The 144179-nt window shown below is 44.8% G+C and overlaps 6 protein-coding genes across 28 annotated transcripts in view; 2 read left to right on the top strand and 4 right to left on the bottom strand.

Moving 5' to 3' along the window:
• Positions 1-5672, top strand: part of LOC139366935 (polyhomeotic-like protein 3) — a 14369-nt gene extending 8697 nt beyond the window's left edge. For both annotated transcript variants that reach the window (XM_071104694.1, XM_071104696.1), the window contains exons 10-11: positions 1-152; positions 4892-5672. The exon at positions 1-152 is cut by the window's left edge and continues 65 nt beyond it. In XM_071104694.1, coding sequence (XP_070960795.1) covers positions 1-152; positions 4892-5046 — 307 coding nt within the window. In that variant the 3' untranslated portion in view covers positions 5047-5672. The remainder of the gene's footprint in view (positions 153-4891) is intronic.
• A 4655-nt stretch (positions 5673-10327) lies between these two features.
• On the bottom strand, positions 10328-15984 carry LOC139366690 (probable cationic amino acid transporter). Its single transcript, XM_071104373.1, has 7 exons — positions 15672-15984; positions 13258-13494; positions 12967-13184; positions 12697-12843; positions 12401-12609; positions 11474-12288; positions 10328-10841 (listed from the first exon to the last, which is right to left on the bottom strand). Exons 1-7 carry the CDS (start codon positions 15964-15966, stop codon positions 10417-10419), a joined length of 2346 nt encoding a protein of 781 aa, XP_070960474.1. The 5' UTR covers positions 15967-15984; the 3' UTR covers positions 10328-10416.
• Positions 15985-21350: 5366 nt separating this feature from the next.
• Positions 21351-24446, bottom strand: LOC139366936 (ribosomal protein L22-like 1). The gene is made up of 4 exons (XM_071104697.1): positions 24335-24446; positions 22146-22259; positions 21846-21967; positions 21351-21688 (listed from the first exon to the last, which is right to left on the bottom strand). Exons 1-4 carry the CDS (start codon positions 24341-24343, stop codon positions 21544-21546), a joined length of 390 nt encoding a protein of 129 aa, XP_070960798.1. The 5' UTR covers positions 24344-24446; the 3' UTR covers positions 21351-21543.
• A 7118-nt stretch (positions 24447-31564) lies between these two features.
• LOC139366937 (eukaryotic translation initiation factor 5A-1-like) lies at positions 31565-40210 on the bottom strand. 3 transcript variants are annotated; one of them, XM_071104699.1, is made up of 5 exons: positions 40192-40210; positions 36142-36329; positions 35215-35319; positions 32056-32187; positions 31565-31948 (listed from the first exon to the last, which is right to left on the bottom strand). In XM_071104699.1, coding segments are annotated over exons 1-5 (495 nt in total). In that variant the 5' UTR covers positions 40193-40210; the 3' UTR covers positions 31565-31879. The 3 variants fall into 3 exon arrangements, with proteins under 3 accessions (XP_070960800.1, XP_070960799.1, XP_070960802.1); XM_071104698.1 differs by lacking the exon at positions 40192-40210 and adding an exon at positions 39828-39858; XM_071104701.1 differs by lacking the exon at positions 40192-40210 and adding an exon at positions 39685-39730.
• Positions 40211-41497: 1287 nt separating this feature from the next.
• Positions 41498-115672, bottom strand: LOC139366938 (TRAF2 and NCK-interacting protein kinase-like). 20 transcript variants are annotated; one of them, XM_071104705.1, is made up of 33 exons: positions 115617-115672; positions 92708-92773; positions 86075-86131; positions 85837-85962; positions 85641-85751; positions 80335-80425; positions 80099-80229; positions 79940-79994; positions 79735-79813; positions 79491-79666; positions 78637-78703; positions 78308-78506; positions 78025-78153; positions 76976-77062; positions 74134-74325; positions 72105-72269; positions 71519-71764; positions 71180-71289; positions 70999-71102; positions 68563-68645; positions 68367-68390; positions 67523-67707; positions 67335-67437; positions 66816-66956; positions 62300-62411; positions 59978-60148; positions 59756-59899; positions 58949-59083; positions 58675-58775; positions 58369-58518; positions 57746-57905; positions 44579-44718; positions 42314-44451 (listed from the first exon to the last, which is right to left on the bottom strand). In XM_071104705.1, the coding sequence occupies exons 1-33, from the start codon at positions 115647-115649 to the stop codon at positions 44368-44370; spliced, it is 3957 nt and encodes a 1318-aa protein (XP_070960806.1). In that variant the 5' UTR covers positions 115650-115672; the 3' UTR covers positions 42314-44367. The 20 variants fall into 20 exon arrangements, with proteins under 20 accessions (XP_070960817.1, XP_070960813.1, XP_070960806.1 ...); XM_071104703.1 differs by lacking the exon at positions 115617-115672 and adding an exon at positions 100393-100759 and having other exon boundaries at positions 78037-78153; XM_071104702.1 differs by lacking the exon at positions 115617-115672 and adding an exon at positions 100393-100759.
• A 20085-nt stretch (positions 115673-135757) lies between these two features.
• LOC139366691 (tumor necrosis factor ligand superfamily member 10-like) lies at positions 135758-143499 on the top strand. Its single transcript, XM_071104374.1, has 6 exons — positions 135758-135951; positions 137396-137536; positions 139229-139274; positions 139616-139732; positions 140873-141117; positions 142823-143499. The coding sequence occupies exons 1-6, from the start codon at positions 135835-135837 to the stop codon at positions 143030-143032; spliced, it is 876 nt and encodes a 291-aa protein (XP_070960475.1). The 5' UTR covers positions 135758-135834; the 3' UTR covers positions 143033-143499.
• The last annotated feature ends 680 nt before the right edge of the window (positions 143500-144179 follow it).

Consider the following 144179-nt stretch of genomic DNA (forward strand, 5'->3'; position numbering starts at 1 on the left):
GACAGCCAGGCTGGAGCGCCGAGCGGCACGGAGGGCGAGGAGGGCCTCAGAGCCAGCGATGACCCCTGGTAACTCCACTGTGACCTCTAGTGACTCCCTACCTGCACAGTGGAGCGTCGAGCAAGTCTGGGACTTTATACACACACTGCCAGGTAACATACACACACACACTCCCAGGTAACACATACACACACTGCCAGGTAACATACACACACTGCCAGGTAACACACACACACACTGCCAGGTAACACACACACACACACTACCAGGTAACACATACACACACTGCCAGGTAACACACACACACACTGCCAGGTAACACACACACACACTGCCAGGTAACACACACACACTGCCAGGTAACACACACACATACTGCCAGGTAACACACACACACTGCCAGGTACACACATGTAACACACACTGCCAGGTAACACACACACACTGCCAGGTACACACACACACTGCCACTGCCAGGTAACACACACACACTGCCAGGTAACACACACACATACTGCCAGGTAACACACACACACTGCCAGGTAACACACACATACACACACTGCCAGGTAACACACACTGCCAGGTAACACACACACACACACTGCCAGGTACACACACACACACACACACACACACACTGCCAGGTAACACACACACACACACTGCCAGGTAACACACACACACACACTGTAACACATACACACACTGCCACGTAACACACACTGCCAGGTAACACACACACACACACTGCTAGGTAACTCACACTGCCAGGTAACACACACACACACACTGCCCAGGTAACACACACACACACTGCCAGGTAACACACACACACACTGCCAGGTAACACACACACACACTGCCAGGTAACACAACACACACACTGCCAGGTAACACACACACACACTGCCAGGTAACACATGCACTGCCAGGTAACACACACACTGCCAGGTAACACACACACAACACACACACATACTGCCAGGTAACACATACACACACTGCCAGGTAACACACACATACACACACTGCCAGGTAACACACACTGCCAGGTAACACACACACACTGCCAGGTAACACACACACACACACTGTCAGGTAACACACACACACTGCCAGGTAACACATACACACACTGCCAGGTAACACATACACATACTGCCAGGTAACACATACACACACTGCCAGGTAACACACACACACACTGCCAGGTAACACACACACACTGCCAGGTAACACACACACTGCCAGATAACACATACACACACTGCCATGTAACACACACACACACCGCCAGGTAACACATACACACACACACTGCCACATAACACATACACACACTGCCAGGTAACACACACACACACACACACTGCTAGGTAACACATACACACACACTGCTAGGTAACACACACACACACTGCTAGGTAACACATACACACACTGCCAGGTAACACACACACACACACTGCTAGGTAACACATACACACACGGCTAGGTAACACATCCACACACACACTGCCACATAACACACACACACACTGCTAGGTAACACATACACACACTGCCAGGTAACACATACACATTGCCACGTAACACACACTGCCAGGTAACACACACACACACACTGCTAGGTAACACACACACACACTGCCACATAACACATACACACACTGCCAGCTAACACACACACACACACTGCTAGGTAACACATACACACACTGCCAGGTAACACACACACATTGCCAGGTAACACATACACACACTGCCAGGTAACACATACACACACTGCCAGGTAACACACACACACACACACACACACACACTGCCAGGTAACACACACACACACTGCCACATAACACACACACACACTGCCAGGTAACAAACACACACACTGCTAGGTAACACACACACACACACTGCTAGGTAACACATACACACACTGCTAAGTAACACACACACACACACTGCTAGGTAACACATACACACACTGCTAGGTAACACATACACACACACACTGCCACAACACATACACGCACTGCCAGGTAACACACACACACACACTGCTAGGTAACACATACACACTGCTAGGCAACACACACACACACACACACACTGCTAGGTAACACATACACACACACACACTGCCACATAACACACACACACACTGCTAGGTAACACATACACACACTGCCACGTAACACACACTGCCAGGTAACACACACACACACACTGCTAGGTAACACACACTGCCAGGTAACACACACACACACACACTGCCAGGTAACACACACACACACACACACACACACTGCCAGGTAACACACACACACACACTGCCAGGTAACACACACACACACACTGCCAGGTAACACATACACACACTGCCAGGTAACACACACACACACTGCCAGGTAACACACACACACACACTGCCAGGTAACACACACACACACTGCCAGGTAACACATGCACTGCCAGGTAACACACACACTGCCAGGTAACACACACACACTGCCAGGTAACACACACACATACTGCCAGGTAACACATACACACACTGCCAGGTAACACACACATACACACACTGCCAGGTAACACACACTGCCAGGTAACACACACACACACACTGCCAGGTAACACACACACACACACACTGTCAGGTAACACACACACACTGCCAGGTAACACATACACACACTGCCAGGTAACACATACACATACTGCCAGGTAACACATACACACACTGCCAGGTAACACACACGTACACACACTGCCAGGTAACACACACTGCCAGGTGACACACACACACACACTGCCAGGTAACACACACACACTGCCAGGTAACACACACACTGCCAGATAACACATACACACACTGCCATGTAACACACACACACACCGCCAGGTAACACATACACACACACACTGCCACATAACACATACACACACTGCCAGGTAACACACACACACACTGCTAGGTAACACATACACACACTGCCAGTTAACACACACACACACACTGCTAGGTAACACATACACACACGGCTAGGTAACACATACACACACACACTGCCACATAACACACACACACACTGCTAGGTAACACATACACACACTGCCAGGTAACACATACACATTGCCACGTAACACACACTGCCAGGTAACACACACACACACACTGCTAGGTAACACACACACACACTGCCACATAACACATACACACACTGCCAGGTAACACACACACACACACTGCTAGGTAACACATACACACACTGCCAGGTAACACACACACATTGCCAGGTAACACATACACACACTGCCAGGTAACACATACACACACTGCCAGGTAACACACACACACACACTGCCAGGTAACACACACACACACTGCCAGGTAACACACACACACACACTGCCACATAACACATACACACACTGCCAGGTAACAAACACACACACTGCTAGGTAACACACACACACACACTGCTAGGTAACACATACACACACTGCTAAGTAACACACACACACACACTGCTAGGTAACACATACACACACTGCTAGGTAACACATACACACACACACTGCCACAACACATACACGCACTGCCAGGTAACACACACACACACACTGCTAGGTAACACATACACACTGCTAGGCAACACACACACACACACACTGCTAGGTAACACATACACACACACACACTGCCACATAACACACACACACACTGCTAGGTAACACATACACACACTGCCAGGTAACACATACACACTGCCAGGTAACACACACTGCTAGGTAACACATACACACACTGCTAGGTAACACATACACAGACACACTGCCACATAACACACACACACACACTGCCAGGTAACACATACACACTGCCACATAACACACACTGCCAGGTAACACACACACACACACTGCTAGGTAACACATACACACACTGCCACGTAACACACTGCCAGGTAACACACACACACACTGCTAGGTAACACACACACAAACACTGCCACATAACACATACACACACTGCCAGATAACACATACACACACTGCCAGGTAACACACACACACTGCCAGGTAACACATACACACACTGCCAGGTAACACATACACACACTGCCAGGTAACACACACACACTGCCAGGTAACACATACACACACTGCCAGGTAACACACACACACAGCCAGGTAACACATACACACACTGCCAGGTAACATGTTTTAAGGTTGTGGGGATGTTATAACCTGTGTGTGTTGTCTTTAGGTTTTTTGGAGGTTATAACCTGTGTGTGTTGTCTTTAGGTTTTGGGGAGGTTCTAACCTGTGTGTGTTGTATTTAGGTTTTGGGGAGGTTATAACCTGTGTGTGTTGTCTTTAGGTTTTGGGGAGGTTATAACCTGTGTGTGTTGTCTTTAGGTTTTGGGGAGGTTATAACCTATGGTGTTTTAAGGTTGTGGGGATGTTATAACTTGGATGTATGTTGTTATAAGGTTGTGGGGAAGTTATAACCTGTGTGTGTTGTCTTTAGGTTTTGGGGAGGTTATAACCTGGGTGTATGGTGCTTTAAGGTTGTGGGGTGGTTATAACCTGGATGCATGTTGTTATAAGGTTACGGAGAGGTTATAACCTAGGTGTATGTTATCTTTAGGTTGTCTGGAGGTTAAAACCAGTGTGTATGTTGTGGGGAGGTTATAACCGGGGCCAATATTGTTTTACGGTTATGGAGAGGTTATAACCTGGATGTATGTTATCTTTAGGTTGTGTGGAGGTTATAACCTGTGTGAATGTTGTTTTAAGGTTGTTGGGAGGTTATAACCTGTGTGGATGTTGTTTTAATGTTTTGGGAAGGTTATAACCTGTGTGTGTATGTTTTCTTTAGGTTGTGTCGAGGTTGCGGAGGCGTTCCGTATTCAGGAGATAGACGGCCAGGCCCTGCTGCTGCTCACTGAGGACCACCTGATGACCAGCATGAACATCAAATTGGGACCAGCTCTCAAGATCTGTGCCCACATCAACACACTCAGACACAGATAGAGAGGGAGGAGGAGAGATGAGAGAAGGAGGTGAGGTGGGAGGAAGAGAAGATGGAGACAGAAAAAAGGTTAAGAGGGCTGGGTGTGGAAAAAGATAGGGAAAAGAGTGATTGATAGATGGGATGAGAGAGAGAGGATGAGAGAGAGAGGATGAGAGAGAGGGGATGAGAGAGAGAGGTAAGGAACAAAGGACAGCGAAGATGAGAGATAAAGAGATTCATTCAAGAGATGAAGAGCTAAGAGCAAATCAGTGAGAGAGGAGAGGGACCTTTTCTATTCTGGTGTGTCTGTGTACATATTTTACAATGCCGTCTATTGGGTGTAACAAACAATTTCATTAAGGATTTGTAATATACATTATCATGTATTTGTGTATTTGGTTATTATTTTAAAATGTGGCATCACATGTAAATTGTAAAATACTTTTTGATTTCACACAGTTGATACACAGACATTTTTAAATAACTTTGTGGAATTGAATGTCTTAATGATTATGTTTTTATATATGATCTCTTCTGAGAACAAGTTAGATCTTATTTGACTCCTAACCATGTCAACTTTGTCAGATGTCATAATGTTTTATTTTATTCTGCCTCTTAAAACTCAGTAATAAATCAAATTAATTTATGAACATTGTTTTACTGCCTAGGTATTGGTATTATGATATTTGGTAGTTAGCAAAACGACCCATCTCACTACTAACTCCTGCCACCAGATGGAGGTGAGGGGTCACGTTTACTAGTAGAGAGACGGCAGCTGCAACATTCTCTCAACTCATGGAAACAATGATCAAGGAAAATTCAATATGAATTACATAAAAACCAATGTATCATATTTATATTGCTATCACTGATGTTTCTCTGGACCACAATGTCTAAGTTCATACATGAAAAACCTTCTAAAGCAGCACAGACCTATTATTGCTGAATCAATCCGTGTTTATGCCAAACCAATCAGGAACCAGTGGCAATTTCAACACTGCTGAAATGGGTTTTAACAGTTTAGCTGTCTCTTCTTGAAAAATATGTGGAAAAAATGATTTAACCTTTCATTCCTATTACTAACAACTCAAATAAGAACTAATAGATGTTTTTTTTTTCAACTTTATGTTTTTTTTTTAAATAACACAGTACTTACTACCAGGCGGTTGAGAAGTCAAAAGGTCATCCATATTAGAATGGCAATATGCATAGCATTTTTTACTCATTAGAACAATATTGCAAAAATGACTTTAGGTCTGCTTCAATGGCTTTTTATAGGTAGGTAAGTATTGTTAAATAAGGACTGATGTTTAGCAAATTAGGGTAATTTTGTATGTCCGAACATATTCAATTATCCGCTATTCTAACAGTTTGTTTTTGCTCCTTTTGCTTTGTTTTGTACCCCAACTTTAAACAGCTGAAAATACAATATTTGTATGGAAAATATATTTCACAGTGGTCTATATGGTACAATGATTCTCTACATTATAATTGGTTGTTTTGTCACATAAACTGTGTCACATAAACTGAAATTAGGCGATTTATTAGAATTTTAGCAACCAGGAAATGGTGGAGCGATTTCTGCATATTGCACCTTAAAGTATGAATATTGATTAATTGATCCCATGGTCATGAAATGTGGTTTAACCAATTTATGTTGCCTAATATAGTGTTGTCAACAATTATAATTTCACCATAATAGGCATATTTAATCAAAACAAGGCAACAGTAAACATGTCGTCCACCTCGAATGCTGCAGCTCCCTCCTTGGGCCAATCAGTGTAATTTTGTAAATGGCGAATCTCTATTGCAAGACGTATCATTCACCCATCAACATCAGGCCAGTAGTGTCTGAGATATCACATGGGTTAGCCAGACTCATGTCCCTGAGCATTTGTGCCAAATTTCATAATTCTGAGTCAAACAGAACAAGAGATATAAACCTGTGCCTGTTATAGTGCCACCGTGTGGTCAATATGAATTGTTTTTGCAGGTTGAGTCTTGACAGTGTTTGCAACATGTTTACCAACTACAATGCGAACGTCCTTGACTGATTTATATGCATGTATGTGCCAGGCCACAACCAAATAAATGTTTATTGGCATAATGACATGCGCTGAGAGTCGGGAAGCAAGTGGTCTAAATAAATGGACCATAATACGAACCACGGCAGAAACAGAAACAATGACACCTGGGGAAGGAACCACAGGGAGTGACATATATAGGGCAGGTAATCAAGGAAGTGATGGAGTCCAGGTGAGTGTCATCATGCTCAAATGCGCTTAACGCTGGTGACAGGTGTGTGCCATAAACAAGCAGCCTGGTGACATAAAGGCCGGAGAGGGAGCACACGTGACAATCGGTCAATAGCGGCCATTTTATTTGAGGTACTAGTCTGTAAAATATTGCTTTGAAAGATCTTTGTCCATAGATGTCACATGTCACGTTTCGTGCAGGTCAGTCATTCGGTACCAGAAGAGTAGCGTTTTAAGAGTTTTTCGCAAAATTCTAAATGGCGGTAAATCCATCATGGCGTATCGATGTAGCGAATTTCACGACCTTAGTATTAACTGGGTGAGGGGCGTGACCTTTTAAAATGTGCATTTTCAATCTCTTATTGTAGTGCCACCATCTGGCCAATAAAATGTAATTTGGTAAACACTAGACAGATCCACAGTCCCCTTCCCGATGTCATTGTGGGGGACAATAAAATGTAATTTGGTAAACACTAGACACAGATCCACAGTCCCCTTCCCGATGTCATTGTGGGGGACAATAAATGTACCCTATGTTTAGTCCACCTTACTTTCTACTGACATATCAACTGACATTTTAACTAAATTCTTGCTTTTTAGCCTTTTTAGATTTTAACTATTTATTTTCAGAGTTCGACACTTCAAGGTTTCTACTGACAGGAATGGTGCAGTATGAATCACTCACCAACTGAATCCCTACCCTTTATCCCATATCTTTGGTGACTGATTTTGAGTTTTCTTAGTGGACAAAGTTAAGAGTGCCACTACACTGAACTGCAGCAACCCAAAAGGATAGAAATGCTGTAAATGGTTGCAGTTCTGAAGTTCAGCCCTAACACACCCCTTTCACTGTGGAACTATACAGCCTGAGATGTATCATTTCTCCAGATTTTTATTAAGAATTTAATTAATGATACATTTGACATTTTAATTGGTTAATTTATTAGTGAATATTTTTCTATATATATTTTTTTCCCATATTTTGTGACGGTTCAGTTTTTCCCCCTGAAAAAAAAAGTAATGTATTTTTGATTGCGCGTCCCTGTGACAGTACATTCTATAGAGCATGTGTGCAGGCAGCTGAGCGGGGGCGTGGCCAGCTTGGTAGGCTTCATCATCACACCTGCGACTACACGTGTGCACATGGATAAGCCGGGAGCGCAAGGCCACAGGCTCCGGGTTCTGCCAGTGTGTCGAGCTTGACCAGATCCTCACATTACTCTGTGTGTGTGTGTGTGTGTGTGTGTGTGTGTGTGTGTGTGTGTGTGTGTGTGTGTGTGTGTGTGTGTGTGTGTGTGTGTGTGTGTGTGTGTGTGTGTGTGTGTGTGTGTGTGTGTGTGTGTGTGTGTGTGTGTGTGGTTGAAGGAAGTTGCCTCTAACCACATCTGTAGTCCACCTGCAGATTCCATAGACTTCTAGAAAACCGTACCATATCTCGTGTTATTTAAAAAACATCTGAATATAAAAGTCTCTATCGCTACCTTTCCCCCTCCAGCAGACATCCAGACATGTCGTGCAGTGAGGGTGTGTGTGTCATGCCCTGCATCAGGCTAGGTCTAGGACATGAGATCCCCGCTATCAAACTACACTGTGCCATGTTGGGGGGCTCGCTCATCTTCGTCATGGATAAGTGAGACGCACGTTCACACACAGACACAAACATTCCACACAACTTAATGTTATCCTATATTGACTAATGATGATGTGTCAGGCTATGGGATGCTGCGGGACCATCTCATATCACCCTCTCTCTAACCTGGAAAGTGCTTCCTGTGTGGGACAGGAAGTCCATGTCAGAAGCCTTGTGACAGGGACTGAGCAGCTGGTGGACAATAACCAACTCTCTTTCTCTCCTATCTCTTTCCAGCGCTCTGTGGATTGGTGTCAACTATCTGGTTTGCTATTGGTGCTCATGCAGAGGAGGGTCTGTTGTAATTCAGCATCTCACTGTACGCTGGATGGGTCGGCTCCGCCCTCTGTCTCCTGGGGAGCACTATGATTCTGTGTTGCCACGGTGACAACCACTTGGGGAACCCCCAGTGGCAAGAGAGCAGCTACTACTACTCCAGACAGGCAGGGGGCACCACCACACCCATCAACCCCTCCGCTACTGCTACCACTGTAATCACAGGCAACCACGCTAAGAGCGCCAACGTGTGAGAAAGAATGTAAAAAAGGATTATGAGCTGCAGAGAACTTGTGATTGACACATCCACATGGCTGGCTAGTCTTCATGACCATGACCTCATCCTGAGGACCATGACCTCACATCCTGCCAGACAGGAAGCTGGCCAGGTGAACACCACCCTCCTCAACTTTTTCCCTGTTCACTGGAATTCCATAACCTCCTTCTACACCACTAGTGTTCTGGTGTTCTAGTGTTTTAGTGTTCTAGTGTTTTAGTGTAGTAAGGGAACAGAGACAGGTGTTCTAGTGTTCTAGTGTTCTAGTGTTCTAGTGTTCTAGTGTTCTGGTGTTCTAGTGTTCTAGTGTTCTAGTGTTCTGGTGTTCTAGTGTTCTAGTGTTCTGGTGTTCTGGTGTTCTAGTGTTCTGGTGTTCTGGTGTTTTGTTGTTTTGGTGTTTTGTTGTTTTGGTGTTTTGGTGTTTTGGTGTTCTGGTGTTCTAGTGTTCTAGTGTTTTAGTGTAGTAAGGGAACAGAGACAGGTGTTCTCTCAGATGTATTTGTTTTATTGACAGTTTATCAGACAACAGCAAAACACAGATCACTCTTTCTGCACACATTTACACACTCTGATTCAACAATAAATACTGTCTTTTTTGAACAATCACACTCTTAAAACAAAACAATCTTAAATGTTTTCCAACCAACTCACCCATGTACAATGTCACACCAGTGGAGTCAGACTAATAGGTAGTATAAGAGCATGTTTGCTCCTGTATAATTGATTCACTCTCGGATAGATTGATTGATTTTAAACACAGCATGTTGTATGTATGTTTATAATGCAGTGTTAGACCAGGTGGAATGGTTACCATATAGCTCACTTCTCCTGTCCTCTCAGGTCTACTCAAGTGCCTATGGTGTGGGGCTTGATGAGGGATTCAGGAGCCCTCTGCCCTTCCTCTCCTCTAGTGCCCAGTGAAACAGGAAGTAGGTGTGTTCCACTGCAGCTGTCAATCACAAGAGGAGCCCCCGGGTTCCTGTGGATCTGTGTAGCCCTGATTGGTTCTTCCCCTGGATCCCATAGAGGAGCCCCGAGGGCCGGACTGATAACCTGACTGGTTCTGGTACTGGGAGCCATCCTGGTCCTGGTTGCCATCTTGATTGCCATCTTGATAGTGGTTTTGGTACTGGTCACCCTCCGGATCCTGGTTCTGATCCTGGTTTTGCTGTTGGTAGTGGTAGCCCTTCTCCGCTGACCAGCCCTGGTAGCGCCCCTCTTCCTGGTTGTCCTGGGGGTCAAGGTCATTGTCAGGGGAGAAGGTGTCGTCAAGGTGGTCATCATAGCGCTGGTAGGTGCTGGCGTGAGCCTGTTCCTCTCTGGTGCTGATCTCCAAAGAGCTGTTCCATATCCCATAGCAACCGTAGATCAGTACACCTAGAGAGACAGACCATAATAATATCACATCCCATAGCAACCATAGATCAGTACACCTAGAAAGAGGATACAGGAAGGAAAGAATGGAGCAGATGGATGGAAAGATAGGGGGAGAGAGGGGGAGAGAGGAGGGGTAGAGGGGAGGGGAGAGAGGAGGGGGAGAGGGGAGGGGGGAGAGGGGAGGGGGGAGGAGGGGCAGAGTGGGGTAAGAGAAGGGGGAGAGAGGAGGGGGGAGAGGGGAGTGAGGAGGGTAGAGGGAGAGAGGGGGGTAGAGGGAGAAAGGAGGGGGAGATATGAGAGGGGGGAGAGAGGGGAGTAAGAGGAGGGTAGAGGGAGAGGGGGGGAAGGAGGAGGGTAGAGGGAGAGGGGGGGAGGGAGGAGGGTAGAGGGAGAGAGGAGGGGGAGATATGAGAGGGGGGAGAGAGGAGAGAGGAGGGTAGAGGGAGAGAGGGGGGAGAGGGTAGAGGGAGAGAGGAGAGGGGGGAGAGAGGAGAGCGGGGAGAGAGGAGGGTAGAGAGAGAGAGGTGAGAGAGGGGGGAGAGAGGAGGGTAGAGGGAGAGAGGTGAGAGAGGGGGGAGAGAGGAGGCTCTCTTCTCCACATGAAGGAAGTGACTAGAGACAGTGTAACTAACCCAGAGTGCACCAGACAGCGAAGCGTGCCCAGGTGAGCGGCGACAGTTTCAGCATCAGGTAGGAGTTTACCAAGATGGCCACTGCGGGGACAAACGGCACGCATGGCGCCATGTAGGGCAGGATCCGCCCACTCTCAGGCTGGCGCACGATCACCACCAGTATGGTTGCTATTTTGCCCGCCAATAGTGTCGCTACGATACCTGAAACGGCCGAGCCCGCTCCGGTCCCTCGCTCCACGCCGAAGATGACAGTGGCCCAGAGGAGGAAGGAGAGGAGGAAGAGGAGGAGGGTGCAGCGTGTCACCATGCGACCGGAGGACGGGGTGGGACGGGCCGAGGCGTCAGGGATCCCCAGGCGAACACGGAGGGTGGAGTAACGACTACCTAGAACCCTCTTCAACAGCGAGGAGGGGCCGGTGTGGAAGCTGCCAGAGTTGCCAGGTTCACCTGCAACACCGCTCGATTGGTAGCCAGAGCTGTCAGGGTCAAAGGTCGATGAGTCTGCTCCTCCAATCAACATCTGGTCATCGTTGGTGGGCAGAGTTCCGTCATCGCATTCCGCCATCACGCCCTCTTTCTGCCTAGGCCCCTCCTCTTCCTCCCCAGGCAGGAAGTTGTGTGTGTCTGTGTCGGGCTGGTAGCGCAGCAGCAGGACACACACACTGACCAAGGTGTAAGCTAGTAGCGTTCCTATAGACATCATCTCTATGAGATCTTGCAGGGAGACAAGGAGAGACATGAGAGCAGCCAGACAACCAGACACCAGACACGCTACTGCTGGAGTGTGAGTGTACGGAGAGACGTTGGCCAGGAACCTGCACACACACACAGGAATAAACACACATTACTACCATTTAGTGAACATTCATCTTCATAACATTAGTCTGTGTGTGTGTGTGTCCATGCCTGTGTGCATGTGCTGTTCACCTGAAGAGCAGTCCGTCTCTAGCCATAGCGTATATGACCCTGGGCATGGGGAACAGGGAGCCCATTAGACTGACAGTGAGGCCAGCTATAGACCCTACAGCCACTATGTATTTCCCTGGCAGGAACCCATGCACTGCAAACATCTCCATCAGTGGAGCTGAACCATCGATCAGGTCATAAGGAACCATCAGAGTCAGGACCACAGACACCTAGGGAGGGACACACACATTAATACCACACACACGTAATAATGAAGGCAGTAACAGCAGAGAGGAGGGAGATGTGCGTGTACTCACAGAGACGTATGCAGTCAGGCAGGTTATCAGACTAGCAGTAATAGCATAGGGTATAGAGGTGTTGGGACTCTTGGCTTCTTCTCCTGTCGTAGCGATGATGTCAAACCCTATGAAGGCATAGAAACAAGTGGCCGCTCCCTTCATCACCTGGTACACACACATCAGAGAGAGGTTAATGTGTTTGTGTGTGTGTGTGTCTCGGTGAATGCTGTTGTGTGTGTGTGCCTGCGTATTCGTGTTTGTCTTGGTTTAGCTGAGCGTATCTCTTACCCCAGACCATCCGTAGGGCAGGAAGTTTCCCGCCTCCCAGTTGTCAGCGGAGAGAAAGAAGAGTCCAGAGATGATCAGGAAGCACCACACCACCAGGTTGACCATGTTCAGAACGTTATTCAACCCTACCGAGTTACGAACCCCTAATGACACAATTACCGTGACAACCAGCGATATGGCCATGGCCAGGACGTCAGGGTACGACTCCTCCCCTTTACCTGCAGGGGGGAGGGGAGATTATAGGCACACAAACACACACACACACACACACACACACAGTCACTCACTCACCCAGGCCTCTGAGTGTCCCCAGGTGTGTTATCATGTAGCTCGAGATGCTGTGATTGGCCAGCGAGTCAAACATGCTGCTGAGAGCCGACGCCCCGGCTGCAGTACCAATTAGGTACTCCAGGATCAGATTCCAGCCAATGAAAAAGGCCGTACACTCCCCCACTGTGACATAGCTGTAGGTGTAGGCTGACCCAGTTGTCTTAGGGACACGCACGCCAAACTCTGCATAACATACACCTGGAAGAGAGACACACAATTGACCCAGGTTAAACACACATACATGTCAAACTACTACAAACACATATACAGTGGGGCAAAAAAGTATTTAGTCAGCCACCAATTGTGCAAGTTCTCCCACTTAAAAATATGAGAGGCCTGTAATTTTGATCATTTTCATCACTTCAACTATGACAGACAAAATGAGGGAGAAAAAATCCAGAAAATCACATTGTAGGATTTTTTAAATATATATATATATACATTTTTATTTTACCCCTTTTTCTCCCCAATTTCATGGTATCCAATTGTTTTTAGTAGCTACTATCTTGTCTCATCGCTACAACTCCCGTAATGGCTCGGGAGAGACGAAGGTTGAAAATCATGCTTCCTCCGATACACAACTGCTTCTTAACACAGCGCGCATCCAACCCGGAAGCCAGCCGCACCAATGTGTCGGAGGAAACACCGTGCACCTGGCAACCTTGGTTAGCGTGCACTGCGCCTGGCCCGCCACAGGAGTAGCTGGTGCACGATGAGTCAAGGACATCCCTACTGACCAAGCCCTCCCTAACCTGGACGACGCTGGGCCAATTGTGCGTCGCCCCACGGACCTCCCGGTCACGGCCAGTTGCGACAGAGCCTGGGCGCGAACCCAGAGTCTCTGGTGGCACAGCTGGTGCTGCAGTACAGTGCCCTTCACCACTGCGCCACCCGGGAGGCCCACATTGTAGGATCTTTAATGAATTTATTTGCAAATTATGGTGGAAAATAAGTATTTTGTCACCTACAAACAAGCAAGATTTCTGGCTCTCACAGACCTGTAACTTCTTATTTAAGAGGCTCCTCTGTCCTCCACTCGTTACCTGTATTAATGGCACCTGTTTGAACTTGTTATCATTTCAAAAGACACCTGTCCACAACCTCAAACAGTCACACTCCAAACTCCACTATGGCCAAGACCAAAGAGCTGTCAAAGGACACCAGAAACAAAATTGTAGACCTGCACCAGGCTGGGAAGACTGAATCTGCAATAGGTAAGCAGCTTGGTTTGAAGAAATCAACTGTGGGAGAAATTATTAGGAAATGGAAGACATACAAGACCACTGATAATCTCCCTCGATCTGGGGCTCCACGCAAGATCTCACCCCGTGGGGTCAAAATGATCACAAGAACGGTGAGCAAAAATCCCAGAACCACACGGGGGGACCTAGTGAATGACCTGCAGAGAGCTGGGACCAAAGTAACAAAGCCTACCATCAGTAAGTAACACACTACGCCGCCAGGGACTCAAATCCTGCAGTGCCAGACGTGTCCCCCTGCTTAAGCCAGTACATGTCCAGGCCTGTCTGAAGTTTGCTAGAGAGCATTTGAATGACCAGAAGAAGACTGGGAGAATGTCATATGGTCAGATGAAACCAAAATATAACTTTTTGGTAAAAACTGAACTCGTCGTGTTTGGAGGACAAAGAATGCTGAGTTGCATCCAAACCTACTGTGAACACCATACCTACTGTGAAGCATGGGGGTGGAAACATCATGCTTGGGGCTGTTTTTCTGCAAAGGGACCAGGAAGACTGATCCGTGTAAAGGAAAGAATGATTGGGGCCATGAATCGTGAGATTTTGAGTGAAAACCTCCTTCCATCAGCAAGGGCATTGAAGATGAAACGTGGCTGGGTCTTTCAGCATGACAACGATCCCAAACACACGGAGTGGCTTTGTAAGAAGTATTTCAAGGTCCTGGAGTGGCCTAGCCAGTCTCTAGATCTCAACCCCATAGAAAATCTTTGGAGGGAGTTGACAGTCTGTGTTGCCCAGCAACAGCCCCAAAACATCACTGCTCTAGAGGAGATCTGCATGGAGGAATGGGCCAAAATACCAGCAACAGTGTGTGAAAACCTTGTAAAGACTTACAGAAAACGTTTGACCTCTGTCATTTCCAACAAAGGGTATATAACAAAGTATTGACCAAATACTTATTTTCCACCATAATTTGCAAATAAATTCATTAAAAATCCTACAATAAGATTTTCTGGATTTTTTTTCTCATTTTGTCTGTCATAGTTGAAGTGTACCTATGATGAAAATTACAGGCGTCTCTCATCTTTTTAAGTGGGAGAACTTGCACAATTGGTGGCTGACTGAATACTTTTTTGCCCCACTGTATGTGTGTGTGTGTATGTGCGTGTCTCTGACCTGACAGTATAGAAGCCACAGCAGCGATGATGAAGGACAGGATCACTCCTGGCCCTGCCATCTCCTTAGCAACCAGCCCGGCAACCACGTACATCCCTGTGCCAACGCAGCTCCCCACCCCTAGCGACACCAGGTCAGCTGTCGTCAGGACCCTAGCCAGCCCCCCTACCTCTGTGATATCGTCGCTGACCTCTGACCCCTGACCCATCCTACCCACAGGTTTGGTCCTGAGCAGGCGGGAGTACAGGCTGTACCATGCATCTCCCCAGGACACACGCCTCAGCCATTCTGCCATAGCGGTGGGAACGGGATGGGTGTGTGTGTGTGTTTCCTCCAATCTATTCCTTTATCACTATTTCCCTCTCATTTGTCTCTCTCTCCGTCTCTCTCTCTGTCTGTCTCTCTGTCTCTCTCTCTGTCTCTCTCTCTCTCTCTCTGTCTCTCTCTGTGTCTCTCTCTCTGTCTCTCTCTCTGTCTGTCTCTCTGTCTCTCTCTCTGTCTCTCTCTCTGTCTGTCTCTGTGTCAGAGAGTATCCATGCCAGCTTCAGTCCACACTGTTCTGGAGTTGGAGTTTGCTCTGAGGTCTCTGTAAAGACAGAAAAATAACGTGTTGTTGTAAATGTTAGACAGATTGACGGGCAGACAGTGAGTGCTGAACACAGGTGATAGCATTAAGCCTGTAGGTAAACCTGTAGGTACGTATGCCTGTAGATACGTATGCCTGTAGTTAATACTGTAGGTACGCCTGTAGGTAAGAATGTAGGTACGTATGCCTGTAGTTAATACTGTAGGTACGCCTGTAGGTAAGAATGTAGGTACGTATGCCTGTAGTTAATACTGTAGGTACGCCTGTAGGTAAGAATGTAGGTACGTATGCCTGTAGGTAATACTGTAGGTACGTATGCCTGTAGGTAAGCCTGTAGGTACGTATGCCTGTAGGTAAGAATGTAGGTACGTATGCCTGTAGGTAAGCCTGTAGGTATGTACACCTGTAGGTAAGAATGTAGGTATGTACGCCTGTAGGTACGTATGCCTGTAGGTAATACTGTAGGTAAGCCTGTAGGTATGTACGCCTGTAGGTATGTACGCATGTACTGTAGGTACGCCTGTACTGTAGGTACGCCTGTAGGTAAGTAAGCCTGTAGGTAAGCCTGTAGCTACATACGCCTGTAGGTAAGTAAGCCTGTAGGTAAGCCTGTAGGTAAGCCTGTAGGTATGTATGCCTGTAAGTAAGCCTGTAGGTACGTATTCCTGTAGGTATGTATGCCTGTAGGTTTGTATGCCTGTAGGTACATATGCCTCAAATCAAATCAAATTTTATTTGTCACATACACATGGTTAGCAGATGTTAATGCGAGTGTAGCGAAATGCTTGTGCTTCTAGTTCCGACAATGCAGTAATAACCAACAAGTAATCTAACTAACAATTCCAAAACTACTGTCTTGTAGGTACATATATGCCCTCGCTCTAGTGAGAGAGGAGAAAAGGTGATGCCTTTATGTTCTAGTGTTACTTACAGGCGTACCTACAGGCATACATACCTACAGGCATATGTACCTACAGGCATATATGTACCTACAGGTATATATGTACCTACAGGTATATATGTACCTACAGGCATATGTACTTACAGGCATATGTACCTACAGGCATATATGTACCTACAGGCAAACGTACCTACAGGCATAGTAGGTACATATGCCTGTAGGTACGTATGCCTGTAGGTACGTATATGCGTGTAGGTACATATGCCTGTAAGTACATATGCCTGTAGGTACGTATGCCTGTAGGTACATATGCCTGTAGGTACATATGCCTGTAGGTATGTATGCCTGTAGGTACGCCTGTAAGTAACACTAGAACATAAAGGCATCACCTTTTCTCCTCTCTCACTAGAGCGAGACTCCCTCTAAAATATTTATCAGACAGCACCTGATCCCACATCACAGTGGAGAACTACACCAACTTCAGCCGACAGACAACAAACTACCCTCTGTGTACATCTATAACCTACACTACTGACAGTAACATTAAGTTACTGATTTAAACAAGATCAATTTCCCTGAGGAACAAAATGAAATTAGATATATGAATAAAAAAACTGATTTCCATATGTAGGCTGCAGCTTCACGATAAAAAACCCACAGGTGACTGACGGACAGGTGACTGACGGACAGGTGACTGACAGACAGGTGACTGATGGACAGGTGACTGATGGACAGGTGACTGACAGACAGGTGACTGACAGACAAGTGACTGACGGACAGGTGACTGATGGACAGGTGACATACTGACATGTGACTGACGGACAGGTGACTGATGGACAGGTGACATACTGACATGTGACTGACGGACAGGTGACTGATGGACAGGTGACATACTGACATGTGACTGGCGGACAGGTGACTGATGGACAGGTGACATACTGACACGTGACTGACGGACAGGTGACTGACAGACAGGTGACTGACAAACAAGTGACTGACAGACAGGTGACTGACAAACAAGTGACTGACGGACAGGTGACTGACAGACAGGTGACTGACAGACAGGTGACTGACGGACAGGTGACTGACAGACAGGTGACTGACTGACAGGTGACTGACGGACAGGTGACTGACGGACAGGTGACTGACAGACAGGTGACTGACAGACAGGTGACTGACGGACAGGTGACTGACAGACAGGTGACTGACAGACAGGTGACTGACAGACAGGTGACTGACGGACAGGTGACTGACGGACAGGTGACTGACGGACAGGTAACTGACGAACAGGTAACTGACGAACAGGTAACTGACGGACAAGTAACTGACGAACAGGTGACTGACGGACAGGTGACTGACAGACAGGTAACTGACGAGCAGGTAACTGACGGACAAGTAACTGACGAACAGGTGACTGACGAATAGGTGACTGACAGACAGGTAACTGACGAACAGGTAACTGACGGACAAGTAACTGACGAACAGGTGACTGACAGACAGGTGACTGACAAACAGGTGACTGACAAACAGGTGACTGACGAACAGGTGAGAGGCGAGACCACAATAGACAGGTGAATAACACAGAACATCTCTAGTCTTTCAACACATATGTACACGAATGCACATACAGGACACAGAATAAACACTCACCCGTTTGGTGCTTTCCCCAGGAGAATGGGCAGATACAGAGGCTTTACCTCGGTTCCATGTTTACTGCAGAGAAAGAGAGAGCAGCCAAGGCCGGACTGGGAGGAGGTGAAAGAGGAGGTCGAAGGGAGAGAAGGGGGTAAATTATTCAATAGCCAGTCCATGTGATCAGAGTCAAGTCTATTATTCATCACCAAGGAGCCAGCCTGGGTGGTGTGTGTCCAGTTGTACCGTATGAAACCTGGGAATGAGGCAGGTGTGTGTTATCTATAGGGAGGAGAGACTCAGTCAGTCAATGGTTAACTACACCACTATACCCCGAGAAATGTGATTTCTACTGGCCTCATTTAATCAACAGCCCTCTCATATTAGATTCCACAGGCCTGGAACCAGGGGATCCCAGCAGTGGATGTGGTGTTAGCAGAGATGAGAGATCTAAGGAACAGAGATGATGGAGGAGAGGAGTTTAAGCTGGAGATGGGCAAATACTTAATCATCCTCCTCTCCAGGTTATTTTTGTGGTGTTGACCATTGAGGGCTGGGGTATAATGGGTTTAGGATCATGTGGGCTGGGGTATAATGGGTTTAGGATCATGTGGGCTGGGGTATAATGGGTTTAGGATCATGTGGGCTGGGGTATAATGGGTTTAGGATCATGTGGGCGGGCTGGGGTATAATGGGTTTAGGATCATGTGGGCTGGGGTATAATGGGTTTAGGATCATGTGGGCTGGGGTATAATGGGTTTAGGATCATGTGGGCTGGGGTATAATTTGTTTAGGATCATGTGGGCTGGGGTATAATGGGTTTAGGATCATGTGGGCTGGGGTATAATGGGTTTAGGATCATGTGGGCTGGGGTATAATGGGTTTAGGATCATGTGGGCGGGCTGGGGTATAATGGGTTTAGGATCATGTGGGCTGGGGTATAATGGGTTTAGGATCATGTGGGCTGGGGTATAATGGGTTTAGGATCATGTGGGCAGGCTGGGGTATAATGGGTTTAGGATCATGTGGGCTGGGGTATAATGGGTTTAGGATCATGTGGGCGGGCTGGGGTATAATGGGTTTAGGATCATGTGGGGGCTGGGGTATAATGGGTTTAGGATCATGTGGGCTGGGGTATAATGGGTTTAGGATCATGTGGGCAGGCTGGGGTATAATGGGTTTAGGATCATGTGGGCTGGGGTATAATGGGTTTAGGATCATGTGGGCGGGCTGGGGTATAATGGGTTTAGGATCATGTGGGCTGGGGTATAATGGGTTTAGGATCATGTGGGCTGGGGTATAATGGGTTTAGGATCATGTGGGCTGGGGTATAATGGGTTTAGGATCATGTGGGCTGGGGTATAATGGGTTTAGGATCATGTGGGCTGGGGTATAATGGGTTTAGGATCATGTGGGCTGGGGTATAATGGGTTTAGGATCATGTGGGCGGGCTGGGGTATAATGGGTTTAGGATCATGTGGGCTGGGGTATAGGGCTAGGTATGGTCTGAGGACAGTTTTATAGCTACTCCAGTATTGTATCGTTGCTGTAATCTGCTTTTCATCTGACAGAACAGGTCAGGTTACCTACCTGCAGCCTGACTAATCAGTCTCAGGGCTAATAACATACACAGTTCCCTGCAATATAAAGCAGACACACAGAGTCAGTAGAAGCACACACACAGACATGGACAAAGACAGGAAAACATACACTACTGTGCAGTTGCAGGGTCATTCATGGTGAAATGGGCGGTGTTTTATCCACTGCAGATGAGAGTTGATTAGAGAGTGAGAACAAACCCAGAGACACCCATGCATCCACACACACTCAAGACACACCTAATAAACCAGGGGTGCTTTCAGTTCGTTTGAACGTTTGCTACGTTGAGGAACGGTTTGTACTGAAGGACACCCACACAGATGAAAGGGAAAACAAAACCTGGGAATATAAAACATTCACTAGCATTCTGACATCAGCCAAGATTATATAAGATTAAGGAAACTCAAACTAGGCAGACAATAACAGAGTAAAAACACTGACTCAGCCCAGACCACTAAACAGTTAGTTGGTCAGAAAGACTTGTTTGGATTATAGTGAACTGAAGGCTGCAGACTATTCTTTTTAACTAGGCAAGTCAGTTATGGACAAATTGGTTTAACAAGGCCAGAACGAGATTTTTACCTCGTCAGCTCGGGGATTCGATCCAGCAACCTTTTGGTTACTGGCCCAGCGCTCTAACCACTAGGCTACCTGCCACCTGGGGTATCTACACTGGAGGTGGGGTATAGTAAAGATCATATAGGAGTAGGGTTCATGCTCTGGTTACAGGATGATAATCCCGTACTGGTTTAGCCAGCATTGCTGTTAGCCGTGCTGATTTGCACACGGTATAACAATACAACAGGACACAGTACACTCAGCCCCTGGTGACATCATGTGGACATACTGGGAATTACACCTGTGATGGTCATCTGAAAAATTCTGTGAAAATTATTGCACACCCAAACTCATACTTCATTGAAAGTCATGCACCCACAAAATAAACGGGCAGAACACACCATGACTGTTTTGTTGATCTCATTTATTATCCTATCAAGACTCCAGCTCATGATGAAACACACTGAAGTTTGCAGTCCATCCACTGAAAAAAAGAAAGGTCTCTCAAACGACTTTCCCTGACACGCAGGTGACACGTGTGTGGGACCGGCCAGTCTCCAGTTCTACATGCTGGGGCAGGTGTGCGGAGCTTGGTTCTACTCGTCATTGTCTGACTCCTCCTCTTCCTGGCTGATCTGGAAGTATCTCAGCTCGTAGGTCTCCTTGTCTGACGCCACGACTCTCAACCAATCACGGAGGTTGTTCTTCTTCAGGTACTTCTTGGTCAGGTATTTCAGGTACCTGTGGACAAATGGGAGAGGATAATGAGTTTGACGTCAAAGAAGGGGAGAAGAACACTTCAGATCTGTCCTAAAGGGTAGAGGCCAGGGTGTTTCTCAAACCTACTCCTGGTTAACAAGGCATGCTGAGTAGTAAACTACGGACACCAACAGCCCACCTCTTAGAGAACTGCTTCTGTGACGTGACGTTGATCTTGTTCTTTAGGCGGGCGATCTCGATTACATTCGCCAGATTTCCTGTCTTGCCGTTGACCTTTACCCTCTCTTTGAGGAATGTTTCCTGTTGGACAGAGCACAGTGACACTAGGGAAGAGAACCCTAGGGTTTGAGCTAGGGAATGGAGCCCTAGTCCACACACAGAGTTAGGCAAACACAACACAATAATAAAGTATAATATCCCTAGCCTGCTTAATGATGAGGAGGAGGTGGTGTCAGGCAAAGCAGGGCCGGTAACTTACGAAGTTGGCCGAGTCCAAAATGCCGTCCTCCACAGGGTGGGTCAGGTCCAGGGTGAACTTCCAGGACACCCCCCTCTTGGTCCTCTTGACCACAGTCTGTTTCTTCTGCTTTAGCTAGGGAAAACAACCACGGCATTCAGATCATAGAAATATAAACGACAGGAATGATTCTGATCGCCATGACAGGCATTCCTCAATCTAATGTTCCTCCTGATTCTAAACCATGGCTCTCAGATAGAATAGGGATTAAGCCAACATGATTCAGTTTTCCTTAGACTAGAGTAGTGTAATACAGGGGGGTCAAACTCATTCCAGGGGGCCTAGTGTCTACTGGTTTTGGGGTTTTCATTTCAATTAAGACCAAGACAACCAGGTGAGGGGAGCACTTTACTAAATGGTGACCTTAATCCACCTTAAGTACAAGGGAGGAGCAAAATCCTGCAGACACTCGCCCCTCCGTGGAATGAGAATAGCAAATTCCCTTTATTATACGGCAGTGGATCTAATTCACACTGACCATCAATCCTAAGGTAGATCAAATGTATTTATGCCATTGCAAGTGAAAAGAGGATGCCAAAAGTATACTTATAAAGTAAACAAATTTTAAATTGGGAAAACCTCTTGAATCTATGCTCGGAAATTACTTTAGAGCGTTTCTCAAACTCAGTGCTGGGGTGGACCGAGGGCTGCACATTGTGGTTTTAGCCCTAGCACTACACAGCTGATTCAAATAATCAAAACGTGACAAAAACTTGACATTAATAAAACCTCCCAGGAAATCCGTCTCAGGACCTCCCTGCAACCTAAAAATGTACATTCCCTAAACTGGCTACATTTTCACTTCCGTTATCCGAACATTAAAAAAATATATATTTTAAACGGTCAGGAAACGTATGGCTTTGTTCCCAGAACCAATGGGAAACCAAAAACGTATGTCCCCACAACTTTCAAGGAAACAGATGTGCTAGCTGGGAAGGGTTTGGAACCTCACCCTGGTAAAGTCATGGGTATGCTCAAAATGGCTGTCAGTCCTGACTTGAATGGCATTTTTGTTCGGCGGTTTGTACTTCTCATCACGCTGTCAGTGAATAGATAAAGCCTTTTCAAAATACAATCGCAGGAAATATGTTTGGAAAGCAAATTACAACTGGTGAAAAGACATTTGCCAGTTGAAGTTAGATTTTTTTTCTCAACTGACAAACCGCACTGCTTTTTCAAAGTAGTTCAGGCCTACCTTGAGACCATCACTGGTATGGTGAGAAGGCTACGCATATTTATGCTATCTTCATTGGGCGAGTCAGTATCACTGGAAAGTTGATTTAGTAGCCTATACTATTTATTTCCTCCCAATGTTGTTATTTTTAATGACTGAGCCAATTGTGTGCCACCCTATGGGACTCCCAATCCTGGCCGGATGTTATGCAGCCTGGATTCGAACCAGGTACTGCAGTGCCTTAGACAGCTGTGACACTCATTTGTGTCTCCCTTTTTATTGGCCCTGGGCCAGGTCTTGACCATGGCCCAGATTCCCAAAAGCATTCTAAGGCTAAATTTTAATCTTAAAATTATAAGATCCTATGGTTCTAACAATTAATTTAGCCTAAAATGCTTTTGGTAATCTGGGCCTAGGTAGTTTGAGTGTCAGATTAGCCACTCTTGTGTAGTATTAAAAAAATTGTCTCCTGTCATGTAGGCCTAAATGAATTAGAATTGCTTGAAATGGGTTTTTAAAAAGCCCAAATTCGTCTGGACCTTGTTCAGATTAACCCCCGATTGTTTAAATTCTAAAAAAAATAAACACTTAACTGTATACTACTCGGCAAATCCGGTGATAGAATGCATTATTATCACTTATCAGCACCACCAACTCAAAACATCTTCACGTGCCTGTGTAGTGTTAAACCATAACGTGCACCCCTTTGGGGTCCCCAAGACAGTTTGGCAAACGCTGATTAACAGTAATGATAACTTTGAAACTGAACACGTGTACTGCTAGCTAGCTAACCTTATGCAAGCCTAGCTAGCTTAGCCTTGCTGCCTAATGAATGGCGAGTAGTCGCTTGCTTTACTTAATCACATAACCCCAGAAATATATATTGATTTATAATGTAAAGTTGTGCACATTTTGTTAAATAAAGTGAAATTAACAATGATAAGAAGGGTTTTTCTGTCGAGCTCTTTTCACGTACCGGTGCCATCTTGAGTGTGCGGAGTAGAAAGGAAGTTGCGTTAGTCGGGCACGGTGTTCGTCAACGTCGTTACGTAAGCCCTTTGCCTAATATGGTCATTGTTCAGGAATGGCATTTCAAATTGGAATTTGGGATATTCTACTGTAGACTGCAGTACACTGATGAATTAAATGAAGGAAATACTATTACCATACTTTCAATAAATAAATCACTGGTGGTATATAGTTGTGAAATTAACCATTTTTCTGTAATTTGCCTTTGAATGCTGTATTTAAAAAAAAATACTTTGCTTTGTATATCTTATGATAAATCTACTGTACTGCTATATTAGTTTGAAAAAAGAGGGGTTCATTGGTTATTCTTATGTTTTGTTGATCCACGCCAAAGGCCAAGTCGGGTCCAAAGAGCAGCCAGACAGCACCCACCCAGACAGCACCCACCCAGACCCAGCATGAGAGTGGTCAATCATTGACAGGTAGAAAAGCAGGGTCGTTGATTTACTGATGTAATAGGTCTGTATTGTTGCTAATATGCTTACTGAGTAGCCTGACCACAAGCATGCATGAGTGACCAACAAGCTCACACACCTTATTTGATCTTTCTTTTATCCAAATCTTCTATATAGTGCCAATAGAAAGTCTACCACCCGTTTAACTTTTTCACGTTGTTGCCTTACAAAGTGGGATAGAAATGTAAAGGGGTACTCGGCAGTAGAAACAATAACAGAGGCCTCCCCACCCCTGGTTCGGTAAAAAGATGAGGGATGAAGAAATGTAGAAATGTAGTCACTCTCAAATTCCTATACAGAGCTATGGATGCAAGGATTGACCGGCCATGATATCAACATGATAGTTTTAACCATGTTGAGGCTATATAGTTTGTTTACATTTTCTTTGTTTACAAACATTGGAGTAAAACAAGCTTATATTTTGGGTTCTGATGGGGTATGACAGTTGAACTATGCACAAGGCATATATTCTTAAAGAATCAATGGGAACATATAATTAATTTACAAGTCAAATTGATGTAGCAACCGCTGATTGCCCCTTTAATTGCATTTTGATGTCATTGATCTACACAAAATACTCCATAATGTCAAAGTGAAAAGATATATTTTTTTACAAATGTTTACATATTAACACATTGTATAACTAAAATAGCCATTGCTTAAGTATTCACCCCCTTTTAGGCAAGACTAAATTTAGTTCAGAAGTAAAATTTGGCTTAACAAATCACATGATCTCTAAAATAATAGGGATTGACATCATTTCTGAATGACTTCACCTTCCTCTGTCCCCCATACGTACATCAGTAAGGTCCCTCAGTCAAGTACCGAATTAGAACAATAACAAACCAGACATTGAATATCTCTTTAAGCATGGTCAAGTTAATAATTTATTTATTAAACTACCCAGACACATCAAAGATGCAGTCATCCTTCTGAACTGAGCTGCAGGACAGGAAGGAAACTGGTTAGGGACGTCACCATGACAAAAAGTATTTCTTCCCAGTGCTGACTTAATGTAACTCATGTAATGTAAGCTCAAGCATTACATGTCTCATCCCCTCTCGACTGAAGTTCTGCCTGAAGTGAATGAACTAGCTAGCTAGTAGCTACCACATCCAGTTCATCTCTAGCAATCTGTCCGTAGCAGTATTTAACAGCTGTAGTGTCTGGAAATGGTTTGTAGTCTGTTTTGTCTTGTTTCAACAGAAGTAAATTAACACGGCTAGTTTTTGCCAGTTGATGTACCATTTGGAGTTAGAGAAAAGTTGGATAATGTTAGCTAGCTCACTGACTTTAGTTATTATTTTTGCCTCAATCACACTAGACCTGAATCAAATGAAACCAGCAGCCAATTGAATACTGATATTGTGACATTTTTTGAAACGCCAGTTTTTATTAGTCAGTATAGCAATCTAACGTTATTGAGCGGTCAGATTCCCAAACTAATTCCCTACTTTTTTCCATACTGACACGGTATAACAGCTGTACAGGCTGTCATGGTGCAGTCAGTACACAACACTATGCTCATCATGTCTTAGCAGGATCAGATGGTCACAGTGTCCCAGCAGGGTAAGACAGCCAGGGAAGACCAGTTTAGAGTTCAGGTGAATTGTTATATTATATCAACCAGTGAATGGATACAAAGTTCCATCTTAAATTACTAGTAATTTCCATGATAAAACTATTGCTTCTATTATTGGATAATATAATGTAGAAATGTACATCGAGGTAACTCTTTGTCTCATCTGAGCAGGATCAGATGGTGACAGGGGTCTCAGCCGGGGAAGACCAGTCTGTGATGGTGCTGAGGTGATCTTTTGCAGATGCAACACTATTCTCTATGTAGCAAACACTGGAAAAGCCAGAAGCTTCAAAGATTAACTATTTTAAGGCAGTCTGACAAACCTCTACAGTTGATTTCCAAACTGTATCAAGGGTTGATAGAGGCTTTTCCCGATAAAACAAACTGTGAGACGCTACTGATGCTGAATGGGCATTCTAACAGATCTGTATCCAGTCGTGTTCATATAATCAGACATAAATGTGTGGTTTAAGACCATCCATAGAACACACTATAAGCCAGTGAAACTGAATATCACGCAACTCAGAAATGTAATTCCTCAGCTAGAAGTGTAAAACACAAAAGGGGACATATTTGCATATGTTATGCCCTTGTGAAGGCATGTTGATGAAAATGTTGATACTGGAGACTTATCAGAAGAAACTGTGTGACCTACCATTTATAGCAGCTAAGAAATCGGGTGCCATTAATTGAAAGGTTGGCCATCCTCCCACAATGTCAAGTTATGGATCACTAGATTTGATTTATTACCAGATTTTAAGAGTAACTTTCATAAAGTCTGGATGCCTTATATGGAATACTGTATGACAAAAGGAGTCTACATTGAAAACATGCCCACGTCAGCAGATGCTTATACTGCACAAAAATATAAATGCAATATGTAAAGTGCTGGTCCCATGTTTCATGAGCTGAAATAAAATATCCCATAAATGTTCCATATGCACAAAAAGCTTATTTCTCTCAAATTATATGCACAAATTTGTTTACATCCATGTTAGTTAGCATTTCTCATTTGCCAAAATAATTCATCCACCTGACAGGTGTGGCATATCAAGAAGCTGATTAAAAAGCATGATCATTACACAGGTGCACCTTGTGCTGAGAACAATAAAAGTCCTCTCTAAAATGTGCAGTTTTGTCACAAGACAATGCCACAGATATCTTAAGTTTTGAGGGATAGTACAATTGGCAAAACTAATTCTGATTGGCTGGGCCTGGCTCACAAGTGGGTGGGCCTATCCCATGGCACTTATCGTAAGAGTAGGGGTGTTAACCCCAGTGTCCTGGCTAAAATCCCAATCTGGCCCTCATACCATCATGGCTACTTAATCATCCCCCTATCTCTCTCCTGTAACTATTCCCCAGGTTGTTGCTGTAAATGTGTTCTCAATTTACCTGGTAAAATAAGGGTTAATAATAAATAGTTAGTTACATTTGCTGCTAGCCTGAATTTAATTTTTTTATTTCTTTTAAATTTTACCTTTATTTAACCAGGCAAGTCAGTTAAGAACAAATTCTTATTTTCAATGACGGCCTGGGAACAGCGTGACAGTAGGCTGTTAGAGATTGCACAGATTTAAAATGTGCCAACCTGAATGGCATGATGTGCTGTGCCAAATAGTTAAATTAGGGTTTGTTAGGTCACGACAGAGAAACGTTTCATAATTGTTCATGTAATTCATAAAAACACACTTAAACATGATCAATAAAAAAGACAGATCAGCCATTATCAGAATGACCCTTCAGTGCATGTCTGTGTGTGCCAGTGGGCGGTTGCCCAAGATGAGAGAGGACATATCAGCAGCAGGTTTAAAATAATCCCAAACTAGATCACCAATTAAAAACATTACTTGTAGCAGTTATAGTTAACTAGGGAGATAACTACGGATTCATTTCGCTGTCGCCTTTCCACTGGTACTGTAGAGCCTAAATAAATCTGCACCGTTGGAAAATGGGGATTCCCCTCTATTTAACAGTAGCCATTTAATTGCGACAACATATTCTAATAGCCTAACTGACTAAACTTGCTGTGCATAGATCACCCCTGAAACAATAATTTACGCTTATATGATAACACGTCTAGTTGTACCTTGCTTTGAAGTGACCTACCTTATCCATTTGATCCCTGATTTATTGAATGAGGGAATCATTTTGTAAAGACAAAAGGTATTTGGTTGGAATATTTTACACCAAGGGTGGCAACCCTCCTCCAGGTTAGCTACTGGGTGTGCAGGCGCTTGTTCAAGCCCTGGTCTAACCACATTGTAGCCTAAACATCAGTTGCTCAACAGGACCTTGATAAGCAGACTTGGGTGTTTCAGGGCTGGATCAAAAGCCAAACCTGCACACACAGAAGTTATCCAGATGGGGGGGTTTACCACATGTGACTAACAGTGCAGTTCTATGTGGAGGGCTAAGTGCCTTGATCAAGGCACAATGGCAGGTGGTGGTAGGTCTACATGGGATCAGACTTTTTTCATGTAGGCTATAAGTCATAAACATTTGGTTAAAACCCATGGAAAATGTGTATAAACCATTAAGTCTCTATATAATATAATTTGTGAATTTCGGTGAACATAGTCTAATGGACTGACCTGGAAGACAGCTCCTGCATTTATCCGTCAATCACTGGGTAAACCGTTTGGACGCTACCGACGTTTGTGAGAAGACTGATTTTTGGGATGTCTCATGGTCTGACAAACACCGCCGATACGGACGGTCACCATTGGTGAGACGCAGTCCACGCAACAACAAAAAACGAATTTATTTTAGACAGATTGTGATCTAGGGGGTTAAGTTTAAAATTTTCTTCCACTTTAAACATGATTTTTTTGTAGATTACTGACAATTAAAATACATTTTAATCCCACTTAAAAGTACAAACAATTTACATACACAAACGACTACATCTCCTCTGCCCAGACCAACGCGCTCACACCCCATCCCTAATGTCTGTAACATGACCTGAAACTGCACCATTTTGTTTCTCTCTGTAACACATTTACTTTCAATATTTAAATAAATGTTTTTTTCCCTTTCATTGTGTTGATGACATAGCCCGGGCATCCACAAAATTAATGCACTGGGTCTTTTCTACTCTGTATTAGAGGACTGATACAGCCCGTTCCATTTCATCCCAAAGGAGTTCCATTAGGTTGAGGTCTGGGGACTGTGCAGCCAACTCAAGATAACTGAACTCGCTGTCATGTTCCAGGCAAGGTTTTTCCACTCAGTTGTCCGGTATTGGTGATGGCATACCCACTGGAGCCACTTCTCGTTTTTAGCTGATAGCAGTGGAACCCAGTGTGGTCGTCTGTTGTAATATCCCACCCATGAAAAGGATCAACAAGTTGTTCGTTTTGAGATGCCGTTCTGCACAACACTGTTGTAGTGCGCAGTTGTTTGTCAGCCGCTCGTTTGCCCATTCTAATATTATATAGAACAGTAACTGAATGCCTTGATGCCTGCCTGCTTTATATAGCAAGCCATGGCCACATGACTCACTGTAGGAGTGATCCATTTTCATGAACAGGGTGGTGTACTTAAACTGGCCTGAGTGTTTGTACTAGTTTAGTGTTAAGGTTTATCTGACTCATTGTCCTGGTTTGAGAGCCTTGATGACCCCCACTCAAGCATGCAGATGAGTTGTGTATGAGATATGAATTGTTGTGTGGAGAGAATGGAGTCTTCACACTGCAGTGTCAGGCATTCCGGCAGGGTGTGGCTAGCTGCCATATATGCCCCTGCAGGGATAGGGCTTCATCTTGGCTCAAACCCAGCCAGTTTCACTTAGTCATTGAACCTCAACTGAGCCCTGAACACTGGTGATATCTGCAGTGCTTTGCTACTGCAGCTTGCCGTGTACTCTGTCTGGGCATGAGACTGGAAGGACAGGAAGCAGTGGAGTGAGTGTACTTCTCAGGGTATCAGGGCCCAGATGATCAAATTATTGGGATAGGATGCATAGAACTAGAATGACTAGAACAGGCATCCCCATTCAAGTCAATGAGTCATTCGTTCTATTCATTCCATCCTATAAAAACAGGTATCAAACCCAGGCTGTACAAGTGCTTTGAGACTGCTGTAGCAAACTGCCCTTAAGGCTGGTAGTGATGAACTGATGATGTACAACTCAATATTGCAGAAGGCTTCATCTCCTTTTCCAACTTCCACCATTCTGATTCATCAGACTTATGCTCAGACCAGTGCAGAGGGAGCTGAAGTCATGTTAACGATGTGTCAGTTGCCAGGGATCAAACTGATATACTATGGTCCCGGGCAACTTGGACAGCGCAGAGTCCACAACCAAAGCTGAAACCTATCCATTCCTGTGTCATTATTTAACAGAATCAGGCATTGGTTGGAGAGTGAAACATTTTAGTGTGAAGACAAACACAGAACCACCACCAAGAAGGCTGTTTTTCTATTTGTTTTAACTTTATTATTTTTTGCCATCTCCAGTCAGGTGACAAAGGCCTCGAGTGAACAAAATAAGTTTGCAACTCCACCCCCCCCCCCCCCCCGATCGAGCCCCTCACACCTCACTGCAAAATGCCTTCCAGAACATTCTACGCCGCCACACCAACGCCTCACTCTTTCCGACTATTATGGGATGCCCAGGGCGGGGCTAGGTTGCCATGGTGATAGGCAAACGCACTGGGCCCTCCGGCTTTCTAAACAGACAGAGCGGCATTGACAAGAGAAATCACTGAAGTTTGGTTCCATATTTAGCATCTTTTCTCTAATGTTCTTTCTTCATATCGAAGTGTTTTGAAATGCTGGAGTGGTACTGTTAAGACTGCTTGTTAAGTGCTAGCCACCAGCGTTCTCACGGTTTGGGAGAAAAGCATCGGAGTTGTCTGATCAGCCAGAGCAGAGAGGCCATGCTGGGAAGCAGCAGTATGGCAGCCAGAGGGACAACCCTAACGTAGTTCAATGTCAGTAAAAGGGGCCCCAAGCCCCCCCTCCCACCATTCAAACAGCTCCCCCCTCCCTCTAAAAAGGCATCAGACGAGCTCAATTATAAGGAATATAAAATTATCATAAAAAAGCTGGATCCCATCATTATTTTAAACATTCAGGAATGTATGTGGCAAGACAAACATCTCGAAGGCAAAAATAAACAGGAATGAGGAAGAAGTCAAAAAAAGAATCTATATTTCACCAATAAGTACTTTTCTTTATATAGTAGATTATGTAGAACTAAACAAAACCTCAGTGATCCGGCAGAATGCCAGCCAACACAGCGAGCGTGCCGCAGTAACGCTGGGACAGTCCGACAGCGTCGGAGAGAGAGAAACCAAAAAACGAGAGGGGAAAAAACAAAGGAGTAATCACAACAGAATGATTGAGGTTGTCTGTGAAGGCCGTCGCTTTGGTGACAGAAGAACCAATAAGAATACTAGAGACTGGTTGTGGGTGGAGTTTGTTGCCTGGGCAGGTCAGTCCTGTCTTTCTATTTGCCACCGGTCATCTGCTTAATGGCCACAGCACACTCCTCCCCCATAGCAGACAGCACAGAGACCTGCAGACAGATATGATTGGTTAAGGCTAAGACCACCACTAACCAAAACAAACTGGTCACGCTTCACACACACCACCCAAAACATGCACACACACCCCCAGACTCACCAGGATATCCTCTGAAGCGGCAAACTTCTGCTCGATCTCCTTGCCCAGGTCTGAATCAGGCACGCGCAGGTCCTCCCTCACGTCTCCATTGTCACCCATGAGGGACATGAACCCATCAGTGATGTTCAACAGCTGGAAACACAAGCACCATGTTACATCTACAGTCGGACACATGAAGGCACATTCCAGGTAGTCTTCATTTTAGTCACCGTGCAGATCAGAACGCAATAAGCAAAATAAAGACAAGCGATGGTGTGAGAGGTGAACATGTTGGGAAGTGTGTGTGTTAATTTGTTTTGTTAGCCATCACATCGGGTGTGTGACCTGGTCACTGTGGTGTAACGGCCATCTCCAAGGAGATCTCTGTAGCAAGAACCATTCACACTCACACCACGGGTATTGGGTGCAGTGCTGGGTGATCGTCGTGCATTAACACAGGGGAACGCTCCAATGCCAACCAGTGTGAGCAAATATACAATTTACAGTTACATTAAGTGGAACTGACAGCGTTAACTACTTTGCACATATGAAAAAAACAAATCAATCTAAAATATTTAATTCCCAGTTTATGCTACAAAACCAACTTTATAAGAGGTTTAAAAGTAGGTTATATTTGACTCAACATTCCACGATGTACACTAAGGCATTGTTGGCAGAAAATATGGAGGTAGTTTAATGCATGATAAATATAATTCACCAAAACATTTCTTGGTAGTGCCAAAAAATATTGCTATAAGGTTGTAAATCACAGCTGGCCTGGTACATCGTTTTCTGCCTCTATTCAGGATGCACTGTCAGTTTCCACGACTCAATATTTTGGACAGAAACAGATGAATGTAACTAAGGCTGGGAATGTCAATACAATGAAACTAGCAAGGGCAATGATCACAAGTCAGTCATAACGTGGCGTATCTATTTATGTAGCAAGCTAAAAACACGGAGCCTAACGTTAGCTAGCTGCTAGGAGGATGTCATTGGAGTGGGTGAGTTACCAACCCCCCCCCCCCCCCCCCCAATATCATTTCTTGGTGGATATACACAGCTAGATATGCAGGTGTCATTTGGTTAGTGAGCAACAACTTAAAACAACTTATCCAGAGTGGATTTGCCAACGACAAAGATATGCTATCAGCTCCGATACCAGCACAGTCTTTGTTTCAGAGCGCAGAATAACTGTTTAATTTACCAACGCAAAACACGGGCTGAATATGACTGGTGTTAGTAAAGGTAGACAAAAAGCCAGTCAAGAACACTCTAGATAACATGCAAACAGCCTAGCTAACTAGCTCTGCTACGGCAAGTAAACTGGTCAGAGAGGTGGTCTCATTTGTGTCTGGAAGTAGCTAGCAAGCAAGCTAGCCAAATTCAGCCAGTTAGCTTGATTGCAGGCAAGCTGCAGAAGGACGAGTAAGCTACAATTCCCCATAGTTTATCAGTGCAAATTTTGACAGCCAACTAGCAGAAACAGTTTGACAGGATTTATCTAATGTTTCTTCGCTAGATTTTTAGCTCATCCTGCTCTGGCTAGCATTAGTTGTTGATGTGCATAAGAGGGAGAGAGAGCTTACCTCTTTATGGTTGTTTGATCAATAGGACTGTCAAGTTCCCAAATGTAAGAGGACTAAGGTGGTATTTACATAGTTGCAGAAATCCATTCAGGTGTATTTTGTGGCTTTTGGTGAATGTGTTCTAATGATCTAAAGTTGTGCTGTTGCAACTGCCTGTAAACACAGTCCAGTTCAAAGTGAATGATGACAGGCCCTACTGCCTGTAAACACAGTCCAGTTCAAAGTGAATGATGACAGGCCCTACTGCCTGTAAACACAGTCCAGTTCAAAGTGAATGATGACAGGCCCAACTGCCTGTAAACACACAGTCCAGTTCAAGACGATGATGACAGGCTTCTATGGCAAATGGCTTGTTTGCATAAAGGTCTACTGTAGCCCTGGTTGAATATGGTGCACCGGTCTGCATAGACTTTTTAGGTTTTATTTGCTGCCGTGTTAATTGTTCGAATGCAAAGCTACTTTCCCATTCTATATTGCTATAGAATTTTCACAAATGCCTTAGTATACATCATTCCCAAACATTCTAATTTATCAAGATGACCATATCTAAGTGCTAGCTTGTCATTCTTCCTGGGGGTTTATGTGAACAGATTTAAAAAAATTAAAAAAAATGATTTAGCCAAAATGCAGTCAGTTCCACTTTAATATGTGATCAAATGTGTTTAAACTAAGTACCCAGAATGAGTGAGAAGCACTGAGGCACCCAATTGACCATACCTTAAAGGATCTGCATGGTCAATCAGGCATCTGCATTGGCCGCGTAGCATTTACTGTGATACAGCCTCTGCAATGGCCGCGTAGCATTTACTGTGATACAGCCTCTGCAATGGCCGCGTAGCATTTACTGTGATACGGCCTCTGCATTGGCCGCGTAGCATTCACTGTGATACGGCCTCTGCATTGGCCGCGTAGCATTTACTGTGATACGGCCTCTGCATTGGCCGCGCAGCATTTACTGTGATACGGCCTCTGCATTGGCCGCGCAGCATTTACTGTGATACGGCCTCTGCATTGGCCGCGCAGCATTTACTGTGATACGGCCTCTGCATTGGCCGCGCAGCATTCACTGTGATACGGCCTCTGCATTGGCCGCGTAGCATTTACTGTGATACGGCCTCTGCAGAAATCAGGGCATTCATATACCAACGTATTTGATCCTGCTTTGTGACATAGGTCTTCCCCCAGATAATGTAACCAACCGGTAAACAACTTCCCAATGCCTTAGCAACTACTTCAGAGCAGTACATCTCTGGACAAGGATGACAGCAGTTCTCACAAGTCCCCATACACACTGACCGGCTGAAAAACCATTGTGACCTGCCCAAATACAAAACTACACAGGCAGTCTTCTGGGAGTTTCTAGCCTTATTATCCCAGACTGTGGTTGGATTGACAGCAGACAGTGACTGCAGTGTTAAGTGGCTTTGCTAGTCTCTAGGAGAGTAGTGGCCTGATAGAATTAGTCAAGTCCTTATTGAATTAGTAGGCAAGAGGTTAACTGGTATTCTAATTATGTGAAAACATGTTGGATAAGAGAACCCTTTGTGGCATAGGAAAATCTTCACTGGGCAGGAAGGGAGCTCACACTGACCTGGAACTCATTCCTCTTGATGTGGGGCACGTCCATGTTGTGGGTGGAGGGGCACATGTCCTCATACTTCTTGTTGGTGAAGATGTCAATGCCCACCATGTTAACCTAAAGAGGACGGAGAGTTTTACTACACCACTAACAGCAGTGTCATAACATGCTAATTAAAACCTCATTTGACGAGTCAAAAGTTATGATTGGAGAATTCAGACAAAGCCCTTATATGGGTAAATTACTACAGATGTGGACAACGCATGTACTATTATGGGTGCTGGTTACAGAACTCAACTGTTTTATATCAAAATCTGGGTCGGACTTTGCTGTCCATGAGACGAGAACATGCTCTCGTGTTTGTCTATAAAACACTTCTGAATAAACTACCTCATTTATCATCACTCATCAATATTATAATTCCTAAAACCAGGTTTCAAGCATGGATTACACTTGAGGCCCATGTGATTTCCACAGAGTTGGGTATGGCTGCCTTCTCCTGTTTATGGAATAGCCTGCAGACTAAACTTAAAACTTGACTGTCCCCCTGTTGCCCATTTTAAACATTTATTGGAGGATATTTATTTTTATTTTGCTTGTAACGGTTTCGGGTAATGCAGGTTATTGTGCGGTTAGGGGAATAACCTGTGTGTACATGTAATAATCTGCTGCTGTATTTGTGTGTTTTATCTGTGATCGTTTTGTTTGTCTTGTGTAGTTTCTTAATCATTGTACCTAAACTGTATGTGTAAACATGTATACGCAGGGCCCAGCTGTAAGAGAGACCTTGGTCTCAGTTTGTGTTCCTTGTTGAAATAAAGGTATAATAATAATGTACACCCAATATCAGATCACCCAAATTCCCCAATACTGCTGGACATTTCCACCATGGGCATCCCTAGAGTTTGGTATTTGTACGCATGTCCAGTCAATCCCTACCTTGGCGTGTCCGTGCTTTCCTGTCTTGGAGGTGGACATTTCCACGATCTTGCAAGGGCGTCCCTTCAACACCACATAGCCGTTCTTTCGCAGGGCAGAGCACTGCATAGGAATGGTGGCGGAGGCGCCAGACTCTCCGGTGGTGAAGTCAAGATCAGTGTCTGCCATGGTGCGATGGATTAGGGGCACTGCAGGGGAAGATGAATAGGTCAGAACAGGCAATTACAGCTACAGCAGTGCCATTTAAATTCAATGATGTATGAATACTGATCAGAAAAGTCCAGAAACCTTGATTAAATAAGGAAAAACATCCCTGATTGAGCTACCGCACTGGTAATACATCCACTGGTCTATACTGGACAAATTTAACTTTTGACTGTACAGTGCCAAAACTCAGTCCACTCTTGACATTCTGAAAGACATCACAACACTTACAATACCAGAGAAATGACTCGCGCATAGCTCAGCTCAAGAACAGCAAGTTCTAAAGGGTCAATGAGTGTTAACACGTACATTAATAATTCCATATTAAACTGATTATGGCAGTAGGCCGTGTATGGCTATTATTATGTAAACGCCTTACTCTGCTCATCTAAATTGGAGTAAGGTCAGAATCGAGGTAAGCATACGCCGATTAAAAACACCTGGTTTTGTGAGCAATATTAAGACATGTTAACAGTTTAAAATCAGAGTTCCAGCAGTGTAGTTGAACTGCGTATGTGCCAGCACCAATCAGACAGCATCATTACATTTTGGTACACCAGACGTATATTGAACAAAAATAAAACGCAACAAATCAAAGATTTTACTGAGTTACAGTTCATGAGGAATTCAGTGAATTGAAATAAACACATTAGGCCTTACTCTATGGATTTCACATGACTGGGAATACAGACCTGCATCTGTTGGTCAGATGTATTTTTTTTAATGGGCCTAAGGATCTCATCACGGTATTTCTGCACATTCAAATTGCCATCAATAAAATGCAATCATGTTTGTTGTCCGCAGCTTAAGTCTGCCCAAACCATAACTCCACGACATCATAAAACGTGGCCTGCAGTTGTGAGGCCGGATGGATATACTGCCAAATTCTCTAAAACAATGTTGGAGGCAGCTTATGGTAGAGAAATTAACATTCAATTATCTGGCAACAGCTCTGGTGGACATTCCTGCAGTCAGCATGCCAATTGCACGCTCCCTCAACTTGAGACATCTGTGGCATTGTTGTGACAGCCTGCACATTTTAGTGTGACCTTTTGTCTCCAGCACAAGGTCCACCTTTACATGTCAGGTGGATGGATTATCTTGACAAAAGGAAAAAGCTCACTAATGGGGATGTAAACAAATGTGCCAAACATTTGAGAGCTTTTTGTATGTTTGGGAAATTCCTGGGATATTTCACTTCAGCTCATGAAACCAATTTACATGTTACATTCAGTGTACATTTATTTCCAATGGAGTGCTGCGTTTTCCTTAGGAACATTGTGTTGCAGAGGCAGTGTGTTCTGGGTGGTGCGCACATTGGATTCATCCAAAATGTATGCAAACAAATAATATGCGTAGGCTAAACCGAAACAGTAGCAAAAGGTGAATGCTTAACTTTTGTTGCACACATTCACTATAAAATGTTGGGTTTACATAATGAAAAGTTCTGACAATTTATTACACAGCATTGATGCAATGACACTGTCGGTCTGCTTAAGGTGTTGTGCACAAGTGAGTTGTGAAAAATTAGAAGCATACGTCTTAGTTTACATACTAACTGTATATGTCCGAACTCAGAATCAAATTGGTTTCCCATAAGCATGGCTGCTGTGGTGGAACGTTTATTTTGATTGACGATTTTCTGCATTTATCAAAGTTGATTGATTTCAGGCATGTCCATGTAAACAGCCAGGATTAGTTGTTTTTGCAAAGCATGTTAATCAACATTATATGAGAGTGAATGTAACCATAGTCAATGTGGAAATTATTGAGCATTTGGCTCCTATCCTGACCATGTCAAATCGCATCCTCGACTTCATGATTATTAAACCCATCCATGACTAATGGGGACTACGTCATAGCCAACATCGTGTGGAGCTGGGGTGTCAAACTCATCCCGTGGAGGGCCTAGTGTCTTCAGGCTTTTCCCTTTCAATTAAGACCTAGACAACCAGTTGAGATGAGTTCCTTAATAATCAGTGACCTTATTTCATCAATCAAGTACGAGGAGCGAAAACCTGCAACCAATCGATTCTCCGTGGATCGAGTTTGATACACGTGATGTGGAGGATGAAAACGTGGGAATGGACGTCCCAGCACCAGTGGAAAGCTTGCAGACAATATTAAAGGTGACTCTTAACATAATTTCACAAATCAGACGAAAAGAGTCGAACAGGGCCCGACCTCTTCTGGTTAAACATCCCCACGCCCTGTCCACGTGTCCCAGTTTGGCCTGCGCCTTGACTCGGGAGGCAGAACCGGAGTTCGCCGCGCAATAAACCTGACGCATCATAGTGCCCTGGTAAATAACGGAGGCCTGGCCCGGAACGCTCGTAACCGACCGGACAACATTTATTGCCTCGACAACTTCCTCTGCGTTAACGTCAGCTAGCTAATGATAAACAAGTACCAGCGATACCGTTCAGCCAACTTCTGACAAGTTTGCCTAGGTTAGTAAAGAGGCTAATAATATATCCGGCCAGGCCCGGCAACACGCTAGGTAACGTTGATGAACAAGTTGGGCGAATACATTAACACCGATTAATGATTTTAAAGACATACATACCAAATTTGAGTATTCAACTAATAAGCGACTCGTTGGTTTATAAATAGAAGCGATAACGTGTTATCCAACTGGCCAGATGGCTAGCTAGAATGAAAGTGTTCAGCGTGCTGCTGTTAGCTAGAATGACTATTTCATGCTGTTGTCGGAAAGCTAATTTTGTCAACGTGTGGGTAACTATAAGTAGTTGGCATTTAATCCATGCCAATATAGATAAACGTTCCCATATTTGTACAACGAACTATCATTAAAATGTAGCCAGCCAGCTACGACATGGTTAGCAAGCGTTAGTGATTACGAACACATTGTTACCTAGCCAGTTAGCTAATGTTAGCTAGCGATTACCAAAACAACGTTTTGTCTAAACAAATGGTCATTTTTAGAAAGTTACAATTTCAGTCATTACACAACTATATGCATGTTCAGTCTCATGTCAAAGTACATTACAGCATGGTTAGCTTTCCTAGCGGAGTTGTCAACATTTGGCTAGCTGGCTAGGCTAGTATGTCCAGTAAGACATGATGACTAACAACTTCCAACAAGCGCGCGGAAGGCCTCATGCCTCTTCATTAGAGCCGTGGATACAGAAACATGGGACCCACACCCTATCGCTGAGAGCACCTACACTCAGCAAACAAACTTAATTTCGACCTTTTCACTTCTCTTTCGACTACCAAAACCTAAAACGAATATGACCAGTCAAAAATGAACTGACAAACTACTAAAAGTTGTATGTTTTGCCCCGTGAACAGAAGCACGCGCCATGCAACGCTTACCTTCCAGGAAAAAGAGGAACGGGACTGCGCAAGCGCGACCAATTTTACTGCGGCATCCGTAGGGTCGTCACAAGTTGCCACAAATCATAAACCCCGCCTATTTATACAATTTCTCGTAATGTTTTTTTAAACCTAACACTAACCTTCCAATTGGCTCATTCATCCCCCTTAGGTCGTTGCTGTAATTGCGAATGTTCAGTTAATTTCTGGTAAAAAAAAGGGTTAAATAAGTCATAAGGGGGCATTTATGGCTTCCATTAAAGTGGTAGTCCAAAAATGTGTCTCTAGTAGTCTCTAGCCCAAAAATGGACTAAAGAAGCTTAACATTGCTCCTCGTAGTCCAAGGACCTTACATGTTCTGTTTAGAGACGAATTGGCTCTTACGACCAAGTACTCCATCTTAACGCGAATCGATTTTCCATTGCGGTACACTAAAAAAAAATACACAAAGCCCTCTACTTTCACATCACATCAAAATAATTCCACAAATTAAAAATATACACTTACTGTACACTGTTTTAACGCAGTTGCAGCCAACACTATTTGTTTTCAGTGACGACCCGCTTGCGGCGTTCTTCCATTCACACACAGGTGTTTGGAGACCAAGATAGCTAATTAGCACGTCTTTAGTCCCTGAGCCAGGGTGGGTCGGTCGTGCTCACTTGAGCCGACGATGTCTCATAATGATTTTTTTGAACATATCTGTCCCTGGAGTTGGATAATATCTGATAGCAGTGCAGCAATTGTAACTTTCTGTATGTTATCACTATTCATTTAATTTCTCCCATAGGTATTTAGCCTATGACAAACAATGTCAGTACATAACACGTTATTGCTCACTTAAATCCGTTAGTCATATATAATTGGAAAGCTTAGATTCACAGCTATCCATCAGACACGTTTTTGGAATTTTCAGGTGAAAATGACTTTGACCTCTAGGATACATATCAAAATTACCTGTATAAATGGCTACATTTTAAACTTGGTTTGATAAGTGGTTCTGAAAGTCATGAAATTACCTTTCAAATGATATATAATATAACCAACTTTGATGGCGTAGGCTACAACTATTATATACAAAATCACCTTTATCTTGCCATTGACATTAGAATGTTGGAAGCTTAGCCATAGAATTCCATGTAGTGGGGCAGCTATGTTTTAGGATTGTAAATGTAGTGATAGAGGCAGCAACTTGCACACACACAGCTGGAACTGGGGGTTTAAAAAGATGAGTAGATACTGGGCCATCACAGAATTCACACATTAACCCCACTGAAACCTTTTACCAATTTGGCTATAATTCTGTATTTCTTTGTGATTGGTTGAGTTCGTCTTGCATAGCCCGGTGCCCCAGGTGGGCTGAGTTTGTTCATTTAAGGCCATTCCTTAAATGAACAAGTGAGCTCTGCAATGGAGTCAAACGTGGTTTCTATGTTTGATACCGTTCCATTTATTCCATTCCAGCCATTACAATGAGCCCGTCCTCCTATAGCTCCTCCCACCAGCCTCCACTGGTGTACAGTAAATGTATATTTTAGAATTTGTGAAATTTTCATGTGATATGAAAGTAGAGTGTTTTATGTTTCTAGGACTGTACCGCAATTGAGAATCCATTCATATTTAGATGGAGTATTTGAGCTGTTTTGGCTGCCAGAGCCAATTCACCTCTAAACAGAACATGTAAGGTCTACTACAAGTAACGTTAGGTCGTTAGCCCAATATTGAACTAAAGGAGCCTATGTTTGCCGAAGATAGCACACTAGATGAGAGGGAATATAGGCTCACAACCCAATAATTTAATTAGGAGAAATGAGTCATTCACACAGCACATCTTTAATAATGCATGTTGTCATTTGGAAACATGAAGTGTGTGTGTCAGTAGGTTACATTGAAAAGTCCAAACAAAAAGCATCCAGAATCACATTAATCACCATCAGTAATGACATGTATCCAAGCTCATCAGCCATACACACTACCTCCCTCTGTGTCTCGGTGTCAGAACATTAAGTCAGTAGTTAGTTCTCTTTATTACTAAACTGTAAGGACACTAGGATCCAGTGTCCACATACCAGCCTAACATTGTGTTCCCTTATCAATGTTTTCACTAATTGAAAAACAAATATTTGTGATGTGAGCTTTGAGACCCAAAAAAGTCTAAAGAAGCTATGAGAAGACCTACTGCAGTCAGTCCTGATCTGCTCTCCCCACACTTTTACATGCAGACAACCAGAACAGAACACTGGAGAACTGCTCTCAGACCAGTGGTTGAAGTGGGCTGGTGCTGACCGGTACTGGTACAGAGATCAGGCTCTTCTCATTTGCTACAGCTTGAGTACCGGCACCTCTGATAGAATAATGTGTGTGTTAGGGAGCTCAAGATGGGAGACAAAGTTGGCAGGGAGGGAATTACTTGGCCAAAAGTGTGTGATGGTGCTGCTGTGCATTTTAGATTTCAGAAGACATCCAGACAGTAAAGTAAAGCAGTAGAGGACGTCTCTGTAATCATGTCTGTACAAGGAAGGACAGTTACGTTTCAACATCACATAGTGGAGTGGAGTACCAGTCTGGGGGCGGGGTTATTGTCCCAGTGATTCAGATGAGATGAAAGCACTCAGTCACTCAACGCACAGACGGTCTTAACAGTGGCAGAGTTTAATCCTGTACTGTTAGCAGGGAAGACAAGTCTCATATGCACACACATACTCTGATACATACAAAATATTTAAATACAAATTATACCACGATAAAAACATTTTTAGAAATCCCTTAAACCATTTTCTCTATTCTGTAGAAAGCCTTATAGTATGAACATGATGGCTGTCTTTTTCTAAATGATCAGTCAGATATAATGAAATGCTTAATCATATTTCTCCTACGGTTTCTTGGAATCAACCCCTTCTCTCTAACCTATACTCCTGCAGTATTCACAGATCTGACAGGACTAGATAGGAAAAAGCAAGAGGTCTGCCGACCCAGGTTCATACACCGGTCGGTCACACATATTTATCCAGTCCTTTCAGATCTATGACGACTGAAGATGTAAGCGATTAGTGGATGGAGTAGGCTCATGCCTATTACCCTGTGTTACATACAACGCCACATCAGTAGTCAATCATCATCATTGGTTCAGTACACACAGACACCCTCGTCCACTTTCACCAACTACCTTGGCAGATCTTATGTTACAGAGTCAGACACTGTATCCTAGAAGACTACACGTGATTCAACTTAATGGTGGAGATTCATAGTGTGGTCATTCTACCTGGACGTCTAAAGCTAGTTTGAGTACATTTAAACGACCCCAGTGTAAGGTCCTGACTGACGCTAACATGGTGGGTCTCATTTTGGAAAGTTAATCGTCCCAACCTTGCATCTCTCCAGTTAGACCTGTGTATTGCCTTAGTTTAGAAGTCAGGATTGATGATGACGAGCAGTATAGGTGCCACTATGCACATGCACAGAAGCAGGTGAACCAACAGAGACAGATGTGTCACTACGCACCATGTACAGAAGCAGGTGAACCAAAGGAGACAGGGGAAAAGCTGGAGAAAAGAGGTGGTGTGTAGGAAGAAGTCTGACCATTAACCAAGCCATACATCTGTTCCATGCAGCCATTTTTATCTCCATATCAAATCATTTCTGGGTAACAATTAAGTACCTGTGATTGTTTTCTATTAAAATGGTAAAAATAAACATTTCTTAAGCAATAATTTTGCTAGTACTGTCTGGGAGTGGTAAGGGGGAAACAAAATTAGCTGCTATTGGCAGAAAGGATTGCAACTCTTTCTTATTGGTCTAACTAATTTACAAAAATAGTGATGTCACCATGGAAGGCCAAAACTCCCACCAAACAGGCTGAAATTCAGGAGGAAGATAAACTAAACAAACTCAGACTGCTCTCGGTCTCTCATCATCTTCTGTCTTCCTTTTGTCTGTCCTCTGTTGTTCTGTCTCAGTGGAAGAGTGTCCGATAGGAAAGCAGGTCTGTTTCATATCATAGAATGTGGCATTTACAAATGTGTAACGATAGAAATACGGCAAATAGATTGACTGTCAAATAGAACATTCGCAGAGAAAGTGGGGAGCACAGGTGAACTAGAACAAGAATGGCATCTTTGCCAAGAGTATCATTTTTTTGGTGACCATTGGTGACAATATTGATATTTTTTAAACTGCTCCAGCAGTCAGGAATCTACACTCACCCCCACCATATATACACAAAGGTCAGGGGTCATGACAATACCCTTAGTCGCTGACCCCTGACCCCATTAGGGAGACTACACTAGCACATCCTGTCACTACCTCCCAAAAACAAAAACACCTGGGATAAACACTGAGGCTACGTCCAAAATGCCTACTCTGACCAAAAGTATTGCACTATGTAGGAAATAGGGGGCCATCTCACACAGAGCCTGAGAGAAACTAAGACAACAGAGAGAAAGAGTGTTGTCTGAGCGTGATCTGGAGTTGCTGTTCCTCTCTGGTTCCTCTTGTGGTTGTAGGTTGCTACTGCAGATGTCTGCCTGGATGGGAGACTGTTTCTCTCCTCCCGTCGCTGCTGAGCCGCCAGCTGCTCTGTGTTCACTCGTCTGTCTTAGTTCTCCCTCTTCATCCCTCCACCCTGACCTCTGGTTAGGTATGTACAGTATGGAGGGAAGAAGTAAGGAGGAGGGTTTGCCAGGGTTACCAGTTCATCATAGAGCTCCGGTTCAGGGTCATGAAGAAGACTTGGCTGCTGCCGCCGGAACGCACAGAGGCAAAAAACACCTGCAGACAAGCACACAGCATCATGAGGAGGGTTAGCATGTGTGCTGGCTTATATTTTTAGGATTTCTTGCAGCTTGTGTGTGTGTGCTCTTAGCTTGTATACATGTGTTTGTGCTTACACACACACCTTGTCGTTCCTCTCCGACAGGAACTTCAGTCGCTGAGCTCGCTTGTGCATGAAAACTCCGTCGAGGTGTCCCGTCTCCACGGAGCGGATCTCAATGGCCTTCTCTCCCCAGCCCATGATCTGGTTGGAGTGGATGTAGGCTGGGGGAGGGACAGGGACATACAGACAGGGGATTGGACAGGAGAGCACTCACTCAAACCAGTCACCCAATCACAGATCACACCCCTAGGCCACGCCTCTGGGAGGATATCATTGCAGCAGTTTCTGTTTCTAAATCTGAATGGCGGATAAAAACTCAAACACCTGAGCTATCCAGCCTGAGGGGGGATGGGGAGGGGCAGTTTCATATGGACCCAGGGGGCAACGCTAGTAGGAGAGATCCCCAGAGTTATGGGGGGGAGAGTCAAAGTGAACCGCAGAGAGCTACTAGGAGAAACGGCCATCTGAGCGTCTACTGACTGTGATGACTCTTGTATGGTGGTTCTACAGGATGGTAACCCTGCCCCTGGGTGGTAATACTGTAGCAGGGATTGTGCAGGTGATTGATGACTATGAGGATGGTTACAGCAGTAGCAGCATAAGGATAGTTGGGTGATTTTACCTCCCAGTTCTGTCATCCAGCTCCTGTGTACTCAGGAAGTGGGCTGGCCAACGGACTGGAATGAGTGTGTGTGTGTCGGTGTGGGCCTGTCTCTGTATGTGTTTGTATGTACTGGTTTGTATTGGTCATGGTGGCTTGGGGCTGTATATGTTGATATAGTATGTGTGTGTTGGGGCCGGGGTTGAGAGGCCTTTTAAAGGAAGGCGATATCAACTCAGGGGTAGAAGCTCCTAGGACTGAGTACAGTCTCAAAACACAACACAAACCCACAGTGTTTCAGACAGAGACAGAATGAGCCAACTGAAAACAGTCAATCAGACTGACAAGACAAACTGATGCTTGGTGTTAGAGTGGAGAGACAAAAGAGAAGCAGAAAAGGGCAGAGCTGATCTAAAGACACAGGGAGATCCATTTGAGATCTACTGGGATTAAAGCAATAGGGTACTGGTTTCCCCATCACTAACTAAACCTAGCCCTGAGCTTTGTAATTACATGTGATGGGTGTTGTTAATAGACCTGGGCCAAATATTTGAGGGCGCTTGGACTGCACACTTTTGGTACTATTCCATGGCACAGAGGTCACTTAATCAAGCACAGCTCAAGTGCTTGAAAGTATTTGATGTATGTACATAAAGACAAACAGAAAGTGTCACCATCCTAAAGAGAGACAGGTGTCACAGTGTCAAGAAAAATTATGTGAACCCTTTGAAAATATCTGGATTTGTGCATAAATTGGTAATAACATTTGATCTGATCTTCATCTAGGTCACAACAATAGACAAACACAGTGTGCTTAAACTAATAACACACAGACAATTCTACGTTTTCATGCCTTTATTGAACACACCATGTAAATATTCACAGTGCAGGGTGGAAAAAGTATGTGAACCCTTGGATTTAATAACTGGTTGACCCTCCTTTGGCAGCAATAACCTCAACCAAACATTATCTGTAGTTGTGGATCAGACCTCCACAACGGTCAGGAGGAATTTTGGACCATTCATCTTTACAAAACTGTTTCAGTTCAGCAATATTCTTGGGATGTCTGGTGTGAACTGCTCTTTTGAGGTCATGCCACAGCATCTCAATCGGGTTGAGGTCAGGACTCTGACTGGGCCACTCCAGAAGGCATATTTTCTTCTGTTGAAGCCATTCTGTTGTTGATTTACTTCTATGTTTTGGGTCGTTGTCCTGTTGCATTACCCAACTTCTGTTGAGCTTCAATTGGCGGACAGACAGCCTAACATTCTCCTGCAAAATGTATTGATAAACTTGGGAATTCATTTTTCCGTCGATGAACGCAAGCTGTCCAGGCCCTGTGGCAGCAAAGCAGCTCCAAACCATGATGCTCCCTCCACCATACTTTACAGATGGCATGAGGTTTTGATGTTGGTGTGCTGTGGATTTTTTTCTCCACACATAGTGTTGTGTGTTCCTTACAAACAACTCAACTGTAGTGTCATCTGTCCGCAGAATATTCTGCCAACATCAAGGTGCACTTTTGCAAACTTCAGATGTGCAGAAATGTTTTTTTTTGGACAGCAGTTGCTTCTTCCGTGGTGTCTTCACATGAACACCATTCTTGTTTAGTGTTTTACGAATCATAGACTCGTCAACAGATATGTTAGCATGTTCCAGAGATTTCTGTAAGTCTTTAGCTGACACTCTAGGATTCTTCTTTACCTCATTGAGTATTCTGCGCTGTGCTCTTGCAGTCATCGTTACAGGACGGCCACTCCTAGGAAGAGGAGCAACAGTGGTGAACGTTCTCCATTTATAGACACTTGGTCTTACCGTGGACTGATGAACATCAAGGCTTTTAGAGATACTTTTGTAACCCTTTCCAGCTTTATGCAAGTCAACAATTCTTAGTCTTTGGTCTTCTGAGATCTCTTTTGTTCGAGGCATGGTTCACATCAGGCAATGCTTCTTGTGAATAGCAAACTCAAATTGTGTGTTTTTTATAGAGCAAGGCAGCTCTAACCAACATCTCCAACCTCATCTCATTGATTGAACTCCAGGTTAACTGACTCCTGACTTCAATTAGTTTTTGGAGAAGTCATACTTTTTCCAACCTACACTGTGAATGTTTAAATGTTGTAATCAATATAGACACGAAAAATACAATAATTTGTGTGTTATTAGTTTAAGCACACTGTTTGTCTATTGTTGTGACTTAGATCAGATCAAATTGTATGACCAATTTATGCAGAAATCCAGGTAATTCCAAGGGTTCACATACTTTTTCTTGCCACTGTATATCATAGACCTATAGAGACATCTAGACATACTTTTGGTCATTTACGGTTTGTGGACACCTTCTCATTGAATATCTCATTCCAAAATCATGGGCATTAATATGGAGTTGGTCCCCACTTTGCTGCTATAACAGCCTCCACTCTCCTGGGAAGGCTTTCCACTAGATGTTGGAACATTGCTTCCATTCAGCCACAAGAGCATCAGTGAGGTCGGACACTGATGTTGGGTGATTAGGCCTGGCTAGCAGTCGGCATTCCAATTCATCCCAAAGGTGTTCAATGGGGTTGAGGTTAGGGCTCTGTGCAGGCCAGTCAAGTTCTTCTACACCAATCTTAACAAAGCATTTCTATATGGACCTGGCTTTGTGCACGGGGGCATTGTCATGCAGAAAAAGGAAAGGGCCTTCCCCAAACTGTTGCCACAAAGTTGGAAGCACAGAATTGTCTAGAATGTCATTGTATGCTGTAGTGTTAACATTTCCCTTCACTGCCTAGCCAGAACAATGAAAAACAGCCCCAGACCATTATTCCTCCTCCACCAAACTTTACAGTTGGCACTATGCATTGGGGCAGGTAGCGTCTCCTGGCATCCGCCAAACCCAGATTCGTCTGTCGGACTGCAAGGTAGTGAAGTGTGATTTTTCACTCCTGAAAACACGTTTCCACTGCTCCAGAGTCAAATGGTGGTGAGCTTTACACAACTCCAGCCGACGCTTGGCATTGCGCATGGTGATCTTAGGCTTGTGTGTGGATGCTCGGCCATGGAAACCCATTTCATGAAGCTCTCGAAGAACAGTTCTTGTGCTGACGTTGCTTCCAGGGGCAGTTTGGAACTTGGTAGTGAGTGTTCAGAGGACAGACAATTTTTTTATTTCAGCACTCGCCAGTCACGTTCGGGGCAGAGCCATTGTTGAGCATAGATGTTTCCACTTCACAATAACAGCAGTTACAGATGACCGGGGCAGCTCTAGCAGGGCAGACATTTGACAAACTGACTTTTTGGAAAGGTGGCATCCAATGTGGGTGCTACGTTGAAAGTCACTGAGCTCTTCAGTAAGGCCATTCTACTGCCAAGGTTTGTCTATGTAGATTGCATGGCTGTGTGCTCGATTTTATACACCTGTCAGCAACGGGTGTGGCTGAAATAGCAGAATCCATTAATTTGAAGGTGTGTCCACACACTTTTGTATATTGAGTGTCTCTCTCTTAGACCTACAGAGACGGGTAGCTATTTCCTAGACCTACAGAGACGGGTAGCTATTTCCTAGACCTACAGAGACGGGTAGCTATATCCTAGACATACAGAGACGGGTAGCTATATCCTAGACCTACAGAGACGGGTAGCTATATCCTAGACCTACAGAGAGGTAGATAGATACAGTACCAGCCAAAAGGTTGGACACACCTACTCATTCAAGGGTTTTTCTTTATTTTTACTATTTTATACATTGTAGAATAATAGTGAAGGCATCAACACTATAAAATAAGCCATATGGAATCATGTAGTAACCAAAAAACACAGAACCACATGGGTGGTCATTTTGACCCCACGGGGTGAGATCTTGCGTGGAGCCCCAGATCGAGGGAGATTGTCAGTGGTCTTGTATGTCTTCCATTTCCTAATAATTGCTCCCACAGTTGATTTCTTCAAACCAAGCTGCTTACCTATTGCAGATTCAGTCTTCCCAGTTTGGTGCAGGTCTACAATTTTGTTTCTGGTGTCCTTTGACAGCTCTTTGGTCTTGGCCATAGTGGAGTTTGAAGTGTGACTGTTTGAGGTTGCGGACAGGTGTCTTTTATACTGATAACAAGTTCAAACAGGTGCCATGAATACAGGTAACGAGTGGAGGACAGAGGAGCCTCTTAAAGAAGAAGTTACAGGTCTGTGAGAGCCAGAAATCTTGCTTGTTTGTAGGTGACCAAATACTTATTTTCCACCATAATTTGCAAATAAATTCATAAAAAATCCTACAATGTGATTTTCTGGATTTTTTTCCCTCATTTTGTCTGTCATAGTTAAAGTGCACCTATGATGAAAATTACAGGCCTCATATTTTTAAGTGGGAGAACTTGCACAATTGGTGGCTGACTAAATACTTTTTTGCCACATGGTATTTATTTTAAATAAAATTGCAACAATTTTTTTTCCAATTTTCGCTTCGTGATTATGAGGTAGTGTGTATAGATTGATGGCAAATAAAATGTATTTAATCCATTTTAGAATAAGGCTGTAAATGAACAAAATGTGGGGGGAAAAGGAAGGGGTATGACTACTTTCCGAATGCACTGTATATCCACGACCTAGAGAGACCGGTAGATAGAGAGATCCTAGACCTAGAGAGACCGGTAGATAGAGAGATCCTAGACCTAGAGAGATCGGTAGATAGAGAGATCCTAGACCTAGAGAGATCGGTAGATAGAGAGATCCTAGACCTAGAGAGACCGGTAGATAGAGAGATCCTAGACCTAGAGAGACCGGTAGATAGAGAGATCCTAGACCTAGAGAGATCGGTAGATAGAGAGATCCTAGACCTAGAGAGACCGGTAGATAGAGAGATCCTAGACCTAGAGAGACCGGTAGATAGAGAGATCCTAGACCTAGAGAGACCGGTAGATAGAGAGATCCTAGACCTAGAGAGACCGGTAGATAGAGAGATCCTAGACCTAGAGAGACCGGTAGATAGAGAGATCCTAGACCTAGAGAGACCGGTAGATAGAGAGATCCTAGACCTAGAGAGACCGGTAGATAGAGAGATCCTAGACCTAGAGAGACTGGTAGATAGAGAGATCCTATCCTAGACCTAGAGAGACCTAGAGAGACTGGTAGATAGAGATATCCTAGACGGGTAGATAGAGATATCCTAGACCTAGAGAGACGGGTAGATGGAGAGATCCTAGACCTAGAGATAGAGAGATCCTAGACCTAGAGAGACAGGTAGATAGAGAGATCCTAGACCTAGAGAGACCGGTAGATAGAGAGATCCTAGACCTAGAGAGACAGGTAGATAGAGATATCCTAGACCTAGAGAGACAGGTAGAGATAGACCTAGAGATATCCTAGACCTAGAGAGACAGGTAGATAGAGATATCCTAGACCTAGAGAGACAGGTAGATAGAGAGATCCTAGACCTAGAGATATCCTAGACCTAGAGAGACAGGTAGATAGAGATATCCTAGACCTAGAGAGACGGGTAGATAGAGAGATCCTAGACCTAGAGAGACGGGTAGATAGAGAGATCCTAGACCTAGAGAGAGAGATATCCTAGACCTAGAGAGACTAGAGAGACCGGTAGTTAGAGAGATCCTAGACCTAGAGAGACAGGTAGATAGAGATATCCTAGACCTAGAGAGACAGGTAGATAGAGAGATCCTAGACCTAGAGATATCCTAGACCTAGAGAGACAGGTAGATAGGTAGATAGAGATATCCTAGACCTAGAGAGACAGGTAGATAGAGATATCCTAGACCTAGAGATAGACCTAGAGATATCCTAGACAGGTAGATAGAGAGATCCTAGACTTAGAGAGACAGGTAGATAGAGATATCCTAGACCTACAGGACAGGTAGATAGAGATATCCTAGACCTAGAGAGACAGGTAGATAGAGAGATATCCTAGACCTAGAGAGACAGGTAGATAGAGATATCCTAGACCTAGAGATATCCTAGACCTAGAGAGACAGGTAGATAGATTTATCCTAGACCTAGAGAGACAGGTAGATAGAGATATCCTAGACCTAGAGAGACGGGTAGATAGAGAGATCCTAGACCTAGAGAGACGGGTAGATAGAGATATCCTAGACCTAGAGATATCCTAGACCTAGAGAGACAGGTAGATAGAGATATCCTAGACCTAGAGAGACAGGTAGATAGAGAGATCCTAGACCTAGAGATATCCTAGACCTAGAGAGACAGGTAGATAGAGAGATCCTAGACCTAGAGAGACGGGTAGATAGAGAGATCCTAGACCTAGAGAGACGGGTAGATAGAGAGATCCTAGACCTAGAGAGACGGGTAGATAGAGAGATCCTAGACCTAGAGAGACGGGTAGATAGAGAGATCCTAGACCTAGAGAGGGGTAGATAGAGAGATCCTAGACCTAGAGAGACGGGTAGATAGAGAGATCCTAGACCTAGAGAGACGGGTAGATAGAGATATCCTAGACCTAGAGATATCCTAGACCTAGAGAGACAGGTAGATAGAGATATCCTAGACCTAGAGAGACAGGTAGATAGAGATATCCTAGACCTAGAGATATCCTAGACCTAGAGAGACAGGTAGATAGATTTATCCTAGACCTAGAGAGACAGGTAGATAGAGATATCCTAGACCTAGAGAGACGGGTAGATAGAGAGATCCTAGACCTAGAGAGACGGGTAGATAGAGATATCCTAGACCTAGAGATATCCTAGACCTAGAGAGACAGGTAGATAGATTTATCCTAGACCTAGAGAGACAGGTAGATAGAGATATCCTAGACCTAGAGAGACAGGTAGATAGAGAGATCCTAGACTTAGAGAGACAGGTAGATAGAGATATTCTAGACCTAGAGATATCCTAGACCTAGAGAGACAGGTAGATAGAGAGATCCTAGACTTAGAGAGACAGGTAGATAGAGATATTCTAGACCTAGAGATATCCTAGACCTAGAGAGACAGGTTGATAGAGAGATCCTAGACCTAGAGAGATGGGTAGATAGAGATATCCTAGACCTAGAGAGACGGGTAGATAGAGAGATCCTAGACCTAGAGAGATGGGTAGATAGAGAGATCCTAGACCTAGAGAGACAGGTAGATAGAGAGATCCTAGACCTAGAGAGACCGGTAGTTAGAGAGATCCTAGACCTAGAGAGACAGGTAGATAGAGATATCCTAGACCTAGAGAGACAGGTAGATAGAGAGATCCTAGACCTAGAGATATCCTAGACCTAGAGAGACAGGTAGATAGAGAGATCCTAGACCTAGAGAGACGGGTAGATAGAGAGATCCTAGACCTAGAGAGACGGGTAGATAGAGAGATCCTAGACCTAGAGAGACGGGTAGATAGAGAGATCCTAGACCTAGAGAGACGGGTAGATAGAGAGATCCTAGACCTAGAGAGACAGGTAGATAGAGATATCCTAGACCTAGAGAGACAGGTAGATAGAGATATCCTAGACCTAGAGATATCCTAGACCTAGAGAGACAGGTAGATAGATTTATCCTAGACCTAGAGAGACGGGTAGATAGAGAGATCCTAGACCTAGAGAGACGGGTAGATAGAGAGATCCTAGACCTAGAGAGACGGGTAGATAGAGAGATCCTAGACCTAGAGAGACAGGTAGATAGAGATATCCTAGACCTAGAGAGACAGGTAGATAGAGATATCCTAGACCTAGAGATATCCTAGACCTAGAGAGACAGGTAGATAGATTTATCCTAGACCTAGAGAGACAGGTAGATAGAGATATCCTAGACCTAGAGAGACGGGTAGATAGAGAGATCCTAGACCTAGAGAGACGGGTAGATAGAGAGATCCTAGACCTAGAGATATCCTAGACCTAGAGAGACAGGTAGATAGAGATATCCTAGACCTAGAGAGACAGGTAGATAGAGATATCCTAGACCTAGAGATATCCTAGACCTAGAGAGACAGGAAGATAGATTTATCCTAGACCTAGAGAGACAGGTAGATAGAGATATAGAGAGATCCTAGACTTAGAGAGACAGGTAGATAGAGATATCCTAGACCTAGAGATATCCTAGACCTAGAGAGACAGGTAGATAGAGAGATCCTAGACTTAGAGAGACAGGTTGATAGAGAGATCCTAGAGCTAGAGAGATGGGTAGATAGATCATGTACAGGTAGATATCCACAATATTTCAGTATCAGCTGTTTGCCAACCAAACAGCAACACAAAATAACATTGTAACAAAGTAGCAGACAAATAGACACACAAACATTTATCCTTGTGCTGGGGACAGGGGCACGACTCTAGGGGTAGGAAGTGTGTAGGAGCATGCAGAGTGGTGTAAGTGTCTGAGTTCTACGGGTGTGTTATTATATACAGTTGAAGTCGAAAGTTTACATACACCTTAGCCAAATACATTTAAACTCAGTTTTTCACAATTCCTGATATTTAATCCTTGTAAAAATGCCCTGTTTTAGGTCAGTTAGGATCACCACTTTATTTTAATAATGTGAAATGTCAGAATAATAGTAGAGAGAATGATTTATTTCAGCTTTTATTTATTTAATCACATTCCTCATGGGTCAGAAGTTTACATACACTCAATTAGTATTTGGTAGCATTGCCTTTAAATTGTTTAACTTGGGTCAAACATTTTGGGTAGCCTTCCACAAGCTTCCCACAACAAGTTGGATGAATTTTGGCCCATTCCTCCTGACAGAGCTGGTGTAACTGAGTCAGGTTTGTAGGCCTCCTTGCTCGCTCACGCGTTTTCAGTTCTGCCCACAAATGTTCTATAGGATTGAGGTCAGGGCTTTGTGATGGCCACTCCAATACCTTGACTTTGTTGTCCTTAAGCCATTTTGTCACAACTTTGGAAGTATGCTTGGGGCCATTGTCCATTTGGAAGACCCATTTGCAACCAAGCTTTAACTTCCTGACCGATGTCTTGAGATGTTGCTTCAATATATCCACATAATTTTCCTACCTCATGATTCCATCTATTTTGTGAAGTGCACCAGTCCCTCCTGCAGCAAAGCACCCCCACAACATGATGCTGCCACCCCCATGCTTCACGGTTGGGATGGTATTCTTCGGCTTGCAAGCCTCCCCCTTTTTTCTCCAAACATAACGATAATGGTCATTATTGGCCAAACAGTTCTATTTTTGTTTCATCAGACCAGAGGACATTTCTCCAAAAAGTACGATCTTTGTCCCCATGTTCAGTTGCAAACCGTAGTCTGGCTTTTTAATGGTGGTTTTGGAGCAGTGGCTTCTTCCTTGCTGAGCGGCCTTTCAGGTTATGTCGATATAGGACTTATTTTACTGTGGATATAGATACTTTTGTACCTCTTTCCTCCAGCATCTTCACAAGGTCCTTTGCTGTTGTTCTGGGATTGATTTGCCCTTTTCGCACCAAAGTACGTTCATCTCTAGGAGACAGAACGCGTCTCCTTCCTGAGCGGTATGATGGCTGCGTGGTCCCATGGTGTTTATACTTGCGTACTATTGTTTGTACAGATGATAGTGGTACCTTCAGGCGTTTTGAAATTGCTCCCAAGGATGAACCAGACTTGTGGAGGTCTACAGTTCTTTTTCTGAGTTCTTGGCTGATTTCTTTTGATTTTCCCATGATGTCAAGCAAAGAGGCACTGAGTTTGAAGGTAGGCCTTGAAATACACCCTGGTACACCTCCAATTGACTCAAATGATGTCAACTAGCCTATCAGAAACTTCTAAAGCTATGACATCATTTCTGGAATTTTCCAAGCTGTTTAAAAGGCACAGTCAACTTAGTGTATGTAAACTTCTGACCCACTGGAATTGTGAAACAGTAAAATATGTGAAATAATCTGTCTATAAACAATTGCTGGAAAAATGTACTTGTGTCGTGCACAAAGTAGATGTCCTAACCGACTTGCCAAAACTATAGTTTGTAAACAAGACATTTCTGGAGTGGTTGAAAAATGAGTTTTAATGACTCCAACCTAAGTGTATGTTAACTTCCGACTTCAACTGTATAACATGTGGAAGGGGGGGGGTCGGAGTCGGGTGGGAGGAGCAGGGGTCGGGTGGGAGGAGCAGGGGTCGGGTGGGAGGAGCAGGGGTCGGGTGGGAGGAGCAGGGGTCGGGTGGGAGGAGCAGGGTTCGGAGTCGGGTGGGAGGAGCAGGGGTCGGGTGGGAGGAGCAGGGGTCGGGTGGGAGGAGCAGGATGGGAGGAGCAGGGGTCGGGTGGGAGGAGCAGGGGTCGGGTGGGCGGAGCAGGGGTCGGAGTCGGGGGGGAGGAGCAGGGGTCGGTGTCGGGTGGGAGGAGCAGGTGTCGGGTGGGAGGAGCAGGGTTCGGAGTCGGGTGGGAGGAGCAGGTGTCGGGTGGGAGGAGCAGGGGTCGGAGTCGGGTGGGAGGAGCAGGGGTCGGAGTCGGGTGGGAGGAGCAGGGGTCGGAGTCGGGTGGGAGGAGCAGGGTTCGGAGTCGGGTGGGAGGAGCAGGGGTCGGAGTCGGGTGGGAGGAGCAGGGGTCGGAGTCGGGTGGGAGGAGCAGGGGTCGGAGTCGGGTGGGAGGAGCAGGGGTCGGAGTCGGGTGGGAGGAGCAGGGGTCGGGTGGGAGGAGCAGTGGTCGGAGTCGGGTGGGAGGAGCAGGGGTCGAGGACGCAAGAATCAAGTTTTTATTGTTCTTAGTTTTTATGACCGTTCTATGTATTTTTGGTATCGTCTCCTTCGCTCCTTCTGTGCACTGTGCTCCTTCCCACTCACACACCAAGGCCCTCCCCCTGCCACTCACACACCAAGGCCCTCCCCCTGCCACTCACACACCAAGCCCCTCCCCCTGCCACTCACACACCAAGCCCCTCCCCCTGCCACTCACAAAAATAACAATGAAAGATAACTTCTTCCTCTCTGAGAACAAGCCGTTTAAACTCACTACTTGCATTTGAGGTTTGGTCCAACGGAAATTGTTCATTTGGACACAAACGCTTAGAGACATTATTTTACTGTAATAGACGAGAACTTAAACTCTCTTACTCTCTTACCCCCATACCCTTTTAAAGTCTCAACTCCCAAAATGTGGAACAGAGCAGACCCTGCTAAATTGAGTGTCAATAAACATGATTGTGGAAAGTTAATGCTCTGTTTGTCACGGGCGGCATTGCGGTACAGCTAGCTGCATTATAGCCACAGACTGTCATGGGCTAGCTGTGTAGTCTGTGTTTTATAAATGTGAAATGAACACAAAAAGTCACATTTATAACAGGAATTGGCAACTTGTTCTGAGAAATAATTGATTTCAGTATGTTAAAGTGAACATGCGGCTGTTCAGACAGGAGATGGACAGGGGGGTGTATATATAATAGTTTAACTGTTCTACCTTGTTAGCATATAAACGATTAGCTGGCCACTCACTACCACGTGGGTTTGCGCTTGAGAGATTGTTCACGAGACCTGTGTTAGATTTTCTAAAAGGCCTGCTACAAAATGTTCATTATTAGTGGTTGTGCATGAATTTGCATTTTCATAGACAGAAAAAAGCAGGGTGAACTATTTTGATAACATAATTTGTGGGTCTTATGGTTTAGTCCAGGTCTCATGGTTTAGTCCAGGTCTCATGGCTTAGTCCAGGTCTCATGGTTTAGTCCAGGTCTCATGGTTTAATCCAGGTCTCATGGTTTAATCCAGGTCTCATGGTTTAGTCCAGGTCTCATGGTTTAGTCCAGGTCTCATGGTTTAGTCCAGGTCTCATGGTTTAGTCCAGGTCTCATGGTTTAGTCCAGGTCTCATGGTTTAGTCCAGGTCTCATGGTTTAGTCCAGGTCTCATGGTTTAGTCCAGGTCTAATTTTACATGCAGTGTTTTGACCTTTGTGCATAAAAGCTTATTTAGAGAATTGTATTTATTTATTTTCTTATCGAGAAGTTTGGGGGGGGGGGGGGGGGGGGGGGGGGGTTGTGAGTAGTAGTGTGGAACAGTGAGGGATAGTGTGGGATAGTGAGGGGTAGTGCGTGTGAGAATGTGAGAGGCATAGAAGTGTGTGTGAGGGTGGCAGTGAGAGTTGTGTATATAGTGTGTGTGAGGGGGGCAGTGAGAGTTGTGTATATAGTGTGTGTGAGGGGGGCAGTGAGAGTTGTGTATATAGTGTGTGTGGGGGGGGCAGTGAGAGTTGTGTATATAGTGTGTGTGAGGGGGGCAGTGAGGTGTATATAGTGTGTGTGAGGGTGGCAGTGAGAGTTGTGTATATAGTGTGTGTGAGGGTGGCAGTGAGAGTTGTCTATATAGTGTGTGTGGGGGGGGCAGTGAGAGTTGTGTATATAGTGTGTGTGAGGGGGGCAGTGAGAGTTGTGTATATAGTGTGTGTGAGGGGGGCAGTGAGAGTTGTGTATATAGTGTGTGTGAGGGTGGCAGTGAGAGTTGTGTATATAGTGTGTGTGAGGGTGGCAGTGAGAGTTGTGTATATAGTGTGTGTGAGGGGGGCAGTGAGAGTTGTGTATATAGTGTGTGTGAGGGGGGCAGTGAGAGTTGTGTATATAGTGTGTGTGAAGGTGGCAGTGAGAGTTGTGTATATAGTGTGTGTGAGGGGGCAGTGAGAGTTGTGTATATAGTGTGTGTGAGGGGGGCAGTGAGAGTTGTGTATATAGTGTGTGTGTGACCTACCAACAGATGTAGGCATCTCTCCCCACTGCAGCACCACGTCTTTAGTGATGCGTCCGTAGGTGTTGACATAGACGCCCTCGTCCTCGTAACACAGCAGCATCTCCATCCCGTCGGTCCGCGGCAGCACCACGATGGCATGGGGCGTCACCTGACTCTGAATCTGCCGGGGGCGATAGATACCACACAGTGGAGGGGTGGGGTGGCATCAGCCTGGCGGGCACAGAGCACGACCCCCACAACTCCTCTACCTCTTTCTTTCACGTATTTCTCTAAATGTCTCTCTCTTCTTTCCCCCCTCCCTGTCTTGTGGCCAGCTCCCCACCCCCCTGTGTGAGGAGAAACTGCTGCAACAATGGAATCTCCCACTCCAACATTCACACAATCACCATGGTAACACAGAATGTAAACAAAATAGCATCGTCATGGTTTGAACAACATAAATGGTAAACGTCATGGTATTTGAGCCCTGAAACCAGAACTGCCACACAGTAGGTACGGTTACCATTTAAGAGGTCATAGTTCAAAGGGGAACCAACGGCTCACCACCAGAGTGGAGAAATCAGATGTTACCTGGTTCAGGTTTCCTTCTCTGAGCGCACACACACTCACACTCACACTCTTACGTGGGAGGGAATGTAGATGTCATAAGGGTTGCCAGAGTCGACATCAATGACATGGAACCCGACGCTGGAGCCATAGATAACCTTTAACCTCTGACCCTCCTCCACCGTCAGGTCAACCAGCTGGGGGTGGTGCTGCAGGTCAGTGAACGACTGACAGACAGACAGAACGAGAGACAGCAGGGAATAGAGAAAGAGATACTGTGATTACTGATGTGTGGGGAGCGTTTTGCTTGAAAATGGCTGCTTGGCATCACCGAGGTGATCGTAGAGGAAATGAGATCATACTGGTGTGTGTGTGTGTGTTACCTTGAAAGCCATGAACTTGTGGTAGGGTTTGGGTGCCCAGGCAAAGATCTCCACTGAGTTCTTCAGAGCGATGACCAGAAACTTGATCCTCTCATACTTCACTGGAAACAGCACACACACAGGAGAGTCAATCACTCACTGAGACTTGTGTTAGTAACCTGTGATAATGCCTAGGCTTTAGCTCAATGGGCTAATGCAACACACAGGTTTAAACTTCACCCAGCCACCACCACCTCCGGGACGCACGCACGCGCACACACACACATACACGTACCAACTTTGTAGTGCACACAGCCCTCCAGCTCTCCTACAGTGACCCAGCCCTGCTTCTTCTCCACCTCGGGGTCGTTGTGTAATATCCTGTTCCTCAGCCAGGACAGGTAGTACACACGCAACTTATTCTTCTTCCCTGGAGGAGAGAGAGAGGGGGAGAGGGGGAGGGGAGAGGAGAGAGAGGCCAGGGGAGAGAGAGGGGAGAGGGAGGAGAGAGGGGAGAGGGAGGAGAGAGGGAGAGAGAGGGAGAGGGAGGAGAGAGGGGAGAGGGAGGAGAGAGGGGAGAGGGAGGAGAGAGGGGAGAGGGGGGGAGAGGGGAGAGGGAGGGGAGAGGAGAGAGTGGCCAGGGGAGAGAGAGGGGAGGGAGGGGAGAGGAGAGAGTGGCCAGGGGAGAGAGAGGGGAGGGAGGAGAGAGGAGAGAGGGGAGGGAGTAGAAGGAGAGGGGAAAGGAGAAGAGGGAGGAGGGAAAGGAGAAGAGGGAGGAGAGAGGGGAGAAGAGAGAGGGGAGGGAGTAGAAGAGAGAGGGGAAAGGAGAAGAGGGAGGAGAGAGGGGAGAAGAGAGAGGGGAGGGAGTAGAAGAGAGAGGGGAAAGGAGAAGAGGGAGGAGAGAGGGAAAAGTCTTCAGCCTGTTAGCTCTTTGAGAGTGATTTTCCAATCTGAACAAAGCATTGCTACAGGCCTCGAGTTGTTCAGAAAACACAAGTCTGCCTTTTGAGCCCGAACAGACAAAACCACAACACTCGGCTCCGATGGAGCTCCAGAACCGTTTGGTAAGGTCCGATTGTGTTTAAGTAGCAGTCAGTCCTACCTGATATGGTGACTAGGACGTTGAGGCCCTCCAGAACATCCATCTGTTGGAAGCGTCGGCGGTTGATCAGGTTATAGACCTTCCCCTGACCACTACGGTCCAGCAACATCAGACCGTTCTCTGTCCCCACCAGCAGGTTCACACCTAGACACACACAAATAATAAAACACACACAATAGCACAATGTGTGTGTATATGTACTCTATAGTTTAAGTCTCTTACCCCAGAGAGCAGCACACAGTATCTCAGAGTTGAAGCGTTTCTTGTATTTGCGTATCTCAGGCGTGTCGCTGTGAGGTCGTATGTTGGTCGGGTTCACGTTGACCACGCTGATCTTTCTGGCCTCGTTCAGTCTAGCCTGCTCCTGAAGCAGCAGCTCGTTCGCAAAGTGGGCTGCAACCACAGGGTAACATTACACTAACGTTCACATAACCTTTCAAACTTACAACCACAGAACAACCTTAAAACATAAAGAAACATTTGCACAACCCACTGATTCCTAAGCAATTCACTGGCAAGAGGAGCTTGAGCAAGAAGCCATTGGTGATAGCTACTTCTATAAAGGAACATTTGACTTACTATGACTGTGATATGTGGTTGTCTCACCTAGCTATCTTAAAGCTAGAGTCCTTAATTTAAACATTAACACAGTGGCCTCTGTTTCGGTAAAAAGCTGAGTGATGGGCCTGGAGAAATGTAACCAATCTCAAATTCATAGACAGAGCTATGGATGCAAAGACTGACCATCTGTGATATCAACATTACAGTTCTAACCATGTTTTGAGGCTATACAGTGTTTGATTACATTTACATTGTTCAGTAACATTGGAGTAAAACAAGCTTGCAGTGCAAGTATTCAGACCAGTCACAGCCTTATTCTAAAATGAATAAAATAAAACATTCTCCTCATTCTACACACAATACCCTATAAGGACAAAGCGAAAACAGATTTTTGGAAATGTTTGCACATTTATTAAACTTTAAATCGGACCCTTTGCTGTGAGACTCGAAATTGACCTCAGGTGCATCCTGTTTCCATTTTTCACCCTTGATGTTTCTACAACTTGATTGGATTCCACCTGTGGTAAATTCAGTTGATTGGACATGATTTGGAAAGGCACACACCTGCCTATATAAGGTCCCACAGTTGACAGTGCATGTCAGAGCAAAAACCAAGACATGAGGTCGAAGGAATTGTCCGTAAAACTCTGAGACAGGATTGTGTCGAGGCACAGATCTGTAGAAGGGGTATCAAAAATATGTTTGCAGCATTGAAGGTCCCCAAGAACATAGTGGCCTCAATCATTCTTAAATGGAGGAAGTTTGGAATCACCAATCACCTCTTCCTAGAGCTGTCCGCCCGGCCAAACTGAGCAATCGGGGGAGAAGGGCCTTGGTCAGGGAGGTGAAAAAATAACCCGATTGTCACTCTGATAGAGTTCCAGAGGTCCTCTGTGGCGATGAGAGAACCTTCCAGAAGGACAACCATCCCTGCAGCTGGTAGAGTGGCCAGACGGAAGCCACTCCTCAGTAAAAGGCACATGACAGCCCGCTTGGAGTTTGCCTAAAGGCAACTAAAGGACTTTCAGACCATGAGAAACAAGATTCTCTGGTCTGATGAAAGCAAGATTGAACTCTTTGGCCTGAATGCCAAGCGTCATGTCTGGAGGAAACCTGGCACCATCCCTACGATGAAGCATGGTGGTGGCAGCATCATGCTGTGGGGATGTTTTTCTTTGACTTTGAGACTAGTCAGGATCGAGGGAAAGATGAACGGAGTAAAGTACAGAGTTTCTTGATGAAAACCTGCTGCAGAGAGCTCAGGACCTCAATCTGGGGAGAAGGTTCACCTTCCAACTGCACAACAACCCTAAGCACACAACCAAGACATTGCAGGAGTGGCCAGAGCCCGGACCTGAACTCGATCGAACATCTCTGGAGAGACCTGAAAATAGCTGTGCTGCGTCGCTCCCCATCCAACCTGACAGAGCTTGAGAGGATCTGCAGATAAGAATGGGAGAAACTCCCCAAATACAGGTGTGCCAAGCTTGTAGCATCATTCCCAAGAAGACTTGAGGCTGTAATCGCTGCCAAAGGTGTTTCAACAAAGTACTCAGTAAAGGGTCAGAATACTTATGTAAATGTGAGTTTTATTTTTTTTATAAATTTGTAATAAATGCGAACATTTCTAAAAAACTGTTTTTGTTTGGTCTTTATGGGGTATTGTGTGTAGATTGATGAGGGAAACAATATTTTTAGAATAAGGCTGTAATGTAATAAAATGTGGAAAAAGTGAAGGGGTCTGAATACTTTACGAATGCACTGTATATTTTGGGTTCTGATGAGGTACGACAGTTGAACTAAGCTCATGAGGCATTTATAAGTTATATTCTTCAAGAATCTATATTGTATCATTCATTTCTAAGTTGAAAAATATGGATGTAACAACCAAGGATTCTAGCTTTAGGATGAAGGAACTAACTAACTGCAACTCTGGATAAGAGCGTCTGCTAAATGACTCAAATGTAAAGATAACAGACTCACCCGACGCAGAGTTTTCATCATCATCATCATCCTCAGTGGGGGAGGTTCCGTAGACTCGTGGATCAACGAATGGCGTGAAGGAGGAGGACTTGGAGCCACTGCCCATGCCGTACTGCCAATCAGAGAGAGGGTTGGGATCAGTGCCTCAGAGCATCAGGTCTCAGAGGTATCCCAGACCACGTGATCTGACCAGGAAAAACTACAGGCCCCAATTTCTGTCCTTTGAGTTAACAGGTAGCCAGGTGGGAGGGTTTTCAGCATAATCTAACACAGTGGTCACCAACCAGTTGATTGGTCTCTTCATAGCTTTCCTAGTCGATCACCAAGCATTTCTGTGGAAAAGCCAACGATAAAGGCTTGCACTCATTTTTTTTTATCCGTATTGCGCTGTTGGCGGTAGGTGCACTTGATTCAGTAGGTGCACTTGATTCAGTAGGTGCACTTGATTCATTTAACCTTTGTATCAAATAAAATGTTATGGACACATACACATGGTTAGCAGATGTTAATGTGAGTGTAGCGGATTCTTGTGCTTCTAGTTCCCGACAGTGCAGTAATATCTAACAAGTAATCTAACAATTCCCAACAACTACCTTATACACACATCTAAAGGGATGGAATAAGAATATGTACAAAAACACATATGGACGAGAGATGACCGAGCAACATAGGCAAGGTGCCATAGACGGTATAAGGTACAGTATATACATGTGAGATGAGTAATGTAAGATATGTTAACATTATTAAAGTGGCATCGTTTAAAGTGACGAGTGATCTACTTAAAGTGGCCAGTGATTTGAATCTCTATTAAGGCAGCAGCCTCTCTGAGTTAGTGATTGCTGTTAAGCAGCAGGCCTTGACATAGAAGATGTTTTTCAGTCTCTCTGTCCCAGCTTTGATGCACCTGTACTGACCTCGCCTTCTGGATGGTAGCGGGGTGAACAGGCAGTGACTCGGGTGGTTGTTGTCCTTGATGATCATTTTGGCCTTCCTGTGACATCGGGTGCTGTAGGTGTCTTGGAAGGCAGGTAGTTTGCCCCCGGTGATGTGTTGTGCAGACCGCACCACCCTCTGGAGAGCCTTGTGGTTGAGGGCAGTGCAGTTGCCATACCAGGCGGTGATACAGCCTGACAGGATGCTCTCGATTGTGCATCTGTAAAAGTTTGTCAGGGTTTTAGGTGACAAGCCAAATTTCTTCAGCCTCCTGAGGTTGAAGAGGCGCTGTTGCTTCTTCTTCACCACACTGTCTGTGTGGGTGGACCATTTCAGTTTGTCTGTGATGTGTACGCCGAGGAACTTAAAACTTTGCAACTTCTCCACTGATGTCCCTTCGATGTGGATAGGGGGTGCTCCCTCAGCTGTTTCCTGAAGTCCACGATCATCTCCTTGGTTTTGTTGACGTTGAGTGAGAGGTTGTTTTCCTGACACCACACTCCGAGTGGCCTCACATCCTCCCTAGAGGCGGTCTCGTCATTGTTGGAAATCAAGCCCACTACTGTTGTGTCATATGCAAACTTGATGATTGAGTTGGAGGTGTGCGTGGCCACGCAGTCATGGGTCAACAGGGAGTACGGGAGGGAGCTGAGCACGCACCCTTGTGGGGCCCAAGTGTTGATGGTCACTTTTAGTGGAGATGTTGTTTCCTACCTTCACCACCTGGGGGCGGCCCATCAGAAAGTCCAGGACCCAATTGCACAGGACGGGGTTGAGACCCAGGGCCTCCAGCTCAATATTGAGCTTGGAGGGTACTATGGTGTTGAATGCTGAGCTGTAGTCAATGAACAGCATTCTTACATAGGTATTCCTCTTGTCCAGATGGGATAGGGCAGTGTGCAGTGTGATGGCGATTGTTGGGGCGGTATGCAAACTGAAGTGGGTCTAGGGTGGCCGGTAAGGTGGAGGTGATATCATCCTTGACTAGTCTCTCAAAGCACTTCGTGGTGACAGAAGTGAGTGCTACGGGGCGATAGTCATTTAGTTCAGTTATCTTTGCCTTCTTGGGTACAGGAGCAATGGTGACCGTCTTGAAGCATGTGGGGACAGCAGACTGGGATGGGGAGCGATTGAATATGTCCGTAAACACACCAGCCAGCTGGTCTGCACATGCTCTGAGGGCGCGGCTAGGGATTGCGTCTGGGCCAGCACAGCAGCTTTGCGAGAGTTAACACGTTTAAATGTCTTACTCACGTCAGCCATGGAGAAGGAGAGGGGGGGGCACAGTTCTTGTTAGCGGGCAAAGAAGGTGTTTAGTTTGTCTAGAAGCGAGACGTCGGTGTCCGTGACGTGGCTGGTTCTTTTTGTAGTCTGTGATTTCCTGTAGACCCTGCCACATAGGTCTCGTGTCTGAGCAGTTGAATTGGGACTGTACTTAGTCCCTATACCGACATTTTGCTTATTTGATTACCTTGCGGAGGGAATAACTACACTGTTTATATTGTGCCATATTCCCAGTCATCTTTCCATGGTTAAATGTGGTGGATCGCGCTTTCAGTTTTGTATCCATCCACAGTTTCTGGTTAGGGTAGGTTAATAGTCACAGTGGGTACATCTCCAATGCACTTCCTTATAAACTCACTCACCGAGTCAGCGTATAGATCGATGTTATTCTCTGAGGCTCTCTCAGACCGACGTTGAATGATCCTAGTCACGGGTATATCCTGTTTGAGTTTCTGCCTATAAGACGGTAGGAGCAAGATGGAGTCGTGGTCGAATTTGCCACAGGGAGGGCGAGGGAGGGCCTTGTATGCATCGCGGAAGTTAGGGGAAAAAATGCACCTTTATAATAAAGCATTACATGCATAATCGCATTTGCGATCACTTTTGAGAATGGTGTTTCCCCGCTAAGTGATTGCATTTTGGAACCTTTGCGCTTCTAGCCTTCTACCGTGTGCACATTGCTGTACTTAGAAGGTAAAGAAATAGAAAATATGTTCTGATCTGTTGCATCAGTCTCATTGCTATTAAACGTTTTTTAGATTCTAGAGGTTGTATTAATTTGGGATCTATCGCATCCCACAACTGTCCCAGACTATGCTTGGAATATTTATTTCTCGCAAAGAAGGACAAGTTGACCAATAGAACAGGTAAACTTTTGTACTATGTGGGATAGTAGTAGTCAATAGTAGATTGACATAGACTAGTGCTTTTGCTGTTCGTTAGGCCTACTCACCTTGTTGGGTGACGAAAAGTAAATGTGGACAGTTCTTCCAACATCTTCAATGAGCGCCTTGGAAATCGATAAGGACATACGCACTTGTGTCCCCGACGTGTCTGTCTTCACTTGTAGCCTGTGAGAAGGCCCGATTACATGACGGGTATTGGCTAAACTGAATTGAGATATCTGAGAGAGCCATGTGAGTGAAAGGTGCTACGGAGCACACAGCCGGGAGAAGATCATTTGTATTATTATTTTCAGCCCAAGGGCACAATGGCCACTGGCCGCTAAAGGCATGGATTTTTATAGGGAGCATTACGGGCTCATTACTGGGAAATTCAAGTTATTATCAAGTGCTTCACAAATTGTGAATGAGAGACTGATGTAGTGTGTGCAGCCTGCACCAAAAAAAAAGCTGAGCTCATGCCTTTCATGTAACCTTTTTCAAATCATCATTAGAGTCGCATCATGCAGCCTTAGAATGTATTAAAAAACATATAGCCCAACATTTGCATATCACAACTAAAGTTGCATAAATAACTGGCATAGCCAGATCAGGGCCTAACATAAGGACGACTCAGAGTATGCTATTTTTCTGAAAGAGACTACATTTTCTTCATATAATGTTTCTTTAGACCTGCCTAAAATAAATAATGGATATATTGTGATGGTGTATTGTTTTAAAATGATTTTAAAACTTGTTTTCTCAAAAGTTATTCGTGTAAGCCAGTAGATGCTAAACATGTTTATGTTAATTAACGGTCAACTAGTGAGACCGGCAGTTATTTGATTGACAATCACCGGCTGACAAAATTTCATGACCGCCATTGCACTAATCTTGACTCAGAAAAGGTTGGTGATCATTGCTCTAACGGGTTGCCGGAGTGGAAAGTGTGTTGAGCAACATTAGACTTGGTTTGCCATGCGCACACAACATGCAGGAGAGAGAGGAGAGCATGTGACCATCAGCAGCAAAGGAAGAGAATGGATGGGAGAAATTGATATGGATTAGGGTGGGTTTAGTCTCAAGAACCAAACAGACTAGGTTTTCAAGTCAAACTAGAGGGGAGGGTGAGTGTTTCTTCTTCTTCAGTTTTAGGATGCAGAGAACACAAGGGAACAGAGGCAACGGGCTCAGGTGTAGGGTTCTGTGTGCAGTGAGGTTGTGTGTAGATTACTAGCATGTAGGGGGGTTGTGTGTAGATGACTAGCATGTAGGGGGTTGTGTGTAGATGACTAGCATGTAGGGGGGTTGTGTGTAGATGACTAGCATGTAGGGGGGTTGTGTGTAGATGACTAGCATGTAAGGGTGTAGGGTGCAAGGTCGCAAGCAGTTGGGGTGTAGGGGTCTAGTGAACCTACTTCGGAGTGGCTGCGCCCAGAGCCATTGCCAGGGGAGACCAGGGGGGAAGGGCTTTGCTGCACCAGATCGGGCAGATTGGCGTTGCCGAAGAAACCGTTGCTGTCAGCGAGAGCGGAGCTCCGCCTCCTGTCCCCATAGGTCTGGAACAGAGAGAGAGTGAGGGGCACTCTAGGCACTGATCTAAGGTCAGATTAATGTATTTCCTTGTGATGGGTGGGATTTGGGAAGGGTAAGCGGATTCTAGATTTGAGGTTGAGGTAAGGTTGGAATCTAATGGTTAAGGTTAGGTTTAGGGGGTTCATCTGGATCTGTGGTTAAGGGGTACATTCTGCCCCTGATATGGAAGGTGGGTGAACCCAGAGGAGTGAAGAAGCAGAGTAACAACTGGTGACAATGCAGAGACGAACACGCACACACAGCACACCCACGAGCTGAGTGCATGCCTGGATGCTGGGTGTTGAGTTGTGTATGAAGCGGGCAGTGTGGAGCCCTGGGGTCAGGGATTGAAGGTGACTGACCTCTCTCATCATCAGGGAGCTGTCTTGGGAACTGTTGCCGTGGGAATCATCATGTCCTCCCATCACACCGTACGACTCACCTCCACTCTGCCCTGCAGCCGGCCTGACACACACAAGTTTAAAATATATAGCTAAAATGCTGACACACACTCACTTTGTAATACACACACTTTCTAACACACACTCACATGATGCGTGGGATGTCGCTGACAGACACAGAGCCGTCGTTACTTCTTCCCCCTCCCTCCTCTCCGTCCTCGTCGCTCTGTGACTCATCACTGGACGAGGAGTAGTCCGTCACCTTGACGGGCGGACGGTTAGGTTCCTCCCCCTGGCGCAGCTCCCTCAGCTCCTTGGCCAGAGCCGTCAGGTCCTGGAGGTCAGAGGTCAGGAGAGGGTATTATAAAAAGGTCAGTACTCACGCGGTGGATGCGGTAACAGTTGCATTGATTCATGGGCAATATTTTATTGGCACAATGTTTTACACATACATGTTTCAGCCGTTAACTAATTCCCCAGAGCGTGAGTGAGGAACAATGAGGCTTCAGTCAGGAAAGGTCAGGAAAGGTCACTAATAGAGGGGTTAGAGGTCAGGGGTTAGAGGTCAGGGGTTAGAGGTCATCACACAGCTCCAATGCTCCCCAGTCTGCCTCTTTCAAACTGCACAGGTAGAGCAGGACAGGTGAGCTAAAGGAGAAAGGGGCGTGCACGTGAAAAGAGGGGACTGTGTGTACATGAGCGTGTACGTGGAGGTCAATAGATATCTTACCAACTCCTCCTGGTTGATCCAGAGAGGTGGAGAAAAAGAGGGTCAATAAGAGAGAAAGAGGGAGAGAGGTGAAACTATCACTATTGCAGGGAGAGACAAACCTTTTGTACTCATCAGAGAGATTGAGAGTGGGAGGGAGAGAGTGGGAGGGTGAGTGAGTGTGAACGAGTGAGTGAATACCTGGATGGGTGAATGAGTGAAAGAGCCAGAGAGTGAATGATTGAGAGAGATATGGAGAAAGGGTGAAGAGAAATGCCACTAACCTCATCTACAGCTCTCTTATAGCTCTAAACAGGATGGAGAGAAACGCAGAAAGGAAAGAGGAGGTAGAGAATAAAACAGGAATGTGGGAGGAAAAAAGAGAAGATGAAAGAGATAAGACATGGATTGGTGTGTTCAGAGAAGAAAATGAGTTGTGTGTTTCTCTCTGTGTGTGTGTGTGTGTGTGTGTACACTCACTGCGGGCCTGCTAGGTCGTGTCAGTGTCACATCTCTGTTCTCTTCTTTGGTCTCCTGGGGCGGCGCCATAGACCCCTCCGCCCCTGTCAACCAATCACATCACTGCTCAGTAAATAGTCAACTAATCACATATCTGTCTGTATAGTCTTAAAAGCTGAAACCTTTATAGTAGCACACATGGGAATCTGTGGGTTTCTCAAAATGCATACTACCGTGCTCCGAGCACGCAAATTGGAGAACAGGAGGGTTGGAGTATGAGTCCAAATCAAAGTATGGGAAACAGAACCATGTTAGGGCACTTTGAATGTGTACTCCGTTTGTACATATTTTTAAGCATGCATCGATGCAAGCTTCAATGGAAAGTATACACAGGAATATGACGCAACCACGTAAAAAAAACAACGCAACATTTCTTGAAATAAATGGCAGCCATTATTTGAGCTGAAGCGAGAGAAAATCCACTCAGACTTCGGAATGAAATGTTGCCTATTGACATCTCATATGTTGCATGACTACAATATTTTATCTTAATAAATACATGCTGTGTTCATTTTGCCATGTTTACCTGCCTACAATACCCACTGTAGAGTGTGTAAATCGCAAACCTATAGTAAGTCAATACGGCTGAATGGCTAGCTACTATTGTTAGCTAGCCAGATAGCCATGAAGAATTGTTAGCTAACTAGCTACCCATCCACGAATAATTGACATCTTCCCATTAGTTTTCTGTAATTTTTTCTTGTTAAACTATCTGGTTTGCAAAATTTTTACAATTCACATATAGCTGATAGTTATGAAGTAAAATGTTTTCTTTCTGTATATATTGTTTCGTCTCTATTGACATTGTCCTGGCTGGAAGAAGGTTCAGTGAATGGGGAGGTGCAACGTGAGGTAATACAGTAGAGGGGGTGCAACGTGAGGTAATACAGTAGAGGGGGGGTGCAGCGTGAGGAAATACAGTAGGGGGAGGTGCAGCGTGAGGTAATACAGTGGGGGGAGGTGCAGCGTGAGGTAATACAGTAGGGGGAGGTTCAGCGTGAGGTAATACAGTAGGGGGGAGGTGCAGCGTGAGGTAATACAGTAGGGGGAGGTGCAGCGTGAGGTAATACAGTAGGGGGGAGGTGCAGCGTGAGGTAATACAGTGGGGAGAGGTGCAGCGTGAGGTAATACAGTAGGGGGAGGTGCAGCGTGAGGTAATACAGTAGGGGGGAGGTGCAGCGTGAGGTAATACAGTGGGGGGAGGTGCAGCGTGAGGTAATACAGTAGGGGGAGGTGCAACGTGAGGTAATACAGTAGGGGGGGGCAGCGTGAGGTAATACAGTGAAGGGAGGTGCAACGTGAGGTAATACAGTGGGGGGGAGGTGCAGCGTGAGGTAATACAGTGAAGGGAGGTGCAACGTGAGGTAATACAGTGAAGGGAGGTGCAGCGTGAGGTAATACAGTGGGGGGGAGGTGCAGCGTGAGGTAATACAGTGAAGGGAGGTGCAACGTGAGGTAATACAGTGAAGGGAGGTGCAGCGTGAGGTAATACAGTAGGGGGAGGTGCAGCGTGAGGAAATACAGTGGGGGGAGTGTGCAGCGTGAGGTAATACAGTAGGGGGAGGTGCAGCGTGAGGTAATACAGTGAAGGGAGGTGCAACGTGAGGTAATACAGTGAAGGGAGGTGCAGCGTGAGGTAATACAGTGGGGGGGAGGTGCAGCGTGAGGTAATACAGTGAAGGGAGGTGCAACGTGAGGTAATACAGTAGGGGGAGGTGCAGCGTGAGGTAATACAGTAGGGGGAGGTGCAGCGTGAGGTAATACAGTGGGGGGAGTGTGCAGCGTGAGGAAATACAGTGGGGGGAGGTGCAGCGTGAGGTAATACAGTAGGGGGAGGTGCAGCGTGAGGTAATACAGTAGGGGGAGGTGCAGCGTGAGGTAATACAGTAGGGGGAGGTGCAGCGTGAGGTAATACAGTAGGGGGAGGTGCAGCGTGAGGTAATACAGTGGGGGGAGGTGCAGCGTGAGGAAATACAGTGGGGGGAGTGTGCAGCGTGAGGTAATACAGTAGGGGGAGGTGCAGCGTGAGGTAATACAGTGGGGGGGAGGTGCAGCGTGAGGTAATACAGTAGGGGGAGGTGCAGCGTGAGGTAATACAGTAGGGGGAGGTGCAGCGTGAGGTAATACAGTGGGGGGAGTGTGAGTGCTTCTCAAATGGAATGTTTAATGCGTTCTCCAGAGTACCCAGGGGAACGTCCTTGGAGAATGCACTCGGAGCATGAGCGTGTGGAGCACGGTGGTATCAAATCAAATGTATTTATTTAGCCCTTCGTACATCAGCTGATATCTCAAAGTGCTGTACAGAAACCCAGCCTAAAACCCCAAACAGCAAGCAATGCAGGTGTAGAAGCATGGTATGCATTTTGAGAAACCCCCTTCGTGTGGTGGTATGTGTACCTCTCTCGTTGCTTCCACCCTGGGAGGAGCTGGATGAGCTGCTGCTGCTTGTCCTCTTCAGGGGTGTTTCCATGGAGACATCAGTCCTCCGCAGGTCTGGGTTACTTTGGCAACACATACAAACAACATCAAGTGCCTGATTCACAACGGAGGTCTGGAGTGTGTGTGTGTGTGCGTGTACCTGGCCCGTATCAGGTGTGATCCAGCTCTAGGAGCAAGGCCCCCAGGTCCACTCCCAGGAGAGTGCTTCCTGACCAGGGCTGGAGAGATAGACGTGGTCCTCTGGGGCACCTACACACACACACACACACGCGCGCACACACACACACGCACACGCACACACACACGCATTAAAAACCTGTTAGAACAGGTGTAAATGTGGGATCATATACTGTATTCTTCATCTCAAACTAAATTTGCCAAATTTGTACGTAGAGATTTGAGATTAAGAATCGTAAAGGACACCAAAAGTTCAGACACATTGCATTCCAGACAGAAACAAAAACATTGTCATGCAGACCTTAGGAGGTAGGTCTAGGTCCGTTCGTAGCCAGGAGTTGCGGTCCAGTTTGTCGAGTGGGGGAGCGAGGCGGGAGAGAGGAATAGGAGAAGGGGTGTCTGAGGTTGGGTCAGAGTTCTGGCGGGGCATGGGGGGGCGGCCGGGGGAGGGGGACGGGGAGGGCGACAAGCCTGTGACCCCTGCAGGGTCATGGAGAGACTGGGACCCAGACAGACCATGGGACTTCACCTGTACCAGGTGGGCCATCTGACAATACCAGAACAGATCAGGACCAGATCAGGACCAGATCAGATCAGGACCAGAGGATGAGGTTTACATCAGGACCAGATCAGATCAGGACCAGAGGATGAGGTTTACATCAGGACCAGATCAGATCAGGACCAGAGGATGAGGTTTACATCAGGACCAGGCAGGTAGAGGAGCAGGTGTAGAGGTGGAAGAGAGGAAGGTGAGGAAAGGAAAGGAGGAAGGGAAGGTGGGGGAACAGGATGAGGAGGAGGGTGGAAGGGAGAGTTACTCAGAGTGAAAAAACAAGCATCAAAAAGGGTAAACATGCACATCCACTTTTCCAGTCTCTCACACACACCTGTGGTTCTGTAGAGCGGTGCATGGGTGGTGTTCGGGCCTGCTGAATGCCCCCGCTGCTGAAGGACTCGGATCGGGGAGGCAGGGATGGGTCGGAAATACGGTTGGACACTTTATGATGCAGACCTGGAGAACTCTGTCTGTTCAGCTTGGAACGCTCCTCCACCTGACACACAGACACAGTTAGAGCACACTCATTTATACTGGCAGTCAGTGACAGATTATCAATGCATGTATGTGTGATGTGTGTCAAACCGGCAGTTTCCCTTATTACCATGGAGGAGAAGCCATGTACAGCAGAGACCACAGAGACAGACCTGGCTACAGTGTGCCTTTTTTTGCATGTGTGTGTGTGTGTGTGTGGGGAGGGGGGGGGGGGGGGTGCCAATGGGAAGCAGATACACCCATGTGGGTTTAGACAGATATAGCTGTCCTACATCAGCTCACAGTGGCCACTGTGGGGCAAGCAGGATATGTGTGTGTGGCTTGGATATAGGCTAAATCAGGAGCTGGAGTGTGTCCCTAAGAACATGGAGCCTATGTATAAAGCAGACTAAAACAGTTTGACTGACAGAGTCTGACTTCTAAAGGAAGAGAGAGATGTATAACCATTCTAAAAAAAACAAGGCACCATCTAGAATGTAGAGAGAAAAGAAAGCTGTTCTCGAACTTTCCAGACACCATTCTAAAAAAACACCAGTAACATAGAACCATCCAGCCACCATTCTAGAACCATCCAACCACCATTCTAGAACCATCCAGCCACCATTCTAGAACCATCCAGCCACCATTCTAGAACCATCCAGCCACCATTCTAGAACCATCCAGCCACCATTCTAGAACCATCCAGCCACCATTCTAGAACCATCCAGCCACCATTCTAGATCTATCCAGCCACCATTCTAGAAACACCCAGCCACCATTCTAGAACTCTCTAGCAACTACTCTAGAACATAGAACATTCCAGCAAGGGTTCTTTCAGGAGTCCGTTCCCTGGTGTAAGGGAAGAGAAAATTGTTAATAAGGAAAGGAGAGTCCCGTTCAGAAGAAAGGAGGGATGGGAGAGAGAAAGAGAGCTCCACAGACACACCAGCCAAGGGTTAAAGGTTAGGGTTAGTCCACCTCTGAAGAGAGAGAGGGAGGAAGTGTCTCAGAAACACTGGAAGTTGGTGTCTCCCTCACTGACCCATCGACCTGGACACCTCCCCCTCAACTCCTGAACTTCTCCCTCAGGGCTCTTCCTTCTGGCCTCAGGGCATGATTGGATGAAAGGAGTCAGGGGCGGGATCAGGGGCGAAGGACACACGTATGCACGGAAAGGTCACAATTTTGCCTTCAGATTGAAGAAGCCTCTCCCTGGAGGGACTTGATTGGGCAGGGTAGGAGGGGGGACGGGAGCAGGGGGTGTAAACCAGGGAGCAGGAGGAGTGCTAGGCTGGCATCTCGAGGCTGGCTACTCGAGGCTGGCAACTCGAGGCTGGCTACTCGAGGCTGGCAACTCGAGGCTGGCAACTCGAGGCTGGCAACTCGAGGCTGGCTACTCGAGGCTGGCAACTCGAGGCTGGCAACTCGAGGCTGGCAACTCGAGGCTGGCTACTCGAGGCTGGCTACTCGAGGCTGGTTAAAGGACTGGTGCTTAATGGGAGGAATATGAGGTGAGCTACTCTGGGTTTGACGCAGTACCTAGAGACAGAACATCACAATGTCACTGAACACATCAAACACATATAGCTATGTGGGGACACACACACACATATATTACTGTTGAAGAACCTGAAAAAAACAAACACAGCAACAGAAGGTCTGTTCATGATGGAGACACTGTGTTTTGGAAAAAGAGAGAAACATTTTGATATATCTTATAGTCCAGACATAGCAATGATACAGGGCTCACATTCTTCAGAAAACTTCACGCCTGAGAGGAGAGAGATCATTGTAGGAAACATAATATACTGTTGGTGTATAACCAAATATACTGAACACATCTATAAGCGTTGTGTGTGTGGTGTGTGTGTGCGTGCGAACAGTACCTCCTTGGCCCAGGCAGGTTTGTCGTTATTAGGGGCTGTGTCTTTGTAGTGATACAGCTGTTTCTTGTCTTGTGGCCGTGGCTCCTGCTGCTGCTGCTGCTGTAAGGACACCAGGTAGGCTCTCTCCTGCTGCAGCTGTCTCTGGAGACGCTCAGCCTGATGCTGCTCCTCCATCTGCTTACGCTTGTACTCCTGTAGATGCACGCAGATGGTTTACACAGGAAACAAATGCACAAACACAAAGTACACTCCATGGTCAAAAGTATGGACACCTGCGTGTCGAACATCTCATTCCAAAATCATGGGCATTAATATGGAGTTGGTCCCCACTTTGCTGCTATAACAGCCTCCACTCTCCTGGGAAGGCTTTCCACTAGATGTTGGAACATTGCTGCTATAACAGCCTCCACTCTCCTGGGAAGGCTTTCCACTAGATGTTGGAACATTGCTGCTATAACAGCCTCCACTCTCCTGGGAAGGCTTTCCACTAGATGTTGGAACATTGCTTCCATTCAGCTACAAGAGCATCAGTGAGGTCGGGCACTGATGTTGGGTGATTAGGTCTAACTTGCAGTCAGCGTTCCAATTCATCCCAAAGGTGTTCGATGGGGTTGAAGTCAGGGCTCTGCGTAGGCCAGTCAAGTTCTTCTACAAACCATTACTGTATGGACCTCGCTTTGTGCACAGGGGCATTGTCATGCTGAAACAGGAAAGGGCCTTCCCCAAACTGTTACCACAAAGTTGGAAGCACAGAATCATCCAGAATGTCTTTGTATGCTGTAGCGTTAAAATCACTGGAACTAAGGGGCCTAGCCCCAGACCATTATTCCTCCTCCACCAAACTTTGCAGTTGGTACTATGTATGGTGATCTTCACAATAACAGCACTTACAGTTGACCGGGGCAACTCTAGCAGGTCAGAAATGTAACAAACTGACCTGTTGGAAAGGTGGCATCCTATGACGGTGCTACGATGAAGTCACTGAGCTCTTCAGTAAGGCCATTCTACTGCCAATGTTTGTTTATGGAGATTGCATGGTGGTGTGCTCAATTACAGTTGAAGTCGGAAGTTTACATACACTTAGAGTCATTAAAACTCATTTTTCAACCACTCCACAAATTTCTTGTTAACAAACTATAGTTTTGGCAAGTCGGTTAGGAAACCTACTTTGTGCATGACACAAGTCATTTTTCCAAGAATTGTTTACAGACAGATTATTTCACTTATAATTCACTGTATCACAATTCCAGTGGGCCAGGAGTTTCCATACACTAAGTTGACTGTGCCTTTAAACAGCTTGGAAAATTCCAGAAAATTATGTCATGGCTTTAGAAGATTAGGCTAATTGACATAATATGAGTCAATTGGAGGTATACCTGTGGATGTATTTCAAGGCCTACATTCAAACTCTGTGCCTCTTTGCTTGATATCATGGGAAAATCAAAAATCAGCCAAGCCTTCAGAAAAAAATGGAGACCTCCACAAGTCTGGTTCATCCTTGGGAGCAATTTCCAAACACCTGAAGGTACCACGTTCATCTGTACAAACAATAGTACGCAAGTATAAACACCATGGGACCACGCAGCCGTCATACCGCTCAGGAAGGAGACGCGTTCTGTCTCCTAGAGATGAACATACTTTGGTGCGAAAAGTGCAAATGAGTCCCAGAACAACAGCAAAGGACCTTGTAAAGATGCTGGAGGAAACAGGTACAAAAGTATCTATATCCACAGTAAAACCAGTCCTATATCAACATACCTGAAAGGCCGCTCAGCAAGGAAGAAGCCACTGCTCCAAAACCGCCATAAAAAAAGCCTGACTACGGTTTGCAACTGCATATGGGGACAAAGATCGTACTTTTTGGAGAAATGTCCTCTGGTTTGATGAAACAAAAATAGAACTGGTTGGCCATAATGACCATCGTTATGTTTGGAGGAAAAAGGAGGATGGTTGCAAGCTGAAGAACACCATCCCAACTGTGAAGCACAGGGGTGGCAGCATCATGTTGTGGGGGTGCTTTGCTGCAGGAGGGACTGGTGCACTTCACAAAATAGGTGGTATCATGAGGGAGGAAAATTATGTGGATATATTGAAGCAACATCTCAAGACATCAGTCAGGAAGTTAAAGCTTGGTCGCAAATGGGTCTTCCAAATGGACAATGACCCAAAGCACACTTCCAAAGTTGTGGCAAAATGGCTTAAGGACAACAAAGTCAAGGTATTGGAGTAGCCATCACAAAGCCCTGACCTCAATCCTATAGAAAATGTGTGGGCAGAACTGAAAAGCGTGAGCGAGCAAGGAGGCCTACAAACCTGACTCAGTTACACCAGCTCTGTCAGGAGGAATGGGCCAACATTCACCCAGAATCTCGTGGAAGGCTACCCGAAACGCTTGACCCAAGTTAAACAATTTAAAGTCAATGCTACCAAATACTAATTGAGTATGTAAACTTCTGACCCACTGGGAATGTGATGAAATAAATAAAAGCTTAAATAAATCATTTTCTCTACTATTAATCCGACATTTTACATTCTTAAAATAAAGTGGTGATCTTAACTGACCAAAGACAGGGAATTTTGACTAGGATTAAATATCAGGAATAGTGAAAAACTGAGTTTAAATGTATTTGGCTTAGGTGTATGTAAACTTCCGACTTCAACTGTATTTACACCTGTCAGCAATGGATGTGTCTGAAATAGACGAATCCACTCATTTGAAGGCGTGTCCACATACTTTTGTATATATAGTGTATATGCTTGTGCAACAAGAGAGATAAGGGGTTGTTGTGGATAGGTGATAGGCTGAGGACTCGGGGGTGAGAGGTCAAGGGTGAGAGGTTACCATCAATAGAGCCTGCTCCTGGAGTAGTTGTTGCTGTAGAATCTCCAGCTGTCTTTGCTCCTCCTCCAACTGCCTACGGATATACTCCTACCCAATCACAGGCCAGACAGCCAGGAGATCAGCCAATCAGAGCCCAGAGCAGCCAGGTGAGTGATCAGAGCAGTCAACGGAGACAGAAAGGAGGTGACGAGGAGGAGAAAGGGGGTGAAAGGAGTTGAGGAGGTGAAAGGGGGTGATGAGAAGGAGGTGATGAGAAAGGGGGTGATGAGGAGAAGAAAGGGGGTGAGGAGGAGGAGGAGAAAGGGGGTAAGGAGGAGGAGGAGAAAGGGGGTGAGGAGGAGGAGGAGAAAGGGGGTGAGGAGGAGAAGGAGAAAGGGGTTGAGGAGGAGGAGGAGAAGAAAGGGGTTGAGGAGGAGACAGGGTTGAGGAGGAGAAGAAAGGGGGTGAGGAGGAGAAGAAGGGGGTGAGGAGGAGGAGGAGAAAGGGGGTGAGGAGAATAAAGGGGGTGATAAGGAGGAGGAGAAAGGGGGTGATGAGGAGGAGGAGAAAGGGGGTGATAAGGGGGTGAGAGGGAGTGAGAGAGAGAGTACAAGGACAGATTAAGGGAAATATGTTTTGAGAAAGAAACCAAAGTACGGATTAAAACCAAAATAGAAGCGAGATGGAGTGACATGACAGGAGGTGGAGAGAGGAAGGGATAAGGGAGGAAAGAGAGAGCGCAGTGATAAACAGATTCAGTCGAAGAAAAAGGCATAACCAAGAAAAGAGACTTGATGTATAGAACCACCCCAAGGTACTTAATATTGAATCAAGTGGGTAAGAGGAAAAAACATGTTTTATTAGAGAGTGAGTGTTAAACATCAGAGTGAAAGGGAAGCATTCATGAAGCAGAGTCATCCAGGCCCCAGACCCTAACTATTCCTGCCCTGGGACATAAAACCTAAATGTCAGTCTATGTCTGGTCTGCAACAGAGCTGTGGCAGACTGGGGTGATTCCTGGTCAATGAGTTAGTGTGTGTAAAAGAGCGAGAGAGATAAGTGAGAGTTACCTGTGTGTGTACCTGTTCTCTCTCTGCGTGCCTCCTCTCCTCATCTCTCCGTAGTTGTTCCATCTCTTCATAGCGTCTCCTCTGTTCTCTCTCCTGTTGCTTCCTCATCTCACGCTCCCTACGCTGTTGCTGTTAGACAAAGAGTGTGAGGGAGAGAGAGCGTCATAGCTGTCACCAGATATGTCATTGAGCCGAGCTGGAAAATGCAATGTGAACAGAAACCATCTGAAGCAGAAAAGTTGTGTTCAGGTGGGCATGATGGAGTGAAAAGCATGCAGTCTACCTCCTCCAGTCTCCTCCTCTGCTCTTTCTGCTCCTCTATGCGTTTCTGTCGCTCTGCCAACAGGAGACGTTTGTGTTCCTCGTTCTGCTGTTGCTCCAACTGCTGCCTCCGCAGAGCCTCAGAACGCTCCTTATTGGCCAGCTGCAGCCGCAGGAAGTCCCGCCTTAACGTCGACTCTCCAGGGACGTTGATGATGGAGCTGGACAAGGACCAATCAGAGGAGAGATAGGAGAGGGAGGGTTTATGAGTGGAAATCTCTCTCCTACACATTTGGAGGCAAATACACACGCAAACACTAGTGTATGTACGCACAAGCACACACACCCTACCTTGGCTCCCCCATGTCCCGTTCCTCCTCCTCTTCCTCACTGCCACTGTACTCATACTCTGTTTCATCTGCAGCACACACACATCAACCAGTTACACACACACATCAACCAGTTACACACACACATCACCAGTTACACACACACATCAACCAGTTACACACACACATCACCAGTTACACACACACATCAACCAGTTACACACACACATCACCAGTTACACACACACATCAACCAGTTACACACACACATCACCAGTTACACACACACATCAACCAGTTACACACACACACACACACACACACACACACACACACACACACATCAACCAGTTACACACACACATCAACCAGTTACACACACACACACACACACACACACACACACACACACACACACACACACACACACACACACACACACACACATCAACCAGTTACACACACACACATCAACCAGTTACACACACACATCAACCAGTTACACACACACATCACCAGTTACACACACACATCAACCAGTTACACACACACATCACCAGTTACACACACACATCAACCAGTTACACACACACATCACCAGTTACACACACACATCAACCAGTTACACACACACACACACACACACACACACACACACACACACACACACACACACACACACACACACACACCAACCAGTTACACACACACACACACACACACACACACACACACACCATCCAGTTGGATCTGAACCTTCTTGTTTTCTTTTGGCCGACTTTTCTTCAGCTGGATGCAGGTGTGTGTGTGTGTGTGTGTGTGTGTGTGTGTGTGTGCACATATGTGCTTGTGTGTGTCTGTTGCGGTCAGTCTCACCCCTCTCTCCACGTTTCTTCTTGGTTCTGTCGATATGGTCCTTCAGTTGGATGCGGACCTGTCGTTCGTTAGGCAGCTCTCTGATGAAGGGGTGCTTCAACAACTGTTCTGTGCTGGGTCTCTGACCATGACTCTTCACCAAGCAACTCTCAATGAACGACTGAAACTTCTTAGACCTGAACACACACAGAGACAACACAGTTAGTGTGTGTGTGTGTGTGTGTATGTGCATGTGATAACTCACCACTTCTTAGACTTGAGTCTGGGGGCGGGGTTTCTGGGGATGAGGAAGAGAGCTCTCATTGGGTGCATGTCACACAGTGCTGCAGAGAGGGAGAGAAAGGGTTAACAAACCATGATACCTCCAACCATTGCACACAACGTCTGATAGTGTGTTATGCCACTGTTGTGCCAGCCTACGTTGTGTTGTGGTAGGCACTGGTACTTACGCGGTGCTCCTTCTGCCATCTCTATAGCCGTAATACCCAGAGACCACAGGTCACTCTGAAAGACACAGAGAGAGACAGAGAGGAGTTAGGAGGGATTGAGATGACCAGGGAAAATACACTAAACCCACAAACAGACATACACACAGCCTACTGTGGTACCTTGAAGTCGTAGGTGGCCTCAGGGTTCTCGTCGCAGGCAATGACTTCAGGAGCCATCCAATATGGCGTCCCTATAAACGTGTTCCTCCTCCCCACCGTACGGTCCAACTGGGCACTCACTCCAAAGTCCACTGGAACACACACACACACACACACACACACACACACACACGTGAAACATTTTGATCTGTCCGTCCGCCAGTCTGTCTGTTTTCCTGTTTGTCTGTGTGTCTCACCCAGTTTGACCTCTGCGTTCTCTGTCAGCAGGACGTTCTGACCCTTGATGTCTCTGTGGATGACCTTGTGTTGGTGGAGATGGGTCAGACCCTAGAGAGAGAGAGAGAGAGAGAGAGAGAGAGAGAGAGAGAGAGAGAGAGAGAGAGAGAGATTACTGTTGGTTATTATAAGGCACACTCCACACACAGAAATGCGTACAAGGCTCTCCCTCCATTTGGCAAATCTGACCATAATTCTATCATCCCAATTCCTACTCACAAGCAAAAACAACAGCAGGAAGCACCAGTGACTCAGTCAATAAAAAAGTGGTCAGATGAAGCAGATGCTAAGCTACATAACAGTTTTGCTAGCACAGACTGGAACATGTTCTGGGATTCTTCCCATGGTACACCACTTCAGTCACTGGCTTCATCAAAAAGTGCATTGATGACGTTGTCCCCACAGTGACCGTACGTACATACCCCAACCAGAAGCCATGGATTACAGGCAACATCCGCCCTGAGCTAAAGGATAGAGCTGCCGCTTTCAAGGAGCGGGACTCTAACCCTGAAGCTTAAAAGAAATCCTGCTATGACCTCCGACGAACCATCAAACAGGCAAAGCATCAATACAGGACGAAGTTCAAATCGTACTACACCGGCTCAGACACTCGTCTAATGTGGCAGGGCTTGCAAACCATTACAGACTACAAAGGAAAGCACAGCCGCGAGCTGCCCAGTGACACGAGCCTACCAGGCGAGCTAAATAACTTCTATGCTCGCTTCGAGGCAAGTAACACTGAAACATGCATGATCAGCTGTCTGGACGACAATGTGATCACGCTCTCCGTAGCCGATGTGAGTAAGACCTGACTGTGCTGCTGCTCCAGTTTCAACTGTTCTGCCTTATTATTATTCGACCATGCTGGTCATTTATGAACATTTGAACATCTTGACCATGTTTTGTTATAATCTCCACCCGGCACAGCCAGAAGAGGACTGGCCACCCCACATAGCCTGGTTCCTCTCTAGGTTTCTTCCTAGGTTTTGGCCTTTCTAGGGAGTTTTTCCTAGCCACCGTGCTTCTACACCTGCATTGCTTGCTGTTTGGGGTTTTAGGCTGGGTTTCTGTACAGCACTTTGAGATATCAGCTGATGTACGAAGGGCTATATAAATAAATTTGATTTGATTTGATTTAAACAGGTCAACATTCACAAGGCCGCAGGGCCAGACGGACTTCCAGGACGTGTACTCCGAGCATGCGCTGACCAACAAGTGTCTTCACTGCCATTTTCAACCTGTTCCTAGCTGAGTCTGTAATACCAACACGTTTCAAGCAGACCACCATGGTCCCTGTGCCCAAGAACACTAAGGTAACCTGCCTAAATGACTACCGACCCGTAGCACTCATGGCTCACATCAACACCATTATCCCAGAAACCCTAGACCCACTCCAATTTGCATACCGCCCCAACAGATGATGCAATTTCTACTCCACACTGCCCTTTCCCACCTGGACAAAAGGAACACCTATGCAAGAAGGCTATTCCTTGACTACAGATCAGCGTTCAACACCAAAGTGCCCTCAAAGGTCATCACTATTCAATGTCAGCAGGTTTCATTCCAAATATGTTGATTGCATTAGTTTTAGATGTGGGGGAGTTAGAGAATGAGAGGTGAGAGGGTGACAAGGCAAGAAGGAACTTTTAGTCTATGCCATCAAAGGGAACATGAAATTTGACATCCCAATTAGGATCTGGCTAAAAATACTTGAATCAGTTATAGAACCCATTGGCCTTTATGGTTGTGAGGTCTGGGGTACGCTCACCAACCAAGAATTCACAAAATGGGACAAACACCATATTGAGACTCTGCATGCAGATTTCTGCAAAAAATATCCTCTGTGTACAACGTAAAACACCAAATAATGCTTGCAGAGCAGAATTAGGCCGATACTATGGGAGCAAGCTGTGCATATAGGGACAAACATAATACTGTACCACAAGAGGAAGATACACTTAGAGTGCATTTGCCATTCTGGTAAAATGCATTGTCTATTGTATAGAACAGGAAACCAAAGTAAGGCCATGAGAGCATAGGACAGCTGGACATACCAAGGTCAGAGGGACATACAAAGGAGGGGGTCAGCCAAATGACCAACGGATGGACTATAGACATATAAATAGTAATAAATACCGCTACAATAGGGCATATATTTTTAGGACATGAAGAGAAGAGACACAGTCTACTAGTCCTAATAAGGACATACATACCAAAGAACACACCAAGCTAAAACATAAGGGGCCCATAGCATAAGATGGGCATGTATTATTTTTGGTACATGAAGAGGTCCTGTCACCATTATAACTTGACTGAAAGCAGATATGGGCGTTATTGCGCGTGCACAAGCAGGAAGCACAGATTGAAAGATAATGGTGGCAGATGGACTGAGGGAAGTAACTTCATTTGCATGTGGGATGGACTCATATGTTGTATGTGTATAAAAACAGAGCCAGTGCTCTGGAAAAGGGTGTGTTCCGCGGACCATCTAGGCTTCTGATATGTTTGTATTAAAAGCCTATATTGAATTCACAAGTTCTTGTAAGTGTTATATTTTGTAACGATCCTCCACGACAATACCCTCTAATTATCAAAATCCAGAAAAGAGCTGTTCAATTCTACAACCACCTAAAAGGAAGTGATTCCCAAACCTACCATAACCTCCCAAACCTTCCACAAGCTGGCTGGATGGTTTACGGACATATTCAATCTCTCCCTATCCCAGTCTGCTGTCCCCAATTCAAGATGTCCATCATTGTTCCTGTACCCAAGAAAGCAAAGGTAACTGAACTAAATGACTATCGCCCCGTAGCACTCACTTCTGTCATCATGAAGTGCTTTGATAGGCTAGTTAAAGATCGTATCCCCTTACAATGACAGTCTACCACAGCCAAATCCGGACGACGCTGAGCCAATTGTGCACCGCCCGAACATCACCTTCACTCCGCTGATCCTCAACACTGGAGCACCACAAGGGATGCGTGCTCAGCCCCCTCCTGTACTCCCTGTTCACCCATGACTGTGTGGCCACGCACGCCTCCAACTCAATCATCAAGTTTGCAGACGACACAACAGTAGAGGGTCTGATTACCAAAACAGCAGAGGTAGCACACCCCTATCCACATCGACAGGACCGCAGTGGAGAAGGTGGAAAGCTTTGAGTTCCTTGGCGTAGACGGACAAACTGAATTGGTCCATCCACACAGACAGTGTAGTGAAGAAGGCGCAAAAGCTTCTCTTCAACCTCAGGAGGCTGAAGAAATTTGGCCTGTCACCTAAAACACTCAAACTTTTACAGATGCACAATTGAGAGCATCCTGTCAGGATGTATCACCGTCTGGTACGGCAACTGCACCACCCACAACCTCAGGGCTCTCCAGAGGGTGGTGCTGTCTTCCCAACGCACCATCGGGAGCACACTGCCTGCCCTCCAAGACACCTACAGCACCCGATGTCACAGGAAGGTCAAAAAGATTATCAAGGACATTAACCACCCGAGCCACTGCCTGTTCACCCTGCTATCATCCAGAAGGGAAGGTCAGTACAGGTGCATTAAAGCTGGGACTGAGAGACTGAAAAACAGCTTCTATCTCAAGGCCATCAGACTGTTAAATAGCCATCACTAGCTGGCTTCCACCCAGTTATGTAACCCTGCACCTTAGAGGCTGCTATAGACTTGGAATCACTGGCCACTTTAATAATGGAACACTAGTCACTTTAATAATGGAACACTAGTCACTTTAATAATGGAACACTAGTCATTAATAATGGAACACTAGTCACTTTAATAATGGAACACTAGTCACTTTAATAATGGAACACTAGTCACTTTAATGATGGAACACTAGTCACTAATAATGGAACACTAGTCACTTTAATAATGGAACACTAGTCACTTTAATAATGGAACACTAGTCACTTTAATAATGGAACACTGGTCACTTTAATAATGGAACACTGGCCACTTTAATAATGGAACACTAGTCACTTTAATAATGGAACACTAGTCACTTTAATAATGGAACACTGGCCACTTTAATAATGGAACACTAGTCACTTTAATAATGGAACACTAGTCACTTTAATAATGGAACACTGGCCACTTTAATAATGGAACACTAGTCACTTTAATAATGGAACACTAGTCACTTTAATAATGGAACACTGGCCACTTTAATAATGGAACACTGGCCACTTTAATAATGGAACACAATGTTTACATGCTGCTTTACTCATCTCATAAGTATATACTGTATTATATTCTACTGTATTTCAGTCAATGCCACTCTGACATTGCTCAATCTAATATTTATATATAATCCCATTATTTTAGATTAGTGTGTTGTGAATTGTTAGATACTGCTGCACTGGTTGAGCTAGGACACAAGCATTTCGCTATACCTGCAATAACACCTGCTAAATATGTGTATGTGACCAAAAAACTTGATTTGATAAAGCCATCACCTATAGAGGGATGAACATGGAGAAGAGTCCCTTAAGAAAGTTGGCCCCGGGGCTCTGTTCACAAACACAAACGGACCCCACAGAGCCCCAGGACAGCAACACAATTACACCCAACCAAATCATGAGAAAACCAAAAGAGAATTAGTTGACACAAGAATTAACAAAAAACTAAGCAAACTAGAATGCTTTTTGGCCCTTAACAGAGAGTACACAGTGGCAGAATACCTGACCACTGTGACTGACTCAAAATTAAGGAAAGCTTAGATTATGTACATGTAACAGTATAACTTTAGACCGTCCCCTCGCCCATACCCGGGCGCGAACCAGGGACCCTCTGCACACATCAACAACAGTCACCCACAAAGCACCGTTACACATCGCTCCACAAAAGCCACGGCCCTTGCAGAGCAAGGGGAACCACTACTTCAAGGTCTCAGAGCAAGTGATGTCACCGACGGCACCACCGCTAACTAGCTAGCCGTTTCACATCCGTTACATACAGACTCACTGAGCATAGCCTTGCTATTGAAAAAGGCCGCCGTAGGCAGACTTGGTTCTCAAGAGAAGACAGGCTATGTGCACACTGCCCACAAAATGAGGTGGAAACTGAGCTGCACTTCCTAACCTCCTGCCCAATGTATGACCATATTAGAGACACATATTTCCCTCAGATTACACATACCCACAAATAATTAGAATACAAATCCAGTTTTGATAAACTCTCATATCTACTGGGTGAAATTCCACAGTGTGCCATAACAGCAGCAAAATGTGTGACCTGTTGAATTTAACTGAATTCTACCCTGAGGATCTCTCGGCAGATGTAGGCAGTCCACTCCTCCTTCAGAGAGTTCCCCTTGGTGTTCTTAATCAGATCTGTCACCGAGCCTGCCCCACAGAACTCCATCACCAACTACAGAGACAGAGAGAGAGAGAGAGAGAGAGTGGGATTAACACACACCAAACTGAACAGCACTCACTCACACAGGCATACGTACCCATAGCTGGTCGTCGATGCCAGGAGGATTCTTCTTGACGAAGGCACCGTAATAGGTAGCAATGTTCCAATGATGGCTGTACTTCTTCAACATGTTGATCTCTGCTTTAATCTCCTCTTCCTCATCCTGGAACACACACACACACACCTTAGAGTGGTACACAAACACAGTCGACAGGATTTGGGATTTCTCAAATTAGTTTTGTGTTTTTCCGGTTTTGTGTGCGTCTGTGACTTACGCCAGTGACGTCCATAACTTTGATAGCGGCAAGCTGGCCAGTTTTGACATGGCGACCCTGAGAGTCAGAGACATAGAGAGAGACAGAGAGACAGAGACAGAGACAGAGACAGAGACAGAGACAGAGAGAGAGAGAGAGAGAGAGAGAGAGAGAGAGAGAGATGAGTATCTAAAATAAAGCAGTTTTACCAACAGTTCCATCATGTAACCGGTTTGTGTTTTAGTCCCAAAGCCACAGACTGTCACCCAGCTCTCAGCCTGAACAAGATGGCTGATTGACAGCAGGCCAGCACACACAGGACTGCTGCTGATGCCCACTGACAAGGCTCCATCTGTACACAGAGTGGACAAATCATTAGGAACACCTATTTCCATGACATAGCTTTCCCCTGGATTCACCTGGTCAGTCTATGATCTCTTTTTGATGTGTTGTTGATTTAACAAGTGACCTCAGTGTAGATGAAGGGGAGGAGACTGGTTAAACAAGGATCTTTAAGCCTTGAGACAATTGAGACATTGAATGCATACACAATCTGAGGTTGAATGGGCAAGACAAAATATTTAAGTGCCTTTGAACGGGGTATGGTAGTAGGTGCCAGGTGCACCCGGTTTGAGTGTGTAAAGAACTGCAATGCTGCTGGGATTTTCACACAGTTTCCTGTGTGTATCAAGAACTGTCCACCACCCAAAGGACATCCAGCCGAATTGACACATCTGTGGGAAGCATTAGAGTCAACATGGGCCAGAGTCCCTGTGGAATGCTTTCAACACCTTGTAGAGTCCATGCCCCAACGAATTGAGGCTGTTCTGAGTGCAAAAGGAGGTGCAACTCAATATAAGGAAGGTGTTCTTAATGTTTTGTACACATAATGTAGCAGAGGTAGCTCCAGTAGGGAAGTTAAATAATACCCAAAACAGCAAGATGTAACATAAGATGAGGATTGAGTCAGCATGTGTCTGTGTAGAGTGGAAGAACTCACACATCACTGCTGTAACACACACAGATAATACAGTATGTTTCTCAGTATTGCATCAGACACACTGACTGTATTTGACAGGCAGAGAAGCTGAACCAGACTGTTCTATCATTTCCCCTCTCTCCCCCCTTCTCTCTCGCTCTCTCACCACCACCTCCTCTCTCGCTCTCTCTCATCTCGTTCAGACATGCTGTGAGACAGCTGACGACCCACAACTCCATTCTCCCCTACCAGGCCGACACAGACACACACACAGACAGACACACAGACACACAGACACACAGACAGACAGACAGACAGACAGACAGACAGACAGACAGACAGACAGACAGACAGGACTCTGCTTGGTCCAGTTCTGTAGCTGACTGTCCTAAATGCTCTGGGCATACAGACTCACTCTCCCTAACACAACACCAGTGAAGCGAGGTCGCGAGCACGCACACGCACGCCAGAGAACAACACACTCTGAAACGGAAATGGAATGGCAGATATGCGGAAAGCCTATTACACACAGGAAGACAACACAAGATCAGGTGTAATTTCCTGGGAAGCTTGTAGCTTATGGTTCTGTGGGAGCAGATTGGATGACAACTCTACATCCTGAGAAGCCCTTCACACTCATAACTGTATACGGGGTGAAAAATGTGCAGATTTGGACACTGATAAGCTCCTAAATTGGAACGTAGTGGCTGTACAGTAACAAGCTCAGAGCTCTGTGTCTCCCCTTCACAGCTCTGTATGGGTTTCGACTGACAGCTGCTCTGAACTTGAGCACCGCACGTGACAAGAAGTTGCCCCCATTCCTCCTGCTAATAGGGCAATGTTTTTGCAAAAAAATAATAACGTCCGAGTGAGGGAGAGCTTTAAATTAAGAGGACTCGGTGTAGTTTGAAAGATGACTGTTTTGATGTCATACAAGCAAGCCAAAGGTCCATATCATAAAACTGGTGTAAAATACAGTGTCAACGCTATTGATCGCTATGCTTGATATGGAACAGTAACGGATGACGTAGCATTATACCCTGGGTTGTCCTGAACACAAGGAGCCTGTTTGTTGTATTGGGAAGAACATTTGATGCGGACCACCCATCTGAATGCCCTCATCACTCCATCCCATGTGCACCAAAATGACCATCTGCTTCTCTGAACTGCTTTGTGAAAGCCTAACACTAAGATTGTATGTTATCATTTAGATAGACATTTTGGCAATAGAATGATGCCCACCTGACCCAGATTGTGATTTTAAAAATGGACCGTTTTTAACACAACAGTAATTGTGTGATGGCGGAGATGCAGGACTGTGTTCCACACAAAACAACTAAAAAGTGTGCTCGCTCTAGTTCCTCAACGGCACAGTTAGGAGAACTCCAAGAGAACCTTATAGTTGAAGACTCTTCTTTGAGTCATAAAAGTGCATTGAAATGACTCAGGAACTTTACAAATGTGGGTGAGGTGTGAGGCCACTTGAAGACCCCAGTTAGACCTCTCACTCAAACCCTTGTACATTTTGGGGGTCTTATGTAATGTATTCTGGGTATTTTCAGATTTTGTTATCAACAAATGCGGTGAAAAGTACAGTAAATTCAACAGTGTGATGTTTGGATCCAGTCTAGTGTCAGATAAACGGTAGCGTCCTCACCTTCAGTCTAATAGCCTTGGTTATACTTTCCATATTTGTTCTGTAAGAAACATTTAAATCTAACCCTATCCATATAGGCTAAATCCCACAAATGTAAGGGGTTAAAACAAAAGATATGGAAATATACACTGAGTCTACAAAACATTAAGAACACCTTCCTAATATTTAGTTGCACCCCCTTTCACCCTCAGAACAGCCTCAATTTGTTGGGACATTGATTCTACAAGGTGTCTAAAGTGTGGCCCATGTTGACCCCAATGCTTCCCACAGTTGTGTCAAGTTGGCTGGATGTCCTTTGGATGGTGGGCCATTCTTGATACACACAGGAAACTGTTGAGCGTGAAAAAAACAGCAGCGTTTCAGTTTGACACACAAACCGGTGCGCCTGGCACCTACTACCCTACCCCGTTCAACACCACTTAGCTTTCGTCTTGCTCATTCACCCTCAATGGAACACATACACAATCTATGTCTCAAGGCTTTAAAATCTTTCTTTAATCCGTTTCCTCCACTTCCTCTACACTTATTGAAGTGTTTTTAACAAGTGAGGGATCATAGCTTTCACCTGGTGTCATGTCATGTCATGGAAAGAGCGGGTGTTCCTAATGTTTTGTCCACTCAGCGTAGAACAGATAAAACAATACTTGAAACATAGATATAGAAATAGATAAGAGAATGAATCTGATAGAATGACAATGAAGTGGTAAACAGAGACAAACATCCTTCCTACTGTGTGTGTGTGTGTGTGTGTGTGTGTGTGTGTGTGTGTGTGTGTGTGTGTGTGTGTGTGTGTGTGTGTGTGTGTGTGTGTGTGTGTGTGTGTGTGTGTGACCCCCCTGAGTACGGTTACCTGCTTCCCTTACTGACAAGAACCCACACGCCAGTCAGAGAGAGAGAGAGATAGAAGGGGCTATGAGGCCTACAAAACAACACTCTTCTAGTGAAAAGCTAGATAACATGGAAACAAACAAGCCAACATCTTCACACTAACCACCTATCGCTGCCTGACTCCCTGTACAGTCCCCTGTCAAGTCACTGGCAGAGAGAGTTCACTGCAACCACATGAACCTGAGCCTTATCCAAAAACAAACCCTAACTCCAACCCCTGGTGTTTTCAATAGGCTTGTTAGTTGGTTAGCCTAACTTACTTACCTAGCTACACTATATATACAAAAGTATGTGGACACGCCTTCAAATGAGGGGATATGGCTATTTCAGTCACACTGGTTGCTGACAATCGAGCACACAGCCATGCAATTTCCATAGACAAACATTGGCAGTAGAACGGGCTTACTGAAGAGCTCAGTAACTTTCAACGTGGCACCTTCATACCTTCAATACCACCTTTCCAACAAGTCAGTTCGTCAAATTTCTGTCCTGTTAGAGCTGCCCCGGTCAACTGTCAACTGTAAGTGCTGTTGAGAAGGGAAAATGTCTAGGAGCAACAATGGCTCAGCCACAAAGTGGTAGGCCACACAAGCTCACAGCGCGTAAAAATCTTCTGTCCTTGGTTGCAACACTCACTACCGAGTTCCAAACTGCCCCTGGAAGGAACATTAGCACAATAACTGTTCGTAGGAGATTCATGAAATGGGTTTCCATGGCCGAGCAGTCGCACACAAGCCTAAGATCACCATGTGCAATGGCAAGCGTCGGTTGGAGTGGTGTAAAGCTCGCCGCCATTGGAGCAGTGGAAATGCCGTTTTCACTTCACCATCTGGCAGTCCAACTGATGAATCTGGGTTTGGCAGACGCCAGGAGAATGCTACCTGCCCAATGCATAGTGCCAACTGTAAAGTTTGGTGGAGGAGGAATAATGGTCTGGGGCTATTTTTTATGGTTCAGGCCCCTTGGTTCCAGTGAAGGGAAATGTTAACACTACAGCATACAATGACATTCTAGATAATTCTGTGTTTCCAACTTTGTGGCAAAAGTTTGGGGAAGGCCCTTTCCTGTTTCAGCATGACAATGCCCCCATGCACAAAGCAAGGCCCATACAGAAATTATATGTCGACATCGGTGTGGAAGAACTTGACTGGCCTGCACAGAGCCCTGACCTCAACCCCATCGAACACCTTTGGGATGAATTGGAATCACCCATCATTAGTGCCCGAACTCACTAATGCTCATGGTTGAATGGAAGCAAGTCCTGGCAGCAATGTTCCAACATCTAGTGGAAAGATTTCCCTGACGAGTGGAGGCTGTGATAGCAGCGGGAGGGGGGGGGGGGGGGGGGGGGCTGCCAACTAATAACAACATATTTAGTTTTTCAGAATTGATTTGCCCTCAGTCAGTTTATGAAATATTGAACATCTAATTCTGACGTAAGACTCCAGAATCCTGGATAAATGATATACACTACCGGTCTAAAGTTTTAGAACACCTACTCATTCAATGTTTTCTTTATTTTTACTATTTTCTACATTGTAGAATAATAGTGAAGACATCACACTATGAAATAACACCTATGGAATCGTGTAGTAACCCAAAAAAGTGTTAAAGAAATCAAACTATATTTTATATTTGAGATTCTTCAAATAGCCCCCCTTTGCCTTGCAAGCTGATGTCTATCAGAGCAGAGAGAGATCATAGAAAGTGAATGTCATTCTCGTTCTTTGAGAGACACGCGCTTCTCACATGGCCACAGGTTGGTCTCAAACATAGGTTGCAATGTTGCTCAAATCATAAGCTAGAAATCAATTTTTTTCACATTACGGGGACAGAATAATTAACAATTTAGAGACAACTCGAATGAACTTTGATCTCTTTCATTTGAAGTTTTACATTGCAAAAAGTTCAAATAAAATGTTCCATGACAGATACCGGATCTGGTCAAATAGATTCCGTAACTAAACAGTTCGAAAACAAAGTTACCGGATCCTGTTCCGGCAGTATCTGGCTCAAATTAAGCACTGCCGCCCAATCACCCACTGAGCACCGAACAACACCGGACGTCCATAGAATTTCGTCAGTTCAAATCTGAACCAATCATAGACGTCTGTTTCACAAGTTTGGAAAGCACACTCCCCAGTACAGAAGAGTACAGTAGATTTACAGTACAGAAAGTTGGAGTACAGTATAGGTCAGTAGAGTAGAGTTCAGTACACTATAGTACAATGTACTGTATTGTAATGAACTCTACTGTACTTTACTAAACTATACTGTGATGCCCACACTTGTGAAACATAGACTTACTTCTATGTTTTGCAGTGAAGCTCATTAGAATAATTATTTGTGTGTGAATAATACCCAAACATGCAAAAAAGGATATTAAATTGTTCTACCTTTGCTAGTCAGGATAGACAGGATGACATACATAATGATGCATTTCTGTACAGTTCAGGGAGCCATGATGTTATTCGCTGCGTCATTATTTTACAGAGTGTTAATCCACTTCCCTTACTGAATATATGTTTTTCTAACTCAAGGTGTCATGTCGTAGCCGACACCCCATTCTTTCTGCGAAAATCTTGTGATCTTAATTCTGAGTAGATATTTAACCGTTTTTGGAAAACTTGGTCACATTAAAAGCTCAGGGTGATTTTACAATCATTCTGTTACCAAACTTTACATCTGCACTGCTCTTCGAGTAAATTTGTTTTTTTTGTAAAACTTTGTGGAAATTGTTCAAAGTAGTCTTTCTGCATATGGCTTGTTTAACTTTGAAAACAATGTGTTTTGTTTGGCATACATTTTAAAGTGAGGAATAGAAGTCTCAGCGTCATTCTGTTACTGTGGAATTGCCTTACCCTTAATGTATATTGAATAGGTATGAAATACTAGCTGACAAGTGCCTGGGTTTAGGGGCTAGGGGTTGTTTCTGGACTGTGCCCTGAAGTAAAAAAAATACATGTCAAAAAGTAATCAACTCTCTCCTCTCATTGGCAACTCGTTACAGTTCAAGGGAAGGTGACAGAGCTGACCTGCCTGTTTTTGGTTGATCAGAGCTCATGTGGGAGGAGTCATCAGGCACACTCCTGTCTGATAGGTTGAGTGTGTGGTGAGGGGTGTGTCTTACCTTGTAGACCTGACCGTAGGTTCCATTTCCCACCAACTCCACTAGTTCAAATATACCAGCTGGGTCCTGGAGAGAGAAATAGAAATAGGGAGAGAGAAATAGAGAGAGGGAGAGAGAGAAATACAAATAGGGAGAGAGCAATAGAGAGAGAGAAAGAGAGAGAGAGGGAGAGAGAGAGAGCAAGAAAGAAATGGAAAGAGGGAGAGAAATAGAGAGAGGGGAGAAAGAGAGAGCAGTTAGTCAAGCATTGAAAGTATTTTCTCAAGAATTCAGACCCTCTGGAATCTGATCCCCCTCTACACACACAAGTGTATACGAGCAAACACACAGTAGGACAGAGATCTATAGCGGTACACTGTGACTCCATAGAATGTGTGAGTGAGTGAGTGAGTGAGTAGGGAATACTGGAGTTGAAATAAGCCACATGCTTCCATAGGGTAATTGCAAAAAAATCTAAGTTATTTTTTATTCAAGGTCGACCAGAAGCACTTTTAAACCTAGAACACTGCTCTAGAGACAGGCGGAGACCCACCACACACTCTCCCCTTCAACTAGCACCACCACGCACATCCATATCTTTTAACGTGTGTGTGTGTGTGAGAGTGAGAAAGAAAGGGGGAAGCATTAGTCATGGTTTGTGTGCGTATGTCTGTGTAAATATCAATACGAATATTGTGCTAATTTTCATGTCCTACCACTCAAGTTATGGTGTCTCAAAGTTGATGAATGTATTGACCCCCTCATTTATCGATCCCCTCAGCGCTCTGTGTGTGTGTGTGTGTGTGTGTGTGTGTGTGTGTGTGTGTGTGTGTGTGTGTGTGTGTGTGTGTAGGGCAGGGCGATATGGCCAAAATATCATATCAGCATTTTTTATTTTTTTTATTGGACAGTGTGACGTTATTTGACTGTATTTAATGTTTTTGAATAATAAAGGTTCTACATTTATGAGTAGTGAGTGATCCTAAGGTACTTCATGAGTAGTGAGTGATCCTAAGGTACTTTATGAGTAGTGAGTGATCCTAAGGTACTTTATGAGTAGTGAGTGATCCTAAGGTACTTTATGAGTAGTGAGTGATCCTAAGGTACTTTATGAGTAGTGAGTGATCCTAAGGTACTTTATGAGTAGTGAGTGATCCTAAGGTACTTTATGAGTAGTGAGTGATCCTAAGGTACTTTATGAGTAGTGAGTGATCCTAAGGTACTTTATGAGTAGTGAGTGATCCTAAGGTACTTTATGAGTAGTGAGTGATCCTAAGGTACTTTATGAGTAGTGAGTGATCCTAAGGTACTTTATGAGTAGTGAGTGATCCCTGGGTGGCAACACATCCATTCTAAGTGATTTCAATGAGTCTTTCTCCATTCTGGCTGGCTTCCGGGTTGGATGCGTGCTGTGTTAAGAAGCAGTGCGGCTTGGTTGGGCTGTGTTTCAGAGGACGCTTTATGAGTAGTGAGTGATCCTAAGGTACTTTATGAGTAGTGAGTGATCCTAAGGTACTTCATGAGTAGTGAGTGATCCTAAGGTACTTTATGAGTAGTGAGTGATCCTAAGGTACTTTATGAGTAGTGAGTGATCCTAAGGTACTTTATGAGTAGTGAGTGATCCTAAGGTACCTAAGGTACTTTATGAGTAGTGAGTGATCCTAAGGTACTTTATGAGTAGTGAGTGATCCTAAGGTACTTTATGAGTAGTGAGTGATCCTAAGGTACTTTATGAGTAGTGAGTGATCCTAAGGTACTTTATGAGTAGTGAGTGATCCTAAGGTACTTTATGAGTAGTGAGTGATCCTAAGGTACTTTATGAGTAGTACTTTATGAGTAGTGATGGCTTTCGACCTTCGTCTCTCCCGAGCCCATATGGGAGTTGTAGCGATGAGGCAAGATCGTAATTACTAACAATTGGATACCGCGAAATTGGGGGGAAAAAGGGGGTACAATTTTTTTTAAATAAATAAAATAAAAATTATGTGCTGGTTCTCATACCGCTGCTGCCATTTCAATGTTTGAAACTTGGAAAATCCCCAAGAACAAAGTACACGCTGTGTTACGTGCATTATCACGTAGCATGACAAAGGCTTTGGAAGAATGCGGGGTCACCAGTTTGCCATGCATATCTGACACAGTGGCAACAGGTAGGAAGTTAGTGGGTCATTTTAAAACACACAGCTAGCATACAGCCGTTTGCAAGCAACAGAGGAGCAGCTTGGAGTGAAAACGAAAAGACGTTTCCACCAGATGGAACAGTACTTTTTATATGATGGAGAGCCTGCTGGAACAAAAACGAGTGCTTGGTGTGTACGCAGCCGACTATGAGTTACCTGTAACAATCAGTACAAACCAGTGGACTCTCATTGAAACCATGAACACACTCCTAGCTCCATTCGAACAACTGACTGGAGAAATAAGCTCGTCAACTGTGTCTGCAGCAGACGTGATACCCTCTGTCATGGCATTAAAACTCCTGCTCAACAGAACAGCAGACGTGATACCCTCTGTCATGGCATTAAAACGCCTGCTCAACAAAACAGCAGACGTGAGACCCTCTGTCATGGCATTGACACTCCTGCTCAACAAAACAGCAGACGTGATACCCTCTGTCATGGCATTGACACTCCTGCTCAACAAAACAGCAGACGTGATACCCTCTGTCATGGCATTAAAACGCCTGCTCAACAAAACAGCAGACGTGATACCCTCTGTCATGGCATTGACACTCCTGCTCAACAAAACAGCAGACGTGATACCCTCTGTCATGGCATTAAAACGCCTGCTCAACAAAACAGCAGATGTGATACCCTCTGTCATGGCATTAAAACTCCTGCTCAACAAAACAGCAGACGTGATACCCTCTGTCATGGCATTGACACTCCTGCTCAACAAAACAGCAGACGTGATACCCTCTGTCATGGCATTAAAACGCCTGCTCAACAAAACAGCAGACGTGATACCCTCTGTCATGGCATTAAAACTCCTGCTCAACAAAACAGCAGACGTGATACCCTCTGTCATGGCACTGAAACGCCAGCTCAACAAAACTGCCCACACAGTGTGGTAAACTTGGAAAAGTTCTCTAGTAGAGGCTGTGAACAAGAGATTTGGTGGCATTCTCTCTGAGCCTCTTTACTGTGTGGCCAACATGCTCGATTCTAGGTGCAAGGACCGCTACTTCGATGCAGACAAGAAACAGAGTTTACGTGAAATGTTAGTGTAACAGTATAGCTTCCGTCCCTCTCCGCGCTCGAACCAGGGACCCTCTGCACACATCAATGACTGCCTCCCACGAAGCATCGTTACTAGAGGTCGACCGATTAATCGGAATGGCCGATTAATTAGGGCCGACTTCAAGTTTTCATAACAATCGGAAATCGGTATTTTTGGGCGCCGATTTCCGATTCTTTAAAAAAAAAAAGTAAAATAATAATAATGTATACCTTTTATTTAACTAGGCAAGTCAGTTAAGAACACATTCTTATTTTCAATGACTGCCTAGGAACTGTGGGTTAACTGCCTTGTTCAGGGGCAGAACAACACATTTTCACCTTGTCAGCAGGTGAAATTGTGTCATTTCTCTTGCGTTCATTGCACGCAGAGTCAGGGTATATGCAAGTTTGGGTTGCCTGGCTCATTGCGAACTAATTTGCCAGAATTGTACGTAATTATGACATAACATTGAAGGTTGTGCAATGTAACAAGAATATTTAGACTTAGGGATGGTTAATATTGCCTGCTAAACTGGATTAGTAGTTATAACTAGTGATTATGATAGTTTTTTATAAGATAAGTTTAATGCTAGCTAGCAATTTACCTTGTCTTCTACTGCATTCGCGTAACAGGCAGTCTCCTCGTGGAGTGCAATGGTTAGAGCATTGGACTAGTTAACTGTGCGGTTGCAAGATTGGAACCCAAGGTGAAAATGCCACCCGTTAGATAAAATACCGAATGGTTCCGTATTTCACAGAAATAATAAACGTTTTGTTTTCGAAATGATAGTTTCCGGATTCGACCATATTAATGACCAAAGGCTCATATTTCTGTGTGTTATTATGTTATAATTAAGTCTGATTTGATTTGATTTGATAGAGCAGTCTGACTGAGCAGCAGCAGGCCCGTAATCATTCATTCAAACAGCACTTTAGTGCGTTTTGCCAGCAGCTCTTCGCAAGCACAGCTCTGTTTATGACTTCAAGCCTATCAGCCTAATGGCTGGTGTAACCAATGTGAAATGGCTAGCTAGTTAGCTGGGTGTGCGCTAATATTGTTTCAAACATCACTCGCTTTGAGATTTGTTGTAGTTATTCCCCTTGCGCCGCAAGGGCCGCGGCTTTTGTGGAGCGATGGGTAACGCTGCTTCGATGGTGGCTGTTGTCGATGTGTTCCTGGTTCGAGCCCAGGTAGGGGCGAGGAGAGGGACGGAAGCTATACTGTTACACTGGCAATACTATAGGGCCTATAAGAACATCCAATAGTCAAAGGTATATGAAATACAAATGGTATAGAGAAAAATTGTCCTATAATTCCTATAATAACTACAACCTAAAACATCTTACCCTAGAATATTGAAGTCTCATGTTAAAATGAACCACCAGCTTTAATATGTTCTCATGTTCTGAGCAAGGAACTTAAACGTTAGCTTTTTTACATGGCACATATTTTACATGGCACATATTTTACATGGCACATATTTTACATGGCACATATTTTACATGGCACATATTACTTTCTTCTCCAACACTTTGTTATTGCATTATTTAAACCAAATTGAACATGTTTAATTATTTATTTGAGGCTAAATTGATTTTATTGATGTTTTATATTAAGTTAAAATAGTTAATTCAGTATTGTTGTAATTGTCATTATTACAAATAAAAAAGTAAGGGATGTAAGTGGAAGAAATAGGATTTGATTATGTTTTACTCATAATGGGACATATGTAAATGCCAACTAAATAACTTTTTGGTCAGTGTGTTTCAACTACTTAACTGTACAAGAATGCTTAAAAGGGCACTACATTTTTTAAATATTGGTTATCTGTATCCGTTTTTTTGGCAAGGAAAATATCGGATATCGGCCAAAAATGTCATATCAGTGCATTCCCGCAAGTGTCTCTTGGTCGAGGAAAAACAAATGAGCTCCTTGAGTGACAGGGGCGGGGCTAGTTATGTGTGGAAAGCAGCATGGAGCGAGAGATGACCCAAGTAAACTCTAAAAATGGACGTTATACACAACTTATCACATTTAACAAACAAAACATTCAAATAACTTTATAGAAGGTAAAGTAAAACTCAAACTGGTCCGTGCATTAATACCGGTATAGCCCTAGCTGGGTTCCAGACCTGGTGGACCACGGGGTGAATTTGGGCCATGGGTGGTTATGTTTTTATTTGGCCACCAAGTTTTTTGTTGAATTTCAATGTCGGACATAAAAAAAACAGGAAATCAACTCCAAGTGATTTTTATTTGTCATATTTTCACAAGTATTCCCACGCATAATAGAGAGACCTAATCGTATACAAATGTAAGTAAGGTTTGAAATGATGTTTTAGTCAAATATCTGTTTGGGCTTCTTGCGGTCAATTTGTAGTCTACAAAATTATTTGTAATTATGTCCCGCCAGCCCAAACATCCGCTCAAGATTATTTTTTTTTAAATGGTCCCGCAGCTGGATCTAGTTGAGCATCCCTGGTCACAACCGTAAGGCTCTCCAGAGGGTAGTGAGGTCTGCACAAGGCATCACTGGGGGCAAACTACCTGCCCTCCAGGACACCTACACCACCCGATGTCACAGGAAGGCCATAAAGATCATCAAGGACAACAACCAGCCGAGCCACTGTCTGTTCACCCCGTTATCATCCAGAAGGCGAGGTCAGTATAGGTGCATCAAAGCTGGGACCGAGAGACTGAAAAACAGCTTCTATCTCAAGGCCATCAGACTGTTAAACAGCCACCACTAACATTGAATGGGTGCTGCTAACATACTGACTTAACTCCAGCCACTTTAATAATGAAATAATTGATGTAATAAATGTATCACTAGCCACTTTAAACAATGCCACTTAATATAATGTTTACATACCCTGCATTACTCATCTCATACGTATATACTGTACTCTATACCATCTACTGCATCTTGCCTATGCCGTTCTGTACCATCACTCATTCATATATTTCTATGTACATATTCTTATTCATTCCTTTACACTTGTGTGTATAAGGTAGTTATTGTGAAATTGTTAGGTTAGATTACTTGTTAGATATTACCGCATGGTCGGAACTAGAAGCACAAGCATTTCGATACACTCACATTAACATCTGCTAACCATGTGTATGTGACCAATAAAATGTGATTTGATTAGGGGAAGTGAGGGGAGACAGGAAAAGGAAATCCTCCCCCATGGGCAGTGTGCTGCTCCCCAGTTCTCTGCATCTAGGTGACCTAATTTCCAGTCGCACCGCAGATCTGGACGAAAGCTCAAGAGGCCAGCAGTGGAGGTAATAACTGTCATACATCTATTAGAGAGAGAGAGAAGAGCTGAGAAGCTGCAAATTGTTTAACTCCATTGAGAGGATGAATAGACGTGCCAGATTTCTACAATCCAGATACCGCAAATGTGTATGTATGTGTGTTTGCATAGCACGTGCATCAATCACAGCCATGTGACAAGAATGTAATCTAACATACATACATACATACATACATACATACATACATACATACAGACACACACACTGCCTGTCATGTTGGGGCTTGAGCCTGCTGCTGCTGGTAAGATCATGTTGCGTAACGACCTGCCTGTAATGACTATGTAAGACTACAGAGGCTGTCAAAACACACAGCACAAAGAACAGTGGTCTTACATTTCCTTTGCTTGTGGGGGGGGTGACAACTGTCTTAGAGCCCTCAAACTGAACTCGATCTCGAAGCCAATCCCACTGCTTTTCGTTGCTCCCGTCTAAACAGGGACCGATTTAGACCTGGGACACCAGATGGGTGCAATTAATGATCAGGTGGAACAGAAAAGCAGCAGGCTCCGGACCTCGTTGGGTATTCCTGTCCTAGAGGACGCACACACATCAGAGTTCTGTGAGGTCAGTGACCTCACAAAATTCACATAACCAGTTTCTGCTGTTCTCTAATATAATTCAACTGTGTGTGATGCTGTGCGACAGACAGCTTAACATCTGCCACAAACACAGACAGAGGGGCCTATTAGACACAAATACAGACAGAGGGGCCTATTAGACAAACACAGACAGAGGGGTCTATTAGACACAAATACAGACACAGGGGTCTATTAGACACAAATACAGACAGAGGGGCCTATTAGACAAAAACACAGACAGAGGGGCCTATTAGACAGAAACACAGACAGACAGAGGGGCCTATTAGACACAAACACAGACAGAGGGGCCAGGGTTCCATTACATCACGTTCCAGTTGTTGCGAGAAAAGGGCTTTCTGAGGTTGTAACGCGCGTGGGAGGGAGCTGAAACCCCAGCATACATCGGTTGATCTAAATCAATGATCTGATCAGCGGATGCATGGCAGATAACGACGGATCGAAGACGCCAACCACAACCACACAGTCGGTGCAAAGAGGCAGTCGTTAACGGGGGATGGGGCAAGTGTTCGAGAAAACGTCTCATTCATACAGTGCCCATTTTATTAGACACACACACACGCGCTTTACCCGTAGTGCTGACAGGTCTATCTCATCCAGACTCCGGGCCGGGGAGTCGCTCGCCATGATTCTCTCAAAATGGAAGCTTCCTCTCCGCTCATTTACCTAGGACAAACCCCCTCTCTTCTCCCTTATCCAGCTGTTAAAATCCCACGTTATATCCCTGTTGGCGTCCGTTAATAATAGTCCATAAACAATGGGTAATATAATCCGTTTTTCCGTTTGATCCCGGGGGAACGCGTCTCGAGACACCGAAGTGATCCAGGTCCTACATGCTGTATTCGGTTGCACGGGCCCCCTCCACCGGAGGATGGTGGAAAAAAACACACTCCGCAAGAGAGCACAGCTGCGTACACGCTGTATACCCACACACAGTGAGAGAATGCAAAGCGCCCCGGAAAAGGGTTAGTCTCGCGCTCACGGGAGTGGCCTGGCTGCACGAGCAGCGGGCGGGTCTCCTGAAAACAGGGACGCCCACAATGTCACATGCACGCGTGTGTGGGACAGTTATGAAAAAGCACCCTCCTCCACATGAAAGGTTTATTGTATCTTCAGTCTAAAGTTCCATAAAACGGATCATTAGTCTTCTTATCTCTTTGTGTCTCCTGCTGCATCTCCACACATGTAGCTTATATATTTCATCATCAAGATCCTCCTCATCATCATTAATATCATCCTCAGCAGTAACAACATCACCACCAAGATCATCCTCATCATCATTAATATCATCCTCAGCAGTAACAACAACATCACCACCAAGATCCTCCTCGTCATCATTAATATCATCCTCAGCAGTAACAACATCACCACCAAGATCATCCTCATCATCATTAATATCATCCTCAGCAGTAACAACAACATCACCACCAAGATCCTCCTCATCATCATTAATATCATCCTCAGCAATAACAACAACATCACCACCAAGATCCTCCTCGTCATCATTAATATCATCCTCAGCAGTAACAACAACATCACCACCAAGATCCTCCTCGTCATCATTAATATCATGCTCAGCAGTAACAACAACATCACCACCAAGATCCTTCTCGTCATCATTAATATCATCCTCAGCAGTAACAACAACATCACCACCAAGATCCTCCTCGTCATCATTAACATCATCCTCAGCAGTAACAACATCACCACCAATATCCTCCTCGTCATAATTAATATCATCCTCAGCAGTAACAACATCACCACCAAGATCCTCCTCGTCATCATTAATATCATCCTCAGCAGTAACATCACCACCAAGATCCTCCTCGTCATCATTAATATCATCCTCAGCAGTAACAACATCACCACCAAGATCCTCCTCGTCATCATTAATATCATCCTCAGCAGTAACAACATCACCACCAAGATCCTCCTCGTCATCATTAATATCATCCTCAGCAGTAACAACATCACCACCAAGATCCTCCTCGTCATCATTAATATCATCCTCAGCAATAACAACAGCACCACCAAGATCCTCCTCGTCATCATTAATATCATCCTCAGCAGTAACAACATCACCACCAAGATCCTCCTCGTCATCATTAATATCATCCTCAGCAGTAACAACATCACCACCAAGATCCTCCTCGTCATCATTAATATCATCCTCAGCAGTAACAACATCACCACCAAGATCCTCCTCGTCATCATTAATATCATCCTCAGCAGTAACAACAACATCACCACCAAGATTCTCCTCGTCATCATTAATATCATCCTCAGCAGTAACAACATCACCACCAAGATCCTCCTCATCATCATCATTAATATCATCCTCAGCAGTAACAACAACATCACCACCAAGATCCTCCTCCTCATCATTAATATCATCCTCAGCAGTAACAACATCACCACCAAGATCCTCCTCATCATCATTAATATCATCCTCAGCAATAACAACAACATCACCACCAAGATCCTCCTCGTCATCATTAATATCATCCTCAGCAGTAACAACATCACCACCAAGATCCTCCTCATCATCATTAATATCATCCTCAGCAGTAACAACAACATCACCACCAAGATCCTCCTCGTCATCATTAATATCATCCTCAGCAGTAACAACATCTCCACCAAGATCCTCCTCCTCATCATTAATATCATCCTCAGCAATAACAACAACATCACCACCAAGATCCTCCTCATCATCATTAATATCATCCTCAGCAATAACAACAACATCACCACCAAGATCCTCCTCGTCATCATTAATATCATCCTCAGCAATAACAACAACATCACCACCAAGATCCTCCTCGTCATCATTAATATCATCCTCAGCAGTAACATCACCACCAAGATCCTCCTCTTCATCATTAATATCATCCTCAGCAATAACAACAACATCACCACCAAGATCCTCCTCGTCATCATTAATATCATCCTCAGCAGTAACAACATCACCACCATCATCATCGCTCAACTTTTTAAAACTGTGTGTCTTGTATGCTGAAGAGTATTCCTGACTGCAAAACTAATTCTAGTGAAGATTTGAGTGTGTGATATGCACATGACAAACTGGTGTTCACTGTTGTGCATCATTGAAGCAGCATTAACCTGCTGACATATAGAATTGTTTTAACAAGGTCAGACCAAGGACCATTTACCTATTTGATTTAGATATAGCTTTTTTATAAGATAACAAATATTATTTGATGAAACAATGAATCTGGCCTGACTGCTAATAGCCCAGACGAACTCACTGACTAACAGATAAACACCATGGTACAACAGATAGTCCCCCCCCCCCACACTCTGAAGTGTCTGCCCTATATCTGAGAGACACAGGAAAGATCAGGAAACTGCCCCCCTCCTCCCCAACGGCTTAGAATGTTATGGGTTAAAGAGGGAGGAACACTTAAAGTCTGTTTTTAGTCATACACACACAAGGAGATGGACATTTCCAGCATTCTGGAAGAGTGACTGTAACAGGAGTGTGTGTGTGTGAATAAGTCAACTACTACATTTTTACGTTTGACATTTTAGTCATAACCACATATCACAGTAAGTACATTTTTCTTCAGTAAAGTAGCTATCAGAAAAGTCAGAGCTAGTAGGGGGGAGAGTCTAGTACGCTGCTAGGTCACCTGTGATACAAGTCAGTATTCCACATCCACCCATGTCAGCTAGGTCACCTGTGGTACAAGTCAGTATTCCACATCCATGTCAGCTAGGTCACCTGTGATACAAGTCAGTATTCCACATCCATGTCAGCTAGGTCACCTGTGATACAAGTCAGTATTCCACATCCACCCATGTCAGCTAGGTCACCTGTGATACAAGTCAGTATTCCACATCCATCCATGTCAGCTAGGTCACCTGTGATACAAGTCAGTATTCCACATCCATGTCAGCTAGGTCACCTGTGATACAAGTCGGTATTCCACATCCATCCATGTCAGCTAGGTCACCTGTGATACAAGTCAGTATTCCACATCCATGTCAGCTAGGTCACCTGTGATACAAGTCAGTATTCCACATCCATCCATGTCAGCTAGGTCACCTGTGATACAAGTCAGTATTCCACATCCATCCATGTCTGAGGACATCGCGAGATAACGTGGAAACCGGCCACTAGGAGCAACAGTGAGCTCTCTTATCTTCAAGTAGGTTTCGGTGTTTTGGATGGGCGTAAACATCGGTCTCTGATTTCAAAGTTTGCAAGTTCGAATTCAGTAATAGAAAGTTGCTTTTGATATTTTGGTTTTAAGCCGATCCCAAACCTTAACCCTTAAAATAACCATGCAGAGTTAATGCCTCACCTTAAGAATTAGACTTAATGCCTGAACTTAAACCTAACCTTAAACACACCGAAATTTGACATTTGAGAAACATGGACGAATGTCTGATTCTGATATGACTGTGAGAGCTGGTAGGAAGTACTGGTGTTAGTTCACTGTGAACATCTGCAGTCCACACTGGTTGGGTATATGCATCTGTGTGTCATGCATTTACACTAAGTGTACAAAACATTAGGAACACCCTCCTAATATTGACTTGCACCCCCTTTTGCCCTCAGAACAGCCTCACTTCGTCGGGACATGGACTACAAGGTGTCGGAAGCGTTCCACACGGATGCTGGCCCCATGTTGAAAAACCCAGCAGCACAGCGGTTCTTGACACACTCCGGTGGTAGTAGGTGCGCCTGGCACCTACTACCATACCCCGTTCAAAGGCACTTAAATATTCTGTCTTGCCTATTCACCCTCTGAATGGCACACATACACAATCCATGTCTCAAGGCTTAAAAATCCTTCTTTAACCTGTCTCCTATCCTTCATCTACACTGATTGAAAAAGATTTAACAGGTGACATCATTAAGGGATCATAGCTTTCACCTGGATTCACCTGGTCAGTCTATGTCATGGAAAGAGCAGGTGTTCAAAATGTTTTGTCCCCAGTCAGAGTTATGTAATCTGGAGCATTCATTCAGATAGTAATGATTCATCTGTCGAACTGGGCAGGCGGACAAGAGGCGGAGAGGGAAAGAGATAAGTCCTGATTATACAGGTCTTGAGGGGATACCTGTTGAACTGTTCACCCCTGGGAAGAATAACTGGCCAGGTCATCAACTGACTCACTTGGTTCAATAAAGAAGAAATAGATCAATAATAGACAGGTAAATCAAATCTGTTTAATAGTTAACATCTCATCAACGCACATACAATTAAGTGTATGATAGTTCCTTATTTGGGATTTGTCACGTTCATCGTACCAATTATCGGACCTAGGTGCAGAGTGATAAGGCTTCCACCAGTTTATTAACGGAAACGCACAAAACAATAAAGAATGAACAAAACGTGAAGACAATGGACTGCTCACAGGCAACTACACATAAACAAGATCCCACAAATACAGGTGGGGAAATAACTACTTAAATATGATCCCCAATTAGAGACAACGATTACCAGCTGCCTCTAATTGGGAATCATACAAAACACCAACATAGAAAAAGAAACTAGAACACGACATAGATATACTAGATCACCCCCTAGTCACGCCCTGACCTACTACACCATAGAGAAACAATGGCTTTCTATGGTCAGGGCGTGACAGGATTTCTTATAAGGCATGAACAGTCTGTGCAAAACAGTGAGAGAGAGGGACACAGAGAGAAAAAGACAATGAGGAGAGAGGGACACAGAGAGAAAGGAACAATGAGGAGAGAGGGACACAGAGAGAAAGGAACAATGAGGAGAGAGGGACACAGAGAGAAAGGAACAATGAGGAGAGAGGGACACAGAGAGAAAGGAACAATGAGGAGAGAGGGACACAGAGAGAAAGGAACAATGAGGAGAGAGGGGGACAGAGAGAAAGGAACAATGAGGAGAGAGGGGGACAGAGAGAAAGGAACAGTAAGGAGAAAGGGACAGAGTTTTATTTGTTACATGCACAAGTATAGTGAAAAGCTTAACTTGCCCTACCCAACAATGCAGTACTCAATATCAAAATAGTATAATTAATAAAAATTAAAACCACGAGAAATAAGAAATAAAAGAGGACACTACAGTAGGGTCAGTGCCAGTACCAAATGTACAATGTGCAGGGATACTGGAGTATAGAGGTAGATATGTACATGTAGTCAGGGATACTTTTACTTTTGATACTTGAGTATATTTAAATCCAAATACTTTAAGACTTTTACTCAAGTAGTATTTTACTGGGTGACTTTCACCTCAACTTGAGTCATTTTCTGTCACGATCGTGTGGAGAGACGGACCAAGGCGCAGCGTGAATGGAGTTCCACATCTTTATTTTAGTGAAACTTAAAACAAACCAAGACACAAAGCACGACCGTGCAGTACTGAGGTACTACATGCACTCTCTCAAAAACAATCTTCCACAAAGCAGGTTGGAAAAGGTAACCCTTGAGTATGATCCCCAATTAGAGACAACGAACATCAGCTGCCTCTAATTGGGAACCATACCAAGAGCAACAACATAGAACTATATCACCTAGAACACCCCCTAGTCACACCCTGACCTACTACACCATAGAGCACTAAGGGCTCTCTATGGACAGGGCGTGACATTTTCTATTAAGGTATCTTTACTTTTACTAAAGTATGATCGTTGGGTACTTTTTGCACAACTGCTAACATGAAAAATTACCAGCCACACACGGCAGACTGACTTGCTAGTGGATACATGCAGTGACTAGCTAGCATGCTAGCAGCTTCATTTGAAAATGTACCTAGGCAAGCCAGTTAAAAACAAATTTGTATTTTTAATGACAGCCTAGGAACAGTGGGTTAACTGCCTTGTTTAGAGGCAGAATGACATATTAATACCTTGTCAGCTCGGGGATTCGTTCTAGCAACCTTTCGGTTACTGGCCCAATGCTCTTACCACGAGGCTACATGCCGCCCCATCATACAGAACACACCAACATGGAAGACAAAGTCTTTGGCTGTTGTCCAGGGTGTCCAGGCCTCTGGAGACCACTAATAGAAACAGCTCATTAAGGTCATAGTCTGGAATCCACAGAATGAGGATGAGGAATGTGAAGATAAGGAATACTGCATTAACATTACTGTGTCAATAATGGTGTTGAGTTCATGTGGTTTCATATCGACGTTAAGGTAAGGGGTTAGAGGTTAGATAAATGGCAGAGTGTTAAAATCAACTTTACCAAAGTGACTACAAGGGCACAGAACTCCCTCTCACCCTCCCCCGTTCCAACAATATCTCTTTCTCTTTTTCTCCCTCTTATTTTCTGTTTGACATTGTTCTCAGGCCTTAGTCGGTCTTCATAGAAACCTCTCACAAAGTAGTCTGAGTCTGAGTTTGAGTTCTCCAGCCCTTGCAGTGTTGCATAGTGGTAGAATACAGTATAGAACCGTTACAGAACAGAGGACAGAGCATGTTACAGAATTACAGTACCAGTCAAAAGTTTGGGCACGCCTACTCATTCAAGGGTTTTTCTTTATTTTTACTATTTTCTACATTGTAGAACAATAGTTTAGACATCAAAACTAGGAAATAACACATATGGAATCATGTAGTAACCAAAAAAGTGTTAAACAAATCAAAATATGTTATATTTGAAATTCTTTAAAGTAGCCATCCTTGATGACAGCGTTACACACGCTTGGCATTCTCGCAAAAACTTCACCTAGGGTGCTTTTCCAACAGTCTTGAAGGAGTTCCCACATATGCTGAGCACTTTTTGGCTGCTTTTCCTTCACTCTGTGGTCCAACTCATCTCAAACCATCTCAATTGGGTTGAGGTTGAGTGATTGTGGAGGCCAGGTCATCTGATGCAGCACTCCATCACTCTCCTTCTTGGTCAAATAGCCCTTACACAGCCTGGAGGTGTGTTGGGTCATTCTGCTGTTGAAAAACAAAATGATAGTCCCACTAAGCGCGAACCAGATTGGATGGTGTATCGCTGCAGAATGCTGTGGTAGTCATGCTGGTTAAGTGTGTCTTGAATTCTAAATAAATCACTGACAGTGTGTCACCAGCAAAGCACCCCCACACCATCACACCTCCTCCTCCATGCTTCACAGTGGGAACCACACATGCAGAAATCATCCGTTCACCTACAGTACTCTGGTTCTCACAAAGACACGGCGGTTGGAACCAAAAATCTCTAATTAGGACTCATCAGACCAAAGGACAGATTTCCACTGGTCTAATGTCCATTGCTCGTTTTTCTTGGCCCAAGCAAGTCTCTTCTTCTTATTGGTGTCCTTTAGTAGTGGTTTCTTTGCAGCAATTTGACCATGAAGGCCTGATTCACAAAGTCTCCTCTGCACAGTTGATGTTGAGATGTGTCTGTTACTTGAACTCTGTGAAACAATTATATGGGCTGCAATCTGAGGTGCAGTAAACTCTAATGAACTTATCCTCTGCAGCAGAGGTAACTCTGGGTCTTCCTTTCCTGTGGCGGTACTCATGAGAGCCAGTTTCAACATAGCGCTTGATGGTTTTTGCGACTGCACATGAAGAAACCTTCAAAGGTCTTGAAATTTTAAAGTGATGGTGGAGTGTTGTTTCTCTTAGCTTATTTGAGCTGTTCTTGCTATAATACAGACTTGGTCTTTTACCAAATAGGGCTATCTTCTGTATACCAACCCTACCTTGTCACAACACAACTGATTGGCTCAAACGCATTAAGAAGGAAAGAAATTCCACAAATGAACTTTTAACAAGGCCCACCTGTTAACTGAAATGCAAAGCTGTCATCAAGGCAAAGGCTTGCTACTTTGAAGAATCTCAAATATAGAATATAATTTTGATTTGTTTAACACTTTTTTTACTACATAATTCCATATGTGCTATATATAGAGAGAAATATGGGATTAGAGAGAGAGAGCATGTGCGTTTCCTAGCTTACTCCCAGTTTTGGGAAAGGGGTTTCACCATGGTAACAGGTGTGCGCATGTGCTCTGCAATGTCATCAGCAGAGCTGGTCTCTCTTTTTCTGAAAAGTTGTCTTCCAACAAACAGACCACTCTCCTCACCACCTCGCTAACACAGCACACTTTCTGACTTCCTCTCATTCTCTCCTCTCTCTTTCTTACCTCTCTGTCCCTCTCCTCTCTCTTTCTTACCCCTCAACCCCTCTGTCCCTATCCTCCCTATTTCTTACCTCTCACCCCCTATCTCTCCCTCTCCTCTCTCTTTCTTACCTCTCTCCCCCCTCTCTGTCCCTATCCTCTCTCTTTCTTACCTCTCACCCCCCTCTCTGTCCCTATCCTCTCTCTTTCTTACCTCTCACCCCCTCTCTGTCCCTCTCCTCTCTCTTTCTTACCTCTCACACCCTCTCTGTCCCTCTCCTCTCTCTTTCTTACCTCTCACCCCCTCTCTGTCCCTATCCTCTATCTTTCTTACCTCACACCCCCTCTCTGTCCCTATCCTCTCTCTTTCTTACCTCACACCCCCTCTCTGTCCCTATCCTATCTCTTTCTTACCTCACACCCCCTCTCTGTCCCTCTCTCTTTTTTAACGCTCTCTTGTTTTCAATAAGATAATGTTCTGAGAGTGTACTGGGAAAATGTACTGACTCACTGAATAGCAAGCAGAGAATAGAATAATTGTAAGCAGCTCGACTACCACAACAACGCTACCACAACAACGCTACCACAACAACACTACCACATCAACACTACCACGTCAACACTACCACAACAACACTACCACAACAACACTATCACAACAACACTACCACGTCAACACTACCACGTCAACACTACCACAACAACACTACCACAACAACACTACCACGTCAACACTACCACGTCAACACTACCACGTCAACACTACCACAACAACACTACCACGTCAACACTACCACGTCAACACTACCACGTCAACACTACCACAACAACACTATCACAACAACACTATCACAACAACACTACCACATCAACACTACCACAACAACACTACCACATCAACACTACCATAACAGATCCGTTCCAGCCATTATTATGAGCCCTCCTCCCCTCAGCAGCCTCCACTGCAACACACCATTGGTAGAGCTTTCTTTGCTGGGCGAAAAGAGGGAGGAACATGTAGGAGAGGAAACAGGGGATAGTTAAAGTGGAAAGAATAGGAGACTCTGACTTTTAACCCTTGAATCTGGTGGTGTTTAGTAACACCAAAGATGGTGGACAAAAGATGACGTCATACTCAGGCTGTTTAGTATTGAAAAAAATGTGTCTTGGGGGGTGGGTTTGCTTGGGGGGTGGGTCTCCCATAGGATAGCAGCTGGGTCTGGTCTGCTTAGTTCATCAACTGTATATGAACCAGAAAAAATGAGGGAGTTGGATGTCTCACTTCCTCTTCCATCTCTGGTAATACTGTGGTCAGGAGTCACTGAGCTAGTGAGGGGGAGTGTAAAGATCTACACAAAATACCTCAGGGTTAAGGGCTTGAGGCCAGGCCGGGGCTAGGGAGGGGGTACGGGCTCAGGGTCTACTGTATGTAGTCTGAGGGAATTTGGAATTAAGAAGCAGCACCCCCTCTTATGGGGAACCAAGGCACCACCACAGAGACACTATTCAATTATTAAATATGTAATTCTGTGGACACCACAATTTCCGCACCGCTGTGAGATCACTTCCTGCTCCAGTGTTTCTGCAGGTTTATACAGGAAGCAAAACCTCAGCTTGACTCTGGAGTTTGATCTCAATTCCTCTCTCCAAGAACACTCACCTTCCACCAGTGTGTGTGTGTATGTGTGTGTGTGTGTGTGTGTGTTCTGTTATGTTTTTGCAGGTATGTTTGCATGTAGATATGGCATATGTGGTATGCATGTCTATCAGTGGAGGCTCCTCAGGGGAGGAAGGGGAGCACCATCCTCATCAGTGAAATGCCCCAAAAAATAAGTGAAACGTTAAAAAAGTTATCCTTTTTAGATAAAACTATACCAAATATATTTATGTCACCAAATAATTGATTAAAATACACTGTTTTGCAATGAAGGTCTACAGTAACTTCAACAGCACTGTCTGGGCTAGCACCATGGTGTTGCCGGAGGACAGCTAGCTTCCGTCCTCCTCTGTCTACATTGACTTCAATACAAAACCTACGAAGCTCGTAGGCCTCAACCCCTTCCACAGACATACATGGTAATTATGAACACTTACGAAGGACGTCCTCCAACCAATCAAAGCTTCTGCAGAATGAACTGACATGTTATCCATCCAATCATAGAATTTGGATCAGAGAATGAACCTAGTGATTTGTATTGGGATTGTGCCACAGAGCATTATGGGGGTTCTATGTGTTGAGAACCTTGGTGAAATTGTTGCATGGAGATTAAGAGTAAAGAGTGATCGTTGAGCATTTTTTATATATTATTCAATTCAAGCTAGTTTTTTTTTTAATTACAGGAGACAGAGGAGGTATATTATAAATTGTTTTCTTGGTTTTAGAACTTTATTTTTGTGTTCAGTTAGTGTAATTTATTTAAATTTGCCTTGCTAACTTCAGTAGCTAGCTAGCTACCAGCGCAATTGTGCAGTTTTCTCTGCCAAAATGGCCAACGCTGCCAAAAATTGTGTGACATTTTTGTTGAAGAACCCCTTTCATTCTCTGGGGTACACGGAAAATGTGTGAATTAAAAGCGAGTGTTGACCTCTGCCTGAGATCAGATTCAATGACAAATAATGAAAAGGTGAGGGCGTTCAATACCACCTGGTATCAAAAGTATATCTGTTTAACAGGGAGCCTTTCATCAAGCCGCCTGTATTGCTGGCCTTGCCTGCTTTTTGGAAAGTCTGAGCCTTGGTCAAAAGGTGGGTACTGTGACCTGAAGAACATCGGTCGTTCAGCTAAACAGAATAACAAAAGCAGGGAGCGTATAAATGCCCACATCAGATTCAAGCTTCTGGGAAAAAGCATATCAACACCAAAGCTTATCAACACCACCACATTTTTGGGCATGCAAGAATGAGCTTTTTAGAGGACACGACGAGAGGGAAAGTTTCGCCAACAAGGGCAACTACAAGGAGCTTGCAGAGGTCACTACACGCTACGATGTTTCACTTGCTGAACATATCGAACTTTCAACTGTCTTTTCTGGGATGTCGAAAACAATTCTGAGCGATTTGATAGCTTCCATCTTTCATCCATTACAAGATAGATTAAAGAGAGAGGTTGACGAGGCGCATTTTTTTTTAACGTGCGCTCAACTAGGCTTTCCAATTCCCCCCGGTAGTTATTTAATAAAGATGATAACACAATCACTCCGGACAGACACAAGCAAAAACTCATGACATAAATGTTGCAGGCTACACCTAAACATTAGAAATCTGACATGCTGTATGGGATGAAAACAATACAATTTTTTCTGTCCGATCAACTGTAGGCTACTAATAAGAGCAGCTGTATAACGTTACATCCTATGGGCTAGTTACATCCTATGGGCTGGTTACATCCTATGGGCTAGTTACATCCTATGGGCTAGTTGCATCCTATGGGCTAGTTGCATCCTATGGGCTAGTTGCATCCTATGGGCTAGTCCATCTGGTCAGGGTAAACTAATAATGTTACATCCTATGGGCTAGTTACATCCTATGGGCTAGTCCATCTGGTCAGGGTAAACTAATAATGTTACACCCTATGGGCTAGTTACATCCTATGGGCTAGTTACATCCTATGGGCTAGTTACATCCTATGGGCTAGTTACATCCTATGGGCTAGTTACATCCTATGGGTTAGTTACATCCTATGGGCTAGTTACATCCTATGGGCTAGTTACATCCTATAGGCTAGTTACATCCTATGGGCTAGTTGCATCCTATGAGCTAGTTACATCCTATGGGCTAGTTGCATCCTATGGGCTAGTTACATCCTATAGGCTAGTTACATCCTATGGGCTAGTTACATCCTATGGGCTAGTTACATCCTATGGGCTAGTTACATCCTATGGGTTAGTTACATCCTATGGGCTAGTTACATCCTATGGGCTAGTTACATCCTATGGGCTAGTTACATCCTATGGGTTAGTTACATCCTATGGGCTAGTTACATCCTATGGGCTAGTTACATCCTATGGGCTAGTTACATCCTATGGGCTAGTTACATCCTATGGGCTAGTTACATCCTATGGGCTAGTTACATCCTATGGGCTAGTTGCATCCTATGGGCTAGTTACATCCTATGGGCTAGTTACATCCTATGGGCTAGTCCATCTGGTCAGGGTAAACTAATAATGTTACATCCTATGGGTTAGTTACATCCTATGGGCTAGTTACATCCTATGGGCTAGTTACATCCTATGGGCTAGTTACATCCTATGGGCTAGTTACATCCTATGGGCTAGTCCATCTGGTCAGGGTAAACTAATAATGTTACATCCTATGGGTTAGTTACATCCTATGGGCTAGTTACATCCTATGGGCTAGTTACATCCTATGGGCTAGTCCATCTGGTCAGGGTAAACTAATAATGTTACATCCTATGGGTTAGTTACATCCTATGGGCTAGTTACATCCTATGGGCTAGTTACATCCTATGGGCTAGTCCATCTGGTCAGGGTAAACTAATAATGTTACATCCTATGGGTTAGTTACATCCTATGGGCTAGTTACATCCTATGGGCTAGTTACATCCTATGGGCTAGTTACATCCTATGGGCTAGTTACATCCTATGGGCTAGTCCATCTGGTCAGGGTAAACTAATAATGTTACATCCTATGGGTTAGTTACATCCTATGGGCTAGTTACATCCTATGGGCTAGTTACATCCTATGGGCTAGTTACATCCTATGGGCTAGTTACATCCTATCGGCTAGTTACATCCTATGGGCTAGTTACATCTGGTCAGGGTAACTCATTGGTAACGTTATGTATTTATAGTCCATTTATTTGTCAGGATAAAATGTGCCTGATCAAATGTAGTTTATATTCAGCATTGGGCTGGCTAGGCTGCCTATATGTTTTTAATCCAAAATGATTCACTGGAATCAATCAATCAACATAATAGTGATGACAGATGTGAGTAAATGTTATATAAGGCCTACAGTTGCATTGGCCTGCATGATGTAAACATGCATTAAGCCAGCTCAGCCCTGTGCGTTCTATTGTCTATCTGTTGTTGTAGAGGAAACCCCCCTCCTAATCTAGTCTAAGTATATATGAATAAATACATGGTAGCTGCAGTTTGACAGGATTTTCATCCCCCTGGGGCCAAGAGTTTCTTTCAGGATAAAAAAAAACAAACATGTGACCTGATTAGGAAAAACTGGTCCCATCAGAGCCCATATAAAACCTTTTTACAACTGATTAATCACTGTCATACCTTATTGGGTCCAGAGTTCTCCTAGTTAGGTTAACATATAAGGAAAAACTCCAGGCCCCAAGGGGTAAAAATTGCCCCACCGCTCTGGGACCTATGGTGCCACCAGTCTGACCGCTCTGGGACCTATGGTGCCACCAGTCTGACCACTCTGGGACTTATGGTGCCACCAGTCTGACCACTCTGGGACCTGCCACCAGTCTGACCACTCTGGGACCTATGGTACCACCAGTCTGACCGCTCTGGGACCTATGGTTTGACCCAACCAAATCACAAGAAAACCAAAAGAGAATTACTTGACACATTGGAAAGAATTTACCAAAAAATGAATCAAACTAGAATGCTATTTGACCCTAAACAGAGAGTACACAGTGGCATAATACCTGACCACTGTGACTGACCCAAAATTAAGGAAAGCTTTGACTATGTACAGACTCAGTGAGCATAGCCTTGCTATTAAGAAAGGCAGCTGTAGGCAGACCTGGCTCTCAAGAGAAGACAGGCTATGCGCTCACTGCCCACAAAATGAGGTGGAAACTGAGATGCACTTCCTAACCTCCTGCCCAATGTATGACCATATTAGAGACACATATTTCCCTCAGATTACACAGACCCACAAATAATTAGAAAACAAATCTAATTTTGATAAACTCCAATATCTACTGGGTTAAATACCACAGTGTGCCATCACAGCAGCAAGATGTGTGACCTGTTGCCACAAGAAAAGGTCAACCAGTGAAGAACAAACACCATTGTAAATACAACCCTTATTTATGTTTATTTATTTTCCCTTTTGTACTTCAGCTATTTGCACATCGTTACAACACTGTACATAGACATAAAATGACATTTGTAATGTCTCTATTCCCTTTTGACTGTAATGTTTACTGTTCATTTTGTATTGTTTATTTCACTTTTGTTTATGATTTATTTCACTTGCTTTGTCAATGTGCAATGTCAACATGTTTCCCAGGCCAATAAAGCCCTTTGAATTGAGAGAGAGGACCGCTGCTGCAGGGAGTAGCCCCTGATGAGGAGAGAAGGAGGCTGGCAAATAAAAAATAGGAGTAGACTGATACAGTTCCTTATGAAATAGTGATGCCTGCTTTAGTCTAAGTGACAACACCAGATGTACATTCTGCTCTGGAGGTCAGGTCCCCAGGGGGGCTCTGTGCCAGCCCAGCCCAGCCATCACCCACCTTAATTGGGGAGGCCAGGGACAATGACCACCCACCAACCACCACTCTGGATCTCTTACCAGCCAGGTGGCAGCGTGTGGAGTTGTGTCTCACACACACACAAATACACACACACAGACAAACTCATGCAAGAAGACACACACACAGACACGCATCATCTGCAATTATAAAATAATGGCAACAGCAACAAGACACACCCTTTCCTGAGCTAAAAGACAAACAAACAGTGACAGGGAGAGAAAGAGTGAGAGACACGATGACAGTGTTTCACTGACCTGTACCCACTCAGGGTGTGAGAACCCCATCATGTCGGAGTGTCTCTCTCTCTCTCTCTCTCTCTCTCTGTCAGAAGACGGCAGATCTAACTGTACTCTAGTTGCGAGTTGGAGTGAGTGTGAGAGAATGACAAAGGGAGGGAGAGACGAAGAGTGGGAAGGAGAGACTAGGGTAGGACCATTGGATAAAGACATGTCAATCACTGGCAGACAGCCAATGGGGAGCTGGGGGTGAGATTCATGGCCAGAATCTCCCGTTACTGGCACCTGTCTGTCTCAATCAAACTCATACACTCCACCCATGCTGTGTAAGTGTGTGTGCATGTGTCCTTGCCTGTGTGGTTGTGACAATAGAATCCATCTTAGCCTTGGCTTACAAGGTCATGTGACACATTGATGACATTCCAGTGACGTCTGGACCTGACATTCTGCCTCACGCAACCATGGGTCGTTCCACCTCAAAAAGCACCATCTCAGCTTGTTCTGAAATCATTTATGTTGTTAGAAACAGATAAGATGAGCATTTCTGCAACAATATTTTGTTGACATTTTTTTTGATCTGAGACATTAACTTAATTGATTGCACCCAAATTGGCCATTTTAATTCATAGGATTTGTATAATAGTCAATAAATATAGTACCTAATATCCGATTTGGACCAATGAGGAATCCAAAGAAACTGTCAAAACCCACCCATGAACCCTCCAGTCCCCAGGCCAGTCCCACCCCGACAACACGTATATAACATCAGTCCTGTCTGACCAGTAGTATGGAGCTGTGTCTCAGCATATTGTTTCTTCATCCTATATAATGTATTCCCAGTGAATTTGGGGATGTTTTTCCCCTGTTCAGACAATATAGTCATTGAAGTTGTTAGGTTTATGTCCCTTCCTGTTATTACCAGGTTCTGACCACTAGATGGTGCTGTTCCGGGTGATTTATTTGGAAAGAATTTGTTATCCACTGTTTCAAACTCTTAGCATTTATGGAACAAATCCAATGCAAGTCATTGGCATCTATATTAGCATTGTCACGCTCCATCCTGAAGTACCTAAACATTTATTGTGTATTTTAATAATGTTACTTATAGATGATTTGAATATGAAAACAGAAAGTGTTAATATAGGTATTATTAACTTGTATTGGATTTATGCCACAAATGCTAAAAAAAATTCATTTGAAACATTGGACAGGTAAACAAAACCCAAACATAGGTTGCTATCATAACTTGTCCATAGACTGGGGGGTGAAAGGTCATATAGTGGATGGTGCCTAATGGAAATCTGCTATCTCCTATAGAGTCCTTTCATATCAGGTCAGCTTAAGGGGAGGAGGAGGAGAGGAAGCCACTTCAAACGGTAGAGATAGCCAACACCTTATAACGGACATCAGTGGCTTGGTAATAATCTGTACAGCAGGCTGGTTTCTTATCGGTCTCTACAGCACACATGGTCAAATGCTCTCCATCCAACCTCACTGAGCTCGAGCTGTTTTGCAAGGAGGAATGGGAAAAAATTTCAGTCTCTCGATGTGCAAAACTGATAGAGACATACCCCAAGCGACTTACAGCTGTAATCGCAGCAAAAGGTGGCACTAGAAAGTATTAACTTAAGGGGGCTGAATAATTTTGCACGCCCAATTTTTCAGTTTTTGATTTGTTAAAAAGGTTTGAAATATCCAATAAATGTCGTTCCACTTCATGATTGTGTCCCACTTGTTGTTGATTCCTCACAAAAAAATACAGTTTTATATCTTTATGTTTGAAGCCTGAAATGTGGCAAAAGGTCGCAAAGTTCAAGGGGGCCGAATACTTTCGCAAGGCACTGTATATATACGCTGCTCAAAAAAATAAAGGGAACACTTAAACAACACAATGTAACTCCAAGTCAATCACACTTCTGTGAATTCAGACTGTCCACTTAGGAAGCAACACTGATTGACAATAAATTGCACATGCTGTTGTGCAAATGGAATAGACAACAGGTGGAAATTATAGGCAATTAGCAAGACACCCCCAATAAAGGAGTTTGGCATTTGCCAGAGAACACCAAGATTGGCAAATTCGCCACTGGCGCCCTGTGCTCTTCACAGATGAAAGCAGGTTCACACTGAGCACATGTGACAGACGTGACAGTCTGGAGACGCCGTGGAGAACGTCCTGCTGCCTGCAACATCCTCCAGCATGACCGGTTTGGCGGTGGGTCAGTCATGGTGTGGGGTGGCATTTCTTTGGGGGGTCGCACAGCCCTCCATGTGCTCACCAGAGGTAGCCTGACTGCCATTAGGTACCGAGATGAGATCCTCAGACCCCTTGTGAGACTATATGCTGGTGCGGTTGGCCCTGGGTTCCTCCTAATGCAAGACAATGCTAGACCTCATGTGGCTGGAGTGTGCCAGCAGTTCCTGCAAGAGGAAGGCATTGATGCTATGGACGGGCCCGCCCGTTCCCCAGACCTGAATCCAATTGAGCACATCTGGGACATCATGTCTCGCTCCATCCACCAACGCCACGTTGCACCACAGACTGTCCAGGAGTTGGCGGATGCTTTAGTCCAGGTCTGGGAGGAGATCCCTCAGGAGACCATCCGCCACCTCATCAGGAGCATGCCCAGGCATTGTAGGGAGGTCATACAGGCACGTGGAGGCCACACACACTACTGAGCCTCATTTTGACTTGTTTTAAGGACATTACATCAAAGTTGGATCAGCCTGTAGTGTGGTTTTCCACTTTAATTTTGAGTGTGTCTCCAAATCCAGAACTCCATGGGTTGATAAATTTGATTCAACTATGTAAAGAAAAAAGTATTTAATAAGAATATTTAATTCATTCAGATCTAGGATGTGTTATTTTAGTGTTCCCTTTATTTTTTTGAGCAGTGTATACACACACACACACACACACACACACATTCCCTCTCTCGTTCTTCCCATCTATTCCTCTTGTTCTTCCCATCTCTTCCTCTCTTTCTCCCCATCTCACCCTCTCTTTCTCCCCATCTGTCCCTCCCTCTCTCCCCATCTGTCCCTTCCTCTCTTCCCATCTCCCCCTCTCTCCCCATCTCTCCCTCCCTTTCTTCCCTTCTCTCCCTCCCTCTCTCCCCATCTCTCCCTCCCTCTCTCCCCTTCTCTTCCTCCCCATCTCTCCCTCTCTTTCTCCCCATCTCTCCCTCCCTCTCCCCATCTCTCCCTCCCTCTCTCCCATCTCTCCCTCCCTCTCTCCCCATCTCTCCCTCTCTTTCTCCCCATCTCTCCCTCCCTCTCCCCATCTCTCCCTCCCTTACTTCCCTTCTCTCCCTCCTCTCTCCACATCTCTCCCTCCCTTTCTTCCCTTCTCTCCCTCCCTCTCTCCCCATCTCTCCCTCCCTTTCTTCCCTTCTCTCCCTCCCTCTCTCCTCATCTCTCCCTCCCTCTCTCCTCATCTCTCCCTCCCTTTCTTCCCATCTCTCCCTCCCTTTCTTCCCTTCTCTCCCTCCCTCTCTCCTCATCTCTCCCTCCCTCTCTCCTCATCTCTCCCTCCCTTTCTTCCCATCTCTCCCTCCCTCTCTTCTCATCTCTCCCTCCCTTTCTTCCCATCTCTCCCTCCCTTTCTTCCCTTCTCTCTCCCTCCCTCTCTCCTCATCTCTCCCTCCCTTTCTTCCCATTTCTCCCTCCGTTTCTTCCCATTTCTCCCTCCATCTCTCCCTCCCTCTCTCCCCATCTCTCCCTCCCTCTCTCCCATCTTTCTCTCCTACTCTCCCCATCTCTCCCTCTGTCTCTCTCTTTCTCTATCTCTTTCTATCTCTCTGTCTCTCTCTGTGTCTCTCTCTCTGTCTCTCTCTCTCTGTCTCTCTCACTCCCTCCCTCTCTCTCTCTCTCTGGTAATCAGAAAGCAGTTGTGTTGAAGCATCACTGATATATGACAATCATTAACCTCCCACACAGAGGTGGCTTTAGTCTCCCCCCGACTGCATCTCTCTCTCTCTCTCTCTGTCTCTCTCTCTGTCTCTCTTTCTCTCTGTCTCTCTCTTTCTCTCTCTGTCTCTCTCTCTAACTCTGTCTCTAACTCTGTCTCTGTCTCCCTGTCTCTCACTGTCTCTCTCTCTAACTCTGCCTCTCTCTCTGTCTCTCTCTCTAACTCTGTCTCTAACTCTGTCTCTGTCTCCCTGTCTCTCACTGTCTATCTCTCTCTAACTCTGTCTCTCTCTCGCTCGCTCTCTCTGTCTCTCTCAATTCAAAGGGTTTTATTGACATGGGTACCGGAAAGGGTGTAGCAAGCGGGCTTGCCTCCTCCAGCGCCACAGAAGGGCACTGATTGGTAGATGTGTAAAAATAAAAAAGCAGACATTGAATATCCCTTTGAGCATGGTGAAGTTATTAATTACACTTTGGATGGTGTATCAATGCACCCAGTCACTACAAAGATACAGGCGTCCTTCCTAACTCAGTTGCTGGAGAGGAAGGAAGCTGTTCATGGATTTCACCATGAGGCCGATGTCGAAAACAGTTACAAAGTTGTGTGGCTGTGATATGAGAAAACTGAGGATGGATCAACAGCATTGTAGTTACTCCACAATACTAACCTAATTGAAAGAGTGAAAAGAAGGAAGCTTCTGCAGAATAAAAACATTTCAAAACATGCATCCTGTTTGCAATAAGGCACTTAAGTAATACTGCAAAAAATGTGGCAAAGAAATGAACCTGTCACGCCCTGACCTTAGAGCGTTTTATGTCTCTATTTTGGTTTGGTCAGGGTGTGATTTGGGTGGGCATTCTATGTTCTTTTTTCTATGTTTTGGTATTTCTTTGTTTTGGCCGGGTGTGGTTCTCAATCAGGGACAGCTGCCTATCGTTGTCTCTGATTGGGAACCATACTTAGGTAGCCTTTTCCCACCTGTGCTTGGTGGGTAGTTGTTTTCTGTTTAGTGTTCTGCACCTGACAGGACAGTTTCTGTTTTGTTTCTCACTTTGTTATTTTGTTCTAGTGTTCAGTGTTAATAAATATCATGAACACTTGCGATGCTGCGCTTTGGTCCGATCCTTCTTCATCAGACGAGCGTTACAGTACCACTCACTGAGTACCACTCTTCATATTTTCAAGCATGGTGGTGGCTGCATCATGTTATGGGTATGCTTTTCATTGGCAAGGGCTAGGGAGATTTCTTTTAGAGAAAGAAACTGAATAAAAATAAACGGAATACAGCTATAAGCACAGGCAAAATCCTAGAGGAAAACCTGGTTCAGTCTGCTTTCCACCAGACACTGGGAGATGGATTTACCTTTCAGCAGGACAATAACTTAAAACACAAGGCCAAATCTACACTGGAGTTGCTTGACTAGATGACATTGAATGTTCCTGCATGGCCGAGTTACAATTTTGTCTTAAATCTGCTTAATAATCCATGGCAAGACTTGAAAATGGCTGTCTAGCAATGATCAACAATCATCTTGACAGCTTGAAGTACTCAAAAAATTATAATGGGAAAATATTGTACAATTCAGTTGTGCAAAGCTCTTAGAGACTTACCCAAAAAGACTCACAGCTGTAGTCACCGCCAAAGGTGCTTCTACAAAGTATTAACTCTGGGTGTGAATACTTATGTAAATGAGATATTTCTGTATTTAATTTCGATAAATTTGCTAAAATGTCTAAAAACATGTTTTCATTTTGTCATTATGGGGTATTTTGAACAAACAACTAAGTCAAGGGGTATGAATACTTTCAGAAGGCACTGTATGTCGCCAATGAGACACCATCTGAACTGGCTTCATTTGACTTTAATGCGCTATTGAGACTTCCCATAGGAATGAATGGTGTCAGGTGATCAATGACTTTGTACACTGATATATACAGTCATTGGTTTAGACCACCGGAGCCACTGCAGCACAGTGGGAGGAAGGAGAAAAGTGATCAACTTTCTTGATCAACAGATTTCTGATCAAAATACTGCCTTTCCCCTGTCTCCTGTTCCTGTTAAAATACAACATATATATCATATTTTCTATGAAGATGGAGTGTGAGAGTGATCCAACCAACAGCTGACGAAACGAGGAGTGAAGTCGGGAGAGGTGCCTCTGCAACAGCCCAAAGTCAGACACTGATTTGGTTTTCCAACAGCAATCTGCTCGACAAGGTATCGAAAGCGATCCACAAGGTGCTGGCACATGTTGACTCCAATGCTTCCCACAGTTGTGTCAAGTTGGCTGGATGTCCTATGGGTGGTGGACCATTCTTGATACACAAGGGAAACTGTTGAGCGTGAAAAACCCAGCATCGTTGCAGTTCTTGACACAAACCGGTGCGCTGGCACCTACTACCCTACCCCGTTCAAAGACATTTAAATATTTTGTCTTGCCCATTCATCCTCTGAATGGCACATAAAAACAAATCAAATTTGATTTGTCACATGCGCCGAATACAACAGGTGTAGTGAAAGGTAAGGTCTTCCATGTCTCAATTGTCTCCAGGTTTGAAAATCCTTCTTTAACCTGTCTCCTCCCCTTCATCTACGCTGATTGTAGTGGATTTAACAAGTGACATCAATAAGGGATCATAGCTTTCACCTGGATTTACCTGGTCAGTCTGCCATGGAAAGAGCAGTATGAGTGTGATTGTGAACAGTATGAGTGTGAACAGTATGAGTGTAAGTGTGAACAGTATAAGTGTGAACAGTATGAGTGTGAGTGTGAACAGTATGAGTGTGAACAGTATGGGTGTAAGTGTGAACAGTATGAGTGTGAACAGTATGAGTGTGAACAGTATGAGTGTAAGTGTGAACAGTATGAGTGTGAACAGTATGAGTGTGAGTGTGAACAGTATGAGTGTGAGTGTGAACAGTATGAGTGTGAACAGTATGAGTGTAAGTGTGAACAGTATGAGTGTGAACAGTATGAGTGTGAGTGTGAACAGTATGAGTGTGAACAGTATGAGTGTGAGTGTGAACAGTATGAGTCTGAACAGTATGAGTCTGAACAGTATGAGTCTGAACAGTATGAGTCAGAACAGTATGAGTGTGAGTGTGAACAGTATGAGTGTGAACAGCATGAGTGTGAGTGTGAACAGTATGAGTGTGAGTGTGAACAGTATGAGTGTGAACAGTATGAGTGTGAACAGTATGAGTGTGAACAGTATGAGTGTGAACAGTATGAGTGTGAGTGTGAACAGTGTGAGTGTGAACAGTATGAGTGTGAACAGTATGAGTGTGAACAGTATGAGTGAACAGTATGAGTGTGAACAGTGAGTGTGAACAGTATGAGTATGAGTGTGAATAGTATGAGTGTGAACAGTATGAGTGTGAATGTGAACAGTATGAGTGTGAACAGTATGAGTGTGAACAGTATGAGTGAGAGTGTGAACAGTGTGAGTGTGAACAGTATGAGTGTGAACAGTATGAGTGTGAACAGTATGAGTGTGAGTGTGAACAGTATGAGTATGAGTGTGAATAGTATGAGTGTGAACAGTATGAGTGTGAATGTGAACAGTATGAGTGTGAACAGTACGAGTGTGAACAGTACGAGTGTGAACAGTACGAGTGTGAACAGTACGAGCGTGAGTGTGAACAGTATGAGTGTGAACAGTACGAGTGTGAACAGTATGAGTGTGAACAGTACGAGTGTGAGTGTGAACAGTATGAGTGTGAACAGTATGAGTGTGAACAGTATGACTGTGAGTGTGAACAGTATGAGTGTGAACAGTATGAGTGTGAGTGTGAACAGTATGAGTGTGAACAGTATGACTGTGAGTGTGAACAGTATGAGTGTGAACAGTATGAGTGTAAGTGTGAACAGTATGAGTGTGAACAGTATGAGTGTGAACAGTATGAGTGTGAACAGTATGAGTGTGAGTGCGAACAGTATGAGTGTGAACAGTATGAGTGTGAACAATGTGAGTGTGAACAGTATGAGTGTGAGTGTGAGCAGTATGAGTGTGAACAGTATGAGTGTGAACAGTATGAGTATGAACAGTATGAGTGTGAACAGTATGAGTGTGAACAGTATGAGTGTGAACGGTATGAGTGTGAGTGTGAACAGTATGAGTGTGAGTGTGAACAGTATGAGTGTGAACAGTATGAGTGTGAACAGTATGAGTGTGAACAGTATGAGTGAGTGTGAACAGTATGAGTGTGTGAGTGTGAACAGTATGAGTGTGAACAGTATGAGTGTGAACAGTATGAGTGAACGAGTGTGAGTGTGAACAGTATGAGTGAGTGTGAACAGTAGTGTGAGTGTGAACAGTATGAGTGTGAACAGTATGAGTGTGAACGGTATGAGTGTGAGTGTGAACAGTATGAGTGTGAGTGTGAACAGTATGAGTGTGAACAGTATGAGTGTGAACAGTATGAGTGTGAACAGTATGAGTATGAGTATGAACAGTATGAGTGTGAACAGTATGAGTGTGAACAGTATGAGTGTGAACGGTATGAGTGTGAGTGTGAACAGTATGAGTGTGAGTGTGAACAGTATGAGTGTGAACAGTATGAGTGTGAGTGTGAACAGTATGAGTCTGAACAGTATGAGTATGAACAGTATGAGTCTGAACAGTATGAGTGTGAGTGTGAACAGTATGAGTGTGAACAGCATGAGTGTGAGTGTGAACAGTATGAGTGTGAGTGTGAACAGTATGAGTGTGAACAGTATGAGTGTGAACAGTATGAGTGTGAATGGTATGAGTGTGAGTGTGAACAGTATGAGTGTGAGTGTGAACAGTATGAGTGTGAACAGTATGAGTGTGAGTGTGAGTGTGAACAGTATGAGTCTGAACAGTATGAGTATGAACAGTATGAGTCTGAACAGTATGAGTGTGAGTGTGAACAGTATGAGTGTGAACAGCATGAGTGTGAGTGTGAACAGTATGAGTGTGAGTGTGAACAGTATGAGTGTGAACAGTATGAGTGTGAACAGTATGAGTGAGTGTGAACAGTGTGAGTGTGAACAGTATGAGTGTGAACAGTATGAGTGTGAACAGTATGAGTGTGAGTGTGAACAGTATGAGTGTGAACAATGTGAGTGTGAACAGTATGAGTGTGAGTGTGAACAGTATGAGTGTGAACAATGTGAGTGTGAACAGTATGAGTTTGAGTGTGAACAGTATGAGTGTGAACAGTATGAGTGTGAACGGTATGAGTGTGAGTGTGAACAGTATGAGTGTGAGTGTGAGCAGTATGAGTGTGAACAGTATGAGTGTGAACAGTATGAGTATGAACAGTATGAGTATGAACAGTATGAGTGTGAACAGTATGAGTGTGAACAGTATGAGTGTGAACGGTATGAGTGTGAGTGTGAACAGTATGAGTGTGAGTGTGAACAGTATGAGTGTGAACAGTATGAGTGTGAGTGTGAACAGTATGAGTGTGAACAGTATGAGTATGAGTATGAACAGTATGAGTGTGAACAGTATGAGTGTGAACAGTATGAGTGTGAACGGTATGAGTGTGAGTGTGAACAGTATGAGTGTGAGTGTGAACAGTATGAGTGTGAACAGTATGAGTGTGAGTGTGAACAGTATGAGTCTGAACAGTATGAGTATGAACAGTATGAGTCTGAACAGTATGAGTGTGAACAGTATGAGTGTGAACAGCATGAGTGTGAGTGTGAACAGTATGAGTGTGAACAGTATGAGTGAGAGTGTGAACAGTGTGAGTGTGAACAGTATGAGTGTGAACAGTATGAGTGTGAACAGTATGAGTGTGAACAGTATGAGTGTGAGTGTGAACAGTATGAGTATGAGTTTGAATAGTATGAGGTCACGGGGAAGTGTCGGGGTTGGTGGACGTCTGGGAGGTCACGGGGAAGTGTTGGGGTTGGTGGACATCTGGGAGGTCACGGGGAAGTGTCGGGTTGGTGGACGTCTGGGAGGTCACGGGGAAGTGTCGGGGTTGGTGGACATCTGGGAGGTCACGGGGAAGTGTCGGGGTTGGTGGACGTCTGGGAGGTCACGGGGAAGTGTCGGGGTTGGTGGACGTCTGGGAGGTCACGGGGAAGTGTCGGGGTTGGTGGACGTCTGGGAGGTCACGGGGGAAGTGTCGGGGTTGGTGGACGTCTGGGAGGTCACGGGGAAGTGTCGGGGTTGGTGGATGTCTGGGAGGTCACGGGGAAGTGTCGGGGTTGGTGGATGTCTGGGAGGTCACGGGGAAATGTCGGGGTTGGTGGACATCTGGGAGGTCACGGGGGAAGTGTCGGGTTGGTGGACGTCTGGGAGGTCACGGGGAAATGTCGGGTTGGTGGATGTCTGGGAGGTCACGGGGAAGTGTCGGGGTTGGTGGATGTCTGGGAGGTCACGGGGAAGTGTCGGGGTTGGTGGATGTCTGGGAGGTCACGGGGGAAGTGCCGGGGTTGGTGGACGTCTGGGAGGTCACGGGGGAAGTGTCGGGTTGGTGGACGTCTGATCGGCGACGTTGCTCGCAGAACCCCGGGGGTTCTGGGTACAACGCTACGAGCGTTACGTAGTGACGTGTGATTTCAACATTCTGAGGGACAATGGGTTGACGTGCGACAGGAGACTACAGGAGGGCATCATGGTTACCAGTGATCACTATGACGACGGTTTCCACGGCTGCATGGTGTTCTCCTTTGGGCTGTTTTGGTCCTCTGTTGGACAACTACATCTACTGACTGGACCTCAACCTGTAGAACACCACAGAACGCTATAGGTTGGTTATGTTGAGAAACAACAATCTATAACTCTATAAGAGCAGATCCTGTAGCACCTCTAGGTCGAAAAAGTCTAGGCAACCACACCTCCCATTCCACTTTCCTTCTACCTACCTGATCCTGTGGTTGTTAAATGCAAAGACAGTGAACTGACAGATGTGAATGGAAAGGGTTTTAAAAGCTGTGATAAGTCTGATACACTGAAAGACTGACCAACAAGGCACAGATGTGTGGACTCTGGCTTGTGCAATGTGTTGTATTTATTTATTGGATCATTCCAAGTTTAGGGAAGCAGGAAGCAGAAAAAAACAGACTTCACTACATGTTCCAACTACAGCCCCTGAGGAACAGGGTTTTACCAGGGTATAGGGCTATTGGAACAGGGTTTTACCAGGGTATAGGGCTATTGGAACAGGGTTTTACCAGGGTATAGGGCTATTGGAACAGGGTTTTACCAGGGTATAGGGCTATTGGAACAGGGTTGGAACAGGGTTTTACCAGGGTATAGGGCTATTGGAACAGGGTTGGAACAGGGTTTTACCAGGGTATAGGGCTATTGGAACAGGGTTGGAACAGGGTTTTTACCAGGGTATAGGGCTATTGGAACAGGGTTTTACCAGGGTATAGGACCATTAAAACAGGGTTTTACCAGGGTATAGGGCTATTGGAACAGGATTTTACCAGGGTATAGGGCTATTGGAACAGGATTTTACCAGGGTATAGGGCTATTGGAACAGGGTTTTACCAGGGTATAGGGCTATTGTAACAGGGTTTTACCAGGGTATAGGGCTATTGGAACAGGGTTTTACCAGTGTATAGGACCACTAAAACAGGGTTTTACCAGGGTATAGGACCGTTAAAACAGGGTTTTACCAGGGTATAGGACCATTAAAACAGGGTTTTACCAGGGTATAGGACCACTAAAACAGGGTTTTAACAGGGTATAGGACCAGTGGAACAGATTCTGATACAGTAGGAGACCAGACAGGCTGAAAGGACCTCTGAGCTTTAAGCTTTTTTAGAAAAAGTATTGTATATATAAAGGATCTACGTGCAGAGAGACAGAAAACATTGACCAAAGAACGAACATGTGTTTTTATTATAAGGAATATTTGTGTGATATAAAGTAATCAAAGGATTCATTCAGGAACAGGTGTGTAAAAAGAGTAAAGCCATATAGGGCCAGGTATTTCATGTATTCCTAATTCTCTTCTTTTCTTTTTAAAACGTCAATCCTCCTTTCAAATCAAGTTTTATTGGCCACATACATGTGTTTAGCAGATGTTATTGCGGGTGTAGCAAAATTATTGTGTTTCTAGTTCCCAACAGTGCAGTAATATCTAACAAGTTATATCTAACAATTACACAATACAATACTCTATACATACAAATCTAAATAAAAGGAATGGAATTAAGAATATATAAACACTTTCTCACACTGAATAGCTGTTCATGGTTTGATGTATTATGCAGTTTTTAAAAAATCTTTTTGACAGATGTTTGTTGGCTACTGGGACAGTTGAATGTGCATTAGGCTTGGCCAGAGTCATATTTAGGTCTATGGCTTTGGGCCTGGCTAATGACCCTGAGTGTAATACCACTTTTAGACAGAGGGTGGCACTGTTGCACTCTACACAGGATTATAAAACTCTTCCAAAAAAATAAGTAAACTTGTAGGGAGCAAAGGCCTCAGTTTGAGTTTCACCTCACAACGGTCAGAATATCACTGAGAATGTAAACTTATGAATATATGTACATCAAATATATATGTATCTGTTATTAAGCCTGACTATAAAATATGCATGTATCTGTTATTGAGCCTGATTATAAAATATATACTTATCTTTTGAGTCTGACTATAAAATATATATTTTTCTGTTGAGTCTGACTATAATATATATATATATATATATATATATATATACATATCTGTTATTGAGCCTGACTATAAAATATATATTTATCTGTTGAGTCTGACTATAATATATATATATATATATATATACATATCTGTTATTGAGCCTGACTATAAAATATATATTTATCTGTTGAGTCTGACTATAATATATATATATGTATCTGTTATTGAGCCTGACTATGAAATATATATTTATTTGAGTCTGACTATAAAATATATATGTATTTGTTGAGTCTGACAATAAAATATATATCAAATGTATTATTTATAAAGCCCTTCTTACATCAGCTGATATCTCAAAGCCAGAACCCAGGAAGAAACCTAGAGAGGAACCAGGCTGAGGGGTGGCCAGTCCTCTTCTGACTGTGCCAGGTGGAGACTATAACAGAACATGGCCAATATGTTCAAATGTACATAAATGACCAGCAGGGTCAAATAATAATAATCACAGTGGTTGTCGAGGGTGCAGCTAGTCAGCACCTCAGGAATAAATGTCAGTTGGCTTTTCATAGCCGATCATTCAGAGTATCTCTACCGCTCCTGCTGTCTCTAGAGAGTTGAAAACAGCAGGTCTGGGACAGGTAGCACTTCCGGTGAACAGGTCAGGGTTCCATAGCTGCAGGCAGAACAGTTGAAACTGGAGCAGCAGCATGGCCAGGTGAACTGGGAACAGCAAGGAGTCATCAGGCCAGGTAGTCCTGAGGCATGGTCCTAGGGCTCAGGTCCTCTGAGAGAGAGAGAGAAAGAAAGAGAGAAAGACAGAAAGAAAGAGAGAACGAGAGAGATAATTAGAGAGAACATACTTAAATTCACACAGGACAGCGGATAAGACAGGGGAAATTCTCCAGATAACAGACTGAACCTAGCCCCCGACACAAACTACTGCAGCATAAATACTGGAGGCTGAGACAGGAGGGGTGAGGAGACACTGTGGCCCCATCCCCCGGACAGGGCCAAACAGGCAGGATATAACCCCACCCACATTGCCAATGCACAGCCCCCACACCACTAGAGGGATATCTTCAACCACCAACTTACCATCCTGAGACAAGGCCGAGTATAGCCCACAAAGATCTCCGCCACGGCACAACCCAAGGGGGGCGCCAACCCAGACAGGAAGATCACGTCAGTGACTCAACCCACTCAAGTGACGCAACTCTCCTAGGGACGGCATGGAAGAGCACCAGTAAGCCAGTGACTCAGCCCCTGCAATAGGGTTAGAGGCAGAGAATCCCAGTGGAGAGAGGGGAGCCGGCCAGGCAGAGACAGCAAAGGCAGTTCGTTGCTCCAGTGCTTTTCCATTCACCTTCACACTCCTGGGCCAGACTACACTCAATCATAGGACCTACTGAAGAGATGAGTCTTCAATAAAGACTTAAAGGTTGAGACTGAGTCTGCGTCTTTCACATGGGTAGGCAGACCATTCCATAAAAATGGAGCTCTATAGGAGAAAGCCCTGCCTCCAGCTGTTTGCTTAGAAATTCTAGGGACAATTAGGAGGCCTGCGTCTTGTGACCGTAGCGTACGTGTAGGTATGTATGGCAGGAGACCAAATCAGAAAGATGGATAGGAGCAAGCCCATGTAATGCTTTGTAGGTTTGCAGAAAAACCTTGAAATCAGCCCTTGCCTTAACAGGAAGCCGGTGTAGGGAGGCTAGCACTGGAGTAATATGATCAATTTTTTTGGTTCTAGTCAGGATTCTAGCAGCCGTGTTTAGCACTAACTGAAGTTTATTTAGTTCTTTATCCGGGTAGCCGGATATATATTTATCTATTATTGAGCCTGACTATAAAATATATATGTATCTGTTATTAAACCTGACTATAAAATCTATATTTATCTTTTGAGTCCGACTATTATATATATATATATATATATATATATATGTATCTGTTATTAAGCCTGACTATAAAATATATATTAATCTGTAGAGTCTGACTATAAAATATGTATTTATCTGTTATTGAGTCTGACTATAAAATATAGATTTATCTGTTGAGCCTGACTATAAAATATATATTTATCTGTTGAGCCTGACTATAAAATATAGATTTATCTGTTGAGCCTGACTATAAAATATAGATTTATCTGTTGAGCCTGACTATAAAAGATAGATTTATCTGTTGAGCCTGACTATAAAATGTAGATTTATATGTTATTTAGCCTGACTGTGTCTGTGCTTGTTTCAAATGTTTCTCTTGGACTTAGATAAAGTTTCAGTGGTCTGTGTTGGTTCAGATAGGACTTTGTCTTAGTAATAGTTCTGTATTTCAAGGTGAAAAGAGTTCTTCCGGTTTTAAAGGAAAAATGTGTGTGCACACGTACGTGCGTGTGGGATGTTCTGTTTTAAAGAATGCAGTTTGAATCTCCAGGATGTTTGTAGCTGAACTGAGAGTGACACACCTCTCTATTGATAGAGAGTAAAATCACACACACACTTACACTCAGACATGTCAGCTATGTGAGTGTGTGTGTTGAATCGTAGCTGAAGCCTTCAGGCAGGAGATGGCCTCTCAGGTTGAAACTTGGGGAACCTGTTCTCATTTTCTGTCTCTCACGCTCTCCTTTCCTCTCTCTTCCTCTTTCTACCTCTCCTTTCCTGTCTCTTCCTACCTCTCCTTTCCTGTCTCTTCCTCTTTCTACCTCTCCTTTCCTCTCTTTTCCTCTTTCTACTTCTCCTTTCCTGTCTCTTCCTCTCTCTCCTTTCCTGTCTCTTCCTCTTTCTACCTCTCCTTTCCTCTTTCTACCTTTCCTTTCCCCTCTCTTCCTCTTTCTACCTCTCCTTTCCTCTATTTTCCTCTTTCTACCTCTCCTTTCCTCTCCCTTCCTCTCCTTTCTTTCTCAAGACCTGAGGAACAGTGGAACCAGACCATCACATGACCCATCACATGACAGTAGAGGATGAGGAGGTACATGCTCTCTCAACACATCTGAGTGTGTAGTTTGTGTGTAGTTTGTGTGTAGTGTGTGTGTGTGTCCCTGACCTCGCGTTGGGAGTCAGTCTCCGTGCCCCGGGGAGTAACCAGTTAATCACTTGCTGCTGGACGATTTATTTCAAAAGAAAACAAAGAGAAAACGGAGAGAATGTGGAAAGAGAAGTGTGGGAGAGCATGGTGTGGGAATGTGATAGGAGAACATTATCTCTGAGTAAAGGTTACATTGTTCACTGCTTTCTGACAGATGGAGGGAGGGAGGGAGGGAGGGAGGGAGGGAGGGAGGGAGGGAGGGAGGGAGGGAGGGAGGGAGGGAGGGGGAGATTGAGGGAGAGAATGGGAGGAAAAGGGGTAGAAAGAGCGAAGGCTTCGGGTGAGTAAAAGATCTGGATCAACATAAAGACAGTCTGTATCTAAGGGCTCAGACACTGAGTCAGACCCCCCCAGACACACACACACTCTGACATCCCCCACATATGGTATGTAATTGTATCTCATAGAGCTCGCCCCTCTCTACCCCTCTCTCCTTGATTCCTGAAGTGAAATGAGGCATTGAGTTAGCAGCTCCTATTACAATAGTGCTAGTTAACACACACACACACAGTAACACACACACGGTAACACAAATCTAGTTGTATTATACATTATTGTTTTGTTTACTCAACTTTTCGGTCCAAACGTTAACTGAACAAAAAAAAAATTGTCCCAAATCTTTAGAAGAATTCAGTCAATTTTAAATGATGTTTTTGATCATATGTTCATTCAACACTTGGAACGAAGAGTAAACAACAACAAAAAGCTGTGGTACCAGTTACTTTATAATAATGAGATGAAACAACTACACTGGCAAAATCTAAACACAACATGTACATTTTCAAGAGCTGAAATAAAAAAGATCTCAGAAATGTTCCAAACACACAAAAAGCTAATTTCTCTCAAATGTTGTGGACATATTTGTTTAGATAAGATAAGATAATCCATTCACCTGACAGGTGTGGCATATCAAGAAGCTAACTAAACAGCATGATCATTACATAGGTGCACCTTGTGCTGTGGACAATAAAAGGCAGTTTTGTCACACAACACAATGGCACAGATGTCTCAAGTTTTGAGGGAGTGTGCAATTGGCATGCTGACTGCAGGAAGATCCACCAGAGCTGTTGTCAGATAATTTTATGTTCAATTCACTAACATAAGCTGCCTCCAATGTCGTTCTAGAGAAGGAGGGGGGGGGGGGGGCTGAGGAGCGTTCCTGTCTGTAATGAAGCCATTTTGTGGAGAAAAACACATTTTGATTGGCTGAACCTGGCTGCCAAGTGGTTGAGCCTGTGCCCTCCCAGACCCACCCATGGCTGCGCCCCTGCCCAGTCATGTGAAATCCATAAATTAGGGACTAATGAATTCATTTCAATTGACAGATTTTCTTACATGAACTGTTAACCCAGCAAAATCTTAGAAATGGTTGTATGTTGCGTTTATATTTTTGTTCAGTATAGGTTTTTACTGTGCACACACACACACACACACACACAGTCTGTAGATCATCTTTAGGAGCACATTGTGTCTCAGTTGGGGCTTTTCCTGGCGTCAGCGACAATAAACGATGCCAAAAACAGAACTCTGGAAAACCCCAAATTTCCTCTTCGGCCATTGGTCAGTTCTCTGCTTTCCCAATCGTTCAATTGGCCCATTATATTGTCTCCCTCGTCCCACCCCCCTGGGGTGTGCATGTGCTAGATAAACTGCCATGGTCATGGTCAGTGTGTGTGTGTGTGTGTGTTATAGAGCCATTTGATTGGCTGAATTGTGAGGAGGTCATGTCAACATCAAGGTGTAGATGGAGAGAGGGGGAAGGGAGAGAGAGAGAGAGGATGGGTGGATGGATGGAGGTAGAATAGATGGAGAGAGATAGAATAGATGGAGAGAGGTAGGATGGATGGAGAGAGGTAGGATGGATGGAGAGAGGTAGGATGGATGGAGAGAGGCAGAATGGATGGAGAGGGGTAGGATGGATGGAGAGAGGTAGGATGGATGGAGAGAGGTAGGATGGATGGAGAGAGGCAGAATGGATGGAGAGGGGTAGGATGGATGGAGAGGGGTAGAATGGATGGAGAGAGGTAGGATGGATGGAGAGAGGACTGAGGTAAGAAAGAGGTGGAGTATGAGAGGTTTGAGAGAGGGGACGGGTAGAGGGGGAGGGGAAGAGAGGCAGGGGAAGAGAGGCAGGTGGAGAGAGGCAGGGGGAGAGAGGCAGGGGGAGAGATGGGAAGGGAAGAGAGGGAGAGGAAGAGAGGGGAGGTGAAGAGAGGGAGAGGAAGAGATAGGAGGGGAGAGAGGAAGGGGGAGAGAAGGAGGGGACGAGAGGGAGGGGAAGAGATGGGAAGGGAAGAAAGGCAGAGGAACAGAGGCAGAGAGGGGGTGTGGGAAGGGAAGAGAGGGGAGGGGAAGAGAGGGAGAGGAAGAGATAGGAGGGGAGAGAGGAAAGGGGAGAGAAGGAGGGGAAGAGATGGGAAGGGAAGAGATGGGAGGGGAAGAGAGAGAGGGGAAGAGAGAGAGGGGAAGAGAGGGAGGGGAAGAGATGGGAAGGGAAGAAAGGCAGAGGAACAGAGGCAGAGAGGGGGTGTGGGAAGGGAAGAGAGAGAGGGGAAGAGAGGGGGGAGTGAAGTGGGAGAGAGGGGAAGAGAGCAAGTAGTCAAGTTCCTTTAAAAAAGTGATTTTGGGGTGGACATTGTGTGTGGTATGTGTGTGTACGTAACATCATAGATAAACTGAGACTAGCCACTCTCAGCAGGGATAGCAATTTTTTAAATGATTAACTAGGGAAGTCAGTTAAGAACAAATTATTATTGACAATGACGGCCTCCCCCGGGCCAAACCCTAACCCGGACGATGCTGGGCCAATTGTGCACCGCCCTATGAGACTCCACTACGCCACTCGAGGGCCCCATATAATAGTGATGATGACGCTATGACTCAGACCTCCCCAAGTCCCCCTGGATGAGACAGACCCAGACCTCCCCAAGTCCCCCTGGATGAGACAGACCCAGACCCCCCCAAGCCCCCTGAATGAGACAGACCCAGACCTCCCCAAGTCCCCCTGGATGAGATAGACCCAGACCTCCCCAAGTCCCCCTGGATGAGACAGACCCAGACCTCCCCAAGTCCCCCTGGATAAGACAGACCCACACCTCCCCACGTCCCCCTGGATGAGACAGACCCACACCTCCCCACGTCCCCCTGGATGAGACAGACCCAGACCTCCCCAAGCCCCCTGGATGAGACAGACCCAGACCTCCCCAAGTCCCCCTGGATGAGACAGACCCAGATCTCCCCAAGTCCCCCTGGATGAAACAGACCCACACCTCCCCACGTCCCCCTGGATGAGACAGACCCACACCTCCCCACGTCCGGCTGGATGAGACAGACCCAGACCTCCCCAAGCCCCCTGGATGAGACAGACCCAGACCTCCCCAAGCCCCCTGGATGAGACAGACCCAGACCTCCCCAAGCCCCCTGGATGAGACAGACCCAGACCTCCCCAAGTCCCCCTGGATGAGACAGACCCAGATCTCCCCAAGTCCCCCTGGATGAAACAGACCCAGACCTCCCCAAGTCCCCCTGGATAAGACAGACCCACACCTCCCCACGTCCCCCTGGATGAAACAGACCCACACCTCCCCACGTCCGGCTGGATGAGACAGACCCAGACCTCCCCAAGCCCCCTGGATGAGACAGACCCAGACCTCCCCAAGCCCCCTGGATGAGACAGACCCAGACCTCCCCAAGCCCCCTGGATGAGACAGACTCAGACACACACACACCAGTGCCTCTAGCTTTTTTCTATAATTTCATGCAATCCTACTCATTTTGGGGTGAGAGAAACTGCAGCAGTTTTAAAGCTAATGTCCTGCTATTCACATTCTGCCCATGACTTATTCCATGTTCATATGATATCTGAGTGAGAGTGACTAACTAAATCAATAAGGCCCCCCTGGAGGTCAGGGCCCCAGGGCACATTCCCTGCGTGCCCGGTTGGTCAATTAGTGCTGATTAGGCCTACTACAAGGTTTATAGCTAGACTAGCTTACCTAGCAATCTAAAGAAGAAATCTGACATGGGATAACTGAGTGATTGACATAACAAGAAAAAACTGCTGATGCGCTACCAAATGTCGAAATTGCACATTGTGCATTCTACTATTTTAACTCTCAACAGTAAGTTGAGACCCCAACGGAGTTCCTAAAAATGGGGGCCCCGACCAAAAAAAAACGCCCGAGCACATATTGAGGCCAGATGTTTAAGATACAGAACTGAGAAACAAGGTCCATTTATTAACCAGACACAAAAATCCTGTTTCTCTTTTAGAATAGAACAATGGAATAATAAAAACGTAATTTATTGACACGTATTGATACGTCTATGCCTACAAAGAAAGAAGTGCAGATGTTGGTAGGCCGAACATAGATAGATATGTTGCCTATATCTATGTAGAAAACTGACTTCCTAGCGTAATAATAATTGCATTTCAGGTTTGGTTTATTTTTTAGCCAGAACCGAAAGTTCCTCCAATACTTTTTCTTCACCGTGGCTATGCATGCTGTCCTGACAATGACTTCCCCTCTCCTCCCTCTGCCTCTCACTCTTTGCTGGAGGGAGGGGGAACAGAAGTTAGCTACCCTCTACTCCGTTTTTGTTCTGGAACCGGAGCGGAACAGAGAAGGGCGTGAGGCGGTGTTCGGTATGGCGGGAGGCTCAAGCGGCGTCTCATTTCTCGGGGTTCTGCTGCTCGCTGCGATTCTGGTGCAGACCGTGGCCGTTACTGTCACCGTGCTATACTTCACTAATGTCCTCAACACGGTAAGAACCGGGTGAAAAATAGGGGTAGCAAAAATACACTTACCATACAAGGTCGCTTGATGGAGCTTGGATATTGCACTTTTGTGACTATTCCATTGGCTCCATTGTTTCGGGCAAACTAAATGATGTATGTTGAAAGTATTTGAAATTCATTTGATCCAGGCTTGATACGGGTTGTTTACCTTGTGATTATGCGATGTTGTGCTGTGCTGTGCCAAATCGCACACAGTCGGAGAAAGTAGTTCTGTTCCAATAAAGCTTTTGCATGAAAACTTGTTGCTCTGCAAATTATTTCCCTGACTTGTTTGTTGATTGTAATAAAGATTGCCTACGTGTGCAGCGAACGCTCAGTGCATTCTGTAAAATAAGGAGTGTTTTGTATTGTAGTGATGTGATGTGCCCTGGGAATAAGGAAGTTCTATGCAGAGAACTGCAGAAGGTTAGTGCTGTCTGGAATCCTTGGGATGTCCCTAGCCTAAACCCTAACCCCTACATTACACCTTAACTTACTCTAACCCTAAACATTTTAAAGTTAAACTTCAATGGGGTAACATTAGTTAGGACATCCCACGGATCCCGGAGAGCAAAATATTGACTGCAAGAAAACTTTGTTGATATGCCAATTATCCAATTGTATTGTTTTCTTATTGTTTAACCTTGTTTTAGCAGGGAACATTAAGTGTATTCTTAGTGCATTGTCCAAGTGGTGTTGAAATTGTAAATGTTTGACTTTTGTTAGGCTCTTTGTGTTCTCTCATGCAGCTGTGTAACCTGGATTATTTCCATAATGATTGAGCAACAATGCTGACTCTCCCTCTCTCCACTTCCCTATACTCCCTCTCTCTGCTTCCCTGTACTCCCCCTCTCTCTGCTTCCCTGTACTCCCCCTCTCTCTGCTTCCCCATACTCCCCTCTCTCTGCTTCCCTATACTCCCCCTCTCTCTGCTTCCCTATACTCCCCCTCTCTCTGCTTCCCTATACTCCCCCTCTCTCTGCTTCCCTATACTCCCCCTCTCTCTGCTTCCCTATACTCCCCCTCTCTCTGCTTCCCTATACTCCCCCTCTCTCTGCTTCCCTATACTCCCCCTCTCTCTGCTTCCCTATACCCCCCCTCTCTTCTATGTCTGTCTGTCTGTCTGTCTGAGTGAGTGAGTGGGATCAGTGGTTATGGCTGTTAATCATTACCAACCTGTATACAACAGGAAACTGAAACCTAAAGAACAGCGACAGAGAGATGTTATGAAGACGTGTACAGACAGACACTCCATTTGAACATGGCAATATTCCTTTGATTACAGTGTAACTTGAGGAAGTGAAGTAAACAACTGTTTATGATGCAGTGTTCTCAACTCTGGTCCCCCAAGAATCCCTAACAACGTTAGCCTACACTCTTTGTTGTTCAGTGGAAGGAGGTGTGTAGTATTTAATTGTGTGTGTTGTTCAGATGAAGGAGATGTTTGCAAGGAGCAGTGTGTCGTGTCTGACACGGGCCGACCTCAGAGGGGGACACGTACGCTCCTCCACCGAGGGGAGAGGAGACCCCTGCTGGCAGGTCACACAGCAACTACACATCCTCATAGAGAAGGTAACACACATCCTCATAGAGAAGGTAACACACATCTTCATAGAGAAGGTAACACACATCCTCATAGAGAAGGTAACACACCCTCATAGAGAAGGTAACACACACCCTCATAGAGAAGGTAACACGCATCTTCATAGAGAAGGTAACACACATCCTGATAGAGAAGGTAACACACCCTCATAGAGAAGGTAACACACACCCTCATAGAGAAGGTAACACACACCCTCATAGAGAAGGTAACACACCCTCATAGAGAAGATAACACACATCCTCATAGAGAAGGTAACACACATCCTCATAGAGAAGATAACACACACCCTCATAGAGAAGGTAACACACACCCTCATAGAGAAGGTAACACACACCCTCATAGAGAAGGTAACGCACACCCTCATAGAGAAGGTAACGCACACCCTCATAGAGAAGGTAACACACATCCTCATAGAGAAGATAACACACACCCTCATAGAGAAGGTAACACACACCCCTCATAGAGAAGGTAACACACACCCTCATAGAGAAGGTAACACACACCCTCATAGAGAAGGTAACACACACCCTCATAGAGAAGGTAACACACACCCTCATAGAGAAGGTAACACACACCCTCATAGAGAAGGTAACACACACCCCTCATAGAGAAGGTAACACACACCCTCATAGAGAAGGTAACACACACCCTCATAGAGAAGGTAACACACACCCTCATAGAAAAGGTAACACACACCCCTCATAGAGAAGGTAACACACACCCTCATAGAGAAGGTAACACACCCTCATAGAGAAGGTAACACACATCCTCATAGAGAAGGTAACACACACCCTCATAGAGAAGGTAACACACCCTCATAGAGAAGGTAACGCACACCCTCATAGAGAAGGTAACGCACACCCTCATAGAGAAGGTAACACACACCCTCATAGAGAAGGTAACACACACCCCTCATAGAGAAGGTAACACACATCCTCATAGAGAAGGTAACACACACCCTCATAGAGAAGGTAACACACACCCTCATAGAGAAGGTAACACACATCCTCATAGAGAAGGTAACGCACACCCTCATAGAGAAGGTAACACACACCCTCATAGAGAAGGTAACACATACCCTGATAGAGAAGGTAACACACACCCTCATAGAGAAGGTAACACACACCCTCATAGAGAAGGTAACACACACCCTCATAGAGAAGGTAACACACATCCTCATCGAGTAGATATCCGCCTCGCAGGGGTCCCAGGTCTTCTGATTGGACGGAGGGGCTCCATATATAATTTACCATTATCCACAAATCTAGGATAAGATTACTCACCCTTAATCCTAACCTTAACCATTAGGGGGGAAACGCAAAACTGACCAAAGATCAACAACTTCACTCGCCTCAGAAGAGTTTCAGACATACAATGGGGTCTTTGTAGTGCAGTCTGGGATGGGATCCACTGTGGTTTAATCAGCACTGGAATGTACTCACCTGGCCAGAGACACACTCACACACACTTTTTTCTAGAAGGTTTTGGCTTTTATTTGAAATATGTTAAATAAATGGTACTTCTCTTCTTTCTCTGTCTCTCTGTCTCTCTGTCTCTCTGTCTCTCTGTCTCTCTGTCTGTCTGTCTGTCTGTCTGTCTGTCTGTCTGTCTGTCTGTCTGTCTGTCTGTCTGTCTGTCTGTCTGTCTCTCTCTCTCTTCAGTCTTTGTCTCAGCGATATCAGAGGGAGATCTCCTCAGCAGTTAGAGGTGAGATAATGACCTGTCTGACCTATAGAACTAGGGCAAAGAACTAGGGCAAAACGACACCCTGTTCCCTGTCGGACTGGGATTTGCATTAGTAAAGCTAACATAGTAATAAGTAAGCAAGCCTTGTTCAGAGGGCAGGAGTGAGGAGCCTACCTCCAGTTTCTGTAGCGTGAGGAGGCTTGATGTACAACTTCCAGCTATGGACAGGACGCTAGTAAACCACTACATACAAGTAACCTTTAATGGGAATGTCCATTTTACAAGTTCTATGTTGTTATCCCTGACTGATGTTTGACTAGGACTAGGACAACTAGTTGATGTTCTAGCTCTCTCTCTGTCAGATGAGGTGTCCAGGGTGTTGCCATCACTGGTGATGGAGGACCAGGCTCCTTCTCACCCCAAAGTCGCTGCCCACGTCACTGGCAGCTTGGCTCCCAAAGCAGAGAGGGAGGGAGGAGGTGAGACCTATTTCAATGTTCACCCTTCAAACTCTGCAACTACGTCAGAGACACTGTGTGTGTGTGTGTGTGTGTGTGTGTGTGTGTGCGTGCGCATGTGTATAACCCTGTGAAGCCTGGTGTTAAGAGTTTGATGAATGCAGGTTAGACTCTGGGGTCATGTGTCTCACACCTGTGTGTGCTATGTTCTTCAGGTGTGCGTGTGTACACTTCAGAGAGAGGGGAGAGGAGAGCTTCAAAGTGATTACATATCACTGCAGTAATTAGTAATACATACAGTAAGCAGTATGTGTCTCATGTGAGCTTTTAACCCAGTGGTAGATCTGGTAGAATGCACCAGCCCTGAACAGACTGACAGCTCGGTGTGAAGTGTTCCATTTATAGCCCAGGCCTAGTCTGTAGACATACAGTACTTTATTGTTTTGCCATTTAGGGCATCTTATAACACACTTTCAATAATATCTATTGAGGGGATTGAGGCCATTTACAGTTAGTGGACAAAACGTTAAGAGCATCTACTCTTTCCATGCCCAGGTGAATCCAGGTGAATCCAGGTGAAAGCTATGATTAATTTGTTCAATCTACATCTACAGTGTAGATGAAGGGGAGGAGACAGGTTAAATAATTATTTTTTTAAGCCATGAGACATGGATTGTGTGTGTTCCAATCAGAGGATGAATGGGCAAGACAAAATATTTAAATGTCTTTGAATAGGGTATGTTAGTAGGTGCCAGGCGCACCGGTTTGTGTCAAGAACTGCAACACTGCTGGGTTTTTCACCATCAACAGTTTCCCTTGTGTATCAAGAATGGTCCACCACCCAAAGGACATCCAGCCAACTTGATATTGGAGCATTGGAGTCAACATGGGCCAGCATCCCTGTAGAACACTTTCGACACCTTGTAGAGTCCATGCCCAGACGATTTGAGGCTGTTCTGAGGGCAAAAGGGTGTTGCACAATATCTTCCTCATATTGCGCAACACACAATATTAGGGAGACGTCCCTAATGTTCCGTATACTCACTGTCCGTAGACTGTCTCCACCAATTATATTGTATTCTGTCTTAAGACCTAGCTCTGTCCAACTCCTGACCCTTGATCCTGCCTACTATTGCCTTTCTCCTTCCTGTCTGGCCACAGGTTCCCCGGGGCGGCGTGTGCAGGGGCAGAAGATCTCTTGGTGGGAGGGGCATAATGGGCTGGCATTCCTTCAGGAAGTCCGATTGGTTGACGGGGAGCTGGTGGTGCCTCGCCCAGGACTCTATTATATCTATGCCCAGACCTACTTCAGACACATCCACCCTGAGGGGGAGGAAGAGGAGGAAGAGGAGGAAGAGGACAGGGAGCAGAGGGGGAGACCCATGCTGCAGTATGTCTATAAGAAAGTGAGTTCACGGTGCCACGGTCGTGTTCAACATTTGTCCTATAAGAATGTTTGTTTTTAACATTTTGGATAGCTACAGTTGAAGTCAGAAGTTTACATACACCTTAGCCAAATACATTTAAACTCAGTTTTTCACAATTCCTGACATTTAATCCAAGTAAAAATTCCCTGTCTTAGGTCAGTTAGGATCACCACTTTATTTTATGAATCTGAAATGTCAGAATAATAGTAGACAGAATGATTTATTTCAGCTTTTATTTATTTCATCACATTCCTAGTGGGTCAGAAGTTTACATACACTCAATTAGTATTGGGTAACATTGCCTTTAAATTGTTTAACTTGGGTCAAACATTTCGGGTAGCCTTCCACAAGCTTCCCACAATAAGTTGGGTGAATTTTGTCCCATTCCTCCTGACAGCTGATGTAACTGAGTCAGGTTTGTAGGCCTCCTTGCTCGCACACGCTTTTTCAGTTCTGCCCACAAATGCTCTATAGGATTGAGTTCAGGGCTTTGTGATGGCCACTCCAATACCTTGACTTTTTTGTCCTTAAGCCATTTTTCCACAACTTTGGAAGTATGCTTGGGGTCATTGTCCATTTGGAAGACCCATTTGCGACAAAGCTTTAACTTCCTGACTGATGTCTTGAGATGTTGCTTCAATATATCCACATAATTTTCCTCCCTCATGATGCCACCTATTTTGTGAAGTGCACCAGTCCCTCCTGCAGAAAAGCACCCCCACAACATGATGCTGCCACCCCTGTGCTTCACAGTTGGGATGGTGTTCTTCGGCTTGCAACCATCCCCCTTTTTCCTCCAAACATAACGATGCTCATTATGGCCAAAAAGTTATATTTTAGTTTCATCAGACCAGAGGAAATTTCTCTAAAAATTACAATCTTTGTCCCCATGTGCAGTTGCAAACCGTAGTTTGGCTTTTTTGTGGCGGTTTTGGAGCAGTGGTTTCTTCCTTGCTGAGCGGCCTTTCAGGTTATGTCGATATAGGACTTGTTTTACTGTGGATATAGATAATTTTGTACCTGTTTCCTCCAGCATCTTCATAAGGTCCTTTGCTGTTGTTCTGGGATTGGTTTGCACTTTTTGCACCAAAGTACGTTCATCTCTAGGAGACAGAACGCGTCTCCTTCCTGAGCGGTATGACGGCTGTGTGGTCCCATGGTGTTTATACTTGCGTACTATTGTTTGTACAGATGAATGTGGTACCTTCAGGCGTTCTTGGCTGATTTATTTTGATTTTCTCATGATGTCAAGCAAAGAGGCACTGAGTTTGAAGGTAGGCCTTGAAATACATCCACAGGTACACCTCCAAATGACGTCAATTAGCCTATCAGAAGCTTCTAAAGCCATTTCATAATTTTCTGGAATTTTCCAAGCTGTTTAAAAGCACAGTCAATTTAGTGTATGTAAACTTCTGACCCACTGGAATTGTGATACAGTGAATTATAAGTGAAATAATCTGTCTGGAAACAATTGTTGGAAAAATGACTTGTGTCATGCACAAAGTAGATGTCCTAACCGACTTGCCAAAGCTATAGTTTGTTAACAAGAAATTTGTGGAGTGGTTGAAAAACAAGTTTTAATGACTCCAACCTAAGTGTATGTAAACTTCAGACTTCAACTGTATATGATATCGTGAGAGTTTATGGAAGGTAGTTGTAGTGATGGTGCTGTCTCCTCCACCAGGTGTCCTCCTATCCGGTACCCATCCTGCTGATGAAGACAAGCAGGACCTCCTGCTGGTCCCGGGACTCCCAGTTTTCTCTGCACTCCGCCCACCAGGGGGGGCTGTTCCCATTGGCTGCCGGAGATCACCTCCTCGTCACCGTTAGCAATGCCTCCGCCATCGACATGGATGAGAGGAGCAGCTTCTTCGGGGCTTTCCTGGTCAGCTAGAGGTCAGGGGTTCGTCTCTATGGTGACTCAGAGGGCTGGAACCTGGGATACACACTGTTTGGGAGCCATGTGTGTGTACTGACAGACAAATAATTTGAGAGCTGTGTGTGTGTGTTGTACAAAGCTTTAAGCTCTGCGACCCTGCTGGACATGTGAGCGGAGCTTGTGTGGTTATCCAACCACACCCAGGTGCCTAGGATCCAGCCTTCGCTCATGGCTCATCCAATGAGCTGTGTCCAAGGCCAGCAGGCCTGTGTTGATTGGATGAAAAGCAGCTGAGTGGCGTGAGGTAGGGGTTCAACATCTGCTTTAGAACTTCATTGGACAAATGACCAATAATCAACCAATGAAAAGTGAGGGGATGATTGTGAATAAGTCGTAGTACTCTTTTCATCCGTCCTAAAAGGATGAGTCTCCTTCTCCTGTTTGTCTGAACGCAGATGATTTTAATGTAAATATGAACATGGGGTGTTTTGGTTCTGTGTTATAACTGTATGGACATTGAATGTTGTTTGATTGTAGCCTGTCATATTTTTAACACAACCCCAAGCTCTCACCTGAGTAACACCGCCTGCGACCACACATTCAACACAGCACTTTTTCACTTTGTTTCACAGTATAGATGTTTCAGGCCATGACCCAGGAGGCCTACTGTACTGTAGCCCAGACCCACTGTCACTGTGGGAACCAGTGTTAGGGTAAAAGATTTACCGATTCTCCCGACAGATGATGGACTGATATATATATCCATAGTTACAGACAAGCGGAGAGGTCTGGGCAGGGTTACCAGTTAACCCGCCTCACGCAGGGGGGGGTTGAATCATTTTACAGTTCGTTCATGACTCCTGTAGATATTATGTGTGTGGCCGTGGAAGTGACCATGGAGACACACACTAAATAGGTTGTTGATGTTCATCGGGGCGGCAGGGTAGCCTAGTGGTTAGAGCGTTGGACTAGTAACCGGAAGGTTGCGAGTTCAAACCCCCGAGCTGACAAGGTACAAATCTGTCGTTCTGCCCCTGAACAGGCAGTTAACCCACTGTTCCCAGGCCGTCATTGAAAATAAGAATTTGTTCTTAACTGACTTGCCTGGTTAAATAAAGGTAAAAATAAAAAAATAAAAAATAAAAAAAAACTTGTGCTCGAG

Source organism: Oncorhynchus clarkii, chromosome 15, assembly GCF_045791955.1.
Source record: "Oncorhynchus clarkii lewisi isolate Uvic-CL-2024 chromosome 15, UVic_Ocla_1.0, whole genome shotgun sequence".
NCBI lineage: Eukaryota > Metazoa > Chordata > Actinopteri > Salmoniformes > Salmonidae > Oncorhynchus > Oncorhynchus clarkii.

Excerpts from the sequence above, each read along its gene's own strand:
- LOC139366691 (XM_071104374.1), top strand. The coding sequence starts at position 135,835 with ATGGCGGGAGGCTCAAGCGGCGTCTCATTTCTCGGGGTTCTGCTGCTC. Across the intron at positions 135,952-137,395 it reads TCACTAATGTCCTCAACACG|ATGAAGGAGATGTTTGCAAG; the intron begins GTAAGAACCGGG and ends TGTGTTGTTCAG. Across the intron at positions 139,275-139,615 it reads GATCTCCTCAGCAGTTAGAG|ATGAGGTGTCCAGGGTGTTG; the intron begins GTGAGATAATGA and ends TCTCTCTGTCAG.
- LOC139366690 (XM_071104373.1), bottom strand. The coding sequence starts at position 15,966 with ATGGCAGAATGGCTGAGGCGTGTGTCCTGGGGAGATGCATGGTACAGC. Across the intron at positions 12,844-12,966 it reads TGCCCTACGGATGGTCTGGG|GTGATGAAGGGAGCGGCCAC; the intron begins GTAAGAGATACG and ends TGTGTGTACCAG. Across the intron at positions 12,610-12,696 it reads GCCTGACTGCATACGTCTCT|GTGTCTGTGGTCCTGACTCT; the intron begins GTGAGTACACGC and ends GTCCCTCCCTAG.
- LOC139366938 (XM_071104702.1), bottom strand. The coding sequence starts at position 100,449 with ATGGCGAGCGACTCCCCGGCCCGGAGTCTGGATGAGATAGACCTGTCA. Across the intron at positions 78,507-78,636 it reads CGGGACATGGGGGAGCCAAG|CTCCATCATCAACGTCCCTG; the intron begins GTAGGGTGTGTG and ends GTCCTTGTCCAG. Across the intron at positions 71,103-71,179 it reads TCACACCTGATACGGGCCAG|TAACCCAGACCTGCGGAGGA; the intron begins GTACACGCACAC and ends GTGTTGCCAAAG.
- LOC139366936 (XM_071104697.1), bottom strand. Across the intron at positions 21,968-22,145 it reads TTTTGGACTCGGCCAACTTC|GAAACATTCCTCAAAGAGAG; the intron begins GTAAGTTACCGG and ends TCTGTCCAACAG. Across the intron at positions 21,689-21,845 it reads CAGAAGCAGTTCTCTAAGAG|GTACCTGAAATACCTGACCA; the intron begins GTGGGCTGTTGG and ends ATTTGTCCACAG.
- LOC139366937 (XM_071104698.1), bottom strand. Across the intron at positions 32,188-35,214 it reads TCAAGAGGAATGAGTTCCAG|CTGTTGAACATCACTGATGG; the intron begins GTCAGTGTGAGC and ends TTGTGTTTCCAG. Across the intron at positions 31,949-32,055 it reads CCGCTTCAGAGGATATCCTG|GTCTCTGTGCTGTCTGCTAT; the intron begins GTGAGTCTGGGG and ends ATCTGTCTGCAG.